General features: G+C 45.1%; 5 protein-coding genes across 18 annotated transcripts in view; all 5 read left to right on the forward strand.

The window, feature by feature from the left end:
- Nucleotides 1-2,119, forward strand: part of TEX14 (testis expressed 14, intercellular bridge forming factor) — a gene marked incomplete at its 5' end in the record, with an annotated part of 78,673 nt that extends 76,554 nt beyond the window's left edge. For 3 of the 5 annotated variants that reach the window (XM_082602853.1, XM_082602855.1, XM_082602857.1), the window contains 2 exons: nt 665-716; nt 1,729-2,119. In XM_082602853.1, the coding sequence (XP_082458979.1) occupies nt 665-716; nt 1,729-1,801 (125 nt within the window). In that variant the 3' untranslated portion in view covers nt 1,802-2,119. The remainder of the gene's footprint in view (nt 1-664; nt 717-1,728) is intronic. The other 2 variants (XM_082602854.1, XM_082602856.1) reach the window with 1 other exon arrangement.
- Nucleotides 2,120-14,622: 12,503 nt separating this feature from the next.
- LOC309793454 (uncharacterized protein) lies at nt 14,623-21,845 on the forward strand (the record flags this gene model as incomplete). Its single annotated transcript, XM_082603921.1, has 5 exons — nt 14,623-14,683; nt 16,469-17,560; nt 18,199-18,262; nt 21,401-21,521; nt 21,786-21,845. The coding sequence occupies 5 exons, from the start codon at nt 14,623-14,625 to the stop codon at nt 21,843-21,845; spliced, it is 1,398 nt and encodes a 465-aa protein (XP_082460047.1).
- Nucleotides 21,846-27,842: 5,997 nt separating this feature from the next.
- On the forward strand, nt 27,843-39,072 carry LOC309794203 (septin-4). Of its 2 annotated transcripts, XM_082605412.1 has the most exons (12): nt 30,705-30,779; nt 32,904-33,197; nt 33,522-33,615; nt 34,059-34,145; nt 34,646-34,769; nt 37,215-37,349; nt 37,463-37,580; nt 37,669-37,770; nt 37,968-38,064; nt 38,157-38,319; nt 38,479-38,578; nt 38,850-39,072. In XM_082605412.1, exons 1-12 carry the CDS (start codon nt 30,720-30,722, stop codon nt 38,907-38,909), a joined length of 1,434 nt encoding a protein of 477 aa, XP_082461538.1. In that variant the 5' UTR covers nt 30,705-30,719; the 3' UTR covers nt 38,910-39,072. The 2 variants fall into 2 exon arrangements, with proteins under 2 accessions (XP_082461537.1, XP_082461538.1); XM_082605411.1 differs by lacking the exons at nt 30,705-30,779; nt 32,904-33,197 and adding an exon at nt 27,843-27,968.
- A 721-nt stretch (nt 39,073-39,793) lies between these two features.
- MTMR4 (myotubularin related protein 4) lies at nt 39,794-65,665 on the forward strand. 9 transcript variants are annotated; one of them, XM_082604566.1, is made up of 19 exons: nt 39,794-40,863; nt 42,692-42,730; nt 46,627-46,716; nt 47,074-47,190; nt 47,715-47,797; nt 49,786-49,946; nt 50,061-50,157; nt 50,360-50,473; nt 51,918-52,114; nt 52,365-52,493; nt 53,007-53,118; nt 53,624-53,819; nt 54,045-54,230; nt 54,304-54,474; nt 54,626-54,780; nt 59,782-61,183; nt 62,734-62,844; nt 63,064-63,152; nt 63,370-65,665. In XM_082604566.1, exons 2-19 carry the CDS (start codon nt 42,728-42,730, stop codon nt 63,545-63,547), a joined length of 3,591 nt encoding a protein of 1,196 aa, XP_082460692.1. In that variant the 5' UTR covers nt 39,794-40,863; nt 42,692-42,727; the 3' UTR covers nt 63,548-65,665. The 9 variants fall into 9 exon arrangements, with proteins under 9 accessions (XP_082460692.1, XP_082460695.1, XP_082460698.1 ...); XM_082604569.1 differs by having other exon boundaries at nt 39,794-40,764; XM_082604571.1 differs by lacking the exon at nt 39,794-40,863 and adding an exon at nt 41,299-41,362.
- A 947-nt stretch (nt 65,666-66,612) lies between these two features.
- HSF5 (heat shock transcription factor 5) lies at nt 66,613-116,577 on the forward strand (the record flags this gene model as incomplete). Its single annotated transcript, XM_082604593.1, has 6 exons — nt 66,613-67,198; nt 72,224-72,598; nt 82,529-82,623; nt 85,087-85,608; nt 89,174-89,351; nt 116,507-116,577. The coding sequence occupies 6 exons, from the start codon at nt 66,613-66,615 to the stop codon at nt 116,575-116,577; spliced, it is 1,827 nt and encodes a 608-aa protein (XP_082460719.1).
- Between the last annotated feature and the right edge of the window lie 5,319 nt (nt 116,578-121,896).

Genomic DNA, 121,896 nt, shown 5'->3' on the forward strand with positions numbered 1-121,896 from the left:
TTCCTGGCCAGCCGGCTTCCTGTTGGCCAAGGGGAGACCCCAGCAGATCAGATAATTGGGATATTACTTGCCTTACTGCCTACCTCAGCACCTCATCTCTGTGTGGAAGTGATGGCCCTCAACAAGCACAGCTTCTATAGTGCAGCCCATCCTTCCCAGTTCTAGCTCTCACTGGGTTCCAGTAACTGTTCTGCTGCACCTCTCCCCCGGCATCCAGTCTCTTCAGACTTAGGGGTGATAATGGCTTCCCACTGCTGCTAGTCGCTGGATGCTTTGCCATACCTTGTTTGTTCCCTTAATTCTGACAACACCTCTGTAAGTAGTCACTTCATTAAAGGACCTGGGGGTGCATTCTGTTTCCTCTAGGACGCTGACTGGCACAAGGCTCAGAGTGTGTGAGCATTCAGCTAGTATTCAATTCACCGAGAACATAATGCAGGGACTTTGTGAAATTAGCATCATTTGTGTCCATTGCTATGACAGGGAACTGCAGGATGTTAGGAGTGGAAGCCTAGTATCTGTGTTTTTAGAAAGATTCTATCTCTGTAGAAGAAAACAATTGATGGAGAGAAAATAGTCCACCCTAAACTAGAGAGAGTACTAATGTGACTTCTGAATGCTCTTACCCAAAGTAATCAAGTTGTTTTTTCTTCCTCCTATCAAGAGGAACTAAAACCCTGTTTTTGGAAGCAACTGGGTTGGTCCGGACCATCCAGGTAATGAGATGTCAGATGTTTGTAAGTCAAAGTCCACTGTTTATAGACAACATGAATAGACTTTAAACATGTACCAGTATTGAAATAAACATTAATGACAAAGACTTGAATTCAGAGTTGCTCAGTTTTAAAAATGCTAATGTTTATAGTTAATTAAAATACAAGGGGAAATTAATGCCAACTTTGATTACATAATTGGTAGACAGCACAAGAATAGGTTGGGTTTTTTTTTTTGTTTTGTTTTTTTGGCTGCCTTGGGTCTTTGTTGCTGCACGTGGGCTTTCTCTAGTTGCAGCGAGCGGGGCCTACTCTTCATTGCGGTGAGCGGGCTTCTCATTGCGGTGGCTTCTCTTGTTGCGGAGCACGGGCTCTAGGCACGCGGGCTTCAGTAGTTGCAGCACGCGGGCTCAGTAGTTACAGCACACAGGCCCCAGAGTACGTGGGCTTCAGTAGTTGTGGCACGTGTGCTCAGTAGTTGTGGCACGCAGGCTTAGTAGTTGTGGCGCATGGACTTAATTGCTCCACGGCATGTGGGATCTTCCCAGACCAGGGATCGAACCCGTGTTCCCTGCATTGGCAGGCGGATTCTTAACAACTGCGCCACCAGGGAGGTCCCACAAGAACGGTTTTAGATGGAGGGAGTACAGAAGATGCTGCTCTTGAAATGCTTTGCATTTCCAGGATACACTAGCTTATCATAGTCTCGCTTGATTATAAAGATCAAAGTTTCTTTCCTTTGAATTCAGTTGAATAAAAAGAGGCTGTTGTTTGTGTCTTTAAGAAACATCACACCGGGGCCTCCCTGGTGGCGCAGTGGTTGAGAGTCCGCCTGCCGATGCGGGGGATACGGGTTCGTGCCCCGGTCTGGGAGGATCCCATATGCCGCGGAGCGGCTGGGCCCGTGAGCCATGGCCGCTGAGCCTGCGCATCCGGAGCCTGTGCTCCGCAACGGGAGAGGCCACAACAGTGAGAGGCCCGCGTACGGAAAAAAAAAAAAAAAAAAAAAAAAAAGAAACATCACACCAACTCGAAACTCCTTTTTGTTCAGGATAATCGTGCTGGATCAGAGTGACTTGTCAGACTGACCGGAAGTGGACCATAGAGGGACTCCTGGCCTGCGTTTGAGTGTCCTGCTCGTGAGCTCCCTTCTTCCCTCGTCTGCTTCAGTCACCATTAGGGCAGTGGTTCCATTGCTCACACTTTGTTTAGCCGCCACAATAGACAGAACGACTTGTTTGTTTGCAGCACATTTAACCATTTGTTTTCAGTCAGATTTCTGAAAAGTAAACGGTAGTTTTGATTGTAAAGCTTTCTCATTGTGCCCAGAATGGCGTTTGGTTTTTTAATATAAATTTTCAAACAAACACTTCAACTCCTGTTACATAATAAAGTGTTTCCTTTTAATACCAGTTAGGTTTCAGCTGTAAGATATATTCCTCTGTTTTAGTTGTTGGGAGAGGACCTGCCACTCAAAGAAGTTTTGACAAGTAAATAACTACTGCTACCCCCCATCGTACAAACTGGCACCAGTCATCCATGTTTTATTACAGAAATATTGCCCTCCTCTTCACCGGGATTGCCATATTCCCGTTCCAGCTACAACTGACTTACATGATAAAAGTGTAGGTAGGAATAAAAGCCCAAAATAGTCTGAACTCTGAACAACACCATCTCTGTATATTTCAGTTTGTACGTCACATCCTTAGTGTCCTAGAAGAATGAAACTATGGTGAGAAAGATCACAGTATTTTCTCTAACTTAGCCTCTTGTGCGGTGCTAGCCAGCTCACGTTTTATCTGTAAGTAGTAGGTCTTTTGTTTGTGAAAACCGGATAGTTCCTATTGTGGACGGTCATATTCATACAGTTCTTAGCTCCCCAAAATTTTACCCTGCACAAATAAAACAGGAAGGTACAAGTTTATTTGACCATTTTAAAGCAAGGAAACAGTTGCTTGCCACTGTAACCAGAGGAACCCATGACAAATTACTTTACAAATAATACGAAACTTTGAGGGATACAGAGACTTAGTAACATGCAGTACTTCCTCTCAAAAAACTTTATATGGTGAGACAAAACCAACATACATAAAAATGTAAGAACTAATAGCAGACATATCATGATAAATGGTAAGATATGAAGTTACAGTATTATCTATTAGTATTCATAAAGGCTACAAGTCCTACAAGGCTACAGACTCACACTGATGTGGTTTGTAATCCTTTGTCTACAGAGTAGACTCTTCTGTCTGGCCGGTGACTGTGTAATATTGGCCTATGTTAACAATAATAATGTTGATAGATATTGTTTATTGGTTATGGAGTACCTCTTATGTACCAGGTACTTTATATACTTGGTGCTTTTCCTGCACATGGCACTCTCACTGTATTTCTTTAGTATGCTGCTTTTCCTACTCTTCAGCAGCTGTTATTTCCAACTTTTATTCTTCACTTCCCATCAACATTTAACAGATGACTTACCTCCAACTTTACAGAGAAATTAGCCATCAGATGGGAACAAATCAGCTTCCCACCACCAAAACTACTAACAAGACCACATCTGTCTCTGTGACTAGAACAGTTGTAGGTAAATAAGTCTACCCTAAACTAGAGGTGGACCTTTTCTACATGCATTCTTTCTATTGATACTTTCCTCCACGTTACACGGAAGGAGGTGTCTCTCTCCCCATCCAAGGCCAGTCTCATCTTCTGTCTGCTCAGAGTTATCCTTCTCAGGTAATTATCTCCCTTCTTAGTATCTCCAACCCCTTCTTTATTAGCTTCTTTTCATCACTTGATGCACTTGGATTTTTCCCATTGTTAAAAAGTATTTCCTGGATTTTCCTGACAGTCGGGCAGTTAAGACTCTGTGCTTCCATTGCTGGGGGCACTGGTTCGATCCCTGGTCAGGGAACAAGGATCCCTCAGGCCGTGTGCTGTGGCCAAACAAAAAAAAGTATTCCCTGGATCCCACTTCCCTTTCCAGCCACTGCCCCATCTCTTTCCTCCCACTGCAGTTAGAGATCTTAAAAGAGTTGTCTACACCTGCTGTCTTCAGTGCCTCACCTCCGACTCACTCTGCAACCCACTATAATCTGAATTCTGCTCCTTCCATTCTCAGGCAATCCTAACGTTACCAATGACTTCCATATTCCTAAATCCCAGGGACACTCTTCTGGCCTCATTGTCCAGTTTGCTCTCTCAAACTATTCCCTTGGCTCCCTTATGTTACAATCTGGTTTTCCTTCTATTTCTCTGGTTATTCCATCTCAGCCTCCTTTGGGGTTCTGCCTTTACCTTTTCTTTTTATTTTTTAAATTTATTTTATTAAAGTATAGCTGAGTTACAATGTTGTGTTACTTTCGGCTGAACAGCAAAATGATTCAGTTATACATATACATACATCCTTTTCCTTATTCTTTTTCATTATGTTTTATCACAGGATATTGAATATAATTCCCTGTGCTATACAGTAGGACCTTATTGTTTATCTATTTTATTTTATTTTTTTTTTTTTTTTTTTTTTTTTTTGCGGTATGCGGGCCTCTCACTGTTGTGGCCTCTCCCGTTGCGGAGCACAGGCTCCGGATGCGCAGGCTCAGCGGCCATGGCTCACGGGCCCAGCCGCTCCGCGGCATATGGGATCCTCCCAGACCGGGGCACGAACCCGTATCCCCTGCATCGGCAGGCGGACTCTCAACCACTGCGCCACCAGGGAGGCCCTGTTTATCTATTTTATATATTTGTATCTGCTAATCCCAAACTCCCAATCCATCCCTTCCGCACCCCCCTCCCTCTTGGTAACCACAAGTCTGTTATCAATACCTGTGAGTCTGTTTCTGTTTTGTAGATAAGTTCATTTGTGTCATATTTTAGATTCCACATATAAGTGATATCATATGGTATTTGTCTTTGTCTGACTTACTTCACTTAGTATGATAATGTCTAGGTTCATCCATGTTGCTGCAAATGGCATTCTTTCTTTCTTTCATTTTTATGGCTGAGTAGTATTCCATTGTATATATGTACCACATCTTCTTAATCCATTCATCTGTTGAGACATTTAGGTTGTTTCCATGTTTTGGCTATTCTCAATAGTGCTGCTGTGAACATAGGGGTGCATGTATCTTTTAAATTACAGTTTTGTCTGGATATATGCCCAGGAGTGGGATTTCTGGATCATATGACAACTCTATTTTTAGTTTTTTAAGGAACTTCCATACTGTTCTCCATACTGGCTGCACCAATTTACATTCCCACCAACAGTGTACGAGGGTTCCCTTTTCTCCACACCCTCTCCAGTGTTTGCTATTTGTAGACTTTTTAATGATGGCCATTCTGACCAATGTGAGGTGGTACCTCATTGTAGTTTTGATTTGCATTTCTCTAATAATTAGCAATGTTGAGCATCTTTTCACATGCCTGTTGGCACTCTGTATGTCTTCTTTGGAGAAATGTCTGTTTAGGTCTTCTGCCCATTTTGCAATTAGGTTGTTTGTTTTTTTGTTATTGAGTTGTATGAGCTGTTTGTATATTTTGGAAATTAAGCCCTTGTTGGTCACATCATTTACAAATATTTTCTTCCAGTCTTAAGTTGGCTTTTCATTTTGTTTACGGTTTCCTTTGCTGTACAAAAGCTTGTAAGTTTGATTAGGTCCCATTTGCTTATTTTTGCTTTTATTTCTATTGCCTTGGGAGACTGACCTAAGAAAACATTGGTACGATTTTATTTTTGTCAGAGAATGTTTTGCCTATGTTCTCTTTTAGGAGTTTTATGGTGTCATGTCTTATATTTAAGTCTGTAAGCCCATTTTGAGTTTATTTTTGTGTATGGTGTGAGGGAGTGTTCTAACTTCATTGATTTACATGTGGCTGTCCAACTTCCCACCACCACTTGCTGAAGAGACTATCTTTTCTCCCATTGTATATTCTTGCCTCCTTTGTCGAAGATTAAATTGACCACAGGTGTGCGGGTTTGTTCTGGGGCTCTCTATTCTGTTCCATTGATCCATATGTCTGTTTTTGTGCCAATACCAGTCTGCTTTGATTACTGTAGCTTTGTAGTACTGTCTGATGTCTGGGAGGGTTATGCCTCCTGCTTTGTTCTTTTTCCTCAGGATTGCTTTGGCAATTATGGGTCTTTTATGGTTCCATATGAATTTTAGGATTATTTGTTCTAGTTCTGTGAAACATGTCATGGGTAATTTGATAGGGATCACATTAAAGCTATAGATTGTTTTGGGTGGTATGGCCATTTTAACAATATTAATTCTTCCAATCCAGGAGCATGGGATACCTTTCAATTTCTTTGAATCATCTTTAGTTTCCTTTATTAATGTTTTATGGTTCTCAGCATATATATGTCTTTCATCTCCTTGGTCAGGTTTATTCCTATGTTTTTTTTTCTTTTGATGTGATTTTAAAAGGGATTTTTTTTTTACATTCCTTTCACCTCTACCTTTCCTTACTTCAAGCTTTCCTCCTAAGAGACTTTGCTCACACCCGTTGCTTCACTTAGCTTCTATATGCTGACAACTTCCAGATTTGTGTTGCAAGTTTACGACCAGACCTCTTCTCTGAGCCCATATAGCTACCCATGTATTCAGTGTCTCCACTTGGGTTTCTTTCAGGTGTCTTACTGGTAATACCCAGAACTGAGCCAATGGTCTTAATCACAAACCTTCTTCATCTTCAGAATTCCCCTTCCAACTAACGGTATTACTGTTCACTCAGCCACTCAAACCAGAAACCCAGGAGTCATTCTTGACCCCTCCCATTCCTTCACTCCTTACATCAAAATATCAATCATTAACACATTTTTGACCCGAGACATATTATGACCACAAGTGTTAGTTTCTGCAAAAATCCCCTGGTCAGTAATGTGTTAAGACTTATTTGTTTCAATCCTGGAAAGGATGTGGAGAAAAGGGAACCCTCCTACACTGTTGGTGGGAATGTAAGTTGGTAAAGCCACTATGGAAAACAGTATGGACGTTCCTCAGAAAACTAAAAATAGAATTACCATATGATCCAGCAATCTCACTCCTGGAAATATACCTGGACAGAGCTCTAATTCAAAAAGATACGTGCACCCCAGTGTTCACAGCAGCACTATTCACAATAGCCAAAACATGGAAACAACCTAAATGTCTATCAACAGATGAATGGATAAAGAAGATGTGGTACATATACACAATGGAATATTACTCATCCATAAAACAGAAAAAAATGCCATTTGCCACCACATGGATACAGCTAGAGATTATACTAAGTGAAATAAGTCAGAAAGAGAAAGACAGGGACTTCCCTGGTGGTGTAGTGGTTAAGAATCCGCCTGCCAATGCCGGGGACACAGGTTCGATCCCTGGTCTGGGAAGATCCCACATACCGCAGAGCAACTAAGCCTGTGAGCCACAACTACTGAGCCCACGCACCACAACTACTGAAGACTGCGTGCTCTAGGGCCCACGTGCCACAACTACTGAGCCCACATGCTGCAACTATTGAAGCCCACGCGCCTAGAGCCCGTGCTCCACAACGAGAAGCCACCACAATGAGAAGCCCGCTCACTGCAACGAAGAGTAGCCCCCACTCGCCACAACTAGAGAAAGCCCGTGTGTAGCAATGAAGACCCAGTGCAGCCAAAAAAAAAAAGAGACAAATACCGTATGATATCACTTATATGTGGAATCTAAAATATGACACAAACGAACCTATCTACAAAACAGAAACAGACTCATAGACATAGAGAACATACTTGTGGTTGCCAAGAGAGAGGGATGGACTGGGAGTTTGGGGTTGGTAGATGTGAACTAATATATGTGTGTGTGTGTGGTGTATGTATGTGTATATATATATATATATATGCAAACTATATATATGTGTATATATATATATATATATGTCTGTGTGCGTATAACTGAGTCACTTTGCTGTACAGCAGAGATTGCCACAACATTGTAAATCAACTGTACTTAAATAAAAAAAAATTGGAAAAGAAAAAAGACTTCTTTGTTTCAACCTCCAAAACACATGTCCCTTATACCCACTTCTTTGTGTCTCTGCTGCTGCTACCCTCATCTGACCACTAGTAACTCTCACTTGGGCCACTGCAACAGCCTCCTCAAGTGGCCTACTGCATCCAGTCCCACATTCAACAAATGTTTTTTGAATGACTTCTCTGTGCCAGGCACCACTCTAGGTGCTGGAGAGACAGTAAACAAAGCAGAAATCCTCCTTTCCTTGAGTCTACAACCATTAAATGAATAAATAGATAATTTTAGTAGTAGTAAGCGCTATGAAGAAGATAAATAAGTTAAAGTGATAACGATTGCATAGGGAGACACTTAACATTAGAAAAGATATTCAAGGGAAGGCTGCTCTGAAGAAGTGACCTTTGAGCTTCTACTGGAATGAAAAGAAGTTGCCAGTTTTTGTGACTGGTGGATGAGCATTCCAGCAAGGAGAAAAGCAACTGCAAAGACCCCACAGGAAGCGCCACACTGGAGCAGCAAAAGGTCAGTGTGGTTGAGCAAAGTAAGTTGTGGGAAGGGTGATAGAAGGCTGGAGGTTGAGCAGGGGGATTATAGACCCTGCTAAAAAGTGATTTCCAGGGTTATAACATTATTAGATTCAAATGTCCAGTTCAACAAAAAAGTCACAAAGCATACAAAAAAAAAAAGACCCATTCAAAGGAAAGAAAGAACAGAAACTGTCACTGAAAAATACCTGATGGCAGATATACTAGACAAAGACTTTAAAACAACTTTTGAAGATGCTCAGAGAACTAAAGGAAGATGTAGAGAAAGTCATGAAAATCATGTGTAAACAAAAGTGAAATATCAGTAAAGAGATAGAAAACTTAAAAAGAAACCAAAAAAATTCTGGAGCTGAAAAGTACAATATCTGAAATGAAAAATTCACTAAAGGGAGTCAAAGGCAGATTTGAGCAGGCAGAAGAAAGAATCTGGAAACTTGAAGCTAGGGCAATGAAATTATTAAGTCTGAGGAACAGAAAGAAAAAAGATTCAAGGAAAGTGAACAGAGCCTAAGGGACCTATAGGACACCATCAACCAGACCAACATATGCATAGTGGGAGTCCTAGAAGGAGAAGAGAGAGAAAAAGGGGGAGAGAGAATATTTGAAGAAATAATGGCTGAAAACTCCCCAAATTTGATTAAATACATGAATGTAAACATCCAAGAATCGCAACAAACTCCAAATAAGATGAGCTCAAAGAGCCCCACACTGAGACTCATTTAATCAAACTTTAAAGAGACAAATGCAAAGAGAAAGATTTTTTAAATTTTATTTATTTTTGTATACAGCAGGTTCTTATTAGTCATCCATTTTATACACATCAGTGTATACATGTCAATCCCAATCTCCCAATTCATCACACCACTCCCACCCCACCCCCTGCTGCTTCCCCCCCCTTTGGTGTCCATACGTTTGTTCTCAGAAAATCGTGAAAGCAGCAAGAGAGAGACAAATAGTCATATAAAGGAATCCTCAATAAGATTATCAGAAGATCAATTCTCAGAAAATTTTAAGGTCAGAAGACAGTGGGTTGGTATATTCAAATTGCTAGAAGAGTAAAACTGTCAACCAGGAATTCTATATAGGCCAAACTGTCCTTCAAAAGTGAGGGAGAAATTAATATATTCCCAGATAAACAAAAGCTGAGAATTTGTAAGCACCAGACCTGCCCTGTAAGAAATGATTAAGGGAGTCCTGCAAGGTGAAATGAAAGGATACTAGACAGTAACTCAAAGACACATGGAGATATAAGACGTCAATAAAGGTAGATGCATGGGTAATTATAAAGCTAGTATTATTGTACCAATGGTTTGTAAATGCACTGTTTGTTTTCTGCATAGTTTAAGAGACTAATGAGTTTCAGGGAAAAAAGAGCAGCCATTAGTGTAAAGGCCAGTACTACTGTAACTACGGTTTGTTAACTCCACATCTTGTTTTCTACATAATGTGAGGAACTGATGCATGTAGAAGAATTATTAGTTTATTGTTTTGGTTTTTAAGCTAAACATTAGTTTAAAATTTTTTTATTTTTTTAAATTATTAGTTTATAATTTTGTGTCATCAGCAACTGAAAGGAGTGGGGATGGAGATGTAAAGAAGCAGAGTTTTAGTATGTTACTGAAGTTAAACTGGTGTAAATTCAACTTAGAGTGTTACAACTTTAGGATGCTAAATGTAATCCCACAAAAAAAATAGCTATAGTAAATACACAAAAGGAAAAGAGAAAGGAATTTAAACATTTCACTACAGAAAATCAACTAAACACAAAAGACAGTAATGCAGGAAATTTGGAACAAAAAGCTCTAAGGTGTACAGAAAACAAATAGCATAACGACAGAAATAAGACCCTCCTTATCAGGAATTATTTCAAATGTAAATGAATCAAGCTCTTCAATCAAAAGACAGAGATGGACAGAATGGATAAAAACACATGATCCTAGAGGAAAACATAGGCAGAACACTCTATGACATAAATCACAGCAAGATCCTTTTTGACCCACCTCCTAGAGAAATGGAAATAAAAACAAAAATAAACAAATGGGACCTAATGAAACTTCAAAGCTTTTGCACAGCAAAGGAAACCATAAACAAGACCAAAAGATAACCCTCAGAATGGGAGAAAATATTTGCAAATGAAGCAACTGACAAAGGATTAATCTCCAAAATTTATAAGTAGCTCATGCAGCTCAATAGCAAAAAAACAAAGAACCCAATCCAAAAATGGGCAGAAGACCTACATGGACATTTCTGCAAAGAAGATATACAGATTGCCAACAAACACATGAAAGGATGCTCAGCATCACTAATCATTAGAGAAATGCAAATCAAAACTATAATGAGGGCCTCCCTGGTGGCGCAGTGGTTGAGAGTCCGCCTGCCGATGCAGGGGATGCGGGTTCGTGCCCCGGTCTGGGAGGATCCCATATGCCGCGGAGCAGCTGGGCCCGTGAGCCATGGCCGCTGGGCCTGCGCGTCCGGAGCCTGTGCTCCGCAACGGGAGAGGCCACAGCAGTGAGAGGCCCGCATACCGCAAAAAGAAAAAAAAAAAAAAAAAAACTATAATGAGGTATCACCTTACACCGGTCAGAATGGCCATCATCAAAAAATCTACAAATAATAAATGCTGGAGAGGGTGTGGAGAAAAGGGAACCTTCCTGCATTGTTGGTGGGAATGTAAATTGATATAGCCACTATGGAGAACAGTATGGAGGGTCCTCAAAAAACTAAAAATAGAACTACCATATGACCCAGCAATCCCACTACTAGGCATATACCCTGAGAAAACCATAATTCAAAAAGAGACATGTACCACAATGTTCATTGCAGCTCTATTTACGATAGCCAGGACATGGAAGTAACCTAAGTGTCCATCGACAGATGAATAGATAAAGAAGATGTGGCACATATATACAGTGGAATATTACTCAGCCGTAAAAAGAAATGAAATTGAGTTATTTGTAGTGAGGTGTGGATGGACTTAGAGTCTGTCATACAGAGCGAAGTAAGTCAGAAAGAGAAAAACAAATACCGTATGCTAACACATATATATGGAATCTAAAAAAAATGGTCGTGAAGAACCTAGGGGCAGGACAGGAATAAAGACACAGACCTACTAGAGAATGGACTTGAGGACATGGGGAGGGGGAAAGGTAAGCTGGAACAAAGTGAGAGAGTGGCATGGACATATATACACTACCAAATGTAAAACTGATAGCTAGTCGGAAGCAGCCGTGTTTCACAGGGAGATCAGCTCGGTGCTTTGTGACCACCTAGAGGGGTGGGATAAGGGAGGGTGGGAGGGAGATGCAAGAGGGAGGAGATATGGGGATGTATGTATATGTATGGCTGATTCACTTTGTTATAAAGCAGAAACTAACACACCATTGTAAAGCAATTATACTCCAATAAAGATGTTAAAAACAAAACAAAAAAACAAAAACACAGGATCCAACTCTGTGTTGTCTACAGGAGACTCACTTGAGATCCAAAGACACAGGTTGAAAGCGAAAGGGTGGTAAACGGTATTCCATGCAAATAGTAACCAAAAGAGAGCAGGGGTGGCTATACTATCAGACAGTTGACTATATCAAAGTTTACAGGGGACAAAGAAGGACATTACATATTAATAAAAGGTTCAATGAAGAAAGAAGACATAATAATGATAAATATTTATGTGCCTAATGATAGACTGTCAAAATATATAAAGCAAAAACTGGCAGAACTGCAGGGAGAAATAGACAATTCTATAATAATAATTGGAGACTTCAAAAACCCACTCACAGTAACGGATAGAACAACCAGACGGAAGATCAGTAAGGAAACAGAGGACTTAAACGACACAACGAGCCAAGGAGATGTATAGACATATACAAAACACTCTACCCAACAACAATAACGGAATACGCACCCTTCTTAAGTACCCGTGGGACATTTTCCAGGAGAGATCGTATGTTAGGCCACAAATTAAATCTCAATAACATTTAAAAGACAGATATATGAAGTCTCTTCTTTGAGCACATCGGGATGAAGTTAGAAATCAATAACAAAAGGGAAACTGGAAAATTCAAAAAATCGTGGACATTAACACACTTTTAAACAACCAATGGATCAAAGAAGAAATCACAAGAAATTAGAAAATGCTGTGAGATGAATTAAAACAAAAACACAACATACCAACACTTACGGGGCACAGCAAAAACTGTACTAAGTGGGAAAATTATAGCTATAAATGTTTATATTAAAAAATAAAGATCTCAAGTTAACTATGTAACTTTATAACTTAAGGAACTAGGAAAAGAAAAACAAACTAAACCCAAAGCTAGCAGAAGAAAGGAAATAAAGATTAGAACAAAGATAAATGAAATAGAGAATAGAAAACAATACAGAACACCAGTGAAACCAAAAGTTGGTTCTTCAAAAAATCAACAAAATTGACAAACCTTTAGCTAGATGGACTAAGAAAAAAAAGTCTCAAATTGCTAAAATCAGAAATTAAAGTGAGAATATTACTACTGATTCTACAGAAATAAAAAGGATTATAAGAGAATACTATGAACAATTATATGCAACAAAGAAAATTTTGTACAACCTAGATGAATGGACAAATTCTTAGAAACAGAAAACCTACCAAGACTAGATCACAAAGAAATAGAGAATCTGAGTAGACCTACAGCTAGTAAGGAGATTGAATCAGTATTGAAAAATCTCTCAACAAAAGTCCTGGGGACTTCCCTGGTGGTCCAGTGGTAAAGAATTCACCTTCCAATGCAGAGGATGCCTGTTCAATCCCTGGTAGGGGAACTAAGATCCAACATGCCACGGAGCAACTAAGCCCATGCGCTACAACTACTGAGCTTGTGCACCTCAATGAGAGAAACTGCATGCCACAAACTACAGAGCCCGTGAGCCCCGGAGCCTGCGTGCAATGACTAGAGAGAGAAAACCTGCACACCACAACTAGAGAGAAGCCCATGCGTCGCAACAAAAGATCCTGCATGCCTCAACGAAGATCCCACGTGCTGCAACTAAGACCCAACACAGCCAAAAAAATTAAGAAAATAAATTTCAAAAAAAAGTAAATGTTAAAAAAAATAATAATAAGTCCTGAGCCTGATGGCTTCACTGGTGAATTCTACCAAAAAAATTTTTTTGTATTTTATTTTATTATTTTTTTTGTGACCATGTCCTGCAGCATGCGGGATCTTAGTTCCCCAACGAGGGATCGAACCCATGCCCCCTGCACTGGGAGTGTGAAATCTTAACCACTGGACTGCCTACCAAAAATTTAAAGAAGAGGGACTTCCCTGGTGGTCCAGTGGCTAAGACTTCACACTCCCATTGCAGAGGGCCTGGGTTCGGTCCCTGGTTGGGAACTAGATCCTGCATGCTGCTACTAAAGGAGCCCACATACTGCAACAAAGATCCTGCATGCTGCACCTATGACCCGGCACAGCCAAATAAATAAATATATATTAAAATTAAAGAAGAACTAATACCAAATCCTTCTCAAACTTTTCTAAAAAACTAAAGAGTAGGGAGCATTTCCTAACTCATTCTGAGGCCAGTTTTACCCTGATACCAAAGCCAGACAAAGACACTACAGGAAAAGAAAAATACAAACCAATACCCTTTATGAACATTGGTGGAAAAATCCTCAACAAAATACTAGCAGACAGGATTCAGTAGCATATTGAAAAGATTATACACCATGACCAACTGGGATTTATTCCTGGAATGCAAGGATGTTTCAATATATAAAAATCAATCAATGTAATATGCCGTATCAATATAATGAAAGAAAAAACCACATGACCATCTCAATTGATGCAGAAAAAGCATTTGACAAAATTCAACAGCCTTCATGATAAAAACATTCAACAAACTAGGAATAGAAGGAAATTACCTCAATATAATAGCTATATATGAAAGCCCATGGCAAACATCATACTCCATGGTATGGAAAGACTGAAAGCTTTTCCTCAAAGATTAGGAAGAAAAGAAGGATTCTTGCTTTCACCACTTCTATTCAACATAATGCTTGAAGTTCTAGCCAGAGCATTTGGGCAAGAAAAAGAAAAGGCGTACAAATTGGAAAGGAAGACGTAAAATTATCTCTGCAGGTGATATGAGCTTGTATGTGGAAAACCCTAAAGAGTCCACACACACACAAAAAACATTAGAACTAATCAATGAATTCAGCTAAGTACCAGGATACAAAGGCAACATACCAAGATATGTTGCATTTCCATATATGAACAATGAACCATCTGAAAGGGGAATTATAAAAACAATTCCATTTATAATAGCATGAAAGAGAATAAAATACTTAGGAATTAACCAAGAAGCTGAAACACTTGCACTGTGAAAACTATGTACTACAAAACGCTGCTGCTCTTCCCTGAGTCTGGGGTGCAGGTGGGAACCAGCAGAAGTGAGAGAAGGACCTGGGACTCGGCAGCCAGAGAAGGCTACATGGGCCCTTGGGTCCCCACCACCAGGGACCTGGCAGGCCTGAGGGCCAGTATTTTATATATTTAAGACCTGTGTCAGTAACTCATAGTTTCTCAATCTATTGAGATTCCTGATACAAAAAAAACGTGGGTTTTCTGGGAATTCCCTGGTGGTCCAGTGATTAGGACTTGGTGCGTTCACTGCCGGTGCCTGGGTTCAATCCCTGGTCGGGGAACTAAGATCCCGCAAGCCGCACAGCGCGTCCAAAAAAAAAGTGGATTTTAAAAAATTTTAACTTTATGTCTCTAATCAAGGCTGAATATAAAGATCCAGAAACAGTGATTCTGAACATCCCATAACTGCCATGACCCTTCAGAGTCAACAGTGAAATGCTGGATATGGTAGGGTCTGTGTCAGAGACTGAGAGAGAGAACCAGTGTGTGAAAGGGAAAGAAAGATGACAGTGTCTCTCTTTTATCCAAAATGGTCATCCAAGTTGGAAAATCACTCTTCAAATCAAGAAAGAACTGGAGTCCAGCTGATCATGATAGCTGAGAGGAGGGAATCAGGAGAAAGGACACTAACATTTATTGTGGGACATGCACCTACCAGGCAATGGTTTCCAGATGAAGAAACCAAGTTTCAAGCAAGTCAAGTAACCTGTCCAAGGTACACAAATAGCCATTTGTGATTGAAACCAATGACTGACTCCAAATCCCTTCTACAATCCTACACTCACTCCTGGGCCAAGAATGTGTGAGAATTTATGATTTGAGCAACCTGGATTTTCACCCCAGGACCAACCAAATCACCCATGAAACCTGTAAAAAGCTGGAGTTCTATTTTTTTGACTTATATACAGTGCAGTTCCAAACCAAATTGGGACAATTTTGTGCCTTGCACCTTATTAAAATTGGGGCTAACACAGTGTGATTGATTTGAGTAGCCTTGCCTTAGTAGCATATTCAGGCTGATTCCTTCTCTCTGGGAATTCCTAGAACCTGAGCAGAATAAGGGAGGATCTAGAGGCTTTGTTATACACACCAGGAAATCCTTGTGTTGCTGAGAACTTGGTCAAAGCTTTGGCGGTGTCAGCTCCAAAGACAAATCCACAGTTTCCTTGCAGTTACTACATAAGAGTATCTGAAGAATTGTGGCTGTATGCCAGAATATTTAATAGGAGGCTCCTTCCTTTATGACATCACCAGGCAGGTAGCTAAGGGGACTATCTGAGACACTTGGATAACAACAGCCACTTTTGTGGGGGTGCAAGAACAGCAGGTTTTAAAACTGAGGGTAAATATGCAGGCTTCATTAGGACCCTGGATACAAGCCAGTCGGTAAAATATGGGCTCTACCCACAGAGGCACAATCTATCATACGGTCAAGACAAATAAAGCTGGGTCCAAGGTAGCAGTTTCAGCACAGAAAGGGGCCGAGGTTACTAACACAACCCCTCAGTGAGGACACGAATACGATCTTGCCTCAAGCCAGCGGAGTGGCATGGCCCATCGAAGATCAGAAGCTGGGCATTCCACCATTCCCCACTTAGCATCAGAGTACCCTCAATCTATCTCCCCCAACTCAGGGCCAGGCCTCTCCGGAGCAACCAGCTGTCGAACCAAGACCCGATCAAAATCTGAAGCATACCGCCATGCCGTCCAGATGCAGCAGAATGTTAGTACATCCAGAGAGGAAGCAACTAGAAGAGGGCGTGAGAGCAAACCAGGGCATGATATCCATAATCGCTACTCATTAATTCCAGGTGCCAAATCCTCTCGCCGGTTGAGTCTTGTCAACCAGAAGGACAACTTGACAATCTTAGAAGAAGACCCACCCTCCAAGGTCCAGTACCCACAAGGGGTCAGAGTTCCCCATAGGCCTTTGGTTTATCCAAAGGATAAAGCAGTCCAAACTGAGCCCACTCGAAAGAGTTTGACTGCTGCTGCTATCAGATCTCCAAGGAGACCCTCTAGCCCAGAACGCAGAGGCAGCCGCATCTGTACAGACTCTCGACCAACCCAGAGACGGGTCCCTGGCCAAGAATCTGGAATGGGCTGTCAAAACTCAATTTACATGGAACCTAAGGCCTTGCATAGAAGTATGAACTTGGAGTCACCCCTCAGACTCTCCTCCCTTAAAGATTTGGATGGTGGACACAAAGTTTCTATGCGCCCAGAGCCTGAGTCTATCCGCAGGCATTCTGTCTACACTGAAACCAAGTCCTTCCCAAAGGTCTTAATATCATCAGAAGTGGAGCCCAACGTGAAGTCCTCAATCCGACGAGACAGTGAGGGTGGCCGCAAGGTCACCATCTCCCCCGGGGGACAGTCAGCTTCCCATGTGACATCTCGAGCCGTGTCTGAGAGCCCCTGCAAATCTTCCACGTTTGTCACTCCAGAGCCCATCTATAAGCAGCATACCACAAGACCCTCAAAAAGTACTTACGTGTCCTCAGGACCCACACTTGGGCATCCAGAGCCCTCTGGAAAGCCCTCTGTCCATGCAGAACTGGGACTGACCCCTCGGCCCTTAGCCCCTCGGTCCTTACCGAGATATGGGCCAGACTCCTCATGGTGGGCCTTACTCAACCCTGAAGTTGAAATGCCCCAAAGCCGGCCAATAACACTTGATTCCGAGCCTGAGCTCCCTTCCCCCGTAGACCCGTCAATGCCCTTTTTTGAAAAGGAATCAAGCCCTTTCTGTGAGGATCTCATGTTCCAGAGAGGGAAGGCAAGTCCATCACCATCACCATCACCAGAGGAGTCTCCAAGCCCGGAACCGCCGAGGGAAGTGCCACAGGTCCCCAAGCACACCTCCAAACAACCCATTCAAAGGTTTAGTGCTTTCTTCTTGGGTACGTGAAGAAGCAGACTATCCAGGTGCAGCCCCAATTTAGTGAGGTGGGATGCTGGGGTGGGCAAGACGTTCCCCCTCTGTATTCTGGGCCTCAGAGCTGCCCTCCTGCCGGAGCCAAAGGTAGACCCATCCTTGAGCCCATTGCTCCATTCCTTCCCCACCAGCTTCTCTGAACTCCAAGCTAATGACATCGATGATGACGCTTGGGACAGCGTCAGGCATTGACTCTTCCAGACAATGCTGCTTAGCCTTTCAATGGAAGGTAGTAAGAGAGTGGTGTGCAGGGTGGGAAGCTACTTCCCGAGAGTGGAGACAAAGAACTGAGCTGGTAAAGGGAATAGGGTCCTCAGGTAAATATTCTGGCAACAAAGTGGGCCATAAATGAGCTGGGACTTAGACTTCCAAGGAGGGAGAGGCATTAACAGTGGCACAAAGAGAGGGTGGGGAAAAAGGGAGAGGGAGAGTGGGAATGTGACATTTAGTCTCAGGCTGGAGGAGCTTCTTGGAGACATCAAGGGCTGAGGGCACCTTTGTGTGGAGAAACGTGGAGCTAGAAAGGGAGATGTTAACCCAGTGAGGGGAGGGGGCGTGTATCCCACAGGGAGAAAAAAGAGCAAAAATCTCTGTTACTTTCAGATGTCTCCGAGGAAATCTACAATTGTATCATCTGGTGGCTAAAAGGTCTGTGCTTTTCCCTCCTGTGGGTCCACTCTAGGGGGCTGGGAGGCAGGAGGACAGTTGGGAGGGTGGCCTCTGTATCCACAGAGCTAGATCTGTTAGGATGGCACGTGCTGGGATTTTGACTTGAAGGGGCAAAGGAACTTCTCATCTTGCCTAAAATTCTACCATTAGAGTCATTCCTTTGGGACTTGGAAACTTGTTTCATTTTCAAGAGTCTCCTTTTAATGGGAAGGAGTCACTTTTGGAATGGAGAACGATTTAAGCCCACGGCCTTTCAGATTAGCTGGTCTTTACCTGCCATGTGATAAAAAGCAAAACATCAAAAGCCCCGTTAACACAAGCTACCTGCTTCATGGTCTCACTCAGGGCTAACTCCAAACTTATTCAGGTTGAGGGGGTCTCCCCATGTGTCTCTCTGCTTCCTCAGAACCCTCTTCAAGCCCCCATCCCAGGATCTGGGAGGTACTTATTGGCTGCTGCCCTGGCAGGCTCTCCAGGGATGTCTAGGTGAGGACATCAGTGGGTCCTGCAGCCAGCCAACTTGAGAATCCCCAGGGTCTGACCACCTCCCCACACTCACTCTGTGCTCTTGACCTCTCTGATAGGAGGGAAGGTGGGAACCAGTCCTAATACAGAGCATCTTAGTGGCAAGGAATTCCTGCTTCAAGCATTATGGACCAAAACATGCTCCAGCCCTGTGAGCACAAGAGAGGCCAGGGCTCTAGATGAGGACGTTCCTAGAGAGGCGAGAGCCCTGGGAATGCAATCCAGTCCCCACCAGCAGTCCTGCCCCTCAGAGGGAGCAAAGATCCATAAAGGAGAGGTCTTTAGAATAAGGACTCTGGAGTTATATTATTGGGTTTGAGCCCTGTGTCCACTATTTTCTGCCTGTGACCTTGGGTAAGTTATTTTCCCTCTCCAGTCATTAGTTTCCCCACATCTGTTATTAGGAACAATGGCTTCCTCTTAAGGTTCCTGCAAGGATTTGCCAAGCTATTACACGTAAAGCACTTAGCATGGTGCCTGGCAACAGTAAATGCTAGCCGTTGTTATTTGGGCCACTTTGGACTAGGAAGGGATTTGGGCCAGGTTGTGCCCAAGTCCACTGGACATCTTTAGTAAAATTCTCTTTTTTCCCTCCTGTTGGCACTCTCTGAGTTCCATTTGCTGCCCCCCTGGGAATGCCTGGCTTCTACTCTCTGCATTAGAACAGATGAGGAGGTAAGAACGCCCCTGGGAAGTTACTTCCCGTCTTTCCGTGCTCCCCCTTATCCAAGTGCCTCTCTTACCCTTAATTTTTTATTTTTTATTTTATTATTATTATTATTATTATTATTTTGCGGTACACGGGCCTCTCACTGTTGTGGCCTCTCCCGTTGTGGAGCACAGGCTCCGGACGCGCAAGCTCAGCGGCCATGGCTCACGGGCCCAGCCGCTCCGCGGCATGTGGGATCTTCCCGGACCGGGGCATGAACCCGTGTCCCCTGCATCGGCAGGCGGACTCTCAACCACTGCGCCACCAGGGAAGCCCCCTCTCTTACCCTTTAATGGAAGCAGATGTGAACGGAGACAGACAGAGGTGCTCGCTATGGTTGGGCAGGTTGGGCAAGGGCACCTGGCAGAGAAGCAGGGGCTGAACTCTAGCCCGTGTTCCACTTGCCAAGCTGTGCACCTGTGGGGCTGCATCTCCCCAGAGGGGCATTGACATGAAGGCACCAGAGCTGGTTGCAACGCTGGAGAGGATTAGAGACCTTTTGGCCAACGATGAACCCTGCCAAGCGCTCTGTGGGAAGGCTGTCCGGGAAGCCATAGGCCGGATCCACCCCCGCTTGGCTCTCCCCTCTCCAGCCCAGGGCACTCCAGAAAGGGGACATTTTTCTGGGTTACACACTATTTGAGTCCTCAACTTGGAAAGGCACAAGGTGAGCTCTGCTCTCGGCAGCCCTGTGTCCTGAATTTGGCAAAGAGTGTCCTGATTTCGCAGTGCCTTGTTCCTGTAAGTACTTTCACTCTTCTTGGTCCGTGTTTGATAAGATAGTCCAAGCTCTTTTTTTTTTTTTTTTTGCGGTACGCGGGCCTCTCACTGTTGTGGCCTCTCCCGTTGCGGAGCACAGGCTCCGGACACGCAGGCTCAGCGGCCATGGCTCACGGGCCCAGCCGCTCCGCGGCATGTGGGATCTTCCCGGACCGGGGCACGAACCCGTGTCCCCTGCATCGGCAGGCGGACTCCCAACCACTGCGCCACCAGGAAGCCCAGTCCAAGCTCTTTTGCCTTTGCTCTTTCTCTTGCCATCTCTCTCCCTCACCCAAAGTCCAGCATGGCTTCTAATGGACGAGTCCATTCATGGACTAGCCCAGGATGGACAGTTGACTACAGGTGCAAGACAAATGAGATGTGTGTGTGGCAGGGGAGAATGGCCTGGACTCAGATAAGAGAACAGCTGCAGGGGATGTGCCAGAAATGCGGCTGCCACCCCCTCTGCCATGGCTGCTTATCTAGCCCCGTGCCCTGGGCTCAGCTGTGGATGGGAGCAGCTACTTTTAGAGATGATCTCCGTGCAAGACAGTAAATCCTTCTCTCCCTCCTGCCTTTCTCTCTTCCTTCCTTTCTCCTTTTCTCCCTTCCTTCCATAAACAGTTTCTATTCAGATGCTTAGCACTCTGCTAGGCACTATTGAGGAAACCATGGAAGCCTCACAGCACACACATTCTTTGGCCTTGAGAAACTTACCATCTGGATGGGGAGATAAGACATATGGGCAGGAAACATTTAAACAACAATATGAAATAGTCTGTGCTCAAATGTTCAAATGAATGCGACAGACTGAATAAGTGCTCTTGGAGGGTCTTAGGAGAGAGGGAGTCAGCAGGGAATTTGCGGGGAGGTGGTCAGGTTACCCACTCCTTCCCAAAGCCCGGGGGATATCTTAACAGCCAGCCTCTTGCTCACCCCTTGATGCAAACCTATACCTTTGGGAAGGGATTCGCATTTCCCCTCATTCGGGATATGATGCTTTTGACAGAGCAAGTTCCTCCCTGTTTTTCTCCAGCTTGCCCTCTTTCTTTAGGCATCTTGTTTTAGTTTAGGAAGTCAAAAGCCTTGGCAGCAGGACGGCTCCTTCTCAAAATAGCTCTTATCCTGTCTCGATAATTGCAGCTCTCCAGCCTGTTCAGCAGCAGAGCTGCTGCCCAGAAGCTGGGAAGAGAAGACTCCCAGGCAGCAGGGCCTGCTGGTCTTCTCTGGATCTCTGGAAGTGGGTGGCATGGACATGGGCCCGGTACTCTCCTCACAGGGTGTGCAAGAGCTAGGCCTTCCTCAGACTGATCCCTAGGCTGCATGGCCCACAGGCAGTCCCAGGATGAAGACTCTGTGGTGCTGGTGTCCAAGGCCTCTGGTTCCTCTCATCTAGGAATGGTTGACTGTGGAGTCTGGTCCAGATTCTATTCCCGGCAGGAATTCTCTGGGGGCCCAGCCACGGCGCCTGGCTCGTGGATGGCAGCCTGTTTGTTGCTAAGCTTCACAAGCCCTTCTGGGTCCACAGCTGGGGGCGGAGCGTGATTCAGCCTCCTCCCAGGCGGCCCCTCAAGACCTTTTTGTCTAAGGAGCAGGGTAGACAGATGCTTCTCATCCTTGGTTTGGGACATTAGGGACTGGAGTCTTCCCGGAGGAGGCTATGCTGGACTGAGGGAAACATTCCTGGTGGGTTTTGTTTTGGTATCAGAACTAGCAGAAGCTCCATAGAAAGGTCCTGAGGGCGCCCTCTGCGGTCAGCGGGGGCTGTCTTCTCACACAACCCCGGGGAATTCCCTGGAATAAAGCAGCTCTTATTGGGAGGGACTGCCCTGGTCCCAAGATCCTGTGTCCTCAAGGCACCTAACCTACTCAGCCTTAGATGTGCTGTCAGGGGACAAGGCGGTTTACTCCCTGCTCTATCAATTATGCAAGGAATCAACTCTGGAAAACAGGCCAGGAACAAGAGGAGGCTGTTTTAGTGATACCTAAGGCCGACTTCAGTATCTTAAGGGTGACATGTCGTTTGTCCCTGGGGGCTGGGACGGCCAGCCTCCTCTTGGCTCCTGAGTCGCAGGGAAGTTTTGCTCAGGTAGATTAACTTGGCGAGGAAGAACCCAGAGCCTAGGAGCAGCCCAGGGAGGCTCCGCATTCCTGGGGATGTTAAGAGAATCCTAGGATATGGGCTGTCTGGAGGGAACCCCAGAGTCATTTCCCTACCCCGTCATTTTCTCTTGCTTCGTACAGAGGCTCATAGTTGAAAGGGAAGGAGGTTGTTGAAAGGATGGAGCAGAACTGCTGAAGATGGGGCAGGGCTCCTTGGGAGGCTTTTCCTAGCAGCCTGACCCTCGCTACCCCGCTGCTTGTCCTGTCAGATGGTACCTTGTTCACTGCAGCTATCATGGGCCGTCAAGCCCAGAGCAGGATGGGAGGCTGGAGGCCTCTGGCCCAGACTTGCTATTCTGGGCACAGTCTAGGTTGACCAACTCATCAGGGTTTGCCCCGGGTGCTCCTGACTTTAACATTGAAAGTCTTGCATCCTGGGAACTCCCTGAGTCCTGAGCAAACCGGGACAGTTGGTCACCCTAGGACAGATGGTGTGGTGTGCCTCAGCAAGAGCCTCTGGAAGCACAGGGCAGGGGGGTAACGTCCCACCTCCACCGGGAGGCCTGGGCAGATTACCCCCTCTGTCTGTACAATGAGGGCAGGACAATGCTCTGCCTTCTTCCCGAGCTTGACGGCAGAAGCCCTTCATTTTTTTGGTCTGCCCAGGATGAGCACACACAGGGAAGAATCAGCCACATCCATTTTGGACTTTCTAATGTACTTCCAGAAGCTACTTGGTTCCCTGCCTGGAACCCATCTCCAACATTACACATTTCTATCAGAGTAGTTTGGTGCTGTTTAAAATGGTGGGTTTTTCAGGTAAGAAGAGAGACAGGGGGCCTGAGTAGACTCGGGAGCTTGGCTTCAGAGGGCAGGTGCATACTCAGATGAGGAAGCAAATCTGTAATGCAGAAGCCATCTGACAGCTGCTCAGCCAGAGGAAGGCTGTCCTGAGTGACAGAAATGATCATGTCCCTTCACCCCCCTCTGCTCAGCTGCCTTTGGCCCAGCTGCCATGAGGGGAGAAGCAAGAGACAGCTGCACCTTGGGGGCTGAATGCAGGCCTGGAGGAGGGAGACAGAATGCAAGGCAGCTCCTGAGGGAAGCTCAGACTCTGACACTGTAGATGGGAGGACTGGATCAACCAAAGTCATTTCCTTGGCACACCTGCCACAGGCAAAGTCATCTAGCTCCAGGGGTCTCAACAGTGGCTGTTTTGGGGAATTGGGTTCAATAAATCTGAAACCAAGACCTGTTTTCTAGACATAGAGTGGTGTCTAGCTGGAGAAGCTGATGCCACAGTTGGTGGCAGCATGGTCATTCCAATGTCACTTTAGACTAAGGCTTCTCTGCCATCCCTCTACACCCATTACACATGCACATGCTAATTCTTTGGAGGGGAGGCATTTGAAATAGTCACGGTTGACAGTTACTAGTTTGATGTTGATAATTTCGGTGTTAGCTGAGATAATGGCCGCCATTGATTTTAGTGATTATACCAGCGCTAAGTGTATTGCCTTAGTGAATCTTCACAGCAAACCTATGAGGTAGACTTTTTCTCCCTATTTCACAGATGAAGACACCGAGGCCCAGAGCTTGCTCATCAATGCCTGGAGCACTCTAGGGAGCATCTTGCCCCAGGGGTTCATATGTGGTGTATAAATCCTTTTTCTGTAGTCACGTATTCCTGGAAGATAACTTCCTGATATTTCAGTAGCACCGTTAGATATCAAGAATTGTGAGAGGAAAGGTTGTAGTGGGGGTAACATCTGGGTCTCTGCATTTGAACTGAGAGGCTGGGAGGTCAGCGTGAGCTGGTAAACAGCCAGAATGAAGGACAGGTTATGGGTCAGCGAAGCCTATAGCCTCGAGGCTTGTCTGTACTCCAAAACCAGAGTGGAAACTAAGCAATGATTCCTCCTGGTCAATCCATATTGATCAGACATCTCTTGGGGGCAGAGGCCTGATCACCCAGGCAGACATCACATGACATATTCACTGAGTTGAAGTTGAGTAGAGGTTAATATAGAAAACATACTCCCTGTCTTTGAGGGGCTTGTGGTTGATTTGGAGAGAAAAGTATACAGATGGATCACTTGAAAGGAAGTGAATATCAAAGGACAAAAAGTCCAGGGCAATGAGTCAGCAAAGCTTCCAGCATGGAGGCGCTTGGAGGGTAAACACCAGGGGGAGACAGATTTTGCCTCAGTATAATGAAGACCTTGGTAACTCACCACCCAAAGATTGCAGGGCGGCTGTTAGAGTCAGTGAGTTTTTGGCCATGGAAGCTATTCGAGCAGAGGCTGGAAGGTCAAGGGAGGGGGACTTGAAGGGAGTCAGACATGCAGGGGGCAGTGGTATTAGGAGGTGTGTAAGTCCCTTCCGTCCCTGAGCCTCCTGGGCCCTGCCCTGCCACAGAGAGGATGTTGGAAGGGCCCTCTGGCTGGCTTCTATCACCCTGCTGGCTCTGGAACTGTCCCTTGCTGCGGCCGTTCAGCAGGTGCCAGGAAACACTGTGTTCCCTGGCCTTGCCGCCCTCATCTTGTGCGTGCCCCAGGATCGTGGGTCACTGGGGAGCAATAAGGGAAGGAGTGAGGCTTAGCGTATTTTGGTTTCTTGCCTCTGCACAGACCTTGCTGGACAGACTGGCTAAGGTTTCCTTGAAAGACACAAGCCAGTGATAGGTAGACGTTTGGCTCCACCAGGGCTCTCTGAGTGTATCATCACTGACTCAACACCTCTGGGGCAGGGGTACTATTAGCTGTTGCACCACTTAAGGGAAACTGCTACCGAGAGGCAAATGTGGCCTTTGCTAGTCAGGCAGATCTGAAATCCTGATTTCCGGTGGTAATTACTCTGTATTCTTGACTTTGAACCTGGGCCCTGGCTTGGCCCAAGTGCAGCATCCTTGTTTGCCATCACTGTGCCATATACCCTTCACCCATGGGTGGGCAGGAAATGGAGGGGGGGCCAGGAGGTTTTCCGTAAAGACCATGTTAGCCTAAGCTAGGTAGAGGGGGCCCAGGACAGCAGACTGGGGCCGTGGTTGCTGATATGAGTTTCCTAGAAGAATCACCCTCTGTGCAAGGTATGTGTCGACTCTCCAGACGCTTGGCTTGAATACCCCACCCCAGCAGTTCCCCGGAAATTGTACCCCAGTCAAGGACATCAATGCCTGGTGGGATGTTGAATTTCTACCTTCCTTCCTTCCTTCCTTCCTTCCTTCCTTTCTTTTCTGCCTGCATGGCTTGCAGGATCTCAGTTCCCCAACCAGGGACTGAACCCAGGCCCCAGCAGTGAAAGCCTGGAATCCTAACCACTAGGCCACCAGGGAACTCCTGGGATGTTGAATTTCAAGAGAGAACCAGAGCTCCAAGAGCTGAGGGGCACTGAGGCAAGGTTGGCCAGACAACCTGCTGGCTGGAGGTGGCACAGAGCACACAGTGATCAGTGACTCACACAAGGGCTGCTATATCTCAGCCCTGCGTCTGACCAAGTGTCAGACTCTACCTGTCCCAATACAGGACATGAGAGCTGGAGTTGAGGGTAGAACAATCCTCTCTTTCAACAGGGGAAACAGAAGCACAGGGAGGGGAAGGGACTTTCAGGCAGTGAGATCATTGCCAGAGCTGGCATGGGGACTTACTCCCAGGCCAAATTCTCATGGAGACCCCTGAATTGCTACAGGGCTAGCATGCGGGGTTGTATAGGTAGAGTGACCCAGAGTATACATTAGGCTTTTATTTTGCCCAGCCCATGCTTCAGGTTGGGCCTGTGACCATCAAGACCACAAGATTCTTGGCTTAGAGATGAGTTCCATGGTCCCTTCCTCTTTTGGGGCCTCACTTCCTTCAAAGCAAGCTGGCACCAACATGCCTTAGGAAACACAGGGCTCTCTGGGGTCTGGGCAGCAGGTGCCAGAGCAGAGCTGGGATTCCAGCTGCAGCTGAGGATGAGCTGCTAGCTGAGATGTGTTTGTGTCTACACTTGAGCAGCAGCCAGAACTGGGGGAAGGAGGGACATTATGATTGTGGAAAATAAGGCTTTGTGATAGGGCCTGTCTTCCTTGACATAGGCTTTCTCCCTTGGGCCCAGCACTCACAGTCCAGGCCTTGCAGACTGAAGCATCCAAGAGGTATTCTTTTTTTTTTTAATTTATTTATTTGTTATTTATTTTGGCTGCTCTGGGTCTTAGTTGTGGCACACAGGATCTTTGTTGTGGCATGCGGATTTCTTAGTTGTAGCATGTGGGCTTCTTAGTTGCGGCATGCAAACTCTTAATTGCAGCATGCATGTGGGATCTAGTTCCCCAACCGGGGATCGAACCCGGGCTCCCTGCACTTCTTTAAGCAATGACACCCCTTCTATCCTCCAGCCCACCATTGCCAAATATTCAATAGCAGCCCCATGTTTTCTGAACCTGATCTCACCTGTGGTACCCAGGCCCCCTCCCTCTCTCTGCTGAGTTTTGACGGATCCCAACCAAGACCACTGGGTCACAGATCAGACTGAAACAGTGTAGGCAGGCCTCTGGCACTTCTACCAATAGAGGGAGGGGGCCATGCCTGTGGCCTCAGTTTTGTCTAAAGTGTATTAAAGCCAGTCAGTCTGCCCTGGAAGAGGACTCTTGGAAGTCATGGAGGGGCATGCTGCTGGAAACTTCCACAGAAGCCTGACCTGTATTAGCTCAGGAAATCCCCACCAACTCCCCACCCCCTAAGCATCTCTGTTCTCCTAGCTGCTGCTGACCCTTCTGAGCCTCTAATGCCTCTAAAGCTGCTGGGGATTCTGTTCCCACAGCATCTCACCTGCTTGCCCAGCATGGCCTCTCCTGAGGCCCTCACCACTTCCACAGCCACAGGCAAGGCTTCACTTCCCCGGAAAGGCCACTCAGCCTCTCCCTTCCATTCTTCCAACAGATGATCCCGGGATAACTGATGCAGCAAATCCTCTTTACTCTTTAATCTAGGGTCCTGCCCGAAGGGAACCTCCCGTCTCTTCTTCACAGCTTGGCTGGAGGTGGAGATTGTCTGACCTTCCACCTAAGGAGGTGTACAGAGGGTATGGACAATCAGTAACTTGGACATCAGCTGGGTTCAGTTCCCACAAACCTTGTGGACTCTCCGGGGTAACTGATCGTTTCTCTCCAAGCTGTGAGGCAAACTCCCCTCTCCTTCCAAAGGTTTCTTCTCCTGGGGATACCAGGTGGGCCCTTCCTTTTGCTTTGGGGACTGGCTCAAGCCCCCACGATGCTGCGCTGCTGGGCAGGCCACTCTTTAGGGGCTGAGTGAGGAAGAGCCAAGTGACCAGCGAAGCCCTGTCCCGAGCGCCTCTCCGCACCCTGTCTCCGGGGGTCGAGAGACGCAAAGCCCCACGGCGGGCCGGCCGCCCCTCGCCCAGCCTGCGCCGGTTCCCCGCGCCGCCGAGGTGCAGGCCCCGCCCCGCGGCCGTCCCGCCCCGCCCCCGCCGCCGGGCCCCGCCCCCGGCCGGTCCGGTCTCGGGGCGGCGGGCGGGGGCAGGCCGTTTGGCGAGGTCGGCACGCAGCTCCGGCCGCGGGTCGCTCGGGCGCTGTCCAGGCGGAGCCGGCCCGGCCCGGGCTGCAGCCATGGTAAGGCTGGCGGGCGCGGGGCGGGGCCGGGCGCGCAGGGCCCGCCGCTCCCGGGCTGCTTCGCCGAGACCCGCGGCGCCGCAGTCCAGGCTGTGCGGGGCGGGAGGCGCTGTCGCCTGCCGCGGGCACAGGCAGGCTGGCGGACGGCGCTGCGTCGCTGCGTCGCTGCTCCCAAGTTTCTTCTTCTGATGCGAGCAGACACGGAGTGGGCCCCGGCCACCGGGGTGCTACCCCGTTCTTGGACGGAGGGGTGGGTCCGTGCTGGGTGGGGAGGGGCGCCGGCCGAGACGCGCAGGGGGACTGGGGCGAGTGAGTCAGGCAGGGGCGGAGGTGAGGGTCCCCCCCCTTGCCTGGGTCAGCTGTCACCTGGGTGACTCTTCCTCGCCCACCTACCCTGGGCTCAGGGACCAGCATCAACTTCCTGGGAAAACACACACAGGAGGCCCGCAAACACTGCCTGCCTCGCCAAGAGGGATGGTGAGACGCTTGGGCCCTCCCTTCCCACAGCACCATCTGCCCAGGGACCTCGGAGAGAGGGAGGCCCAGCCACCATCCTGCCCCGTGGGATCAGCTATATCCCTCTGCCTCTGAGACAGGAACCATGGGGAATCTTCCTCCTGCTGCATCCTCCCCCCTCCCCCCAAACCAGGTCCCTCTGCAGTGATGGAGGGTGGAGGGGACTCATTCCTGCCCCCTGCCTGTGGTGGGAGGAGAAACAGTAACCCCAGCCAACCACCCTGAAGACCCCCCAGGTAGGAAGCGTTGATGTTCGGCTGTGAGGGTGTGAGCTCTTTTCCTGCCATCCCTGCCAGAGCCTGCCACAAACACAGTATGCTGAGTGTCAGGGCCTCCAGGCCCTATGCCAGCTTCTCCTCCCAGTCTGGAAGCCCCCTAGCCTTTGCCCTCTGCATTGGGAGGCACAGGCTGTTTACAGCAGGAGGAGATCCGTGACCAGCCTGTGGGGCAGGATGTTGGCTGTGGGCAGCCTCCAGAAAGGAACTTCCTGGGCCCTGTGAAATCAGAAGCTTCCAGGTCTAGAAAGGCCAACCTTTTGGGCTCTTCTCTCTCAAGCTGTGTCCAGGCCGAGGCCCAAGTCTTGGCCAGGAAGTCTTGGTGACACTGTGACCTTCCCCAAAGGGGGGTTTCCTGGGAGAGGCCGAGTGGTGCCTGCCTTTATCCCTGCCCCCACCCTGCGGACGGACAGACTGATTGTGCCCGGGATGGAAGCCTGGGGAGCACTGATTGTTCTCAGCGCCAAGTGTCCCTAGTGCAGGGGCCGAGAGGGGCTTTTTCTGCCACACACCAAGTTCAGTTCAGCTGAGGTCTTGGTGCTTCAACTTGGCTGAGGCCACCCTGTTCCTCTGTATTTAAAGGCACCCCGTCACCACCAGCGTCCTCAGCCTCAGGCCCCTGCCTCAAGCCAGCTCAGTCCTTAAGCTGACTGGGTTCATGTCAAGCCAGACTTCTCTGTGAGGGTCACTTTGTGAAAGGAGATCAGGCACCCAGCTGCTTCAGAGATCAGTGGGGAGAGCTCCCCAGCCCAGGAGCCCCAGGGGTTTTTAATTGGCATGCAAAAAGAAGGACTTGGCTAACATTAATAACCATCCTGGGACTTGAGGTGTACCTTCTCTCCCCAGGTTCAAAGCAGCTTGAGGTATCTGTCATCTGGGAGTGCTTTCTTTCCCCAGCCTTCCTGGGAGGCAAGGAAGGGCCATTCACGATTGGACATTAAGGCCCTGAAATTAAGACCCTATTCAAAATCACAAAGGGTATTTCTAGCCAAAGCAGAAACACTGGCCTCCTGACTCCTAGTCAAGTGCTCCCATCTGCACACTCCCAGTTAGGTCCCTCAGTTTGTCTCCCTCCTAATCGGCAACTTTGAAGCCTCTGGGATCCCAGCCTCTCCTTGATCTGAACTCATGCCCCTCAGAGACCAAGTGTGAGCAGCTCCCCTGCTGACTCTCTGAAAGTGATGGGGTGACGAAAGTGATACAGGTCCCCATGAGTCAGAGGTCACGTATCCTAGGATGGAAGGAGTCCCTGCAGCAAAGGCCTCTCTGTGGCTGGGACTCTCTGGAGGGAAATCTAGGGGCGGATTTCTGAAGGCAGTGCGGTTCTCCACTGAGAGAACACAGAGGGACACTGGGAAGAAAAGTGGGGCCATTCCTAAGAGAACATACACCCAGGGGATTATAGGACACCCCACACTGCTTCAGCACTGCTTGAAGTTAAGGTGAAAGAGATTGGAATCCTTTGGGACTGGAGTCTCCTAGGTAGCTGCCCCGTGTACTGATGGACCAGGTCACCTTGGGGACAGGTCTCAACCCTTTGACAGGCCTCAGTGTCCTTGGGGGTTACAGGAGAGGGCAAGTGGATCAAGAGCCTGTGTTGCAGACAGACTTGGGAGGCTGGTGCTGTGCCCATCAGGGTAGGCAGCGGGCAGGCATCGTGGAGCAGCCAATCAGAGGAGGAGGGGACTGCAGAAAAAACGAGTGATCCTGCTGCAGCTGAGCTGTCCTTGGAGGGTGGGAGCCAAGGGAAGGGAGGAGGAGGGGTTGGGGAAGGACATTCCACAGGCTTTTTTGGCCCCTGACAGACACAGGGGGGTCAGAGAGAAAGGGAAAGGAGCAAGTCAGGACGCTGGATTACAACAGGAGCATCAAGACCAGGCTGTTTCTGTGTGTGAGGAACTTTTCTTGGGAGATAAAATTAGACCTAGAGCTTGCTGACAGGGAGTCTGAAGCGTGGGACATGGACCGTTCACTGGGATGGCAAGGCAGTTCTGTCCCTGGGGACAGAGCTGAAGCTGGGGTAAGGTGCTGCTCTGGGAGATGGGTGGACCCGCCCTGTCTTCCCCCTGCATTGTCTGGGATTGGGGCTCAAAGTCAGAAAATGATTTGGTCGCTGGCGGAGCCGGGGGCAGGGAAGGACAGACAGGAGGTGAGGCCCCTCGTGTCCTGGCTCCTTGTCTAGAGCCCCTGTGGGCCCCTCCGTGCTGATGAGCTGCTCCCGGGCATGGAGAGTGGTGCTGGGTTCCTGGTGACTCTACTTGAAGATCGCAGGGGCTGGGGGTCTCCCATCAGTGCCTTCCTTTCTCCCTTCCTTGCTGCCCCGCTGCTCAGTGCCCTTGGGGAAACCAGGCGGAGTGCAGTCCTCTCTCTCCCACCCTCAGCCTGACCCCCAGACCGACTGCTGGGTCACTGTGGGGTTGTGCAGAGGGGCAGGATTTCCCCGAATTCCCCAGACTCTTCAGCTGCCACCCCCAGCCCCATCCCTTCTCTGTTGCCGTATAATTAATCGTCCAAGCTGGGACACTTTGCAGAGTGAAAGGGGGCAATTATGCCAGAACAACAAACATACACTGGGATGTATGGTCACCCCACCGGCCCCCACAAATACTGTGGGTAAGAAAAAGCCTGTTGGGTCAGGCTTGCCTCAGGACTGTCTCTTCTGGCCACTTGGCCCCTACCTGCTGGTTCCAGTTTCTGTCTAAAAGGCCCATTTTCCTGTCTCAGCAAGCCCTGGAGACTACGGCTATAAGCAGGTATGGGGACTTGAGAGGCGACAGCCTGGAAGTAGCTCTTAGGGCACTTTGCCCTGTAGCCTCCCCCTCTAGTCCCTTCCCTCTGCATAAACCTGGCAGCGTGACTGCATCCCTCAGTTCTTCCCTTTGTAAAACGGAGGCCTGGAGGCCTGCAGGAAGACCGCGGGCATGTTATCTCCCCTCACCCTGGCTGGGACTCCACAGTGGTCTGGGGTAGCCCCCACTGGCTTGGCTGATTCCCAGAGGGTGAGTCAGCCTGTGAAGCCGGCCCTTGTCCGTTGTCTGGGGGAGGCACGTGGGTTTTGTGAGGCCGAGCTGAGCCCAGCACCGCCAGGCACTCCACAAAGGGGGCTGGCCCCAAAGGAGAGAGAGGAAGCGTTAGGGTCTGGAGCTGAGGGTCAGAGTAGGAAGGGAGTGGCCTGCCTTCCCAACTGGAGATGGAGCAGGTCTCCACAGGGGAGCAAGCCCCCCGCTGCCTACCACCCGTGCGGGTCACAGTTGAGACCAGACCCCCTCCCGCACTGCAGGCTAAAGCCTATCTCTGGGCACAGGGGGCACTTCCCCGTATGCATCCCTCACAGTTGGGGGCTGTCAGAAGTGTCCTGCCGTCCTCCCTCACCCGGTCCCTCCCAGCTCCCTCTCACCCACACTCAGCATCCACTGCCGGGTTTCCCCTCCGCTCCTGGGGAGCTCCTCCACAGGCTCAGGCTCTGTGTGGCTCAGTGTCTGGAGTAAGGGGGGTCAGGTCAGCTGTACTGAGTCCTGGGCAGTGAGTCCTGGGGAGTGAGCACCTCCAGTAGAGTCTGCACCTCAGTCCCAGAGCTCAGCGACTGCAGTGACAGGAGGCGAAGAGACCCCTGCTGGCTCTTGATTTGCCTGGGGCTGGCGGCTCCCTTCTCCCCTCCCTCACTCCTTCCTGCCCCTACCCCATTCTGGCTGTCTGCACTCTCCCTGAGTCCTGAGCCACAGTCTCCTCTCAGCTCTAACGCCTCTGTCTGCTGCCCGTCATTCCGCCTGACTTCCTGGCCTTTGGGGCAGTCCCTGGTCCTGGCTTGGGAGGGCAGCCTCAACAAGCACCCTGTTGAGAGCGAGCATTGAGACTGGAGCTACTCAGTTCCCCAGAGCAGTTTGCAAGGGCTCTGGGGGCCGCCCAGGGCTGCTGCTGGACCCCAGGGCCTTTCCTGACATCTTGGACCCTTGGACCGGGGAGGCATGTGAGCAGTTGCGGGAGGGGTGGTGAGCTCTTCCTCTGGCTTGGCCGCCTGGGCAGGTTCTTTCCCTGGTAACCACAAGCGCTTTCCTCTCTCCCTCTCGCCTTCTCCTGTCTTCCTCCTTCATTCGTCCCCTCCTGCCACCTGCCCGCCTGCCCCACCCCCGCCCCGAACCCTCAGATCAAGCGCTTTCTGGAGGACGCGGAGGACGCAGAGCTGAGCACATTCGTGAAGGATTTCCCAGGCAGCGAGACCTACCACCACCCAGAGGCCAAGACCTGGGTGTCCAGGCCCCAAATCCTGGAGCCGAGGCCCCAGGCCTCGGACCTCTGCCAGGATGACCTGGAGTTCAGAGCCCCGTCGTGGCCCCAGCCCTCTGACAGCCAGCAGTACATGTCTGCCTCGGCCCCTCTCAGCCCCTCAGCCCGGCCCCGCAGCCCGTGGGGCAAGCTCGATCCCTATGACTCCTCCGAGGTAGGGCCTCCAGCCCTGCCTTTGCCTGTCAGTGGGCTGGTGCAGGAGGACCCAGGGAGGGAGGAGAGGGAGCCTGAGTGTGTGTACGTGCACGTGTGTGTGTGTGCGTGTGCGCGCGCATGTGCGTGCTGAGCCGGAGCCCCTCTCTGTCCTGTGTTGGCCCCAACTCTGTGGTGTCACCCCCCAGGTATGTTGGAAACGGACAATGTCAGCGGGGACAGGAGCCCAGCTGGGAGCCCCAGACGGGGCCTCGGAGGAGGCCGGCGCTGGGTCCTGGGGTTCCTCTGCCTCTACCCTGATGCGCTGTGCCTTCTCGTCCGCTAGGATGACAAGGAGTACGTGGGCTTTGCGACCCTCCCCAATCAAGTCCACCGAAAGTCCGTGAAGAAAGGCTTTGACTTTACCCTCATGGTCGCAGGTAGGGCAGGGGCGGGGCTGGGCAGGAGGCGTCTCAGGCGGGGATGGTCTGTACGTGGGGAGGGGGTGTGGGTAGGGCAGGAGAAAGCCAGGGGCTGTGCCTTTTTGCAAAATAGCTGCGAGACGCGGGTGGCCAAAAGTATGTATGTGTGGCAGGGGAGGGGGTGGTGACGAGGTACAGAGAACATATCACCCTCAGCTTTCTGGCGGTTGCCTTTCTCTGTGTGACCTCGGGCAATCTCTCATCCTCTTTGGGCCGCATCCAGATGAGAAGGCCGGGCGAGCTCTTCCCCGTGCCTCCTCCCAGCTCTGCTGTGGTCTAGTTAGTCTCTTCCCAGTTAGATGAGAGAGCGGCTGCCCCCGCAACCCCGCCACCTTGGTCCGGCGGGGTTGCCTCTTGGTTGCAGCTCTGATGTGGTGCCTCTGTCGTCTCTCCCCCGTCAGGAGAGTCTGGTCTGGGGAAATCCACTCTGGTCAACAGCCTCTTCCTCACTGACCTGTACCGGGACCGGAAGCTCCTCAGCGCTGAAGGTGAGGACGGGAGCGGGGCGTGGAGACAGGCAGGCAGAGCTGACCCGGGAAACCGGGCTGACTGCGGGCTCGGAGGGACGGGCCCTCCCCAGCGCGCGGGAAGCCGTGGCTTCCTAGAGAGACTGCCGGCGTCTCTCTAGGCCTATTTGGCCTGGAAGCCCACCAGCCAGCTCCCTAAAGATTTGGGTGCCGAAGCAGGGCACGGACCAGAATCCTGCTCTTGGAGTGAGTCTCTGCCCCCCAGAGGATTCCAGGAATCCGAGAAAAGAGCCGGGAGCAGAGAAGAGGCTGGGGCCAGAGCCAGCAGCCACCGGCATTTCCTGTGTTGGGAAATGTGCTCCTTGCTGGTTCCCAGAGCACAGGCCCCCAGGCAGCCCCCGGGGGCGGGAGGGGGGGCGGTGTGGGTGAGGCAGTCTGGGCAGCACTGGCTGGGGTGGGTGGTGCGTCCTGACTGGGCAGGTCCTTGCCCTTGCCCTGGCCTCAGTTTCCCCCTTCTCCAGAGCGGATCACGCAAACAGTGGAGATCACTAAACACGCAGTGGACATAGAAGAGAAGGGTGTGAAGCTGCGGCTCACCATTGTGGACACACCGGGTTTTGGGGATGCGGTCAACAACACAGAGTGGTATGTCTGACCAAGCACAGCCCCTGCCCCGACCCCCACCAACTCCGTACACACACACAGGGGCGCACGTAGGCTCAGACACACCCACAATTGTCAAGAAGGAGGGGTTTGTGCCCTCGAGCATGCCACTGCCCTTTACCAGCCAGCTGTCTCCTCTGTAAAGTGAGAGGGAAGGCCTTGGACCAGATGATCTCTAATGTTCCCTTGACTTGACCCACAGTTCTAGAATGGGGTTGAGGACACAGGTAGGAACGAAGAGCCTCAAGAAAGCAAACACATGTGAAAACGTGTAGCACGGGGCCTGACATACAGTAGGTGGTCCGTAGTTGTCACCCTCCCTCCTTCCATTCCTTTCACCAGCAACATTTTAGGTGCTACAAGCAAGTTATTAAAGGCGTGAGAGTGCATGGAGGGAGGGGTGAGGGGAGAAATAAGAGGCAAAGGGAGAGCATGGGTGGAGCTGTGTTTAAACTCCCGGGACCCTCTAGGCCACCTGCCAAAATAAAAGGTGGCTTGCCAGCCCCACCGCAATCATCCCTGACATTTTTTTCAGGAACTAGAAGGATGCTTAGATAATGGTCAGTCAGACAGACCTGAGTAGATGAGGAAGAGAATGGGTGATAAGGACAGGAGAAAAGGGGATGCCTTTGGTGAGGGCGTTAGGCAGGGTGGTGCTGAGACGCCTAGACCGAGAGTTCAGATCTTGATGCAGCGTTTAGGAACTGCGTGATCTTGAGCAAATGACCACATTCCCATTTCTTCAAGTGAAATATGCTGGCCTTACCACCTCACCCAGTTGATCTGAAAATCAACCCAGAAAGATGCATGTGAACATGCAGTAAAAACGTACAGGTTTTACAGGGCTGTGTACATTATCCTCATGAATATTAAGATGATAATTTCAGGATCAGTGAAACATGAAAGTGTGGGGTCCCCTGTTCAAAATGATTAAGAATTTCAGCATGGTCACAGCAGAGACTAAACCAAATGTGGGCCTGGTATGACTGACTGCACGGGTCACACGCCCAGGAAGCTGACCCTGGATAATTGCCTCACAGACCGATCAGACCCTTACGGACCTTTCTGTGCTCTGAACCACTACCCCCTCCATTTGTGCTTGATCATGACAACATGTGACTTTCGGCTCAGCACATTGGTTCATCTTCAACTTCATGATCTAAGCCTTGAGGGGAGGGCCACTTCTTATATTCCTGCCACACGCTGTGCTGGTACATGGTGCCTGGTCTCTGTAAATAGTCCTGCTGGATTGAGGGGGTCTCCAGTCATCACCACCCTTCCGGATCGGGGATTATGTCTCAGCAAACTGGGCTCGCCCTGAAACCCGAGCCCTGACCAGCACCTGCTTCCTACTTCAGCAAGTATCACTCCCTCCTTCAATCAGTCTACTTAGCTCCTCTTGCCTTCCATAGTAATAATAATTTCTCTTGCCTGGCACCTCACAGTTTACAGTGTACCACCACACGTACTCATTTAGTGAACCAGCAGGAATTTACTGAGCACAGATGAGGTGTCCAGCCTGTGCTGGACATTTTAAGGGATGCAGAACAAGTGTGAATAATCCTTGTCACTGGGAGGCTTACAGTCTAGTGACAGTGGGAGTGGGGGAGTGGGGGGGCGCAGCAGGTCTCTAACGTGTGTCAATCAGGTAAAAACTTAGGTTAGTAAATGAGTTGGGCATTGTGGTGGCAAACACACTGAACTAGGAGTCAGAAGGCCAGGGGCTTGAGTGGGTAGAGAATTTGCTAGCTAAAGTGATGTGGATTAAGTCTCTTAGCAGCTCTGCATTTAGCTTCTTCATGTATAAAATGAGAATAATGCTCCTCATAATGTCCACCCATCAGGGCACCTGGGTCAGTGAGGATGCAACTCAATAACAGAAGAGCAAGAGACTTGAAAATGGAAGTTGTTGAATCTCTCTCTCTCTATAAAACCTCTGTGTGTGGTGATGGAAGGGGAGAGCAGTGTGCATTGCTGTAGTCACAGGAGCCTTCATGGAAGAGATGGTTCTGGGCTATGGCTCTGAAGGATGGAGTGGGCTTGGAGAGGCGGAGGAGAGGATGGAACCACACGAGCAAAGGCTCTGAGGCTGAACCGTGAACCTGACTTAGGGCTGCCCAGCCCTCCAGTTGGTTTTCACCTGCCGGCACCTTGCCAGTCTTACTGCTTTGTTTGGTCACCTGGGCTCTTTTCCTTTCATCAAGCTAGTATTTATTGACCTCTGTCTGTGTGCTGAGTCTGATTTTCTATCAGGATGTTTGAGATGCAGCCCTGTCCCACCCAGGTACCTCCCTGAAGATGTAATGAAGCAAGTCGGGGAATAGCAGAGTCTTGAAAAGACTGCTCGGGGCGTGGGCTCCTCGCAGGCCCCGAGCTCACTGGGCAGCCCTCACTTCCAGTTTCTCTGCTTGTCTGTCCCTGCTCCAGCTGGAAGCCTGTGGCAGAATACATCGACCAGCAGTTTGAGCAGTATTTCCGAGATGAGAGCGGCCTGAACCGCAAGAACATCCAAGACAACAGGGTGCACTGCTGCCTGTACTTCATCTCGCCCTTTGGCCACGGGTATGGTCTGAGCCTGAGGCTCCTGACACCACCGGGTGTTGCCAAGGGGACAGGCCAAGAGCACCAGGGGCAGGGCTGCCGCTAGCAGGTGGTCACAGTTTCCTGTTCCCCAGGCTCCGGCCATTGGATGTTGAATTTATGAAGGCCCTGCATCAGCGGGTCAACATCGTGCCTATCTTGGCAAAGGCGGACACACTGACACCTCCAGAAGTGGAGCGCAAGAAACGCAAAGTGAGGGAAGCTGGTGGGGGAGGGGAGCAGGTGGGCTTCTGGAAAGGATGGGGTCCCCAGAACTATGGGCCCCTCGTGTGTTTGCCAGATCCGGGAGGAGATTGAGCACTTTGGAATCAAGATCTACCAGTTCCCAGACTGTGACTCTGACGAGGATGAGGACTTCAAATTACAGGACCAAGCCCTAAAGGTGGGGCCACCCCAGGGCATCCCTTTCCCGTCTTGTTTCTTCTGGGCAGAAAAGAGAAGTAGAATTCTATATAAGGGTTGGCTACTGGGGTGGAAGAGGACCCTGGTTTCCTAGAAGGAACCAGAGAAGATGAAGATACAGGTGGAAAGGAACAGGTGCGAATGGCGGTGTTGACAGACACCCCTAACTTCTTCCAGGAAAGCATCCCATTTGCTGTAATTGGCAGCAACACTGTGGTAGAGGCCAGAGGGCGGCGAGTTCGGGGCCGGCTGTACCCCTGGGGCATTGTGGAAGGTAAACACTGAGCTTGTGACCAGGGTGTCTCCTTGCCCTCAAGGGTTCTCCTGTACCCATGCCCCTGGCTGACCCCTAGCCTTGCTGTGCAGTGGAAAACCCAGGGCACTGCGACTTTGTGAAGCTGCGGACCATGCTGGTGCGTACTCACATGCAGGACCTGAAGGACGTGACCCGGGAGACACATTATGAGAACTACCGGGCACAGTGCATCCAGAGCATGACCCGCCTGGTGGTGAAAGAACGGAATCGCAAGTATGGCCAAAGGCCAGGAGGGAGCTGGCAGGGGTGGGGTCCGAAGCACAGCCTTGGGTGAGACAAAGCCCTTCCTTTGTTCTATAGGCCCTGGGCTCAATCCCAGCAGGTGCTGGGGTCTCCCTAGCCTTACGAACTCCCCTTTCCCCTCCCCTTCAGCAAACTGACTCGAGAGAGTGGTACCGACTTCCCCATTCCCGCTGTCCCACCAGGGACAGATCCAGAAACCGAGAGGCTCATCCGAGAGAAAGATGAGGAGGTGAGAGCTGGGTGGGGCAGTAGAGGTCGCCAGCCCGAGAGGACCCCTGCTTAATCATAACCCTCAGTATCTCTTGGTTTGGGAATAGGAATATCCCTGGCCCTGGTACGTATCTGGATCCTGCATTGGTGGCTTAGTGGTTCTACCCAGAGACTCGGTCACACCTCAGGGCTACCAAGGCGCTGGCTGAAGGGATTAGAGGTTGGGGGCACTTCTCTACATCTATAGGACTCTCTGAAAGGCCCCACTTTGATTCATGTGCCTGTTCCAGCTGCGACGGATGCAGGAGATGCTGCACAAAATCCAAAGACAGATGAAGGAGACCCATTAGCGGGCTTCCAGCCTTGAATATTTAAACACCACCTCCTCGTCCCACCTGTGCCGGCCCCTCCCAGCACCAGCTCTGCTCAGGCCCCTGCAGCTCCTGCCACCTCACCTTACATCCCTGCTGCTTCCCCAGAGACTCAGAGGAAATAAAGGTTAACAAATCTGTAGGTGGCTTCTGGTGTCACTGTCTGTATCTTTATAAATTTGTGTATTTTATTTATTTATCTTTGGCTGCGTTGGGTCTTCGTTGCTGCACGTGGGCTTTCTCTAGTTGCGGCGAGTGGGGGCTACCCTTTGTTGCGGTGCATGGGCTTCTCATTGCAGTGGCTTCTCTTGTTGCGGAGCACAGGCTCTAGGCGCACGGGCTTCAGTAGTTGTTGCTCGTGGCTCTAGAGCACAGGCTCAGTAGTTGTGGCGCACTGGCCTGGTTGCTCCACGGCATGTGGGATCTTCCCGGACCAGGGCTTGAACCCATGTCCCCTGCATCGGCAGGCGGATTCTTAACCACTGTGCCACCAGCGAAGCCCACTGTCTGTATCTTTACCATCTCGTGGAAACCAAGGAGATCCTAGGACCCAGTTTTGAAAGGTTGCTGGAGGAGGGTGCTGGCTTCTGACTTTTCGCAGGGAAGGGAGAGTGGGGAAAACTTTCCCCTCTCATGACAGGGCTCAGTCCGTGCCCAGAATCCAGCCTGGCCTGTCCATCCTCCTGACTATCTCTCTCCTGCCTCTGTTATCTGGAGCCCCTCTCATCTTTACCACATACAGTACTGACAACCCCATAGAAGTTTAGGATTTGATATCTCCCCCGAGAAAACATCGTATTAATTGCATGCAGCCTTCATATTTCCCCTGATTTGGGGAAAGGGATATGTAGTACGAATTAAGCTCTGTACTCGAGGAAGCCTGTGATAGAGCACTGAACAAATGCTGAAACCCCTGGAATCACCAAACACTAGTAATTGCTGGGAATGGATGGAGTACAGTCATCGTCCTGGAAGAGTTCAGGATTCATTTAACAAATATTTATTAAGCATCTGCTCGTTTGCAGACAGTGTTTTATTTTTTTTAATTTTTATTTATTTTTTTATTTTTTAATTTTATTTTTGGCTGCGTTGGGTCTTCGTTGCTGTGCGCGGGCTTTCTCTAGTCGAAGCGAGAGGGGGCTGCTCTTCATTGCGGTGCGTGGGCTTCTCATTGCAGTGGCTTCTCTTGTTGCGGAGCACAGGCTCTAGGCCGGCGGGCTTCAGTAGTTGTGGCACATGGGCTCAGTGGTTGTGGCTTGCAAGCTCTAGAGCGCAGGCCCAGTAGCTGTGGCGCACAGGCCCAGTAGTTGTGGCGCACAGGCTGAGTTGCTCCGTGGCATGTGGGATCTTCCCAGACCAGGGCTCGAACCGTGTCCCCTGCATTGGCAGGCGGATTCTTAACCACTGCACCACCGGGGACGTCCCAACAAACACTGTTTTAAACCTTGGAGTTAAGCACTGAACACAGGTAAGGTTCCAGTTTTCCTGGAATTTACTAAATGTAGTAAAAGTCCCAGTGTCCTATAAGAAAGAGACACGTGAGGACATAATGGCCCTGGGGCTTGCTATTAAAGCATTCAGGCCCACTCCTGAACTGAAGCTATCGGTTGAGAATCTGAATCAACTGTTCTCCATTTCTGTCGGGTTGGTGGTTATCTCCGGGCTACGGCGACCTCCAGCGGCCACCCACCGCTCTGCTGCCTGCTCTGGCTCCCCGTGGGAGAAAGGAAGGGAGGAGCGAAGAGCTAGATCCTCGGGAGAGTCCTATTCCCCACACCCTTTACAGACCAGAAGGTCGCAGCTAGCTCGTGGCAGTCTCAGTCCTATTTCTCAGGTGAGAGGTCTTCTCAAAACTGAAGGCACCGTTCATTCTGGTCACGGAGAGCAGGGTCGGTTCGCGGATGAAAAGTGAAGGTTGGAGGAACACGTCAAGGTGCGGAAGAAGGGAAACCCTCCCCCACCCCGCGCCAGTCGAAGACCCAGACGGAGCCTCAGGCCCAGCCCTCCCTCCTCTCTTAGCGTTCGGGGTCTTTCTCTCCCTTCCGGCTTTGGGACGGACAACCGCGGCGAAACCAAAACGGAAAATGGATAAACTAAGGTGCCACCGGAGATCTACTTGAGAAGTAACCCGGGGGCGGGGTGGCCACCGGAAGTGGCTGTAAGGCCTCTGTCCCTACGAGGGCCCGCCTTCAATTGCGCTACCAGTAGGCGACAGACCGCCCCCACTTCCGGCCCCTGGAGCCTTAGCCAGCGGCCCCCCTTTTACTGTTCTCCCATTGGCTACCGCAGGGACGCGCTGTGATTTCCCATTGGTCGCGTCTCCTCTCCCGCGCCGCGCCTCCTCCCTCCAGGTACAGTCTCGTCTTCCGGCACCCGATAGGCTAAAGGCTGGGAGGGCGTCTGCCCCATTTGACCAATGAGCGGCGTGAAGAGTGAGGGCGGCGGCTGCGTGGTGGGGGGCAGGGCGGGACTTGGTGTGGCTATTGGCCAGGGTGGGCACAGGCCAGAGATAGGATTGGCTGGGGAGAGGGGCACCGTGGTGGGGTCGAAGCTGCGCGGCCTCCGCAGCTGCGGGAGACGGAAGTAGTGAGAGCGCGGCCTCGGAGGGTCGGGCGGACGCCACCTGGGTGAGTCACCGTGCCCCGTGCACTGCCAGTTTGGGAGCCACAACGACCGCGTCTTGCCCGGCCCCGCCCCGGCCCCACCGGCTTTCGTGAGCCCCGCCTTCTGTCATTCGGGGCTCCGCCTCCGAGTCTTTAGGCTCCGCCCCTAAAACCTGGGTACCTGGGCTCCCCTGTCAGCCTGACCCGCCCCCGCCGTGGCCAGATCACCTAGGTCCGGGAACCCTGGGCCTCCCAGGCCTGTCCTCGTCTCTCCCTCTCTCCGCTTCCCTGAGGCTGCTTGCCAGTGGGCGGTGAGGCAGCACGTCTGGCTCCCCCGTGGGGAGGGTGGGCTGTGAGTACGGAGGCGGGCAGGGCCACAGATGGAGACTTTTATCCCCGCAGCCTTCTGCGGGGCACTGCTGGACTGCCCCTGAGCTCGGATAGCGGGCATAAAGAGACATGTCAGTGAAACCTGGGCCTGGTTCCCTAAGTGGGCCAAGGAGGCCCATCCTGACATTTCTGTTGCTTGGGCCCATTTGACAGGTACTGACTCTGAGGCCTGCACTGGCCTGATTCTGTCCCCGTTGTGTGGTCTCCTCCCACTGACCTGCACCCCACTTGGTGTCAAGTACACTCAGCAAGGCATGTCCAGCCCTGCTACCTTCTGCTCCTAGGTTGTGGTCCCCTCCCTCTTGTCCTCTGCTCTGGACTCTGCCCCCAGCAAACAGGTCAGGTGGGTGCTACTCCCGGACTCAGAGGCTGGCAGACCGCTCTTGTGGATTCACGTTCCCACCAGGGCCAGAAGTGAGCCCTGGTGGGGCAGCCTCTGTCTTTTCAGAGTTGGCAGTTCTTTTGCTCTCCCACAAAGAACAGGGTTTGGGGTGTTTTACTTCTCTTTCTGGGACTGGGAATCGGGACTCTTGAGTCCTGCTCCAGAACTTGATGGCTGCCTTCATGCCCTGCAGAGTCGCTTGTTGCCTTCTCCTCATGTAGCTCCCATTGCCTCTGTCTAGCATGGTGACTTGTGGAGAGGCTGGCTTCTCTGCGAGGAAGGCAAATAAGAGTTGTGGGGAAGTTCAGGAGTAGATGTGTGGCATTTGTTGATTCTATGGTGATGTTAATGTTGCTCTTTGTGCTTATGTTTCTTGGTCTCTGCAGTGAGAAGCAGGTAGCCAGGACCCTCACCACGGTAGAATGGTGAGTACTCTTGCCTCAGACCACTGTGTTTTCTGTAATCCTTGTGTCTTTCTCCATGAAGCTGCCCGCCCCTCCTGGACCTTGAGCTCCAGGCTACTCTGTTCAGCAACTAAACAGGTTCATCTGCCCTGGGGATAAATCAGGGCTTCTTTAGGTTGCAAAACATCAGCCGATATACAGCACTGGGACGGGAAGCCTCTAGACGTCTTTTTCTGCATGTGCTATGACATGCCTTCCCCACACTGCCACTGGCTCCCTTAGCTCTTCATAATGGCCCTTCTCGTGCTTCTCCTGGTCCCTGGGTGAAGCTCTCTGTTCTGGTCTGAAAAGCAAGGGCTCCTTTATATCAAGATCCTTGTACTTCCTACTGGGTCCCTTGAATATTGTGGGTGCTGTATCAGGAGTGACTCCACTAAAACTGTGGGGCTTCTCTAGCTCCAAGGTCCTGCTGTCTGTTAAGCTACTGTAGGCAACAGCTGACTGAATATATAGCAGGAGAGCACCCTCAAGGTGCCCAGAATATCACTGGGGGTGGTGTGTGTGTGTGTGTGTGTGTGTGTGTGTGTGTGTATTATAATGATCCCATACATTTTCCGGTAACTGTAACTGCCCTTTTTCACCCCAAGTTCAGGGAAACCCTTAACCCCTGAGAGCTGGGAGGAAGCAGTGAGATGAGAAGGGAGTGGGGAGCTACAAGCCTGGGTCCAGACCAGGTCCTTGCTCTGGCTGTATCTCTTTAGTTCTTTCACGTGTCCCCTGTGCTTAGGGACAGGTCAAGGCATTCAGTTGGTGAGAGGACTCACTCTTTTCCTCCACAGACACATGGGTGTGTGGGGTGTGCGGTATTCTTCTGGTCTCTTCTCAGAAAGCTGGTCCTAACCCCCACCAACTGATAGCCCCTTTCCTTTTTCTCTTCTGTGATACACTGAAAAGAGTCAGCCTGGTCTAATTTTGAATTCTAGCACCACCACTTAAGTACTTTAGGTGAATTGCCTACTTTCTCTGTAAGCCTGAAGTCTCATTTCTTTGGGAGTTGAATGGTTTTAGTGAGATAATGTTTGAAACGTGTCTGGCTCATAGTAGGCGCTTAATAAAATGTCAGGTTTTTCTCCTATTCCTCCCTTCCCCCAAGACCAAAACCGAAACAAAAGCCCTGGTTTCTGAAAGTTACCAGGGACAGGGAGTGTGGGGTTCCAAACAGTTCCTTCTGTGACTCTTGGTGACATTTTGCGGTACGCGGGCCTCTCACTGTTGTGGCCTCTCCCGTTGCGGAGCACAGGCTCCGGACGCGCAGGCTCAGCGGCCATGGCTCACGGGCCCAGCCGCTCCGCGGCATGTGGGATCTTCCCGGACCGGCGCGCGAACCGTGTCCCCTGCATCGGCAGGCGGACTCTCAACCACTGCGCCACCAGGGAAGCCCTCTTGGCGACATTTGGAGCCTCTTATCGCCGCCCCTTATTCTCTGGCCCTCTACCCAACTCCCCCCCTCCTCCGTGAGTTTTGTTTTTGCGTAGCTTCTGTGGTCCGTAGTTCCAGCTCTTCTCTTTCCCAGCCTAAGAAATCCTTTCTCCTCCAAGAAGGACTTTCTTACCCAGAAGACACAGGATGTGAAACAAGGGGGGAGAGGAGGAGATGAAGAAGTAAGCCTGGGCAGGGACCATGGAATAAAAAACCCAGGAAATTCCCCCCTCAGGGGTGTGTAATGACCCAACTGGCACTAGACCAGTGTCCATTCTAAGGGGCAAAGAGGGAGTGGGATTAGTGAGGTCAGGGGATTGGAGGACACTGATGGACCGGGGAATGGTGAGTGGTGGTTTTGGAGGGAAAGGAGGAAGCCTAGAAACCAGAAAGGGCCTCGCGTGGAGGGAGGTGAGCTTCATCCTGGGAATCCGAGCAGGCACTGGGGGGACTCCAAGAGGGGAGGAGGGCGTGGGGACAGACGTCTGAAACAGTGGTGCGGGGTGGCTCACGTGGGAAGATGGGAAATGAAAAGATGTAGGCGGTCCTGCCGCCCCCTCCCACGCCGTGGGGGGGGTGCGGGGCAGTCCCGCAGCCCAGACTCCTGAGAGCCCCGAGGAGCCCTCCGAGGACGCGCTCCCACGCCGCGGAGGGGTGGTGGGGAGGGAGGAGTAGGGGGCTGTGGGCGGGGCCCGGGGACCCGCCCCGCCCCCGCCTTCGCGGCGCGGCGAGGTCGGGGAGCTCCCCTCGCCTGGGCGGAGCTGGGCTCGCTCCATTGTGGAGAGGAGGGAGAGGCGCGCGCCGAGCACCGTCGCCCGCGCTCGCCTCCTGGCCGCAGCGGCTGCACCTGGCCGGCCCCGCAGCCGGGATGCGGCGGACGCCCGAGACTGGCGGGCAGCGCAGCGGCTCCGGGGACATGTGCGCTGGCCCAGACCGCCCGCGACCATGAGCCTGGCCGCCCGCGTCTCCTGCTCCATGCTCAGCTGCTTCGTAAGTGCCGGCCCCGCCTGCGGCGGGCCGGGGACCCCGACGCTGGCTGCACCCGCCGCCCTGCCCAGGGCCGGCCCTTGAGATCCCGAATTTCAGCCCATCCCCCTTACCAAGGGCCCTGGCAGGGGAAGGGACATAATGCCTTTTCTTTCTTGGACTTGCTTTAATCTTCGGGTGCCGGGGGTTGTCGAAGGCCGGGGACTGGAATGCTGCGACCCATCGTTTTAGCCCTGAAGCTGTTGCCCTTGACTGCAGATCTTCAGGCCCCGCCCTGCAGGGGTACATCCCTTTACCTCCGCCTCTCCATCTTGGGCCCACCCGCTGCATCCTTGCTTGGGGATGTGGGATGTGGCTAGTAGGCCATCTGGGATGTTAGGGGGCTGGTCGGGGAGCACAGGATGTCTGAGCTGTCTCCCCGGCTCCAGTCCCCTCCCCCTTCCACCACTGCATCCCTCACCTGACACGCCAGTCTTTTCTCCTTGACTGTCCCCCAGCCAGCCTCTCTTCTCCATCTTCCCTGCCTCTCTGCCTCTGCAGGCCTCCGTACCTCTGCATCATTCCCAGCCCCCCCCCTCCTCCCCCTCTGGTTTAATGCTCCTTCCCAGCTTCCCCCATCTGTCCTCGCAGATCTCCCTACCCATCCCCTTCCCGCCCGCCCCCCCCCCCCCCCCCCCCGCCCAGTATCTGCCAGGCCTCCTCTCTCTCCCTCCCCTGGCTGTCCTGGGTCCCCTGGTTCCTCCCAGGCACGTGGATCCCCTCTTCTCCCCTCCCTCCCTGGTGGCCGGGAAAGGAGTTACTTCCGCTTGCTGTGGGTATTCCTCAGGAGTTCCCCTCAGATCAGCAGGCAGGGCAGGTTGCTTGGCAGGTGGCAGGAGCTTGTTAGCAGTGTGGGCCTAACTGGAAGAGAAGCTCAGCTCCAAAACACATCCTCTTTTTGAAAGCATCCGTGAAGGCCCTCTAGAGGCATGGGACTGAATCCCATGACCCACTCCTCTTTGTCTCCTTCACCCACCAGATTAAAGCCTCAGTGGGGTGGCCTCAGGGGCCTGCGTCCCCTCCTGTCTCTGTGACCAACTGCACACCTGGTTCCTGTTTCTCAGGGCAGCACTTCCCATTCCCACTTCTGTCTTACCCGTACATTCGCCTTTCTTTTCCTTCATTTTCTCTCCTTCATTTGGGAAATGTGGCTCTACAGGAGGTTCCCTCTTTGAGGAGCGCAGACTCCCAGGGACTCTGTGGACCTTACTCTTCTCTTAGGCTTCAGAGGATTGAGTTCCCCCTCCACGTCACCCCTCCAACCAAGCCAGGTCTCTCTTCCGTTCTCCGGTGACCGGAACCTGTATCAGTGTGTGTGGGGTGTACGTGGGTTTACTGAGGGGAGGGGAGCAGGAGGAGGCCTGACGGGCCAGGCGGAGCCTGGTGACTTAGGGCTGAGGCCTTCCCCACAGGGTGAGGAGGGGCCCCCCAGCCTGGAGTACATCCAAGCCAAGGATCTGTTCCCCCCCAAGGAACTAGTGAAAGAGGAGGAGAATCTGCAGGTAAGGAAGAGCTGGGGGCCCAGGGTGGGTAGAGCTCCCCGCCTGGTGAAAAAACACCCTCCCTCCCCTCCCCCAACCCAAATATCTCCAAGGGGATCTAGTGTGGGAGCTCTGGCTTCCTGCTGCTTGGTCTCTGGAGGGCGGGGAGCCTGTCTGTATGTGCATTATGGAGCCTTTGACCCCAGAGAAGGAAAGGCAGCTTTCCTGGATAGCTGTTGTCTGGTGCTGTTACCACGGAGAGAACTTTTGTCCTGCCTTGGCCCAGCTTTTCCAGAGGAGATCCTACAGATCAGGGGTTGGAGAGGGGATGCAGGGGTGACTGACTCCTGGACTGAGGGTCCCTCTGCCCCTCGGCAGGTGCCCTTCCCAGTGCTGCAGGGGGAGGGAGTGGAGTTCCTGGGCCGCGCGGCCGATGCCCTCATTGCCATCTCCAACTACCGGCTGCATATCAAGTTCAAGGATTCTGTCATCAACGTGAGTTTCTGTCTTGTTCTCCCACACCCAAGCCAGCATCCCTGTGGAATTCAAGGTGGGATTGCTCCAATGCTCTACGTGATCATGTTTCCAAAGAGTTGGGGTTCCCTTCTTTTTCTTATTATCTTTCTTCTAACGGCAAGTCTGTCTTTCTGTCTCTCTCACTTAATTTTCGCTTCCCCTCTTCTGTCTTTCCCTCACTCTGTTGCTGGCCCTTCTAGGGGCACAGTGGCTTTGTTGGAAGAGTGCCACTTACCAACTGTGTGACCTTGGTCAATCACCCAGCTGAGGTGCAATTTCCTCCTTAGTAATATGGTTTGAAAACGCCCGCCTTGTGGTTTCTTGTGATTATTAATTGGGGTCACACATGTAGAGGACCCAGCACCATTACCAGGCACCTAGGAGGCCCTCAGTAAATGTTGGTTTCCTTCCTTCTATTGATACATCAGCATCTGGGCAGGGGCGGGGATGAGGAGTCATGTGGAGTGGGGGGATATGAGCGCCAGTCTGCATTTCCTCTCCAGGTCCCCCTCCGGATGATTGACAGCGTGGAGAGCCGTGATATGTTCCAGCTGCACATCGCCTGCAAGGACTCCAAAGTGGTGAGGTGAGAACGACGGAGCCTTGCTCAGGTCCTCCGGCCCTAGTCTTGTCCAGACCTCTCTGCTGCAGGGTTTCTCTGGAGCAAGAAAGGAAAAATACTGCCTCCCTTTCCCCATTTGGAAGAAACAGTGAAAACCGTGTCTGGGTTGGGGGGTCAATTTTCTGATCCACAGTGTCTTGACCTAAAGAAATGGCGATACTGCTCATGGAGTTTTTATAAGGATCAAATGAGAAGATGCCTCTGAGAGCACATAGGGCGATGTCTGGTGCAGAACAGTCACGTTGTTGGTTCATTCACTTCTTCATTTATCATGTATTTATCGAGACTCTCCTCTATGCCAGACTTTTCTAAGCACTGGGGATACAGCAGGGAACAAACAGACAAAACTTTCTGCCCTCGTGGAGCTTATATTCCAGTGGGGAGATAAGAGTGGTAAATAGTAAGTAAAATACGTTAAATCACGGTAATGTAAAGTTAAAAAATAAAGCAGGGAAAGGGGATACGGAGTGCTATGGGGGTGAAGGTTGTAGGCTTAAAAAAAGTGATCAGAGAAGCCTGCACTGAAAAGGTGACATTTGAGTCAAGACTTGAAGAAAGTGACCAGTGGGTATTTGGGGGAAGAGTGTGGCAGACAGGGAACAGTGCATGCAAAGGCCCTGCGGTGGGTATGAGCCTGGCACAATGGAAGAATGACAAGGAGGCTAGTGTGGCCGGAGTGGAGGGCAAGTGGGTCAGGATAATGGGATACAAGATCTGAGAGGTAAGGGGGGTGTCAGGCTGTCATAATGACTGGCTTTTACTTTGAGGGAAGTGAGAAAACCGCTGGAGGGTTTTGAGCAAAGGAGTGACGTGTTCTGTTATAGAATCACTCTGACTGCTGTATTGAGAAAAGATGGAAGAAGGATGGGGGCAAAAGCTAGGGCAGAAACTGGGAGACTAATTAAGAAGCTATTGCAGTTACCCAGGTGAGAAATCATGGTGGCTGGTCTAGGTTGGTAGCCATCAAAATGGTGAGAAGTGGTCAGATTTTTGAAGGTAGAGGTGATAGGATTTGCTGACAGACTGGATATGAGAGAAAGACGAATCACTCCAAGGATTATTAAAAGGGTGCCCAGACTAACTAGAACCTACTGTATAGCACAGGGAACTCTACTCAATACTCTCTAATGACCTATATGGGAATAGAATCTAAAAAAGAAGTGGATATATGTATATGTATAACTGATTCACTTTTCTGTACACCTGAAACTAACACAACGTTGTAAATCAACTATACGCCAATAAAAATTAATTAAAAAAAAAAAAGATGCCCAGTTTAGAGCCTGCCATGTACTCGGGTCTATAGGCATTAAGAACAGGAATCCGCATTGCCCTTCCCTTCAAGGAGATTAAAGTCTAGTTGCTAAAGGAAGACTTAACCTGTGGCAATATGCTCTGGGAAAACTTACCGTGTAACACTCCCAGCGTACTAAGAATAACAGAGGAAGGGGTCTGTGGAGTGGGTTAGGCTCGGAAGGCCTCAAGGAAGAGGTGGGACTGCAACTTTCTTCAGAGTATCAGTAGGACGTGGCTAGGCTGAGAGGAGACATTATTAAGCAGAAGTGAAAAAACAAGGAGACAGGAATGACATGGGTAGGACTTCCTCCCTGAAACAGAAGGTTTGTGCTGGAGAGTCACGGGAGAAGACACAAGGGGTAGCAGACATTCAGGGCCAGATTTGATAGCATTCAGATTTGATATGAGAAATGGTCGGGCCCCATTAGAGGGGATCCTTACGTCTCAAGGACAAGAGTTCTTGGGAAGAGAATTGTCACAAAGACAATGTCCCTTGGGTGTTGCCCAGTCTCCCTGGTCCTCCCCAGGGTCCCCATGCCTTACCTCCTGCTTTGCAGTCTCCCCTCCCCACAGCCTTTTTGTGGCTGGGTCTTTGACCCTTATGGCCCCAGAGCTCACTCACCTCTTGCCTCACTTCGTGGCTTCTTGCCTGGCAGGTGCCACTTCTCCACTTTCAAGCAGTGCCAAGAGTGGCTCTCGCGGCTAAGTCGGGCCACAGCGAGACCTGCGAAGCCCGAGGACCTGTTTGCCTTTGCCTACCATGCCTGGTGCCTGGGGCTGACTGAGGAGGACCAGCACACCCACCTGTGTCAGCCAGGTGAGGCCAGGCTGCTCTCTTTAGGAGACTTCCTTTTGTCTCTTGCTTCTCACCCCTCCTCCGCCCTGGACCTCGTGCTCTTGGATGCTGACAGGCGCGGGGGCTGTGTTGCAGGAGAGCACATACGATGTCGGCAGGAGGCTGAGCTTGCGAGGATGGGCTTTGACCTGCAGAACGTCTGGAGAGTCTCTCATATCAACAGCAACTACAAGTGAGAGGGTCTTGGGTGGGGAACCAAAACACCTGTCCAGACCCAGACTTCCTCCCTGTGTGGATAAAGCACGGGGGGCACAGCTCCTGGCTCTATGAGGGGAGGAGGGCTCCTGGTCCCTCTGCCCACAGGGCCATCCCTGGGGACCTTGTGATCACAGGTCTTTAATCAAGCTCCATGACCCCATTTGGTCTCTTCTCAGATTGTGCCCCAGTTACCCCCAGAAGCTGCTGGTTCCCGTGTGGATCACAGATAAAGAGCTGCAGAATGTGGCTTCCTTCCGCTCCTGGAAGCGGGTCCCTGTGGTTGTGTATAGGTGAGGCGGTGGGGGCCGGGGAAGTCGGGGGATGCTTTTCGTGCAGTGAGGAGAGTCAGAAGTGGAGGTCTGCGGCAGTGTGGTTGACTGGGAATTGACACTCTTCAGGGAAGTGGCTATGAAATAATTAAAAAAAAAAAAACTGCTTCAGTTTTCTTTCTCCTGAGGACGAGGCTTTTGGGGAGTTTACATACTTTTCTTTCTTCCTCCCTTCCTTCCTTCCTTCCTCCCTCTCTCTCTTTCTCTCTCTCTCTCTCTCTCTGTCTTTCTCTTTTCTTTCTTTCTTTTTAGGACCTGCGTGTGTGTGTGTGTGTGTGTGTGTGTGTGTGTGTGAGAAACATTGCTTTAGAACAGGGGTTGGCAAACCATGGCCTGTGAACCAAATCCGGCCTGTATCCTGTTCTATGTATAGCCTGTGAGCTGTGAATGGTTTTTACATTTTTAAAAAAAATTATTTATTTTTGGCTGCATTGGGTCTTCGTTGCTGCGCGCGGGCTTTCTCTAGTTGCGGCGAGCGGGGGCTACCCTTCGTTGCGGTGCACGGGTCTTCTCATTGTCGTGGCTTCTCTTGTTGTAGAGCACGGGCTCTAGGTGCGCAGGCTTCAGTAGTTGTGGCTCATGGGCTCTAGAGCGCAGGCTCAGTAGTTGTGGCGCATGGGCTTAGTTGCTCTGTGGCATGTGGGATCTTCCCGGACCAGGGCTCAAACCTGTGTCCCCTGCATTGACAGGCAGATTCTTAATCACTGCGCCACCAGGGAAGTCCCCGTTTTTACATTCTTAAAAGGTTATTTAAAAAAAGAAAACACAGGGGCTTCCCTGGTGGCGCAGTGGTTGAGAGTCCGCCTGCCGATGCAGGGGACACGGGTTCGTGCCCCGGTCTGGGAAGATCCCACATGCCGCGGAGCGGCTGGGCCCGTGAGCCATGGCCGTTGAGCCTGTGCGTCCGGAGCCTGTGCTCCGCAACGGGAGAGGCCACAACAGTGAGAGGCCCACATACCGCAAAAAAAAAAAAAAAAACCACAGAGAGAAGAATATGCGACAGAGACTGGCTGTGACTCCCAAAGCCGAGAATTTATTGCCTGGTTCTTTACAAAAAAAGTTTGTGAGGCAGGTAGTAGCCATGAGGTTTGGAGTTATTCATGCTCTGGGCCCAGGCTTGTTCTCCTGCTGGGTGTCTGTACCTGGAGCAGGTGCTGTGCAGATTTGATGAGTCAAGGTCACCTTGGGAATACACAGCCCATTTGAGAAATATGTGTGACAGTGCTTTGTAAACTGTAAAGCCGTCTCGAGATGTTAAGGGCTTTTGGTTGCTATTATCATAGCCTGGATGATCTGGTGGCCCCTGTTGGCTCTGGAGATCTTGGTCTGGCCCCCTGGGGTCTCAGCAGTAGGCCTCTGGGGGCTGTGAATGCCAAGGGCCTGATGGTTTCTTCTGTTTTGTCAGACACCTACGCAATGGGGCCGCCATCGCCCGCTGCAGCCAGCCCGAGATCAGCTGGTGGGGCTGGCGCAATGCCGATGATGAGTACTTAGTCACGTCCATTGCTAAAGCCTGTGCCCTGGACCCAGGGACAAGGACCACTGGGGGCTCTGTCAGCACCGGGAATAGTGATGCCGGCGAGGCATGTGACGCTGACTTCGGTAAGGTGTGGGTGGTGTCGGCCCCCTGGGGACTAGGCTCCCACCTTGGCCTCCTGGGCTCCAAGGGAGTCCCCAGTGAGAGGGTGGGAAGAAAACGACAACACACAAGGTGTCTGGGCCCCTGTCTTTTTTGGTGGGGACGAAAAGGTGATGGGGTGTGAGGGGTCTCATCAAAGGGAGTGCCCCAGGGTGGGGTTCTCCTGGGCAGATGGCCGACCCAGGGTCTTCTCCCTGCTGTGTGTGTGTTTAGATTCCTCCCTGACTGCATGCTCTGGAGTGGAGAGCACAGCTGCCCCCCAGAAGCTGCTGATCCTGGATGCCCGATCCTACACGGCGGCGGTGGCCAACCGGGCCAAGGGCGGAGGTTGTGAATGTGAAGGTATGGCTGTTACCTCAGTGTCTGCGGCCAGCCTGTGCTCTGGTGGCTTTGGGGACAGCTCGTTTAGTGGAAAGAGCCAAACAAACCTGGCCTGGGATCAGGACTCTGCCACTCAATGGCTGTGGCTATGCTTAAATTGCTTAATCTGTCTGAGTTTTACTTTCTCGTCTGTAACATGGGGGTGAAACATGCCTTGCAAAGTTATTGGACGATAGAGGTTACATGTATAAAGTTACTGGCACAGAGCAGCTACTGTTTGTTGAGGATTTACTATGTATCGTCAGTACTAGTCGTACTCGAGCATCATTGTCATTGATGTTATTTTTATCAATATTAGTATAGGGCGCTTGAGCATCCAGAGGTAAAAGGGCATTTAGATGTCCAGAGTATATTGAGTGCCCGTCCTGGAGTGTTCTGACCTGCCAGGGAAGCTTTGCCCACTGGACTGCTCTTGTCCTGGATGCCTGTTTCCGGGACATGCTCTTATGCTCCACTCTCCTCTTATGTGTGCAGAGTATTACCCCAACTGTGAGGTCGTATTCATGGGGATGGCCAACATCCATGCCATCCGGAACAGCTTCCAGTACCTCCGCGCTGTGTGTAGCCAGATGCCCGATCCCAGCAAGTAGGTGTTCCCTGTTCTGATTCCATCCACCCTCCAGTTTCATCCCTTACCCAGTACTTCTCGTGCTTGGAAGGTCTGGTGGGGCGGGGGGAGATGGGGAGTGTGAGACACAGGAAACCCGAGGACCTAGGTGCAGTGGGCTAGTTCCAAGGATACTTCTTCCACTTCTCAGCCAACGCTTTGGAACGGCCACAGGACACTGGGTTCCTTTTGTTTGGATGAGTTGTCCTCAAGGGCACAGAGAACTGGGGAGAGAAAGTGGCTACTAGATGAGCGTGTGATGCTTCCAAGTTCCTCTGTGGATCCGAAGAGTGTCTTGTCCACCACAGGTCCCATTTTCCCTACCTTCTTGCTAGATACCTCTTGGCAGAAAGGCCACGGGCTGGGCCTCTTAGCTTCAGCTCTCACTGGGGACTTTGTTAAGGTGTGGCCGGCCGTGGGTGGCGGAGAGACTGTTGTAGCCTCGGCGCCCTTAGTGACAGATGTGACCTCTGCTCTCTTGTAGCTGGTTGTCGGCTCTGGAGAGCACCAAATGGCTGCAGCACCTGTCGGTGATGCTGAAGGCAGCTGTGCTCGTGGCTAATACAGTAGACCGGGAGGGCCGGCCTGTGCTGGTGCACTGCTCAGATGGCTGGGACCGGACGCCGCAGATCGTAGCCCTGGCTAAAATACTACTGGACCCGTATTACAGGACGTTGGAGGTATTCGGAGGGGTTGGGTGGGAAAGGGGCGTTTGGGGAAGGTACTGGGCCCTCTGGATCCGTTTGGGGGATCTTTCCGTGGAGGACACTGGTGGCTTTAAGTCCTCTTCTAGGTTTGGGCGTGTTCTTCTCTGAAGCTGCCAGCCCCCTGCTTCGGGCATCCCTGGAAGGAGCACAGTAGCCTTCCCAGAGAGGCCCTACACTTGAGCCTCCTCTTTGTTGCAGGGTTTCCAAGTGTTAGTAGAATCTGACTGGCTGGATTTTGGGCACAAGTTTGGAGACCGCTGCGGCCACCAGGAGAACGCAGAGGACCAGAACGAGCAGTGCCCTGTGTTCCTCCAGTGGCTCGATTCTGTTCACCAGTTGCTCAAGCAGTTTCCCTGCCTGTTTGAGTTTAATGAAGCGTTCCTGGTAAGTCCGTGAGCCTGAGGCCAGGGTGGGGGCCGGCGGCCCAGGCCCGGTGCAAGCTGTCTTGGCCGTCTAGGTAAAGCTGGTGCAGCACACGTACTCCTGTCTCTACGGCACGTTCCTGGCCAACAACCCCTGTGAGCGAGAGAAGCGCAACATCTACAAGCGGACCTGCTCCGTGTGGGCCCTTCTGCGAGCCGGCAACAAGAACTTCCACAACTTCCTCTACACGTCAGGCTCAGAAATGGTAAGTCCGCACCCTTATCCCGTAGGTGCGTCTTGGGGACCTACAGGGAGAAAAGGCCGAGTCCGCGGGAAGGACGCGGGCCCAGAGGCTTAGGAAGGAAAGGGGGGCCCGAAACATCTCACAGAACCCACGCACGGGGCTGCTTCCCTAGGTCCTGCACCCCGTGTGTCATGTCCGGGCGCTGCACCTCTGGACAGCTGTCTACTTGCCAGCGTCATCTCCATGCACGCTCGGGGAGGAGAGCGTGGACCTCTACCTTTCCCCGGTGGCTCAGAGCCAGGAGTTCTCCGGCCGCTCTCTGGACAGGTAAGAAGAGCTCTTTTGCTCTCTCCTCTCTGCCCTAGGGAGGCGGCAGCTGCTTTGGGTCTTGCCTAAATGCTGTTCTTTTCCTTTTATGAGATATTTTAAAGCAACCTCTTGAGCCAGTTCAAGGCCAGACTTGGCCCAAGACTCGTAGTTAGCTTGGAGGGCACTCTGTATGTTCCCAAGGTCCTTGCTTTTTGTGTGTGTGTGTGTGGTACGCGGGCCTCTCACTGTTGTGGCCTCTCCCGTTGCGGAGCACAGGCTCCGGACACGGAGGCTCAACGGCCATGGCCCACGGGCCCAGCCGCTCCGCGGCATGTGGGATCCTCCTGGACCGGGCCACGAACCCGCGTCCCCTGCATCGGCAGGCGGACTCTCAACCACTGCGCCACCAGGGAGGCCCCCGAGGTCCTTTCGTAAGAGAAGAGTTGCCTGTTTTCCAAGCTGCTCTCACCCTTTGTGACAGACCCCGGGGAGAGGAGAGCAGAACAGAAAGGACTATTTCAGGAAGACGCGTGGGAATGGTCTCGACTGGTGTTCATTGGTGGAAGGCATGGGGAGCTTGCTGTCTTAGTAATAACCTTGGCTGTGTCCAGCATTAGCTTCCAGAGAAATGGGTTCCCAGAAGGGGAACGGCCTTCCCATTACTCCCTCAGAATTTAAAGGGAGACATAAAAATTAAAGTGATATTCTGGCTGAATATTTGGGGGGAAGTAGAATGGAGATTGGTTAAGTTATAAGAGTAATATCTGTTCTTTGTTTTTAAAAAAAGCCAAGCAATGTAACAGTAGAAAATGGCAGTCCTGCCTCCCCGATCCCTGTCCCCACAGGTGTCTACAGCTGGTACTTTGGTGCGTGCACTTCCAGATGTTTATCTCTACCTTGATACAGCCACACTCTCCCAGTCTCACGTAGAAACATTTTTTAAATACAAAAACAATCATATTTTGCGTACCGTTCTGCAAATTGTTTTCCCCACTGTGTGTCAGGATGTCACCCACGACGGCACACATAAAGCTGCTTTATTGTTTTTACCGGCTGCATAATAGTCCAAACTTAGAGTGCATCACAATTTATATAACCAGTTTTCAACTGGTCATTTAGGTTTATCCCATTTTTTAGTCATTATAGGGGGTGTTTTAGGTAACATTCTTATATGTATATATTAAAAAATTTTTTGGTAAAATACATACAATATTTACCATCAAAACTATTTTTTTAAAAAAATTTTCTTTATCTTTGGCTGTGTTGGGTCTTCGTTGCTGCGCGCGGGCTTTCTCTAGTTGTGGCGAGCGGGGGCTACTCTTCATTGTGGTGCGCGGGCTTCTCACTGCGGTGGCTTCTCTTGTTGCGGAGCACGGGCTCTAGGCACGCAGGCTTCAGTAGTTGTGGCTCACGGGCTCAGTCGTTGTGGCGCACGGGCTTAGTTGCTCTGCAGCATGGGGGATCTTCCTGGACCGGGGATCGAACCCGTGTCCCCTGCACTGGCAGGCGGGTTCCTAACCACTGCGCCACCAGGGAGGCCCCTGAACCATTTTTAAGTACACAGTTCAGTAGTGTTACCGTATGTGTATACCTTTGCTTTTTTGCTAGTGTTTCTGCCAGATAAATTCTTAGAAATGAAAATGCTGGGTTCAAAGCATATGTGCATTTCTAATTTTGATCTTTGTTTACTGGTGGAAGGTTTTTAAAATTAAAATATAACTTACATAATTGGTTGAATATTATAAAGGAAAACAAAACCCCCCAACCCCCAAGTTATTGATTTTAGGGTCTTTGGAGCTGCGTCCATTGTCAGGGGCCTATGGATAGGCTTCAGGAATTCTGTGATTTTTCTCTTTCCACAAACTATGCAGAATTTGGGTATAGGTTCATAAGTTTGCTTTTCTATGGAGAGGGGCCATAACTTTTTATCAGATTCTCAATAAGTTCTGTGGCCCATTTAACAACCATTGCCTTAAATCAATATCTAACTTTTCAAACCAATAAATGTTTCTTATATACCTACAAGTTGCCTAGTACTGTACTAGGTTTTATGGGCTGTACCAAAGACATAGAAGATATTGATCCTATAAGATACCTTTAAAAAGCTGTAAGATCAGGCATAGGACAATTAGAGAACAATTCTAAGTTAGCATCTAAGCGAATAAGAATGTGTCTTGTTCAAAGCTACTAGAGAAATGAGAAGTAAGAAAGGGGTCATAGGGTGACTGTTTACTCAGAGACATTTTCGTGGAAGACCAGGCAGGAACCATGGCTTTTTAGTGTCCCTAGTGCCTGGCTCAGGGCCTGGCACATAATAGGCGATTTAGTAAATGCTTAAATGAACAAACGAATGAATGGAATAATGGGAGCTATGAGCTTGGTAACAGGGTTAGTGGAGAGGGGTCCAAAAGAGTTAGAAGCACGAGAGAGTTTCTAATTGTTTTAAAATGAAGAAGAACCACCTCTCTGGAGCTGGCAGGGTTTGGGAAGAGGTATTTTGAGGAATAGAAAGAAATAAACAGGATAGTTCATTGAGGGCTTTTATACTGAGGAGTTTATTTTGTTTTTTTGTTTTTTATAAATTTTATTTATTTATTTATTTTGGCTTCATTGGGTCTTCGTTGCTGCGTGTGGGCTTTCTCTAGTTGTGGTGAGCGGGGGCCTCTCACTGTGGTGGTTTCTCTTGTTGAGGAGCACGGGCTCTAGGCGCGCGGGCTTCAGTAGTTGTGGCGCACGGGCTCAGTAGTTGTGGCTCGTGGGCTCTAGAGCGCAGGCTCAGTAGCTGTGGCACACAGGCTTGGTTGCTCCGCGGCACGTGGGATCTTCCCGGCCCAGGGCTCGAAGCTGTGTCCCCTGCGTTGGCAGGCGGATTCTTAACCACTGCGCCACCAGAGAAGCCCCTGAGGAGTTTATTTTGATTCAGTTGTCAATAGTAAGTCACCATGGCCTGGAAACAATGGAGTTTTTCAAGAATTAGTCAGTGAGCAGTGTAGGTGGAGGCACAGAGACCAGGCAGTACTGCTGTAGTTCAGATATGAAAGGAAGAGCCCTTGGAAAAGAGGGAGGGTGAAAGTCAGACGTTGTTGAGAAGTCATTAGCGGTCTGTGGCGCTGCCTGAACATTGAAGGGCGGAAGTGAAGAGTAAAGAGGCCGAAGACAGGTCCCAAGTCTGTGAGCTTAGAAACCAGGAGGATATTAGTACCACCTATAGACACTGAAAAGTTGAGAAGATGCGTCAGTTCGGGGAGAAGGAGGAGATGCCGGCAGGTTGGGACTGAAATATTTTGACAGCACACAGGAGGTGTGCTGCAGGCAGTTCGAGATGGAGTTGTATTTAGAGGTGTAGTTGTATAAGGGTTTTAAAGGAAATGGTTTCTCTAACAGCTGACCTGACTCCCCTTCGGTTCTGCCTTTCCCTAGATCAGAAACGTCCTGCTCTCTTTCCTCTTCTTCCGTTAAAGTGCAACAACCCATTCTTCTCTCCCCAGCTCAGATCCTACCCTGTCTGTGTAGCCTTCCCTGACCACGTTAGCTGGATGAGCTCTCTCAGACTCCTCAGGCATTGTTGTCTCCGCCAGCATTATTAATTAGACCTTCGGTGTACATAGGAGTCAGCTGTGGGGGACTGCAGGCTGTTGCTATTGGTGAATCTGGATAAAGAGTACATTGGATTTCTTCACACTCTTCTCTCTACTTCTTTTGTATGTTTGAAAGTTTCCATAATAAAAAGTAAAACAAAAAAAAAAGAAAAAAATCAACAAGTTGCCAAGCTGTGAGATTCAAGCTCTGGCTGTGGGACTCCAGAGACTGTAATTGTGACTGTTGTCATTGCCTTCCTGGAATCTGTCACCACACAGACACACATTGATCACGAAAGTAAAATCAAACACAAGAATACTTTTAAAGAAGTATTAATAAGTTTCAAAAACCAAACACTTAAAAAAAAATCAGCTAGCTCTATTGTAACTCCACCTTTGAGGGATTTTTCAGTGTGGGCTGGGCTGACTGAAGCATCTGAAAATAGGAGTCCAGCGAAGTCTCTGCTGTTTCCTGGCAGATTTCCCTCAAGTTTTGCTGCTCCAAGGACTTTAGAACTTTAAAAATTAGGGCGGTCATTCTTGAAAATGTCTGTTACCCCCTGGTGTGCCAGAATGCCTCTAGAACTTCGTGTCCTGTACACTAGGGGAAGTTTCCGTGCCGACTTGGGACTCATAGGAGCACGCTGCCACTAAGTGGTTGTAAAAAGCTGTGCTGCTTACTCCTGTGATGGAGGGATAATTTATAATAAGGAAAAAAGCTGTAAAAACGAGGAGTCGTGAATGTAACCTTTGTGTATTTATTTACTTATTTTGGCCGCGCCCTGCGGCATGTGGGTGGGATCTTAGTGCCCCAACCAGAGATCGGACTTGGGCCCCTGCAATGGAAGCGCGGAGTCTTAACCACTGGGCCACTGGGGAAGTCCTGTGAGTGTAGTCTTAATTAGTTTGCGGTTGGTTGTCTATATTTTGAATCCTCGTAGCATCTCTGCAAGGTAATTTATTGTCATTTTATGGAGGAGAGAAACCAAGTGTCTGAGAGGTTAAATAGCTTACTTGTAGTCACAGAGCTAATCAGTGCCAGAGCCAGCATCGTCAAGCTCCAGAACCCACCTTCTTTCTGTCTTGCCATGTGTGATAGAGGCGGTTGGGCATTAGGTGGGAGGCCAAGGTGTAGTCCTGGCCTGAAGGGTAGATTTGGAAGGCATCAGCTTAGGAGGCAGTTGAAGCCACGGGAGTGGTTGAGATTGCCAGGGAGACTGTGTGGGGTGAGACTGATGAAAGGTGAGGACAGAGCCTGGGTTCTGGAGTTCACGTCCTCCACTTTTTGCAGAGCAGACTTTTTGCAGTGAACATTGGTCATCTGTAATCTTAAATGTTGTTATTTCTTGTGAACTCTGGCTTTGATTGCTTTGATGGCCCAATTCCTGTACATGGGAGGTAGCTCAGTTCCTGACCTGGAGGTGGTGTGTTGTCATTCCAGATTACCTAAAACGAGATCTATGGATGATCTTCTTTCTGCCTGTGACACAAGCAGCCCCCTGACGCGCACATCCAGTGACCCCAACCTGAATAACCACTGTCAGGAGGCCAGAGTAGGCCTGGAGCCCTGGCATGGCAATCCTGAGGGATCAGAGACAACCTTCGTGGAATCTGGGGTAGGAGGTCTTCAGCAGACTGTAGGAGACATGGCTCTTCCTCCGTCTCTGCCCAGCAGCCAGAAAGACTACTTGAGCAATAAACCTTTCAAGAGTCACAGAAGCTCTTCTCCAAGTTACAGACTGCTTAATGCTGCAGCGCCCCAGGAAACGAAGAGCAGCACCTCTGATCCTGAGTTCAAAGTCCTAGAAGAGACTAAGGCACCAGCTCCAGACCCTCCTGCCCAGGATGAGCTGGGTAGGACTTTAGATGGCCCAGAGGAGCCACCTGAACATTGTCCTGAAAGAGCAGCTGTCCGAGCACTCTCTAAAGTTGTTTCCAACAAGCGTGATGGCATGTGTGATTCTCCTGAGTCTCCCCAGGACTCCCTCACAGGTGCCCCCGAGCAGGCCCAGCTAGACTCTGTGCTAGGTGTACCCTCCAGAGGTGCTCCAGCTCACGGTCTGGGCACCCTTTGCAACCCACTGAGTGCTACCTGCCAAATTCCTCCAGACCCGAGCACTGACTTTCTCAACCAAGACCCCCCAGGGTCTGTGGCAAGTGTCTCCCACCAGGAACAGCCTGGTTCTGTGCCAGATCTGATTCAGGGGGAAGAAGACATGGGCAAAAGAGGGAATCATAGGAATGGGCAGTTATTGGAAAACCCTCGCTTTGGAAAGGTGCCATTGGAATTGGCCCGAAAGCCAATTTCTCAGAGCCAGATCAGTGAGTTCTCTTTCTTAGGGTCCAACTGGGACAGCTTCCAAGGGATGGTGACTTCATTCCCGAGTGGGGAGACCACCCCTCGGCGGCTGCTTTCCTATGGCTGTTGTAGCAAGAGGTCGAGCAGTAAGCAGATGCGGGCAACAGGGCCCTGCTTTGGGGGACAGTGGGCTCAGAGAGAAGGGGTGAGGTCACCGGTCTGTTCTACTCATTCCAATGGACACTGTACTGGTCCAGGAGGAAAAAACCACCAGATGTGGCTGTCTGGTCACCCGAAGCAGGTCTCCAGCACGAAGCCCGTTCCCCTGAGCTGCCCCTCTCCAGCGCCTCCTCTCTACCTGGATGACGATGGACTCCCCTTTCCCACGGATGTGATCCAGCACAGGTTACGGCAGATTGAAGCAGGGTACAAGCAAGAGGTGGAACAGCTACGTCGACAGGTGCGTGAGCTTCAGATGAGGCTGGATATCCGCCACTGCTGCGCCCCTCCAGCAGAGCCCCCCATGGACTACGAGGATGATTTTGTAAGTACTCACCTCCTGCCACCCAGCCACTCATTCTGTCGGTCCGTCCAGCCTTTCACCCGTTCCGTATCCATTCCTTGGGTACTTGCTGTGTGCCAGAGTTAGGGGGTTGGGCTGTAGGATGAAAGCCATAGTCCCCGCTCGCAAGGAGCTCACAGTCTATTGGGAGAGACAAGTAGACAGTTAGAATGCTGTTCTTCAGTGTTGAGGGAAGCATCAGGTGTTGGGGGCCTGGGTGGAGTCAAAGGTCGGGGAAGGCTCTCCTGAGAAGCTAATGCTTGAGCCGAGTGCTGAAGAATGTGTCGCTTTTAGCCATGTAGAGAGTGAAAAAGAAATACCATTTGCAGAAGCATGGAGGCAATAGGTACTCCAGCGGTATGGCTCGAATAAAGGGGTGTGTGTGTGTTCGCACACGTGTGTGTGCATGCGTGCACACTTGTGCTGGGACAGTGAGGGAGGGAGTCGGTAGTGTGGCGGGAGGTGACCTTGGGAAGTGGAAAGGGATTAGGAAGTTCAGCTTGAGTGCCTGTGTTGTGTGGATTCTACCCTCAAGGCAATAAAAGTTGTGGCTAGTGAGTCACATGGTCAGATTTGCATTTAAGAGTACTACCCTAGGGGGACTTCCCTGGTGGTCCAGTGGTTTAGACTCCATGCGCTGCCAACGCAGGGGACATGGGTTCGATCCCTCCTTTGGGAACCAAGATCCTGAATGCCGAATGGCGTGGCCAAAAAAAAAAATTGAGTACTAAAAAGAGTGCTACTACCCTAGCGACAGTGTGTCAAGAGGATGAAACCCAGGTGGGGAGGCTGGTTAGGATGTTTTGGAATAAGCCAGGTGAGAGATGATGAGGACCATCTAGGCTTCCCTGGGTCGGGAGGCCTTGGGTTCTGGCACAGCAGTCCTCGGGGAGCTTCTAGAAGCCAGCTCTAGGACATTCCCCCTTGCTTGCTGCCCACTCCTCTGCTGGTGGGATGGTCAGGGCTAACAACTTCTTACTATTCAGGGTGATGGTTTAGAACAGGAGTCAGCAAATTTGTTTGGTAAAGAGCCAGACAGTAAATACTTCAGGCTTTGTGAGACATAGAGTCCCTTTTGCAGCTACTAGGCTCTTCTGTCGTAGCACAGAAGCAGCCGTAATGACCATGTGTAAATGAATTGAGTGTGGCTGTCTTCCAACTTGACTTACAAAAACAGGCAGTGGGCCAAATTGGCCTGTGGGCCATAGTTTGCGAACTCCTGATTTAGAATGTAACAGGAGAAATATTCTTTCCATACTGTAATGGAGCATATTGGTTAAGAGCATGGGTCTGAAGCCAGAACGCTAGGTCCAAATCCCACGTTTACTACCTATCAGCTCTTAACACTCTCTATGGCTTCGTTTCCTTATTTGTAAAATGAGGATAATAATAGCATACATCATAAGATTGTTGTGATGAATTAAATAAGTTCACGCATGTGATGCACTTAGAAACAGTGCCTGATGCATAGTAAACAATAAATGTTAGCGATGATGAAGATGATGGTGGTGATGCCTTTGCTTTTCCTTTAGACATGTTTGAAGGAGTCAGATGGCAGTGATACAGAAGATTTTGGTTCTGATCACAGTGAAGACTGCCTTTCAGAAGCAAGCTGGGAACCTGTTGATAAGAAAGAGACTGAGGTATGTCCAGGCAAACATGCGGCAGGTACTTTTGCAAGCCAGTGAGTTCTCATACTTCTCAGAGATGAGTGACATGTTCTTCCCCAGATGAGTCTCTCTGTAGGGAAGTCGTCGCTGCCTCGGCCTTGTCATTTTCTTCTGGGATGCTTTCCTTGTCGCAGTGTTGCTTTTCCACTCTGTTGACAAGGACCTGGGATTTTTCCTTTTGCCTTCTGTTAGGTGACTCGCTGGGTTCCAGACCATATGGCATCACATTGCTATAATTGTGACTGTGAATTCTGGTTGGCTAAACGCAGACACCATTGCAGGTAAGATGTTGCCTATGATTCAGTATGGCTCGTAAAGGCTACTGAGGGACATAGTTATGAACTAAACTGAATTAACCTGAAAATGGAGATATCTTAATAGGAACTATTTTTGTTTTCTCCCAACTTTTTCTTTACTCACGTAAGGCCTTTTAGAGTATCATTCGTTCCCAGCATATCGGCATTTCTGATGAACTCTCCCCTCTCTGTCCTTTGGCAGAAATTGTGGGAATGTATTTTGTGCTGGTTGCTGCCACCTGAAGTTGCCCATTCCTGATCAACAACTCTATGATCCAGTTCTCGTCTGTAACTCATGTTACGAACATATCCAAGTATCTCGGGCCAGGGAACTCATGAGCCAACATCTGAAGAAACCCATTGCTACAGCTTCCAGTTGAATGCCAGAGGAGAAGACCTGTCCAGTTTTCGCAGGTTTGAAGGGAGGATCTGCTTCAGGTGTAGTTTTGAAGGTTCCTTGGTGTGGCTCATGAAATCACAGAGCTCAAAGATACAGTCTTGAGAAGTCCTCCTGGGTACCATGAGACTGGGGCAGAGGGATTCCAGTTTGGCAGGAGGTCCTCTACCGGTGAGACCCTCACCTTGGGGTGATGGTCCTGATCCAGACCCAGAGTCTGGAAGCTTAACGTTGAGTTGGTGGCTCCAGTTTCTTTCTCCTGGGGTCACAAGATGACGATTTCCTAGATACTGCCTGGTGATGTGTGCCCCAAACAGCAATAGAAAGGCATATGTATAACCAAACTCCAAATGATAACCAGATCCATCTCTCCTCCACCTTGAAAAAGGCAGATTATAGTATATAAGATAGGAATTCCTATCCTATTTGAAATGAACTATACCCTGTACCTCTGTGCTCTGTGTCTGTGCATGAAGGCTCAGTCTTTAGAGGCACTCCCTCTAGTTGCATTAGCTCTGTCTTTCTGTGGAGTTTGGTTTAAAGACTGGTTCAGCAAGTGGAGGTTTTGCTGTATTTTTCACTTGGCTCGTCAGCCAGCATCAGTGAACATTCAGTTTAGGGGGACGGTGTTAGGGAGTGAGACCTTTTTGGGAGCAGAGGAAAACCCTGCTGATGTTCAGTCCTGGCAGAAATCAGTTATTTTGAGCTGTGAAGGCAGGAGTCTTTGTTACTCAGTGGCAGCTCTCGAGGTATGCACTGTGAAGAATGAGAAGGGAAAAGCAGAAATTATCCTTGTGAAATATTTGCTGATTGTGCCCTACCCTTTGCGCCTGACTTTTCCTAGTTGTCCTGGTGCTAACACAGGAGCTACACCTTGATCCTCTCCTGGCATGAAAATAAAAGGCTGTTTTTTTTTGGTTGTTGTTCCATCGCCCGCTTCCCACATGTCCTCTTTCCCTTGGCCGCTGCCTCCTCTGGGTCACACTGCTTCTTATCCTGAACACTTGACACCTTGAGGGTAGAATCTAGTGTTTGGTTTTTACCTCCTAGAATACGCTGTTTGGTATGTGAGGGTTTCAGTACAAATGCTGCTGTCTTATTTCTGTGCACTTAACAATGGAACCCAAACAGAAGAGAATAAAGCCTCGATACCAAAACTGGGAGAGAAAATGTGTCCATTTGGACCAAAGGGTTTTTATTTTGTTTTTGTTTTTGTTTTTTCATCTTAATATGTACCAGTGGCACTTAACCAAAAGATACAGTGATATAGCCATGTACTGTGGTTGGGACAGATACAGTCTCCTTGACCTATAATGAAACCACTAGGATTTCCTTATATATTTTCCTTAATTCGTTGGTGTATAAAAGGTAAATTACCCTTAGGCTTAGCCTGTTTTAAAATTATGGTAGCCGTCTAACTGCTACTTGTTCATGCTTCTTCCTAGAAAAAAAATTTTCATTCGAAAATAACTAGGATCTGCATTTAGAACAAGAACTGTTACTTGTCCTGACCTTTTCTTCAGCCCTACTGAGAAGCATCTGTGCTTTTATTACTTGCCATGGATGTGACCTAAAAAGTTTTGGCGTATCTAGGTCAGTCTAGCGGAACTTTTTTTTCGTTTAAATGGAGTTGTATAATGGAGATTTTGTGTCCAGGAAATTCCTGAGATCTTTGAAAAAATAACAAACTATTCCTTGTCTTGATACATAAAATTCTTCTAAGCATTTTCTCAGTCATTAAAATTTACTGCCAGTTGTGAGTGGCTTTTTAATTGACTTGACTTTCACTGCACTTCGATTGGCAACGTTTGAGGAGACTGTATCTGTCTACTTTGTGTGGCTGTTTCGAGGGGCTGTCCCATCAGAGAACATACTGCATGGCCTTGGAGAGAGACTCTGGGCTCTCAGCTCAGATGTATTCATCAAATACTCCTTTCAGAGCTCTTGTGGGTGTAAGTGACATGATGTGGCCAAAAATCCAAACTGTGCAGTTGCGTTGTGACAAACATGCAATGTGCTGTAAAAACTCGATACGATTTAAATAAAATCTCTATATTAGTGCTGCTTTGTTGGGTCTTTTTCTTCATTTTCAGTTTCTAAGAAAACTAATACTCATTTTTTCTTTGACCATGAGAAAGGACTGAAACATTACACTGCTTCCTCCCAACCATTTCCATTTTTAAAATGGCCCTCTCTTTATCAGCACAAGCTTAGCTGTTGATCAGATAGGGGAGTTATGCTTATGGATCCTCCAGGGTTCTATCCCATCTCATGTGAGGTTTATTTTTCTTTAATATCTAAAATTTCACCAGCTGGTTGATCAGGCACACGGGATTGTACCTGTTTCCCTGCTTCCTGCTTCCCTCCTCACAGGCTCCCTCCGTTTCCTTTCCACTTTGGGTAAACGGTCTTGGGAAAAATATTGGCTGAAAAGAGTATATTTCAAAACATGTAAAATGCTACTCTCTAAAAGGTGAATGTGTGTACTCAGGATACTATACCACCATCACCATTTTTATTTGGAGAGACAAGCAATTCAACCGTTAGGACTAAGGTTATAGAGCTGTGCCCTTTGCTGTCGAGAAACGTCCGATTTTGTACGGCCCCACTGCTCACTTGCTAAATTCTAAAGTCCCACAGCTCCGCCGGCCGCAGGGAAATATGGGGATATTTCCGGGCCGATCGGGGGATAACCGGGCCGATCTCTGCAGGACGTAACACTACCTGGCGGGCGGCGGTTCCCAGCCCGTCCGGCGGGTTTAGGACGCCGAGAGAGCGCGACTTCGCCGCCGCTGCACGTGGCCAGGCCGCTGGGGCTCAGGGGGCGGATCGCTCGCGGCGCATCCGGCCGCGCAGCCGGAACTCGAGGTCCCATTGGCCGCGCCGGCGGGCGCCGCGGCGACTCCTGCGCCAACGGTCCCCGGGTTGGCGTTGGCCTGGCGCTGGCGGGAGGGGGCAGGGCGAAGTGAAGGCCGGGGTTGGGGGGGATCGAGAACGGGGTGTGAGAGCCCGGCTCGGCGGGGCGCGGCCCAGGGCCTGGGCGGGGCGATGGAGGATGCGCTGCTCTCCACCTTCATCAACCCCAACAACTTCCCCGCCAAACTGTGGCGGCTGGTGAACAGCCCCCGGTACCGCTCCATCCGCTGGGACGGCCGCGGCGAGGGGCTGCTCATCGACCAGCCGCTCTTCGAGGCCGAGCTGTTCGGCCCGCCCGTGGCCGGCGGCTGCTTCGGCGTTGTCAGGGGCGCCGGGGCCGAGCCCGAGCTCTTCAAAACCACCAACTTCACCAGCTTCATCCGCCAGCTCAACCTCTACGGCTTCCGCAAGGTGGTACTGGGCGGGCCGGGCGCGGCGGGGCCTCGGGGCGGCGGGCCGGCGGGCGACGGGCCCCTCCACCACTTCCACAGCCCACACTTCCGCCGCGACCAGCCGCAGCTGCTCGTGCACCTCAAGAGGCTCACCAGCGCCAACAAGGCCAAACTGGCGGCCGGCCTGGAGGTGCCCTGCCGGCCGCCCAACCGCTTCCAGAGGTTCCTCATCACGTCGGCCTCGGCCTCGGCCTCAACCGCCTCCTCCCCCCTGCAGCACCAGGAGCTGCCGTCGCCACCCGCGGGGGCCCGGCCCGAGCCGCACGGTGAGTCTCGCCCCGCGCCGGGCGCACTGCTGTCGGGGGTGGGGGGGGCAACCGCCACTTCCGAGGGCAGTTCGGCGTCCCCTCCTCTGCTGTGCTGGGAACGCGCCCGGGAGCCGCTTCCCGCGGTGCCTGCCCGGAACCGGCCGCGCCACCGCCCTCACCCGGGCCGGCGCCCCTCCCCGCCGGCTCCGCCTCTGCCCTGAGCCGTCCGCGAACACTGAGGCCCTTCTGTGTCCACTAGCGACCGCAGGGGCCTCTGCGTCAGGCGTGCTTTCTAGCCCCCCCGGACCCCTTTGGGCTCCAAACCTGGATAGCCACTTGCCTTCTCGAGACGCCGTCCCTCCAAGGCGAACACCTCCAATAAGCAGGCCTTTGTTGGAGCCCTGGTTCTGGAAGAAACACAGAAGGGGCTCCTCGGTTCTGATGGGAAGCAGAACAGAGTTCCTATACCGGGTGAGGATATGGCAAAGGTCAAGGTAGGAGGGAACAGTCACAGCCAAGAGAACTTAGAACATTTATGCCAACCAAGGGAACGTGAACGAGGTGCCTCGAGTGGAAGTTTGTCCTTGAAGATACATGCCACCTTCCACCCAGTGACACATCTAAGAAATCATGGAAGACGTGTTCTGACAATAATCATATTGTAGGTTCTGGAGTAAGGTGTAGAACGATAGGCGTTGTTTATATATCTTAAAAGCAAAAATATAATAGTATATTTTGTTGTTGACCAGATACTGTTCCTGTGTAGAATGAATTGGCTAAACGGTTCTTTCACTGTAGCTGATGAGGCCTGATGCTTATTTAGGTGTTGTGCTTAGACAGATGTAAGGCAAAAATGGTTTTCTTTACAGCTGTCAAGTTCTAGTTAAAGAGGATTTTAGAAAGCTCACATTTGCAGCCTTTGAATTTTTCACTGTTGCCTTCAGTCTTTCAGTTTTGACGAAATTTTCTGTGTATAAGTTTGTATTTACTCAAAGTTCAAAAACTCTCTGTGATAGAGATTTATTTTATAAAGGAAGGCGAGGGTGGCAGTATTCCCTTTCGTTGTCTAAAGAGCCCGTGATACGAAGCAGCATAGCAAGAAAGCAACAGGATATGATAACGAGAATTCAGTCTTCACCTTCAACTAAAGAGTAGCAGAGACATTTGCATCATGGTAACACGGATTTAACGTAGAAGTTGTTGTGGTCCGAGCGCGGGTTGGAAAAGAATTTGCCAGACACAAGGCGGAATGTTAAGGAAGGTAGAGTTTATTAAAGAGGAGGGTCGCTGCAAGAACAGCTGGCTGACTCCGTGGTAGCCAGGGAAAGTCGACGGTGAGCATGGGTTGCTTGTCTGTTTCTATAGCCAGGGGACCTGCAAGTCATCTGCTGACTGGGCAGAGTACGTATGCTTTCAGTGTGCTGAGCGGGAGAACAATGGGGCTCATGTCCTTCCTTAAAGGGGATGGGAAAGGGACAGGGCATGCTGCTTGGGAGGGCTCTGGGACATTGCAGTGGTCACATTGTGACAGAGTGATAGGAGTCCTGTAACTCTTTGTTGTGGCGGTATTGGCCCTTTGAGTTTATCTTGTTCTTTGTCCTTGGGGCACACCACAGAAGTGTCTGGGTTACTTCTCAGTTATGGAAAAACTTTAGATATACGAATAAAAGTAACACTATGTTCAGTTTAACCTAGGCCCAGGGTTATGAATGAAGCAATGTTCGTTTGGAATTTAGAAGATAAGGGATTAGGTTGTGTATCTGTGGAGTTTAGAGGATAAGAGATTAGGTTAGAGTTCTACTAACCAGTTGGAAAAATAGCAGTGGCGTAGGAATGTTCTAAAGGAATTCTAAAGGAATATTAAGCCGCTTACTTCCATATAACGGTCATTGAGTTTGGTGGGGAATCGAATGGGGAAAGGCAGTGGAGACAATACCTTGGCATTCATTTGGTAGAATCTCTGACATAGATATTTGTTTTTCAGATTGCGTGTCTGGTGGCATAAGGAGAAAAGACTGCAAATGTGTCCGTGGGAAAAATAGGATAACCACTTCAAAGAAAGAAAGAAAGAAACATACATACATACAAGCCAACTCTTGCTCACTTTTTTCTCTTCTCCGATTTTCTTTTTCTCTCCCCTATCTTAAACCCAGTTGTATTCTAAGGATAGAGTTCATTTTAGTTGAAGAAATACAGGGACTACATAGGATCTGATTTTCTTCACTTACAGTTCAGTTGGTCAGCATTTTAAAGATTATTTGTTGACAAACATAAATTTAATTCATACTTTTTCAGTATAGATAATACATCAATCCATATATACCTAAATTATTGTAGTTTTCATGCATTTCCTGTTTTTTACCATTCTACCTGTTAGTGTGTGCAGAAGCTGTGTCAAGTGTGATTGTCTACACCACAGGCTTGGTTCACTAGGGAACTGTGTTACTGGTTTGGGTGGAATGTAATTCTAAGTTCAAGAATACCGGCCCAACTTTATTTTGCTTTAATACCATGTTCTAAGTCCTTGGCTCTTCTATTTTTCCTCACCTAATTTTTATTCTGCTTGATTTTTGCCTTGGTTATATGCCTGACTACACTGCTCCTTCCCAGGTTCCTTTCTGTTTTCTGTGTTCTACTGCAGCTTCTGGTTTAAATACTTCTCTTTTACAGTAGAATCCTCTGTTTTGGGACCTAGTTGTCTTACCTAGATCCACTGAGCCAGCTGTCCTGTTCACCTTTTGAGAACGTACTTGATAAGAAATGTGAGGATCACATGTTTTTCCCTTTTTTGTTCGCCCACTATTGTTATTTTGTTTTTAGTGGCAGTTTATTTTACACTTGTTAAAGTTTTCTAAACTAAGTAGCAAGTCTGAGCACTAGATAATCTGTTTTTGCCTGGGGATAACAGGCTCTCAAGAGGCAAGTTTTGGGAAGGAGGCAGATTCTTTCCTGGGGATTGATTAGCTCAGATTCACTTTTATATTTGGAACAGAAAATTTAAGAACAGAAATTCAGCCTGCCTTACAGTTCCAGGAGTCTGGATTTAATCTTTACCAAATATATCTTAGATGTTCTGAAGACATGTAGGTGATGTTCTATAAAGTTGGTCAGAGTAGAACCCTATGAAGTAACCCTTAACAGAAGAATAAATAAGAGCTGAGCATGTTTTAGTTCTTTATTTAAAAAAAACAAACAAATTGAAAGGACTGTCCTTCTAATCCTAACTGTGTCCTTATGTTAGCAGCATCTAAAGAATATAAATATTCGGCCATCACTCAGAATTTATCGTAGTAGAAGTAGAATTATATTTTAATTCAGATCTAAACCAGAATTATATTTTAATTCAGATCTAAACCAGAATTTGAGAAATCAGGGTAGAACATTCTTTAATTATCTGCTTAAGTTATTGACAGTCTGAAAATTCATCAACAACTTAACCCTAAAGAGAGTGAAGAATGGCACACTAGCAACATGAAGGTTTAGCATCCAAGAAAAAATCAGGTGGTGGTTAGTTTGGGACCTCAGAAACACCTGTTTGTGAAGAGCGAAAGAATGTTTCTTTAGGTCTTAAAACAAAGAATTCTCAGTGGTAGTTCAAAGTGTGTATACAAGTGGAATTGCTAGTCAAGTAGCATAAAAACTATTTTTGTATTTTAAAGGAAAAAAGGAAAAGTATTTTTTAAGAGGTGTATCATTTAAATACGTTTAATCTTCTGAGCTAAGGTTTTTTTTTTTTTCCCATTAGATTTAGAGCTCCTGATTTCCATGTTCCAGAATTGTTTACATATATGTATGCGTATATTTGTTTATTTTTGGCATTAATGCTTTATTCTTTTAAAATTTTATTTTAAGAGTTTATTTGAGCCAAAATCAATTTGCATCAGGCAGCGGCAAACCAGAAGTGGTTAAGAGTGCTCCCTAATGCTTTATTCTTTAGAGGAAATTAAACACTATAGAAATACTAGAACAAAGGAAGTGTAACATGTAGAATGGTTTTACAGTTTAAATATTTGGAAAAGTAGGTACCTGAGTGCCATCTTTAGCAGATGAGTAGCACATAAATTAGATTTCCCTCTGTTTTATGGATTAGTTTAATAAAACAACTTGAAAAAACTTTGTGAACTACATAATTTAGTGCGTAAAGCCCTTCCTAAGAATAAATTAGGCTAGCTATATGTTCAAGAACCACAGTCTTTACAATAAGTTCAGCTTGCAACATTTATATTTTCCTTTTCCTCATCACATAGTATTGGCCTTTTTCTCTCTTCCTCATCTCCACTTTTTAATTCCTTTCTACTTTGCTAGATAAGAAAAAGCAAATATTGGAATCTCTTGGCCTGATGTTTAACAAACTCTCCAGGTGATTCAAATGTAAATCAGTGTTTGAGAGCCATTCATATCTAGGAAGTGACGCGACTAGAGATACTGTGAAGAGAAAAAGACCATGGAAAATTGTTGATTGAGTTAAGGAATGAACAAGTCAGAGTTTTCAAGCTTGACTTTTCTGCAAAGATTGTTATTAAAATTTGAGAAAATTGAAAGGGAGCAAAGAACATTAAATTACTTTTTGGTTTGTGTTATAATTTTTATTTCTTCCATACTTCCATCTTTTATGTATATGGTTGAGGGCTTATTTTTGTGCCTGTTATTAACGTTCCTAAATGATTTGAAAGACTGGAATTTCTAAAGCTTCTAGGAAGTAGTTTACAGATTGGAAAAATCTGGGTCAGTCTGCTGAGGTGAAAGGTAAGATGACATTTTACATTTGATTTAATGTCAGAGTTTGGCTACTTTGTCTCTTATGACAGTCATATTGAGAACCAGACAAAAGTTATTTGATTATATTTTCAGCATTATATGTGTAATCTCATATTCTGGATTCTGAACAACTTGTTTTTACCAGTAAATTTCTGTTGTGTTAAAAATGGCTGAGAACTCAACATACCTACAAGTGAAGAGTAGCTCATATTTTGTGACTTTTGGTTTACTACATCTGGTGATGTAATGTAAGATTAGTAAATGTGCTCTTCCTCTTTTATGCAGGACCAGTGGCTGTAGGACAATTCCACCGGTCGTTCCGGCGAGATAGTTTGTCTCCTTACTCCTACGTATCAGCTTCATCTCACAACCACAGTACCTTCCCTCTGAAAGGTTTAGATCGGACCCCGATTCCTCCTAGAACATGGCAGAACTCTCTTGGAATGCAAGCAGGAGAAGTGGAAACGTCTCCCACTTTTTCAGATAAAGGGGTTCCATTTCCTGTACTACAGAGGTTTCCATCTGAGGTTACATATACCCTGCAGCCCAGTGCCACATCCGTACATGTTCAACAAGGTCCTCAAACAATGGTCAGCTCCTCCCCAAAATACAGTAACTACACACCCTCAGCGCAGTACTCCCAAGCCTACTATCCAACAGGTATGAGAAATTCAAGTTCAGTGGCTTCTCTTAAGGTACTTTTAATGAGAATTTATATTTTTTTAATGTGTTTCTGTATGCTTAAACAAAAATAGGAATATGCACTTAAGAAATGTCAAAGATTTCTCATGAGTACACATTATTTAGCAATATGTAAAATTTCATTGATTCTTAAAGGTTGTGAAAATTCTGTTCGTGCGTAAAGGTGTATGTTTTTAGTGAAACTGCTGTATCCTCAAAATATGTCCTAGTAATAAGATTAAGACTTAGTACATCAGACCTTGGTATAACTCCTGCTCTTGGTGTAGTAGTGTTTTGTTTTTTGTGGGTTTCTTTTTTTTTTTTTAGAAAACCTGCTTATATACATATTACATTGTTTATTTTTTAGTTATGTAGATGAGACTACCTCATAACGAAATCATGTTAGTATCTCAGTAACGACGTTCAAGAAAAGAGCGACTCACCATCTCTTAAGACTAAATTATATTCTTGTAGTAAAAATGTGATGGTGTGGTTTGGCAGTGCAGTCCCTGCAGTGTTAATGCCAGCCAGTGAAGACCTGGGAGTAGCAGAGAGAAGAGCCTGACAATGACAACTGACCCAGAGCCCAGCCAAGGGCATGGAAGTCCCGCTAGTCGATGTCAAGCCACTCACTGGGAATCCTTAAGATAGTGACCCTCTAGTTAGCTTCTTGGGGCTCGGGAGTGTCTTTTCTTTGGGGCGGGTACATTTTTGCAAAATGATAGCATTACCATTTAATTCAGAACAATTTCATTGTTTTGCAGAAACACCATAGAGGCGATGTGTGTTTTCATGTAGTGTTTACCCGGAGTGATGAAATGGGGCAATAGAAACAAGTCAAGGGTCAAGGCTTTCAGAAAAGACGGGGAAGAGAAGAAAGGGGGGCAATCCTTTGCCCTATGAATTAAGGCTCTAGGCATATTAATTAAGTACATCTGGAGGCAATTTCTAGAGTTATTTTGTTAGACCATTTTTCCCAGGCAGGACGAAATCAAAAGCTAAAATAAGTGGAAGGCATGTGAATTAGATAAGGGGGTAAATAATTTGTTGCCTTTTAAAAGTTGTAAATTTGGGAACTGTTCCATTTGTAATAGTACTCACTATTTTCTAGCTGGTAGCATCCAACATATTGTTTTATTATTGGCTCATTGCGTTCTACCTAAATATGGCCAGTAAAAGGGATTGCTTTATTTTCTCAAAGCACTTAAGTTTAATAATATTAAAATAATAAAACCAGAGTTTAAATTAGATTGGGTTGTATAGATTTTTGGAGCTGCTACTGTTTTGGAGGATGGAGTTGAGAAGGAAAAGGGGAAGGAATTATATGGAATAAGATGATCCAGCACTTCTAATCATTTACCTATTAGAGATTAAAAAAAATTTTTTTACCTTATTATATAAAAAAAAGTTGAGGCCTAGTTCTTTTTTCCAGATTTTCAGCTACTTCTTTGAAGAACAAAAATATCTGGGTGATCTTTAAAAACAGAAGATGACTAATTTCATGTTATAAGTTGTATATCTTATGTATAGCAACGAATAGTATCAGATTTTTATTGAGGAGTTTAATCCAATATTTTAATAAACAAATTAGGCATTTCTATCTAAATTATAATTTTGGCTGCCTTCCATATATGCACAGAATATATATATATATATATATATAGATATAGATATAGATATAGATATAGATATATATAGATATATATATATACACACACACACACACACACACACAGAGCCAGTCTGGGCCTTTCTTACACTTGCTTTATGTTCTGTAGCCCGGCAACTGGACAATACCCCTACTTCCCCTCCTTTTACCAATAAATGTTTCTCTTTCTTTTCCGAACCTCCCTCCAAACCCCCCTCCTCACACTACTAAAGACTCAAAAAGCTTCTGGGGAGTTGAAATTTAGAAGGACTGCAACAGAGAGATGTAGAAATGTTCTTGGCCTTCTAATTTGGAATTTTGGAGAAATTTTTCTATGGACATTATTAGACATAGAGGTTAGGTTTTCTATTACTGTTGGTCCTTCTGTTAAGGTATAGATGGTTATAGTCTGGCTTAGGAGCCAGACTAGCCTATGTTTCTACGGGAAAATGTATTCCAAGTTCCAAACAATCCTCTTGGAAACTCCTAGTTCTAAGTTTTATGAGAACTAGTTATATAGTGTTTACTAGAAAACACTACAGATAGTTAATATTATTCCTCATTATGGAAATACTCTTTGTTAAATTATTGTGATTTAAGGATATATGTTATTTTAAAGTATTTTATGTTAGCTTGGATTTAAATTTATAAATAAATTTATTAATTTGATAATTACACTGAAAATCATCTCCAAGAGTCCAAGGTAAGGACTAGGGAAGAGACACATTAAAAGAACAAGTAAGTGCTGCTGATGTTTTGATAATGTAGAGTGCATATGAAATAGAATCTGAGGTTATCTGAATTTTTTGTCTTCTTTGAAATGGATAATTGAAATGACTATGAAGGTTCTGAGGTTACGAGAAAAAGAAATCTCATGATTTCATGATGACTTCAAATATACAGAGTAGTTCCATGATACAATGCAGGCAAAATTGCTTTGAACGTTCTGAAGTACTATATAAATAAAAAAAATAAAAAGTTGTATTGTTAAATACAAAAGACCTGCTATGGAAAAGAAAGTGCTAAAGAAATACTGTACAAGTACTTAATTCCTCCAAATTTTAGGTGAAGGAAGCAAAAAGTAGTGAGCAATTTAACCAATATTTAGTGAGTACCTGTTTATGAAGGGTTTTACAAATGACTTTCCCAGAGTTAAGTAAAATACTATTTTCAGAGGCAGGATGATAATCACTCCCAAATCCAGCTCTCCAAATCCTAATAAAGTAACTAATTTTGGAATAATGGTCATACTTGTATCCTTTCAAAGTGAACTATATGACTTGAGGTTTGGATCAAATTTTAGTAAAAAACAATACTCAACTTTATTTAAAACTTAGTTATATTGAAAATAAACTTGGATCTGGTCTTCAAATGCTATAACCAGTAAATTTTGAATTTTGTAATATTTCATAAATTATTAATTTCTCTAGTAAAGCAAAACATTGAGACTAAAAAACTGCTATCAGACTGACTCGTAAATTGACTCACCTGAATTATTTCTTACATTTGTCATTCCTCGCTTGAAGCATCTGTTTTCTTTTCTAATGAATTATTTATTTAATTTTTTGGGCTGCGTAGGGTCTTAGTTGTGGCATGCGAGGTCTTTGTTGTGGCACGCGGGGTCTTCATTGTGGCGCGCGGGCTTCTCTCTAGTTGTGGCATACAGGTTTTCTCTCTCTAGTTGTGGCATGCAGGCTTAATTGCCCCGCAGTATGGAAGGTGGATTCTTTACCACTGGACCACCAAGGAAGTCCCGAAGCATCTGTTTTCTTTGCCTAGATCATTTATATTTTTTCCAGTCTTATCACTTCTTCAAAGACAAAATGTTGTAGATCCAGTGCTATTTGACTCTTTTTAGTCTTACCCTATCTTGAATTCAGTTTTTTTCCTCTAATGCTATTTTCACAGTGTGCTGCTATAATTTAATGTCCCTTTTTTATAAAAAACTTCATTTTAGACCTTTATATATATTTTGAACATATATTTGAACATACATAAGAATATTATATATTTGAACATACATAAGAATATTAATATATTCATATTTATATATAGAGCCCTGTATTGAGGAATTGTTTTCCTTTGATTCATGTTGTAATGCTGAATTGACTCAAAATCAACTGATTTTTTTTCCGCGTTAAGTTTTAAGCTCACAGCAGTGATTAGCAATTTGTAGCTGCCTTTTATCTCATATTTTAATTAACAAATACTTGTATAACAATAACTGTGACCAGGTACTATTCTGAGCACTTTCCAAATATTAATTAATTTAATTCTCACAACAACCTTATAAGATAGGGAATGTAGTTATCCTCATTTTATAGATTAGAAACTGAAGCACAGCCAGGCACAGGCAGGGCTGGGGAACAAATCCGGGCAAACTGACTCAGGGGTTCATTATCTTGGCCACTGTGCTCTGCTGCCTACCTGCCTGTCATACAAAGAGGGACTTTTGTTTTTCTTTTGCGAGAGACTCTTCCCTGATATATCTCTTCCCCAGAATTAGTTACTTGCAGATAGGGTAGATGACAGAGTTTGGTGGGGGGACCTCTCCTTCTGTGCTGCCGGTGGCAGTGGGACTGGCCCTGGGCTATTGACTCACCCTGCTCAAGCAGAGAGAACATACTCCAGCTGCTGGAGTCGGGGGTCCAGTTTGGGGCCTCTGAGGAGTGGGGCTGTGTCTAATTCCTTTCTGTATCCCCCTGCACCTAGCATAGTGCTTGGCCATAGTGGGCCCTTAGCAAATAATTTATTGAATAAATGAAATAATTCTAGTCTCAGCTTTGCAGTTAATCATCTGATGGACATTGTGACATTCTGTGGATTATTTCATGTCACTCAGCCTCAATTTCCCTTTCTGTAAAGTGGCAATAATATTTTGGGTCGGGGATTAAATGAATAATGCATGTGAATAGACTATAAAACTTAAAACACTATTTACATATAAAGGATAATATTTTAAAAACTGTATTTCAAATGAGCCTAGATATTAATACTTTAAAGGCTAACTAAAGTGATTTGTAAGAACATAACCTTCCCCTGAAGGTACATACGTTTATTGAAAAACATAGTTTGTATCATTATTTAAAAGTTTTTCTGAATTGACTCTTGGGCAAAGAAGGCTGCTTATTACTGTTTTAAAGTACATTAAATTTTAAAGATTTGGTCTTTAGGCTTCTAATCCTACATAATGTACATAAACAAGTATGGAATCTCAAGTTATAGGAGCTTTCTGATGCTCCGGTAGCCTGTATTGTCAATTTCTCTGAAAAGGGCTGATTTTGTTCCTACGGAAAGAGGGACTTGGCATAGATGCACCAGGAGGTTTTCTTCCGCTGCCAGAAGAAACTAAGCAAAAGCGCAATTATATTTTCCTTTCTCTTTATTGAGGTAACATGTATGTAACATAGAATTTACCAATTTCTCCATTTTTAAGTGTGCAGCTCTGTGGCATGAAATACGTGCCCATTATTGTACTAGCATGACCACCATCCGTTTCCAGAACTTTTTCATCTTCCCCAGCTGAAATCTGTACCCATTAAACACTAACTTCACATTCCCCTCTCACCGTCTTTTGGCAGCCACCATTCTACTTTCTGTCTTGAAGAATCTGATAACTCTAGGGACTTGGTATAAGAGCAAACATATATTTGTCCTTTTGTGATTGGCTTATTTCACTTATTTCAAGAGTCATTGATACTGTGGCATGAGTCAACGTTTCCTTCCTTTTTATTTTTTATAAATTTATTTATTTTTGGCTACATTGGTTCTTCTTTTTTTTTACATCTTTATTGGAGTATAATTGCTTTACGATGGTGTGTTAGTTTCTGCTGAATAACAAAGTGAATCAGCTATACATATACATATGTCCCCATATCTCTTCCCTCTTGCATCTCCCTCCCTGCTGCATTGGTTCTTCGTTGCTGTGTGTGGGCTTTCTCTGGTTGCGGTGAGCAGGGGCTACTCTTTGTTGCGGAGCACAGGCTCCAGGCACGTGGACTTCAGTAGTTGTGGCATGCGGGCTTGGTAGTTGTGGCTTGCGGGCTCTAGAGCGCAGGCTCAGTAGTTATGGCTCACGGGCTTAGTTGCTGTGTGGTATGTGGGATCTTCCTGGACCAGGGCACAAACCCCTGTCCCCTGCATTGGCAGGTGGATTCTTAACCACTGTGACAGCAGGGAAGTCCCTCCTTCCTTTTTTTTTTTTTTTTTTTTTTTTTTTGCTGTACGCGGGCCTCTCACTGCTGTGGCCTCTCCCGTTGCGGAGCACAGGCTCCGGACACACAGGCTCCGCGGCCATGGCTCGCAGGCCCAGCCGCTGCGCGGCATGTGGGATCTTCCGGGATAGGGGCACGAACCCGTGTCCCCTGCATCGGCAGGCGGACTCTCAACCACTGCGCCACCAGGGAAGCCCCCTCCTTCCTTTTTAATGCTGAATAATTTTCTATAAATTTCCATATGTATGGACCACATTTTGTTTATCCGTTCACCTGTTGATAGACACTGGGTTGCTTCCACCTTTGGCTACTGTGAATAATGCTCTGTGAACTTGGTTGTACAATAATCTGTTCTGCTTTCACTTCTTTTGGGTATAGGCTGGAACAACATTTCTTTTAAAATTAAATTAAATTAAATTAATAAATTAATTTGGCTGTGTTGGGTCGTGGTTGTGGTACGCGGACGTTCTCTAGTGGTGAGTGGGGGCTACTCTTTGTTGCAGTGCGCGGGCTTCTCTTGTTGTGGAGCACGGGGCTCTAGGCGTGTGGGCTTCAGTAGCTTTGTCACACGGGCTGAGCAGTTGTGGCTCGCGGGCTCTAGAGCGCAGGCTCAGTAGTTGTGGCGCACAGGCTCAGTCGCTCTGCGGTATGTGGGATCTCCCTGGACCAGGGCTCGAACCCGTGTCCCCTGCATTGGCAGGCAGATTCTTAACCACTGCACCACCAGGGAAGTCCCTAGAAAACCATATCTTTACCTCACTGTAGATGAGGAGATGTTGGGGTTCTAGTTGCTGTAGTAACTTATCTTGAAATTAAATTTACTATTTATTAGGATGTTTTTCCTTTTGAGTATTTATATTGGGTATCTCCTTACTGTTGACACTGTACTATTCGAGAATAGATTCACGTCCAAAACATTTTAATTATAGATTTGAATTACCTCCATAGGATAAAGTATATGAACCTCTTTTCCTAACCTATAGTGGACATGAAAATTTTTACCCTTAGATAAATTTTTAGTAATCCTGGCTTTATTTTATTACTAGAATTGTTTTTTTTTTTTGCGGTACGCGGGCCTCTCACTGTTGTGGCCTCTCCCGTTGTGGAGCACAGGCTCCGGACGCACAGGCTCAGCGGCCATGGCTCACGGGGCCCAGCCGCTCCGCGGCATGTGGGATCTTCCCGGACCGGGGCACGAACCCGTGTCCCCTGCATCGACAGGCAGACTCTCAACCACTGCGCCACCAGGGAAGCCCTAGAATTGTTTTTTAAATGTCATCAACTCTGATATTTATATATGGAATAAAATTGTTCATTATTTCCAGTTTTTTATTCTATATGCAATTTAATGCCTTAAGTGAACACTGCCTTCAGGAAAATACTGGAAGATCTTTATGCAGATGAACGTGTCTTAGGACATAAACTCAGTTTTATAAATGTTAGTGCTTTCACAGTGCTTTCATAATACACGCTAAATGAATTTGTCATGTATTAAGCACACAGTTGCAGTTTTGTAGCTAGGTTTTCATATTCAGTAAACTTATTAATACTTTGTTTTGTTCTGTTTTGTTGATTATACGAAGTAGCAGTGCACTGGTAAGGAAATAGCCATTGAGGAATCTTGTTGGATTATCTGTTCAAGTCCTCCCTTTTTTCATGCAGGTACCTTTCTACTTTCCATTTGTAACTGGGCACTTTAAAGGATATTCACTATTTTGCTGTTTCCTTAGATACCAAATCAGCTATCAACTATCTATTAATATATTCTCTGTTATATATTCTATTTCTCCAAGAAATTTATTTTAAAGTACACTTTAACAACTATTCAAAATGTGTAAACCATGGAGTCAGATCATAGCAATATCAGAAAAATAAAGCTAATACCTTTCACTGATTTATTTGTAACAAAACACTTTTATGGTGCCCTGATGGGTGAAAACCTGCAGCCCCTGACTGAGTCCTTTACTGCCACTAGGGGGCTAAGTTTTCCTTAGCTGTTAAAACTAAAGATCCCAGTTTTTTTCAGTTTTGGCGAACCCTGCAGACCCCTCCTTGCTGTTTTGCTTTTTGGATTTAACTTATGTCCCAGGATATTTGTGCCTTTAAATATTCTGGGAAACCAAATTCAAATCCAAAATATTTTAATTGTGTATTTGAATAATCTCCAGGGATATTGGAAATGACAGCTTGAATTTTATGTGACCATTCTAGTAATATCTGGCTTTTTTAACCACTGGACTTGTTAAACTTATGTAATTCAGAAAACATCAACCCTTATGTTTGTACTTGAACTAGAATTCTATCCATTATTTTAATTTTGTACTTCTGTGTGCAAAATGTAATGCCTTAAAATGCACGTGATAAAATAAAATAATTAGGGCTTCCCTGGTGGCGCAGTGGTTGAGAGTCCGCCTGCCGATGCAGGGGACACGGGTTCATGCCCCGGTCCGGGCAGATCCCACATGCCGCAGAGCGGCTGGGCCTGTGAGCCATGGCCGCCGAGCCTGCGCGTCCGGAGCCTGTGCTCCACAACGGGAGAGGCCACAGCAGTGAGAGGCCTGCGTACCGCAAAAAAAAATAATAATAATAAAAAAAAATATTTATTTCTTGTATACCTTTATGAACTTCTGACAATTAAAACTTCAGCAGTCAGTAATGACGAAATAGGGAAGCATTTTAATGAATTTTTAAAGTCTTTGGCTACTTTACTTCAAAGGTTACTGAATAAGATTATTTAGTAACTTTATTAGCACAGTCAAAATATGAAAAACATGGACCAAAGAAGAGAAAGTTGCCACCTTATAAAAAAGATACCTTGAAAATATTCAGCAAGTGGAGTTCTAGTAAAATTAAAAGACGACATTTAGGAAGAGGAACAGATCAGGGAAGTAGTGTGATGTATTAAGGAGCATGTGCTTCGGAGTGCGCCTCTGTCACTCTCGGCGTTGTGACCTTCGGCACGTTTTTAAACATCCCTGAGCTTTAGTTTCCTTATGTTTGTAAAGTAACGTTAATGCCTCATTCAGTTGTTGTTGGGATTAAATGAGACCATATATGTGAAGGGCCTAGGACTGTGCCTGGAATAGGGTAGGTGGTCAACCAACGTCAGCCTCTGTTCAATCCAAAGACGTGATGTTATAACTGATTCTCAGTCATTCTGGAGGGTCTCCCTCTGGAAAAGAGGAGACTCAACCTATTGTTAAGGCTACATTCGTAAGTATGACTCTACCAGTAGAAAGAGTTCAGTCTTTTCGTGGTATCCTAACTATAAAGAGAAAGTTTGGAAAATGTATTTCCTTAGCTAACATAATAGCATTGTTAGCTATTTGTTGATTGATGGCCTGCTGTATGCCAATACTGTCCTCAGTGCTTTGTGCCTATTAACTCATTCACTCCTCACAACAAACATGTTAGGTAGGTACTACTATTATCCCTATTCTAACAGAATGCAGAAACTAAGGCCCAAAGGGATTAATGTTGCTCAAGTTTATACAGTTATTAAAATTTTGGAGCTGGGCTACAAAGCCAGGCAGTCTGGCTCTAGAATCTGAATTCCTAACCACTTGTCTAAATTGTTAAAACATTTTTTTTTTCATAGATTCCACTGGATGCATTGTATAACAGTAGGAGTGTTTGGAGAGTACTTATACTTATTTTATCCTGAAAAACCTTGCTCCAAATGTTTGTTACTATTAAAATGATTGAAATAATTATTTTAGAATTCTGAATATGTTCTGATATTTTCAATAAAAGGAAATTACTACTTTCAGTAAGCATAAATGTTTGGTTAGAAGGGCAACAAAATGTTTAGGTGCTAAAGAAATCATTTATAAAAGTAGACATGACCCTTTTAAATGACTTTTAAAATTGCCTTATTACCATTTGTTTTCAACAAATAAGGGCACCTAGTCGGCCTAACTATACTTTAGTGCACCCACAAAGGAAAACTTCTGGAGTTTTTTGTTGCAAGTTGAAAGAGAGGAGTGCCTTGAATGCTGTAGAGGTTTATCTGGGTTGACGGCTCTTCTGTGCTTGGATCTGTTCCAGCTGTGCTGCAGTGCTGCTCTCCTACCCACCTGGATGCGCTCAGTAGCTGTGTGTCTCCCACTGCCCCTTCCTATGCACACTGCAACTACTTCCAGGTAAGATGCTGGCAACAGTGGACATACCCTGCGTCAGGTACAGTACGATTGGCCTTGCAGAGTTCCAAAGTGTAATTTTATCTTAATGAGTAGCCACAGGTAAGCTGTGGATTGTGGCCTTAGTTTTTCTCAATTCTTAAAAAAAAAAAAGAGTGTATGTAAATGATGTCTGAGGATTCTTCTAGGCCTACACTATCTTCTTGGCCTACTCTTAGGCACTAGCCACATGTAGCTATTTAAATGTAAATGAATTAAAGTTAAATAAAATTTAAAAATCATTCCTCAGTAGGGAGGGTGGGAGGGAGGGAGACGCAAGAGGGAAGAGATATGGGGATATATGTATATGTATAGCTGATTCACTTTGTTATGAAGCAGGAACTAACACACCACTGTAACCAATTATACTCCAATAAAGATGTTAAAAAAAAATCATTCCTCAGTCACACTAGCCACACTTCAGGTGCTTAATAGTTTCATCTGGCTAGTGGTTACCAGATTTTATAGTACAGATAGAGAACGTTTTCATCATTGCTGACAGTTAGTTGGAACAATGTTGTTCAGCTGTCAGCAATGGTAAAATTGAATACCATGGTAAAATGAATACCAGATAAACTCTAAAAGTATATACATCACCAAATGACAGATCCTTCCAAGATGGTACAATTACTTTTTTCTTAAAGGAGAAAGGAAAATGATGTCAAAAATGAGAAAGCCCCTATGTTGTAAACACTGCACTTCAATTTTTTCTCGTATTTGTTAGGAAGCAATTGCTTTGATTTAAATGTTGTAGACTACTACTTCGAGGATGAGATTAAATCCCATGTTTGTATTTTTATGCTATAGTTGCTTAAAGATTGGACTTGTTTTCCTTTGATGTCATGTAGTCATGATAGCTTCTGTTCTTTAGAGGATATCTTACTATTGACATTCCAGTACTCAAAAGAACATTCCTTTTTTTCTTTTTTGTCTTTTCTTTCTTTCTTTCTTTTCTTTTTTTGAGGAGTATAGAATCAGATCAAGGGGACCTAGCTGGACATTTTTAATGGCAGTTGTCATCAAGCATGTTAGTCTAGCTGATTCATCTTCACTGGAAGGACATATCTGTCTCACAAATTAGATGCTCTTGTCTGTAGATCCAGGCATTCTCTCCCCTGGATCATACTGGAGATACTCTGTTGGTGTTATATCTTGATTATATTTATGTTTTAAATAAATCATTTAAAACATCTTTGAAGACCTTTGCTTACTACAAAGACAATACATGTTCACTGTAGGAAAATAGAGATAAGTAGACGTAAAATTTTTAAATTGAAAAAAGTGAAGTATTTCAGATAACATTCTGGAAATAAATGCAGTTAGTTTTGTTGGCCTGCAGATATGAGTGTGCATGAATGGTCAGTATATTGCAGTGGTTAAGAGCAAGAACTCTGGAGTCAGGCACACCTAGGTTTGAAGCCTGACTCTGTCAGTTACTTCTTTGTGACTTTGTATAAATTATGAAGTTTCTCTGAACTTCAGTTCCATCTTTTGGAAATAGAGATGATCACATTTCATAGACCTCTTGTGAGGATTAAATGAAATAATGTATGTAAAGCACTTTGTATGTGCTTGGCACATAGTAAGAACTCAGTAAGTGGGGCTATCAGCTATAGTAAAGTAGCTTGACGCTTAAACCATTTAGATTTACATTATTTGGCATTAGTGGCCTTCAAATCATTGACGCAATCATTGTCAATGTGTTTGGCAATATTGACTCACTACATGTTTTATTTAATAGTAACTCTTCCATATCTTATGTTTATAACCTGAGATATTCAGCAAACATTTATTGAATGCCTGCTCTGTGCAAAGTACTATGTATAAGAGAATACATCTTGAAGATATCAGTCTAAAAGTGACAACTATTTTAATCTATTGTTTTATTATTAAAATAAATAATCTCAGGACCAAAGGACATTTGATATTCCATACATTTTTTCCCAGATCATTTGGAACAGAATATCAGTACCTCCCCCGCTGAATCTATAGAAGCATTGGTGGACTTGTGAGCATCCTGTGTTTGACATTTCCTTACTACATTTCTAAAACAGTATATTGCAGATACAAGTGATGTTTTTGTCTGTCAACCTTTATGGAAGAATTTGGTTTATAGACATTTTATCAACAAATAGGTTTTTGGGTACTATGGCTTTTTTGATTTTGTGTACTTTAACCCTGAGAATTATTGGTCCATTCCAGTATTAAACTTGATACAGTGGTTGACATATAATAGTTCCTGTGTAAGTGTTAACAATAGAGTGGAGGCTACCACTGCTGAAAAGTTGATTGGCATTCAAGTTTTCTGAGTGAGCTTTAAGTTTAATTTGTTTATATGTAGCGTTCATCAGCCTACATGTTGTTGCTTTCCTCCTTAATCTCATATTTGGTTTTCTACCCAAACAGTCCTATTTTCTCTTTTCCCAGAATCCTCCAGTGCAGCCTTCCTATCCAGTTGAATTTCTGCCTTCTAATTGGCCTTTCAGTGCTACTGACGAAAATAAAAAGACAGAAGTAAACCTAGAGGCTGTGTTTCAGATAGTAGATGAGTCGCATTCCTCCCCTAAATTGGAGACGGTAAAGGTGGAGCCTGTTGAGAATCAGTGCTCAACATCTCCGTGTAACAGAGGCCAACATATCCTAGCTAATTCACACAACAGCCATCCATCTCCCACAAGTCAAGCCAGCCAGCTGGAGCCACTTACTGCTGTAGGCTCAGATATTACGTCTTTTGTGGTTGGAACAGAACAAGCAATTACCGGCTCTCTACCACAGTCACCTGAGTACATCTATACCATCCACACAGCTCAGCCTGTTGAAGATACTACAATGCAGGAGTCTGCAGCCAACCAGCAAGCTCATGTCAAACTGAAGGAGCAGCTAAGTCATAATCCGTCTCCGTCTTCAGTAGCATTTGTGCAGGAAGGGCTACCGTTCAGCACACACCAGGTAAGAGGCAAAGAAAAAATCCTAATAGAGCGCAAAGGTACCTAGGAGTGGTACTTCCACTCCTTGCTGAAGGAGTTCTTCTTGCTGAAGACTTCTTGCTGAAGACTGTTCTAGTGGAGACTTTGTCCAGGTTTTATTTGGGTTTAATACCAGTTCATTATGCTCTCCAGAAGGATCGTGTCCCAGTGGTTATGCACAAAAGATTCAGAAAGAAGTAACCTTAACCCTCAGGCATCCTCTCACTACGTTGTGGTCTGAAGTCAGCCTCTAGAGAGGCAGTCTAAATGAGCATTGTGGTATGACTTATTTTCATGTTAAAAGCATCCCTTGGGCTTCCCTGGTGGTGCAGTGGTTGAGAGTCCGCCTGCCGATGCAGGGGACACGGGTTCGTGCCCCGGTCCAGGAAGATCCCACATGCCGCGGAGCGGCTAGGCCCGTAAGCCATGGCCGCTGAGCCTGTGCGTCCGGAGCCTGTGCTCCGCAACGGGAGAGGCCACAACAGTGAGAGGCCCGCGTACCGCAAAAAAAAAAAAAAAAAAAAGCATCCCTTGAGTTTTGCTTCCTCACTTAGTTTGGATGGACTAGGTGTGCCTGGCTGATTAAATTCCACTCCTCAGAAGGGACGGTTTATCTCATAGATAATATCAGGACTTTCCTGGCCATTTGTAGCATGGAGGTAAGGAGATGATTGGAGGTGTGTTTTCATTCTTTCTTACAGCATCATTGAATTCTAAATTTTTAAAAAAGATTTATTTATTTACTTAATTTATTTTTGGCTGTGTCGGCTCTTAGTTGCAGCAGGCGGGATCTTTGTTGAGGCATGTGGGATCTTTCGTTGAGGCATGGGGGATCTTCCGTTGTGGCGTGCAGGTTTTCTCTCTCTAGTTGTGGTGTGCAGGCTCCAAGGCGTGTGGGCTTTGTAGTTTGTGGCACGCCGGCTCTCTCGTTGAGGCGCGTGGGCTCAGTAGTTGTGGCGTGAGGGTTTAGTTGCCCCATGGCATGTGGGATCTTAGTTCCCTGACCGGGGATTGAACTCGCATTCCCTGCATTGTAAGGTGGATTCTTTACCACTGGACCACTAGGGAAGTCCCTATAGAATTCTACTTTGACTTGACAGCATACTGTGTTTGAATTTCCCTGCTAATATTCTCATTCCTAAAGCAGAATTCTGACTCTAGTTTGAGAGGTATATTCTGAAGGTAGAGACTAATTCCTTTATTTCTGCTAGCTTATGACGGGGAAAGGGATAAACTTTGATTCTAAAAAATAAAAGTACATCCAAATTAAAATCATTTTCGTGATTAAGTATTTTTTTCCTACTTAATTTTTTCTTGATCTTAGCCTGATACGTATTTATTTCATTTTGGATTTTTTTTCTTTAATGGAACTGAAAATGTCTTCATTGGTAGAGATTCCCAAGATAACTTTTTGGCAGTTTGCGTGTATGTGTGTGTTGTGGGGGGCGGGTTTTGGCCGCACCGCACGTTTTGTGGGATTTCAGTTTCCCGACCAGGGATTCAACCCAGGCCCTCGGCAGTGAGAGAGCAGAGTCCTAACCAATGGACCACCAGGGAATTTATGGCAGTTTTTAAATTGCATTCTTTTCTAGCTCTAACTTTATTTTATTTTATTTTTGCGGTACGCGGGCCTCTCACCGCCGTGGCCTCTCCCGTTGCGGAGCACAGGCTCCGGACGCGCAGGCTCAGCGGCCATGGCTCACGGGCCCAGCCGCTCCACGGCATGTGGGATCCTCCCGGACCAGGGCACGAACCCATGTCCCCTGCATCGGCAGGCGGACTCTCAACCACTGCGCCACCAGGAAAGCCCCTATCTCTAACTTTAGATCCAAATATCTTATGGGTTTTGGGGGTTTATTTATTTATTTAATTTATTTTTGGCTGTGTTGGGTCTTCGTTGCTGCGCGCGGGCTTTCTCTAGTTGTGGCGAGCAGGGGCTACTCTTTCTTGCGGTGCGCGGGCTTCTCACTGCGGTGGCTTCTCTTGTTGTGGAGCACGGGCTCTAGGTGTGCGGGCTTCAGTAGTTGTGGTGCACGGGCTTCGTTGCTCCGCGGCCTGTGGAATCTTCCTGGACCAGGGCTCGTACCCGGTCCCCTGCATTGGCAGGCGGATTCTTAACCAGTGCACCATCAGGGAAGCCCTATCTTATGGTTTTTATCAACTCATTGTCCTTCTTGAGCCCAACTGTTGAGACCCAGTATACTATGTATTAATATTATAAATTCAGTAGACCAAAGATAGTCCCATTATGTTTCAAATATGCCTGTGAAAAGAACATGAAATTTGCCTTTATTCCTTCATAGTCACATCCAAAAGATTAGATTTCGTACCTTAAAATTGCATTCACACAGTTATTTTTTTTTTAAAAAATGGATATCACAGCTTTTGAAAGCTATATATATATATATATATATATATATATATATATTTTTTTTTTTTTTTTCTGTACGCGGGCCTCTCACAGTTGTGGCCTCTCCCGTTGCAGAGCACAGGCTCCGGATGCGCAGGCTCAGCACCCATGGCTCACGGGCCTAGCCGCTCCGCGGCATGTGGGACCTTCCCGGACCGGGGCACGAACCCGTGTCCCCTGCATCGGCAGGCGGACTCTCAACCACTGCACCACCAGGGAAGCCCTGAAAGCTATATTTTGAACTCCTAGCTCTACTTCATTATATTGTTTTATTTTAAAATAAGTTCATAAACAAATAGAGTATTTGAGAAGTTGGTCAGCTGGACAAAGGGATTTGATATTCCAAAGAAAACATAGGAACTCCAAGAGAGAAATTCATATGTCATAAGCAGAGCAGATCTAGATTTTATAGGGAGTGAAGCTTATACAAATTTGAGGTCCTCATTAAGCCAAAGAATACAAAATTAATAGAATAAAGTGTTTACAACCCCTCTGACATCATCCAGCAGGATCATGCCTATGGCCATTCCAGTATCACCAAGAGGGGCAGGCAATCTGATGGAAGGGATGTTAGAGTGGGAAAAGATAGTGGTATTAACCAATTGTGAATTTGTGTGATGTGAATTTTACCAAAAAATATGAAACTTCACGGTGAATCTTCCCCTGATCATAAGTAAATATTTTAGCTCCATAGACATTTCAGTAGTTTGCATATGGGGAAATATACATCTTACTACCGAATATTCAGATTAGCTTAACAAAATCTGGTCTTTTTTTTTTTTTTTTTTTTTTTTTTTTTTGCAGTATGCGGCCCTCTCACTGCTGTGGCCTCTCCCGTTGCGGAGCACAGGCTCCGGACGCGCAGGCTCAGCAGCCATGGCTCACGGGCCCAGCCGCTCCGCAGCATGTGGGGTCCTCCTGGACCAGGGCACGAACCCATGTCCCCTGCATTGGCAGGCGGACTCTCAACCACTGCACCACCAGGGAAGCCCGGGTGGTATCATTCTTAAGGATGAAAAGCCTTACAGTCTTATTTGTTGGATCATGTTTCTATAGTAGAACTCCTCTGATAAAATATCTTAACTTTTAGTAGATATTTGGGGAAAATTTGGAATAATGAGTGGGTTTAATATTTTAGGTGGATGCCAGTATAAAATGCCAGATCAAAACACCTGAGAATATCGTGCCTTCAGAACAGATGGAATTCCTTATTTCAGAAATGGGGCCTGCTAGCAAGCCTAGTAAAGACACAGGTTTATCCACTCCAGCCGGATACAGAGAGCAAAGAAGCAACTCACAGCAAGGAGAGTCCCCTGGTAAGGATTATTGTGCTCTAGAATGCTAGCAGTAGAATCATAGTGTAGAATTAATATATGAGTGATAATTTTTCTGGTCTTCATTTATTATTCAAAATTGTAATATACTAATCACATTGCTGTTTCATACAACTGCAATTTTAACTCTTTATTTTTTCTTAATCATCCTTTTAAAGTATGTAAAAGTTATATTCCAGTATTGCATGTAAGAATATGAGCTTTTGAAAAGAGAACATGGTAAGTAAAAGCAAAGGAATTTGGATTATTTAACTTGGAGAATGCAAGGATGAAGGGTGATTCAATAACTGCTTCAGATGCCAAAGACTTTGTAATTACGGAAGTACAAGTACTTGTTCTCTTATTAGCAGAGTGTAGTACAAGAGGGAATGTGCTTAAATTGTGGCAGGAAAAAATTAGATGGACATTAAAGACATTATCCTGAGTATATTATAAAGATACTCTAAAGTATGACTCTGTATCCGTGGGATTTTTCTTGTGGTATGTAGGAACCCGAGTGATTGTAGTACAGTTGCTGCTACCCTTTCTAGGGAAATTGGAAAGAATCATTTTTTTACGAAAATGGTGACATCCAAGAAAACATGTTTCTTGTATGATCGAAAACCAAGTCATCAGAGTCTTCAGTGGACAACTTGAATATTCTCAAATTATATGCATGTCAGAGGCATGCAATTCAGTGAATTAATAAATCAGATTAAGCAATCATTTTAACCTATAAAAATGGGAAAAATCTTGGGAACTTCTGTGAGAATTTCTCCAAAAAGTAAACTAATAGTAATGTGATCGAGATGTTGTTTAGACTCATTGGGTTCTTTCTGCAAAATGCCTTTTAGACTAAAAGCTATCTTGATCACTCATCTTATTTGTTAAACTTAGCTTGCACAGTTGCTTTTAGTTGAGTATATGATCCAATATACGGTCAAAGATAAAGATTTCTTACCACTGAAGATGTTCAAAGCAATGGCATAGACTTTGAAGGCAATTTAGAAAAGGACAGTGATGAATATTTACTACACACTCACTTTTATGACATACAGTAAACTTGATGAAACTGGTATTATCGTCTTAAAGATCGGGAAACTTAATCTTGGAGAGGATAAGTAACTTGTTCAAGATCACATTAATTTAGCTAATATTCTACTCACAGTCCTTCTGTTGACTGTGTCCTTTGATGCACAGAAGTTTTAAGTTTTATGTAGTCCCATTTGTCTACCTTTCCTTTTGTTGCCTGGGCTTTTGGTGTTGTATCCAAGAAAGCATTGCCAAGTCCAGTGTCATGAAGTTTTTCCACTATGTTTTCTTCCAGGAGTTTTATAGTTTTAGGTCTTATATTTAGGTCTTTAGTCCATTTTGAGTTAATATTTATAGACAGTGTAAGATAAGGGTCCAACTTTATTCTTTTGCATGTGGACATCCAGTTTTCCTAGCACCATTTGTTGAAGAGACCTTTCCCCATTGAGCGGCCTTGGCATCCTTGTTGAAAGTCATCTGACCATATATGTGAGGGTTTATTTCTGGTTTCTTTATTCCAGTCCACTGGTCTATTTTTCTGTCATTATGCCAGTACCATATGATCTCTGTTTAACCAATCAATTCTGCCATTGTAGCACAAAAGCAGTCATAGATAATACATAAATGAATGGTTGTGGCTGTGCTTCAGTAAAACTATTTACAAAAACAGTTGCTGGGCCCAATTTGACCCAAAGGTCATAATTTACCAACCTCTGAGTTAAACTAACAGTTTATTTCTGAAAAGCAACAGTGGAAGCCAGAAAGGAGTAGAATCATATTTTTAATATATTAAAAGAAATCTGCAGTCCTGGAAATCTCTACCCAGCCAAAAGATCCCTCAATAATGATGGCAAAAATGAAGACATTTTCAGATAAACACAAAATAGAGAGCATGTGCCACAGCAGATAAACAGTAAAGGAAATTGTACAGGGTGGTCTTCAGGCAGCAGGAAACAAGGAGACATACTGTAGCTTCTAAGGTAATCACCAAAATTGGTATAGAAATAATCCAAAAAAAGGCAGGAAAGGAGGAAGCAAGGAATTAAAAATAAGGAAGACAGAGAAAACAAATAATAAAATGGTTGACCCAAATTTAGCCAATACAACTATTATATGTAAATGGTCTTAAAATCTCAAAGACAGAGATTGCTAGAGTAGATAAAAGGGCAAACTCCTACTATAGGCTGGCTACAGGACACATGTAGGTTGAAAGTAAGTGGATAGAAAAAGATACAACATGCAAACAGGAAGAATGAGAAGGCTGGTATGGTTATTTTTAATATCAGAAAAAATAGACTTTAAGACAAAGAGTGTTATAAAGAGGGCCACTTCATAATGATGAACAGTTCATCAGGGAGGTGTATCAACTGTAAATGTGTTTTTTTGTAGTAATGGAGCTTCAAAATACATGAAGCAAAAATTGACAGAAATTAAAGGGGGAAACACAATTCCTCAATGTACTAGGATATTTTAACACTTCTGTCTAAGCAATTGATAGAATAACTAGATAAAATATCAGTAAAGACATAGAAGATCTGAACAACATAAACACCTTGATCTAATTGGCATTTACAGTACACTGAGCATCCAACAACTTCAGAATATGCATTGTTCTCAAGTGCATATGGTACATTTACCAGGATAGGTCATTCATTGGGCCATAATACAAGTCTCAATACATTTAAAAGAACTGAAGTCATACAAAGTGTACTCTCTGAATATAACAGGATTAAATTAGAAATCAGTAACAGAGTAATTAGGAGAACCTCAAATATCTGGAAATAAAGTGACATACTTCTAAATAATTTGTGAATCGAAGACAAAATCACAAAGAAAATTAGAAAATACTTTGACAATGAAAATACAACATCACAGTTTGTGGGATGCAGCTAAAGCAGTGTTAGAATGAAATGTGTAGCTTTAAATGCTAATATTAGAAAAGAAGTAAGATCTAAAATCAATGACCTGAGGTTTTACCATACGAAACTAGAAAAAGAAGAGGAAAGTAAACCCAAAGTAAATATTAAAAATAAAAATAGAAATCAATGATATAGAAAACAGACAATTGAGAAGACTAACAAATATAAAACTGGCTTTTTGAAAAGATCAACAAAATTGACAAACTCCTAGCTACACTGATCAGGAAAAAGAGAACACAAATCATAACTACCAAGAATGAAAAGAGATTAACACCTCAGAATCTATGAATAGTAAAAGGATAGTAAGAGAATACTGTGAACAGTCTTATGTTAATGAACACAACCACATAAATGGAATAGCCACAGTTCTTAAAAAATACACCTTGTCAAAATTCACACAAGAAGAACCAATGAATAGCCCTATATAGATTAAAGAAGTTGGTTATCAAACATTTTCCTCAAAAGAAGAAAGAAAACTACAGACTAATAATCCTCATGAATATAGATGCAAAAATAATTAACAAAATATAAGTAAATTGAATGCAACAATATGTAAAAAGGCTGATCGACAAAGTAGAGTTTGTCTCAAGAATGCAAGGCTTGATTGAATTTCAAATGCTAATATTATTCACCATATTAACAGAGTAAAGGAGAAAAAACTCTATGATGATTTCAATAGATTCAAGGAGGGCACTTGACAGACTTTAGCGCTCATTCGTAATAAAAACTCTCAGCAAAGTAGGAATAGTAGAACATTTCTCAAACTGATAAAGAGTATCTATAAAATATGTATAGTGAGGATCATGATTAATAGTGAAAGACTAAACTGTTTACTCCAGAGATTGGGAACAAGGCAAGGATGCCCACTTTACCACCTGTATTCAGTATTGTACTGGTGGACCTATAGCCATTGCAATAGGCAAGAAAAAGAAGTAAAAGGCGTAAAGATTGGAAAGCACACAACTGGAAAATGAAATTTAAAATTTAAAACAAATCAAACATTTATGGTAGGCCCCAAATCATAAGATACCTAGGAATAAGTTGAACAAAAGACGTCTAAGGCCTCTACGCTGAAAACTACAAATTTTGCTGAAAGAAATTAAAGAAGACAAATAAAGATGTGCCGTGTTCATGGATAAGAATACCCAATGTTGTTAAAATGACAGTTCTCCCCAAGTTGATCTATAAATTCAATGCAATCCTAATCAAAATTCTAGTAGACTTTTTTTTCTTTAATGACAAGCTGATTCTAAAATTTAAAAGAAAATGCAAAGGACAGAGATGAACCAAAGCAATTTTTAAAAATAAAAAATTGGAGGAGACTTCACCAGATTTCAAGACTTACCATAAAGCTAAAATAGTCAAAATCGTTTGGTATTGGTGAGAGTCCAGAAATAGATCCACACATATGTGGTCTATTGATTTTCAACAAAGGTGCTAAGGCAGTGCAATGGAGAAAGGAAAGTGTTTTCAACAAAAATTAACGTTGACCCATACCTCGCCTCGGCTCAAAGGAGCAGGATGGCGGAGTAGAAGGATGTGCGCTCACTCCCTCTTGCAAGAGCAGCGGAATCACAACTAACTGCTGAACAGTCATCGACAGGAAGACGCTGGATCTCACCAAAAAAGATACCCCACATCCAGAGACAAAGGAGAAGCCACAGTGAGACGGTAGGAGGGGCACAATCACAATAAAATCAAATCCCATAACTGCTGGGTGGGTGACTCACAGACTGGAGAACACTTATACTACAGAAGTCCACCCACTGGAGTGAAGGTTCTGAGCCCCACGTCAGGCTTCCCAACCTGGGGGTCTGGCAACAGGAGGAGGAATTCCTAGAGAATCAGACTTTGAAGGCTAGCGGGATTTGATTGCAGGACTTCGACAGGACTGGGGGAAACAGAGACTCCATTCTTGGAGGGCACACACAAAGTAGTATGTGCATCAGGACCCAGGGGAGGGAGCAGTGACCGCCATAGGAGACTGAACCAGACCTACCCACTAGCGTTGGAGGGTCTCCTGCAGAGGCGGGGGTGGCTGTGGCTCAACGTGAGGACAAGGGCACTGGCAGCAGAAGTTCTGGGAAGTACTCCTTGGCATGAGCCCTACCAGAGTCCGCCATTAGCCCCACCAAAGAGCCAGGTAGCCTCCAGTGTTGGGTCGCCTCAGGCCAAACAACCAACAGGGAGGGAACCCAGCCCCACCCATCAGCAGACAAGTGGATTCAAGTTTTACTGAGCTCTGCCCACCACCAGTCCCTCCCATCAGGAAAATTGCACAAGCCTCTTAGATAGCCTCATCCACCAGAGGGCAGACAGCAGAAGCAAGAAGAACTACAATCCTGCAGCCTGTGGAACAAAAACCACATTCACAGAAAGATAGACAAGATGAAAAGACAGAGGGCTATATGCCAGATGAAGGAAAAGATAAAACCCCAGAAAAACAACTAAATGAAGTAGAGATAGGCAACCTTCCAGAAAAAGAATTCAGAATAATGATAGTGAAGATGATCCAGGACCTCAGAAGAAGAATGGAGGCAAAGATTGAGAAGATGCAAGAAATGCTTAACAAAGACCTAGAAGAATTAAAGAACAAACAAACGGAGATGAACAATACAATAACTGAAATGAAAAATACAATAGAAGGAATCAATAGCAGAATAACTGAGGCAGAAGAACAGATAAGTGACCTGGGAGACAGAATGGTGGAATTCACTGCTGCGGAACAGAATAAAGAAAAAAGAATGAAAAGAAATGATGATCTTTTGACAAAATTCAACACCCATTTATGATAACAACTCTATAGAAAGTGGGCACAGAGGGAACCTACCGCAACATAAAAAAGGCCATATATGACAAACCCACAGCAAACATCATTCTCAATGGTGAAAATCTGAAAGCAGTTCCTCAAAGATCAGGAAGAAGATGAGGATGTCCACTCTTGCCCCTATGATTCAACATAGTTTTGGAAATCCTAGCCATGGCAATCAGAGAAGAAAAAAATAAAAGGAATACAAATTGGAAAAGAAGAGTAAAACTGTCACTGTTTGCAGATGACATGATACTATACATAGAGAACCCTAACGATGCCACCAGAAAACTACTAGAGCTAATCAATGAATTTGGTAAAGTTTGCAGGATACAAAATTAATGCACAGAAATCTCTTGCATTCCTATACACTAATGATGAAAAATCTGAAAGAGAAATTAAGGAAACACTCCCATTTACCATTGCAACAAAATGAATAAAGTACCTAGGAGTAAACCTACCTAGGGAGATAAAAGACCTGTATGCAGAAAACTATAAGACACTGATGAAAGCAATTAAAGATGATACAAACAGATGGAGAGATATACCATGTTCTTGGATTGGAAGAATCAATGTTATGAAAATGACTATATTACCCAAAGCAATCTACAGATTCAGTGCAATCCCTATCAAACTACCAACGACATTTTTCACAGAACTAGAACAAAAAATTTCACAATTTGTATGGAGACACAAAAGACCCCAAATAACCAAAGCAACCTTGAGGGAAAAACACGGAGCTGGAGGAATCAGACTCCCTGACTTCAGACTATACTACAAAGCTACAGTAATCAAGACAGTATGGTACTGGCACAAAAACAGAAATATAGATCAATGGAACAGGATAGAAAGCCCAAAGATAAACCCACGCACCTATGGTCAACTAATCTATGACAAAGGAGTCAAGGATATACAATGGAGAAAAGACAGTCTCTTCAATAACTGGTGCTGGGAAAACTGGATGGCTACATGTAAAAGAATGAAATTAGAACATTCCCTAACACCATACACAAAAATAAACTCAAAATGGATTAGAGACCTAAAGGTAAGACCGGACACTATAAAACTCTTAGAGGAAAACATAGGAAGAACACTCTCTGACATAAATCACAGCAAGATCTTTTTTTGATCCCCCTCCTAGAGTAATGGAAATAAAAACAAAAATAAACAAATGGGGCCTAATGAAACTTAAAAACTTTTGCAAAACAAAGGAAACTACAAACAAGATGAAAAGACAGCCCTCAGAATGGGAGAAAATATTTGCAAATGAAGCAACGGACAAAGGATTAATCTCCAGAATATATAAACAGCTCATGCAGCTCGATATTAAAAAAACAAACAACCCGATCAGAAAATGGGCAGAAGACCTAAATAGACATTTCTCCTAAGAAGACATACAGATGGCCAAGAAGCACATGAAAAGCTGCTCAACATCACTAATTATTAGAGAAATGCAAATCAAAACTACAGTGAGGTATCACCTCACAGCAGTTAGAATGGGCATCATCAGAAAATCTACAAACAAATGCTGGCAAGGGTGTGAAGAAAAGGGAACCCTCTTGCACTGTTGGTGGGAATGTAAATTGATACAGCCACTATGGAGAACAGTATGGAGTTTCCTTAAAAAACTAAAAATAGAATTACCACATGACCCAGCAATCCCACTACTGGGCACATACCCAGAGAAAACCATAATTCAAAAAGACACATGCACCCCAATGTTCATTGCAGCACTATTTACAATAGCCAGGTCATGGAAGCAACCTAAATGCCCATCGACAGACGAATGGATAAAGAAGATGTGGTAAATATATACAGTGGAATATTACTCAACCATAAAAAGGAACGAAATTGGGTCATTTGCAGAGATGTGGATGGATCTAGAGACTGTCATACAGAGTGAAGTAAGTCCGAAAGAGAAAAACAAATATCGTATATTAACGCATATATGTGGAACCTAGAAAAATGGTACATATGAACCGGTTTGCAGGGCAGAAATAAGAGACACAGATGTAGAGAACAAACGTATGGACATCAAGGGGGGGTGGGGGGGTGGGGGATGAACTGGGCGATTGGGATTGACATGTATACACTGATATGTATAAAATGGATAACTAGGGCTTCCCTGGTGGCGCAGTGGTTGAGAGTCCGCCTGCCGATGCAGGGGACACGGGTTCGTGCCCCGGTCCGGGAAGATCCCACGTGCCACGGAGCGGCTGGGCCCGTGAGCCATGGCCACTGAGCCTGCGCCGTCTGGAGCCTGTGCTCCGCAACGGGAGAGGCCACAACAGTGAGAGGCCCGCGTACCGCCAAAAAAAAAAAAAAAAAAAAAAAAAAAAAAGGATAACTAATAAGAACCTGCTGTATAAAAAAATAAATGAAATTCTAAAATTAAAAAATAATTGACCCATACCTCGCACCATACATAAAAATTAATTTAAAAAGAGATAAAAAAAGAAAAAAAATTAACTGAAAATGAATCACAGACCTAAATATAAAACCTAAAACTATAAAAGTTTTTGAAAAAAAATGAGACAAGCTTTGTTACTTCGGGCAAAGATTTCTTAGAACACAAAAAGTATGATCAATAAAGAAAAAAGTGATAAATTGGATTTCATCAAAATTTAAAACTTCTGCTCTTTGATAGATACCATTCAGAAAATGAAAAGGCAAGCCAAAGCCTAGGAGAAAATATTGACAGCACATATATCAAAACAAAGACATATCTAGAATATAAAGACTCTTACAGTGCAGTTCAAAAATGGGGTACAATATGAACAGACATTTCACAAAAGATACACAGATGGCCAGTTAGCACATGAATAGATGTTTAATCATCAGAGAAGTCAGGTTAAAACTGCAGTGAGATATCACTACACACCAATTAGAATGGCTAAAATTTTTAAAAAAGGAAAAAAACCATGACCATACCAGGTGTTGATAGGGCACTGGCACTCTCATACACTGCTAGTGGGAATTTAAAATAGTATAACCACTTTTGGAAACAGTTTGGCATTTTCTTAAAAATTAAGTTAAATATATAAAATCAAGTTAAACTTTGTCCATCCTCTTCTCTCAACCTAATGGCACCTATATTGAGATCATCTGAAAAAGAGGGTTTGATTGGGAAGATAGCACCCTTAATCTCACCTTTGCCATAGTCTATCAGAGATACTTGAGAAAAGCTTGAGGCCCTCTTTAGAGGTACCTCTTACTACTGTTTCAAGTTGGGATAGTAAAGTACTTCGATGCACACCCCAAATTACTGAACGCTAGTCAGTTGGTTTACAACCACACAGGAATATTCCCTTCCGTCTCTGCTTGAACACTGGCTACCTCTAGCCTGAGTTTATCTCTTATTTTAGGGCTTTGCTGAATGTGTCAAGAAAACAGCCAACACATTGTGAATTTTATCAGCCTTTCCCCGTATGGTTACATGCTCGCTTGGCATGTGGTCTGCTTTCCAGGGTATCACAGGCAATGATTTTACCAAATGTTTTGACATAGATTTCAAAGATCGCCAACATTCTAGCCTGATGTGTCTTAACCACCTGCTGTCTGACTGCTAAGCCAGTACCACATATTTTAATTTGAATTACAGAAGCACCTCACTTATAGATTCCAAATTCCATATTAGTCCACATATAAGTTAGGCTACTGTAAAAAACAAAACAAAAAAAAACAGTGTCTTAAACAATTTAGAAGTTTATTTTTTCCTCATGATAACAGTCCAGAGCTGATGTGGCAGCTTCGCTTTTCTCTGCTAGCCCTTCAGGTGTTACATGGTGAAAGATGGCCCACCACTCTATCCTCATGTCAGCCAGCAGGGTGCTATAAATATCCCTTCCTTTTATGAGCATAATCACTGCTTATGCTCACATCAGTTTGACTAGAACTTAGTCACACGAACAGGCTGCAGGGGAGCTTGGAAATGTGGTCTGTAGCTGTGTCCATTTGCCTGTGTAAACAATACCATGATTTAAAAGAAGAATAAATATTAGGAGACAACTAGCAGTCTCTGTTACATGGACTAAGAGAAAATATTTACAACACAAAATATAAAGCATTGTATTCATAATACATAAAAGCTTCTACAAATCATTAAGAAATAAAGCAATCCAATAAAAAGAAATAAAATAATATTAATGTGTAGTTCAATTGAAGAAATACACATGACCAATAAGTGTATAGAAAGATGTTGAACCACTCAGATAAATCAGTAATCAGAGAAATGCAAGTTATAAATCAACCAAAAAGGGCCTCCCTGGTGGCGCAGTGGTTGGGAGTCCGCCTGCCGATGCAGGGGATACGGGTTCGTGCCCCGGTCTGGGGGGATCCCATGTGCCGCGGAGCGGCTGGGCCCGTGAGCCGTGGCCGCTGGGCCTGCACGTCCGGAGCCTGTGCTCCGCAACGGGAGAGGCCACAACAGTGAGAGGCCCGCATACCGCAAAAAAAAAAAAAAAAGAGAAAAAATAAATCAACCAAAAAAAATTTTTTTTGCCAATCTGACAAAACTTAAATTATTGATAATATCCAGGTTGATAAAGGCGTAGGGAAAAAGGAACCTCCTATACGCTGTAATTGGAATGTAAATTTGTAGAGCCATTTGGAGGGCAATTTGGCATGATCTGTAAATAACTAAAATGCTTATATGCTTTGACTCAGGAATCCCATTCCCAGGAATCTCTCCTACAGAGTTCAGTGTAGTGTGTTATTTATAATAGCAAACATTTGGAAAAGAGCATAAATGCCTGACAGTGGAGTATTAGACAAACTATGATAAATTCATGTAATGAAACACTGTGCAACCATTTAACAAAATAAAGTAGCTTGATATGTTGTTACTTGGAAAGATAGAAAGTGTTCATAATATGTTAAGTGAATGAAGCAAGTTGCAGCATACTGTGTCTAGTACGACCCCTTTTCTAGAACAAAAAATATATATATACTGTAAAATTATAGAAAAAAGTCTGGAAGTAAATAAAACTGATACATATAACAGTGGTCACCTCTGGGAAAGTAGAATTGGAGGTGTAGAGAGGTATTTTTTTTACTTCTTAATTTGTGTATGAGTGTACACAATGGTGGGATTATGGGGAAATCTCCCTTTTTGTATTTGTCTAGATTTTTTAAATTGAAAAAATTTTTTAAATAGTTTAAATACTGTAAAGAGTTTCTATAATATGAATATAAAAGCCTCAAAATAATAGGAATGAGCAATTTAATGTTTTGAAAAAAATTTTATATCCCAGGTATTAACCTGACTTTTGAGATTTAGATATGATTGACTCAAGCTAACCTTATCCCACCCCAAAAATGCTTTTCTAAGATTTCTGAGAGTTTCTAGGGCTTACAGTGGCTTTTGTTTTTGAGTTTCTGCCTTTGCTTTATTCTAGATTCATCCATTTCTCACCTCCTGTAGGTGTTCTGTCTGCTCCTTGCCAGACCAGATGCAGAGCTCAGCCCCCTTACTTTGATTTCTCCCCTCCCCTGAGCATTTACATTAGGTAGTTGTATGTGTAGCACACTTTTCTGAAGATTTGGTGAGGTAGAAAGTGTTTGCATTTAAAATATTGCAAAGAATTAAAAATGGAATGGTAGCCATTGTTCTTTTTAAAGGGCCTTCAGTCAGTTTACCACTTTCTCACCTTTCCTTGTCGGTAGTCAATGTGGCCTCCTGTCATGTTGTCCTCTTTCCTTGTACTAGCACCATACCTTCTCTTCTCTGATATCTGGTTTTTTTTTTTTTCATGTTCTTTAATCAGGCCCTGAATTTTGTGTCTTAGGCAGGGAAGGTTAGGAATCTCTTCTGTTTCCTAATGAGGCCTTGAGACCTTATCTTGCCCAACCGAAACAACCTGTCAAGATATATTCCTCAACAGACAGTTACCTCCCCAAGAGGAACTGTGGTGCCTGCTGTTAAAATAATTTCCTCTCTTATGGTTTTAAGTGTAACTGATAAAGTAGTTAACACATTAATTATCTTTTTAAACTTTCCCTTTTTTTTTTTTTTTCTAATTAAGCCTTATCCTTTGGTCAGTGGTGTTGGCAGGTGAGTCTTAATTGACCTTGGCTTCCTGCTGTGAAAGAGAGGAGTTGTGAAATGTTGGCATTATTATGACATCGAATCACATTTTCATTTTATTAGGGGCAGGGAGCAAATAACTTATGCTTAAACTAGAACCTGTTTGCTAAAAAGTTAGCTTTTTAAATGAAAGTGTAAGGAGAAATACAATTTATGAAGTTGCAAATTATTCTTCCTTGATAGAACTTAGCCTAACAAACAGTTGATCTATGAAAACATGGCTACGTATAAGGTCCTGTGGCATTAAAAGATTTTAACCAGGGACTTCCCTGGTGGCGCAGTGGTTGAGAATCTGTCTGCTAATGCAGGGGACACGGGTTCGAGCCCTGGTCTGGGAGGATCCCACATGCCGCGGAGCAACTAGGCCCGTGAGCCACAACTACTGAGCCTGCGCGTCTGGAGCCTGTGCTCCGCAACAAGAGAGGCCGCGATAGTGAGAGGCGCGCGCACCGCGATGAAGAGTGGCCCCCGCTTGCCACAACTAGAGAAAGCCCTCGCACAGAAACGAAGACCCAACGCAGCAAAAATAAATTAATTAATTAATAAAAAACTCCTACCCCCAACATCTTCTTTAAAAAAAAAAAGATTTTAACCAAAGTCAGTATAAAATTTATATACTATCTATTAGAGGCTGTACAGCACAGTCAATAGGAAGAAAGCTTCTGGTATTAGAAAAAACTAACTTAAAATCTGGATTCTGCTATTTACTTAACTTCACTGAGCCTCAGTTTCTTCATCTGTAAAATGAAGATAATAATAAAACATGTTTATATAAAACATGTAACTGGCTTAGTATGGTGCCTGGCACATAGTAAGTACACGGTAGCAACAGAATTTTAGCAAAATTATTATTTTCATAATACTTACAATTTTATGTTTATTACTGTCAAATGCTTTTCAAATGACTGGTCTCACTTTAAATTCATGTGGGCTCTTAGTGTTGCCAGCAGTTCTGTAATATTTCCCTAGTCAGTACACTCCCCATTTTCCAAAGCCACTTTATCATATCTTCTCTCTGCTCCAACTTCCAACACAACTCCTCTCTTTTCATTCTCAGCTATGACCTTGTTTCTTACTGAGAAAATAGAAGCAGCTAGAAGAGAACTTTCATATCTTTCCACCAACAAATTTATCAGTCTACTGCTTGTGTAACTCTACACTCTGCCTTTCTTCCTATTATAATGGAAGAAAGCCAGTCCTCCCATATGTGTACACAGTCCCCTTTTGTGTACTCACAGACTTAGCCCTGAACATTATCCCCCCTTACTCTTCAATAATTACATCTTACCTTTTATGTTAGATAATTCCCACCAGCATACAAACATGCCATCATAGGTTCTATGTTAAAAGAAATTCCTCTCACCTTCCCTTCATTCATATTTTCATCCAGCTACGTCTCCTTTTTTCTCTTCCCCTTAGAGAAAAGCTCTTTGAAAGCCTATCCTTATCTCAACCAGGTTTTCCAATCAGGTTTTCATTCCGGCTACTCAGCTGAAACTGTTCATGTCAAGGTTTCCAATTACTGCTCTTGTCAGGGTTTCCAATTACTGCCATGTTGCCAAATCCTGTGGTCCATTCTCAGTCCCACTTGACTGTACCTCAGCAGCATTTGAACAGACTACCTCAACCTTCCTGAAATACTTTCTTCACTTGGCTTCTGAAACATCACCCTTTCCTGGTTTTCCTTCAACCTCACTGGCCACTCCGTAGTTTCTTTTACTGAATCTTCTTTATCTTCCCTGACTTCTAAATATTGATGAGTCCCAGAGGGCAATTCTTGGACCCCTTTCCTTCTCTATTCATTTCCTAGGTTATATCAACAAGTCGCATTGCTTTTATTGTCTAAATGGTGATGACTCCTAAATTTATATCTAAGCCTCTCTCTTCTCTGAACTCCAGATGTGCATACCTTTTTCCCCTTGCCACTTCTTTGCTTGGATGTCCAGTAGTGTCCCAAATGTATTATAATGCCACCCTTTCCCCAGTTTTACTTATTTCAGGAAATAATACTTCTAGTAACCTCTAGTCAACCAAAAGTCTTGTGATCTTCCTTGACTCTCTTCTCTCACATCCCACATCCAACCCGTCAGCAAATTCTGTCAGCTCTATCTCAGTGTAGATCCAGAATCTGACTATTTCTCATCACCTTTACATGCTATCACCATGGTCCAAGCCACTACATCTCTTGCCTAGACCTTTCTGCTTCCACTGTGTGCCCCTACAGTTTTTTCTCCACACAGCAATCAGAGTGATGCTTGAAATTTATTTCCCTGTTTAAATTTTTCCAGTGGTTTTCCATCACATTTAGAATAAAATCTAAAAATCCTTACTATGATTTTGCTCCTGGTAACTGCTCTGACTTTACCTCCTACCACCTTCTATCTCTCTCATCTATTCCAGCCATAGCAGCCCCTTCACTATTGTCTGAATGCACCAAGCATGGTCCTGCCCTCACACTTGCTGTTCCCTCTGCCTGAAATGTTCTTCACCCAGGTATTCACATGGCTTGCTCCTTCATTTCATTCAGTTCTCTACTCAAATGCCAGCTCATTATAGGAACCTTCCTGATCCTGCTGTCTGTAATAACACCCTATTCTCCATGTCCTGCCCTCCTTCAGTCCCTATTCTTTTTCCTTGGTTTTCTTCTATAATGTTCATCACTACTTGACGTTTTATATTTATTATTTTTCTCCCCCTCTAGAAGGTTAGTTCCATGAGGGCAAGGATTTTGTTTTGTCCATTGCTGTATCTCCAGCACCTGGAGTATTACCTGTGGCACTCAACGTTTATACACTGTTATCTTACTAATATACTTTTAAAAAAAGATCCTTGGAAAAAAGCAACCTTAAAAAAAATTGTGGTAAAATACACATAACATCAAGTTTACCATCTTAACCATTTTAAGTGTATAGTTCAGTGGCATTAAGTACATTCACATTGTCCGGCTACCATCACCACCATCCATCTCCAGAACTCTTTTCATCTTGCAAAACTGAAACTCTATACCCACTAAACAATTCCTATTCGTCTCCTCCCCCCAGACCCTGGAAAACCTATTTTACTTTCTGTCTCAATGAACAATCTTTAATTAGCCAACAAAAGATAAGTTTTGAACATCTGGGGAGTCAAATTCAACCCATAGGTTGCTTTCAATGAGTGCTTATTAACAACTACTCTGGGGTTGGTACAGTGCTAGGTACACTAGGGATACAAAAGTAGTGTCCTGTGCAGTTCTATTCTGCTGGAACTAAGAATTTGCATATGTCTTACTAAAGATAACCATCCTATGTCTCATTACTATGCTCTGACATTGAAAACTGAGATATATTTGGTTATGAGTTTTATTTTTATGGCCATTTTCTGCTTTCCCCTTCTTTTTGTCCCATTGTTTCAAACTGATAGGAAAGTATACATTTTTAGGGGAAATTCACATCACAGAAAATTAACCACTTTAAAGTGAAAAGTTCCACGGGACTTAGGACAGTCACAGTGTTCATGCAGACCCTGTCTAGTTCCAGAATATTTGCATCACTCCCAAAGAAAACCCCATATTCATTAAGCAGTTGCTCTTCGTTCGTCCTCCCCCAAGCCCTTGGCCACCACCAGTCGGTGCTCCGTCTCTATGGATTTACCTATGCTGGATATTTTGTATAAATGAAGTCATACAATGTGTGACCTTTTTGTGTCTAGTTTATTTCACTTGGCATGATGTTTTCAAAGTTCATCCACAAGATAACAAGTATATCAGAACTTCATTCCTTCTTATGGCTACATAGTATTATGTTGTATGTCTATATGACAATTTTTGATCCACTCATCTGCTGATGGGCATGTGGGCTGTTTCTGCATTTTGGCTATTGTGAATAGTGCTGCTGTAAACATTGTACATGTATTTGAGTATCTGATATCAGTTCTTTCGGGGATATACCTAGAAGTGGAATTGCTGGATCATTTGGTAATCCTATGTTTAACTATTGAGGAACTGCCAAGCTATCTTCCATAATGGCTGAACCGTTCTACATTCCCGCCAGCAATGTACAAGAGTCCCCATTGCTCCACATCCTCCCCAGCACTGGTTATTTTCCTCTTTTTATTATCACTATAGTCATATGCTAAGTAGGTGTGAAGTGGTATCTATCTTCTGGTGGGTTTAATTGCGTTTCCCTCATGACTAATGATGTTAAGCATCTTTTCATGTGCTTGTTGGACATCTGTAGATCTTCTTTGGAGAAAGGATAATTTTTTGGACAACTGTATAATAATATCCGATTTGATGAAATATTCTCCTATTTTGGTTGAATTTCTCTTGGTTAAAGCCGTGGTGTGTGCTCTTAGAGCAGGAGTTGGTAAACTGTGGACTGTGGGCCAAATCTAACCCACTGGTTGTTTTTATATGGCCTGCAAGCTAAGCACGGAGCTAAGCTAAGTAAATTTTTTTACATTTTCAATGGTTGAAGGGGGGGATCAAAAGAAGAATATTTCATGACACATGAAAATGATGCACGTTTCAGTGTCCATAAATAAAGTTGAATTGGGACACACAACCGTACCACACATTTACATATTATCTGTGGTTTCATACTGCATCAGCAGAGTTGAGTGGTTGCAATAGAGGCCACGTGGCCCATAAAGCCTAAAGTATTTGCCATCTGGCTCCTTACAGAAAAAGTTCGCCTACTTTGTGTCTTACTTCATTCTGCTGCTATGACAAAAATACCATAGACTAGGTGGCTTATAAATAACAGAATTTTTTCTCACAGTTCTGGAGGCTGGGAAATACAGGATCAAGGTGCCAACAGATTCAACGTCTGGTGAGAGCCAGTTTCCTGGCTCACAGACGGCCGTCTTCTTGCTGTGTCCTCACATGGCAGGAGGGAGAGAGGAGCTCTCTGGGGTCTCTATTATGAGGACACTGATTTCATCCTCAAGAGCTCCACCCTCAGGACCTAATCACCTCCCCAGAGTCCCACTGTCTAACACCACCACATTGGGGGTTAGGTTTTAATACATGAATTTTGAGGAGATATAAATATGCAGTCTGTTACACCCTGTATTAGAAAGTCCTCATTCTTAGCTTCTAAGTTTTCACAGTCCTGATCATTGATGGCCAGAGAAGCCATTAAGAGTCAGGAGGGGTCCCTGGTTTGTTCCCGGGTTTCAGCACAAAAGAAAAAAAAAAAAGAGTCAGTAGATACTTGCGGGAGGACTCAAAATGAACTAGTATTCAGTTTAGTCCTTGTAGATGACTAAATATTTTTTATTTTGATGTATACTAAATCCAAGTTTAAAGTATTAAAGGTAGGAACTAAATGTAAAATTTCTAAAGTATCCCTTAAATTTCAACTGTCGCTATCATTAGGAGTACCTCCCCTCAGTAAAGTTCCAACTCTCACATTATTTATGGTAAAAATAAGAGAATTTCTTGAAATCACCTCTAAAGACTCCTTTGGCCCCAAATTCTGAAGTACTATGATTCCACCATTAACTGTTGGAATGTCATTATGTTGCTCAGTATCCCATTGAACAGGGATTTCCTGTATCCCAGAACTTATCAGTGCCCTTCTGTAACTGAATTATTTTGAAAATTTGTCTTCCCTAGGGCATCTTCTTACACTTTAAGCTTTCTCTGAATTTTTTTCAAGTAGGAGACTTCAAGTTGGTTAGGTATCCAGATTGTACTGATTTCAATAGATGTGCGTTTTGTTAGAAGGAGGTTGTTAATCACAGTCATTGCCATGCTGTGTGTAGGCCTTTTGAACACGTGTTGACTTAAGAAAATACCTTTTGGATAAAAAAACATCAAGAGGTGCAGAAAATTAGACTCAATAATGCTCCTCCAATTTCTACAATGATATTACCCTAAACCAAGATAGGGTAATATCAGCCAGATATTAATCACCCTAATAACACCCGGATATCAGTCTTATTGTGCAAGCTACACTCTCTTATGTTCTAATGGGTTACTTTATAGTTAAGGGAAACTGAATGTTTAAGAGCAAAGTTCAGTCCATTCCTGAAGAAAGGACTTCTCATTTTGTAGCTATTGGATTATGGATGAGATTTCATTAAGGTAATAGCCTCCAAATCCTAGAGAGTGCTCGTAGTAGGAGTTAACATTCCCAGGGAATTTCCTGGCCATCCAGTGCTTAGGTCTCCGTGCTCTCATTGCCAAGGGCCTGGGTTCGATCCCTGGACAGGGAACTAAAATCTCACAAGCTGCGTGGTGCGGCCAAAAAAAAAAAAAAAAAAAATCCCAAATGAGTAGATGCAATGCTCCTGTCCCTGGAGGCTTTTCAGCTCTCAAATCAACTCAGCCACTGTGATTCTCAAACACTTATCTTCTCTGAGGAATATACAAGTTTCTCTTCTTTTTTTTTTTCTCTCTCTCTATGTATTTTATTTTATTTTTTTATTGGGGTGTAGTTGTTTTACAATGTTGTGTTAGTTTCTACTGTACAGCAAAGTGGAGTTCCCTGTGCTATACAGCAGGTTCTTATTAGCTATCTATTTTATACATATTAGTGTATATATGTCAATCCCAATCTCCCAATTCTTCCCCACCCCCCGACTTTCCCCCCTTGGTGTCCATACGTTTGTTATCTACATCTGTGTCTCTGTTTCTGACTAGCAAACCGGTTCATCTGTACCATTTTTCTAGACTCCACATATATGCGTTAATATACAATATTTGTTTTTCTCTTTCTGACTTACTTCACTCTGTATGACATCTCTAGATCCATCCACGTCTCTACAAATGACCCAGTTTCGTTCCTTTTTATGGCTGAGTAATATTCCATTGTGTATATGTACCACCTCTGCTTTATCCATTCATCTGTCATTGGACATTTAGGTTGCTTCCATGACCTGGCTATTGTAAATAGTGCTGCAGTGAACATTGGGGTGCATGTGTCTTTTTGAATTATGGTTTTCTCTGGGTATATGCCCAGTAGTGGGATTGCTGGGTCATGTGGTAGTTCTATTTTTAGTTTTTTAAGGAACCACCACACTGTTCTCCACAGTGGCTGTATCAGTTTACATTGCCACCAACCGTGCAAGAGGGTTCCCTTTTCTCCACACCCTCTCCAGCATTTGTTGTTTGTGGATTTTCTGATGATGCCCATTCTAACTGCTGTGAGGTGATACCTCACTGTAGTTTTGATTTGCATTTCTCTAATAATTAGTGATGTTGAGCAGCTTTTCATGTGCTTCTTGGCCATCTGTATGTCTTCTTTGGAGAAATGTCTATTTAGGTCTTCTGCCCATTTTCTGATCAGGTTGTTTGTTTTTTTGATATTGAGCTGCATGAGCTGTTTATATATTCTGGCGATTAATCCTTTGTCCGTTGCTTCATTTGCAAATATTTTCTCCCATTCTGAGACTTGTCTTTCTGTTTTGTTTATAGTTTCCTTTGCTGTGCAAAAGTTTTTAAGTTTCATTAGGTCCCATTTGTTTACTTTTTTTATTTCCATTACTCTAGGAGGTGGATCAAAAAAAGATCTTGCTGTGATTTATGTCAGAGAGTGTTCTTCCTATGTTTTTCTCTAAGAGTTTTATAGTGTCCGGTCTTACCTCTAGGTCTTTAATCCATTTTGAGTCTGTTTTTGTGTATGGTGTTAGGGAATGTTCTAATTTCATTCTTTTTTTTTTTTTTTTGCAGTACGCGGGCCTCTCACTGTTGTGGCCTCTGCTGTTGCGGAGCACAGGCTCCGGACGCGCAGGCTCCGCGGCCATGGCTCACGGGCCCAGCCGCTCCACGGCATGTGGGATCTTCCCAGACCGGGGCACGAACCCGTGTCCCCTGCATCGGCAGGCGGACTCTCAACCACTGCGCCACCAGGGAAGCCCTAATTTCATTCTTTTACATGTAGCCATCCAGTTTTCCCAGCACCAGTTATTGAAGAGACTGTCCTTTCTCCATTTTTTATCCTTGACTCCTTTGTCATAGATTAGTTGACGATAGGTGTGTGGGTTTATCTCTGGGCTTTCCATCCTGTTCCATTGATCTATATTTTTGTTTTAGTGCCAGTACCATATTGTCTTGATTACTGTAGCTTTGTAGTGTAGTCTGAAGTCAGGGAGTCTGATTGCTTCAGCTCCGTGTTTTTCCCTCAAGGTTGCTTTGGTTATTTGGGGTCTTTTGTGTCTCCATACAAATTGTGAAATTTTTTGTTCTAGTTCTGTGAAAAATGCCAGTGGTAGTTTGATAGGGATTGCATTGAATCTGTAGATTGCTTTGGGTAGTATAGTCATTTTCACAATATTGATTCTTCCAATCCAAGAACATGGTATATCTCTCCATCCGTTTGTGTCATCTTTGATTTCTTTTATCAGTGTCTTACTGTTTTCTGAGTACAGGTCTTTTGTCTCCTTAGGTAGGTTTATTCCTAGGTATTTTATTCTTTGTGTTGCAATGGTGAATGGTATTGTTTCCTTAGTTTCTTTTCCTGATCTTTCATTGTTAGTGTATAGGAATGCAAGAGATTTCTGTGCATTAATTTTGTATCTTGCAACTTTACCAAATTCATTGATAAGCTCTAGTAGTTTTCTGGTAGCATCTTTAGGATTTTCTATGTATAGTGTCATGTCATCTGCAAACAGTGACAGTTTTACTTCTTCTTTTCCAATTTGTATTCCTTTTATTTCTTTTTCTTCTCTGATTGCCGTGACTAAACTTCCAAAACTATGTTGAATAATAGTGGCAAGAGTGGACATCCTTGTCTTGTTCCTGATCTTAGAGGAAATGCTTTCAGTTTTTCATCATTGAGAATGATGTTTGCTGTGGGTTTCTCGTTTATGGCCTCTATTATGTTGAGGGAGGTTCCCTCTATGCCTACTTTCTGGAGAGTTGTTATCATAAATGGGTGTTGAATTTTGTCAAAAGCTCTTTCTGCATCTATTGAGATGATCATATGGTTTTTATCCTTCAATTTGCTAATACGGTGTATCACATTGATTGATTTGCATATATTGTAGAATCCTTACATCCCATTTGATCATGGTGTATGATCTTATTAATGTGTTGTTGGATTCTGTTTGCTAGTATTTTGTGGAGGATTTTGCATCTATATTCATCAGTGATATTGGTCTGTAATTTTCTTTTTTCGTAGTATCTTTGCCTGGTTTTGGTATCAGCGTGATGGTGGCCTCATAGAATGAGTTTGGGAGTGTTCTTTCCTCTGCAATGTTTTGGAAGAGTTTGAGGAGGATGGTTGTTAGCTCTTCTCTAAATGTTTGGAAGAATTCACCTGTGAAGCCGTCTGGTCCTGGACTATTGTTTGTTGGAAGATTTTTAATCAGAGTCTCAATTTCGGTGCTTGCAATTGGTCTGTTAACATTTTCTATTTCTTCCTGGGTCAGTCTTGGAAGGTTTACCTTTCTAAGAATTTGTCCATTTCTTCTTTATTGGCATAGAGTTGCTTGTCTCTTAGGATACTTTGTATTTCTGTGGTGTCTGTTGTAACTTCTCCTTTTTCATTTCTAATTTTATTGATTTGAGTCCTCTCCCTCTTTTTCTTGATGCGTCTGGCTAATGGTTTATCAATTTTGTTTATCTTCTCAAAGAACTAGCTTTTAGTTTTATGGATCTTTGCTATTGTTTTCTTTGTTTCTATTTCATTTATTTCTGCTCTGATCTTTATGATTTCTTTCCTTCTACTAACTTCGGGTTTTATTTGTTCTTTCTGTAGTTCCTTTAGGTGTAAGGTTAGATTGTTTGAGATTTTTCTTGTTTCTTGAGGTAGGATTGTATTGCTATAAACTTCCCTCTTAGAACTGCTTTTGCTGCATCCCATAGGTTTTGGATCATCGTGTTTTCATTGTCATTTGTCTCTAGGTATTTTTTGATTTCCTCTTTGATTTCTTCAGTGATCTCTTGGTTATTTAGTAGTGTATTGTTTAGCCTCCATGTGTTTGTGTTTTTTACGTTTTTTTCCTGTAATTTATTTCTAATCTCATAGCATTGTGGTCAGAAAAGATGCTTGATACAATTTCAGTTTTCTTAAATTTGCTGAGGCTTGATTTGTGACCCAAGATGTGATCTCTCCTGGAGAATGTTCCATGTGCACTTGAGAAGAAAGTGTACTCTGCTGTTTTTGGATGGAATGTCCTATAAATAGCAATTAAATCTATCTGGTCTATTGTGTCATTTAAAGCTAGTGTTTCCTTATTAATTTTCTGTCTGGATAATCTGTCCATTGTTGTAAGTGAGGTGTTAAAGTCCCTCGCTATTATTGTGTTACTGTCGATTTCCTCTTTTATAGCTGTTAGCATTTGCCTTATGTATTGAGGTGCTCCTATGTTGGGTGCATATATATTTATAATTGTTATATCTTCTTCTTGGATTGATCCCTTGATCACTATGTAGTGTCCTTCCTTGTCTCTTAAAACATTATTTATTTTAAAGTCTGTTTTATCTGATATGAGTATTGCTACTCCAGCTTTCTTTTGATTTCCATTTGCATGGAATATCTTTTTCCATCCCCTCACTTTCAGTCTGTATGCATCCCTAGGTCTGAAGTGGGTCTCTTGTAGACAGCATATATCTGGGTCTTGTTTTTGTATCCATTCAGCAAACCTGTGTCTTTTGGTTGGAGCATTTAATCCATTCACGTTTAAGGTAATTCTTGATGTGTATGTTCCCATTACCATTTTCTTAATTGTTATGGGTTTGTTTTTGTAGGTTCTTTTCTTCTCTTGTGTTTCTCACTTAGAGAATTTCCTTTAGCATTTGTTGTAGAGCTGGTTTGGTGGTGCTGAATTCTCTTAGCTTTTGCTTGTTTGTAAAGCTTTTGATTTCTCCGTTGAATCTGAATGACATCCTTGCTGGGTAGAGTATTCTTGGTTGTAGGTTCTTCCCTTTCATCACTTTAAATGTATCATGCCACTCCCTTCTGGCTTGCAGAGTTTCTGCTGAGAAATCAACTGTTAACCTTGTGGAGATTCCTTTGTATGTTATTTGTCATTTTCCCCTTGTTGCTTTTAATAATTTTTCTTTGTCTTTAATTTTTGTCTGTTTGATTACTGTGTGTCTCGGTGTGTTTCTCCTTGGGTTTATCCTGCCTGGGACTGTCTGCACTTCCTGGACTTGGGAGGCTATTTCCTTTCCCATGTTAGGGAAGTTTTCAACTATAATCTCTTCAAATACTTTCTCTCTCTCTTCTCCTTCTGGGACCCCTATAATGTGAATGTTGGTGCGTTTAATGTTGTCCCTGAGGCCTCTTAGGCTGTCTTCATTTCTTTTCATTCCTTTTTCTTTATTCTGTTCTGCAGCAGTGATTTCCACCATTCTGTCTTCCAGGTCACTTATCCATTCTTCTGCATCAGTTATTCTGCTATTGATTCCTTCTAGTGTATTTTTCATTTCAATTATTGTATAGTTCATCTCTGTTTGTTTGTTATTTAATTCTTCTAGGTCTTTGTTAAACATTTCTTGCATCTTCTCGATCTTTGCTTCCATTCTTTTTCCGAGGTCCTGGATCATCGTCACTATCGTTATTCTGAATTCTTTTTCTGGAAGGTTGCCTATCTCCACTTCATTTAGGTGTTTTTCTGGGGTTTTCTCTTGTTCCTTCATCTGGTACATAGCCCTCTGCTTTTTCATTTTGTCTGTCTTTCTGTGGTTGTGGCTTTCATTCCGCAGGCCGCAGGATTGTAGTTCTTCTTGCTTCTGCTGTCTGCCCTCTGGTGGATCATGGTTCTCTTCTGAATGAAGTCCTATAAACCTCTAGTAACATCAGGCTAGTCTCTGTCTTTTTGCATTTTTATTGGTTTCTATACTTTAATTCCTTGATTGGCAGCTTTGTTAATGAAGGAAGCTCACTTTAATAAAATTATCGTGTTTAGATGCTTGTTATTAGAAGCTGTGTGCCAAATGCTTTTTTAAAAAACATTTATTTATTTGGCTGCACTGGTTCTTAGTTGTGGCACACAGGATCTTTGTTGCAGCCTGTGGGATCCAGCTCCCTGACCAGGGATTGAACCCGGGCCCCCTGCATTGGGAGCGCAGAGTCTTAACCACTGGACCACCAGGAAAGTACCAACAAATGCTGTTTTAAAGCCCAATCATTAAGTCTAAGAGGGTTTGTTGCTCATACATAACTCACTACGTAACTCATTCTGAGACTATTACAGAGCCATACAGACTATTGTTTCTTTAAACATGCCTATTTGTGATGTGCTGTTGTCCATTATTTGAACCTATCAGTACAATAAAGTCTCAGTTAAATAAATGACATTTGTTCACTGAGAAAAAGAGGATTTGTTGTTGTTGTTCTTCAGTCTGCCTCCCCATAAGAGATCTGTAGTTGCTTTATAGTCTTTACCTTTGTCATTATCAAGAATTCCTACTCTGCTTTCAAAGTAGGGTTGCAGTTGGGTCTATTCATATTCCAAATTCTTATTTTAGTATTTTCTATCACCATACGGCCTCTCCTTCTTATTCTGATATGGAGTTGAAGTGTTGAGAGAAGGATCATAATTAGGTATTACTCATTCTGTATCCTTTGGTCAGCTTTTAAAAATCCTGATGCCTAGGTTGTACTCTATACCAATTAAATCAGACTGTATGGGGGTAGACGCCCGTGATCTCAGTGTTTTTTTAAAGCTCCCCAGGTGATTCCAATGTGCAGCAAGATGTAGAAACCATTGGCTTTGCTTACTAGTCATATAGTGTAGAGGTTCTTTCAGTCACCTCTTCACTCCTCAGGATTCGTTAGATGACCTTCTAATAAGGCATTTTAGTTACTTGAAAAAAGGATGTTATATAAATTAAGATATGACTGTAATCATTGTCACTGTTCGTTAGACTGTAAAGAAGCCATTTTTGTGGTACAATGTACATAACATAAAATTTACCTTTTTTACCGTTTTTAAGTATTCAATTCGGTGGCATTAAGCACATTCACATTATGGACTGCCACCACCACCTTCCATCTCCAGAACGTTTCTCATCTTCCCAAACTGAAACTCCACATCCATTCCGTCCTTCCCTGCAGCCCCTGGCAACCATCATTCTACTTTCTGTCTCTATGCATTTGACAACCCTAGCTACCTCATATGAGTAGAATCATACAGTATTTATCCTTTTGTGACTAACTTATTTCAATTAGCGTGATACCTTCAAGGCGCACTCATGTTGTAGCATTTGTCAGAATTTCCTTCCTTTTTAACGCTAAATAATATTCCCTTGTATGTAGCTACCACATTTTGTTTTTCCATTCATCCATCGATGGACACTTGGATTGCTTTCACTTTTTGGCTATTGTAAATAATGCTGCCATGATCGTGGATGTACAAGAAGCCAGTTTTAAGTGATAAACTGATGTCTGTTCTCCCTCTACAAGATGCTTATCTGGATAGATGGCTTGTTCTTTTTTTTTTTTTAATTTTTTGGCCTCACAGCATGGCATGCAGGATCTTAGTTCCCCAACCAGGGACTGACCCCTTTCCCCTACATTGGAAGCTTGGAGCCCTAACCACTGGACTGCCAGGGAATTCTGAAATTGCTTGTTCTTTATGGATAGGTTGTAGTGTTGTTCACCAGATGAGCTAGTACCTTCTCCTAGTGATGGGTCTTCCTTTCACAGAATATGGAAAAAAATTAGATACTGTTCCAAATGCCCTCTAGATTTACTCATAGATGGTGGTAGAATTATTCTATTGTATCAGCTGTCTTGCCCAGGCTGTTGATCAATCCTACAGAGGTTGTGTTCTACAAATATAGTAACAAAAGTCTCTATGTCTAGTAGGAAATAAAGGACTCATTCTGTATAATTTAGTTTAACTCCAAAATGCTACTAGGACAAAATTGTAAGCCTAAAAATCAACCTGAAAAAGGCTCCCTGGTCATGTTGCTCTAGAAATTGTAAACTAATTAGACTGAATCTGGAAGCCACATTAGGATTCCTTCATTTCTGACTATGTTATTCAGATAGGCCATTTAACTCTATTTCTTTTTTTTTTAACATCTTTATTGGAGTATAATTGCTTTACAATGGTGTGTTAGTTTCTGCTTTATAACAAAGTGAATCAGGTATACATATACCTATATCCCCATGTCTCCTCCCCTCCCACCCTCCCTATCCCACCCCTCTAGGTGGTCACAAAGCACCGAGCTGATCTCCTTGTGCTATGCGGCTGCTTCCCACTAGCTATCTATTTTACATTCGGTAGTGTATATATGTCAGTGCCACTCTCTCACTTTGTCCCAGCTTACCCTTCCCCATCCCCGTGTCCTCATGTCCATTCTCTACATCTGGGTCTTTATTCCTGTCCTGCCCCTAGGTTCTTCAGAACCATTTTTTTGTTTGTTTTGTTTTTAGATTCCATATATATGTGTTAGCATACGGTATTTGTTTTTCTCTTTCTGACTTACTTCACTCTGTATGACAGACTCTAGGTCCATCCACCTCATTACAAATAACTCAGTTTCGTTTCTTTTTATGGCTGAGTAATATTCCATTGTATATATGTGCCACATCTTCTTTATCCATTCATCTGTCGATGGACACTTAGGTTGCTAAAAACAGTGGTTAGATGCCATGAAGTAGGTGGCAGTGCCTTAACCGTATGTGTGTTGTCAGGCCTGAAGGCCTTCTCCATCCTTGTCAAGGGGAGTGCTAACCTTCTCTCTCCTTTCATACAACACTTAACTCTATTTCTGTACATGGTCTTAGCTTTTTATGTTAAAGAACCTAGTGCCTGAACTGAGAGCTCACTTTTTTACTTCTTTCCAGTCTTAATGACCACTCTTTGTTTCTTGACCTCCTTGAAGGGTATACTTTATTTTTAACAGACAATTCAGGTAGACATTTTTATAAGAGAATCAGCTGTGTTAGTCAATAAGTGGAAATTTTTTGGAGGCAATCAACTTTGGAAAGGTAGTGATTACTTATTTTAACATTGTATTTCTGAAGGCATTACTTTTTCATATTCCCAAAACCCACCCATCTATTTTTATAGCATCGAAGAAATGAACTTTCACTTGTGTGTGTTTATTTCACTTTGATCTTTTTGACACTTTTCCTTAATTTTTCACTTATAATAAAAGTCAGTTGAAAAGAGGCTTATCCACATTACTAAAAGGAGAGAAACTTTAAACTTTGTTAGTCTCCTTGGGTTAACAACTGGGCTGCATCTGTGTGCTTTAGAGGTACGGGAATGCCCCCCAAATTAAGAATCTGATGAGGTAATGTGATTTTAGAGCCCATTCTACAGGTGAAACATAGCAACTTGTTCTTCTTGTCTAAAGACTTGTCTATCGAACTCTCCAGTTCGAGAAGCTAAGAGTGAGTAAACAAATCTTTTTTCTTTCTAGATCTTCATCTGCTGGTGGATGTGGCCTGCAAGCAGGAGCACTGTCCACAGGAGGAAGAATTAAAAGAGTGAGAATGGATGACGAATGTGACATTGTGCACTGGCTGTAGCTGGAGGCAGACTAGCCTTGCACATGACACACTGTTGGTTGGGGCTCTTTCAATTCTTTAAGGAAAAAAAGTATTTTTGTTTTGTTAATTGAGAATTTTGTTAATTGAGAATTGGGAATTTGGTATTTACTACAGCTGTTCAGTTCAGGTTGTTTACCTTGACAAACTACCAAACATCTAGCAGCCTTTTTTTTTTTTTTTTTTTTTTTGCTGCCCAGATCCCTTTCAAATGAAAGTTCCTGTTCTTCTGTTACAGTCAGAAAGCATCTAAAAACAGCTGCATCTATGGTACTGGAGAATAATCTGTGTGGATGTGCTGATTTGTCATCTTGCCACACTCAAAAGTAGTCAGCACAACTCCAGTGGGGAGTTCAGTCTATCTGTTTCAAGTCGCAGTGTGATCCTTTTAGAGAAAATTGTGTGAGAAACAAAGGCATGTGAGGTAACCAAGATCACAGGTCTAAATGGGTCAGGAATTCCAGGGAGAAACTCTGGGAAAGAGTTAATTTTCTAAGTGATTAATCAGGAAATGCTCTTACTTCCTAACCCAGCATTCTGTTTCAAAAGCAAGGCGTCCGGACTTGGACCATCCATCACACTTAACAGCCCCTGATTCTTTTATATTTACGGAAGCGTTCTTCTCTTTTCATATCTTTCTTTAATTTTCATGATACATTATCATAAATGGTAAGGAGGTTTTGTTAATATATCACTTATTTAATATATCTTCTAAAGAAGAGTGTTTAGCTTGTTGAATATAATTGCATTTATAGACTGGTAGATTTTAAAGTTTTAAAGCTTTATATTTTTATTAATATTGAGGGTTAGAAGGATAAAGAATGCGTATATAATACTTTTATTTTGAGACGGGAATGTACAATGTGTGAACAAAACCATTAAGAGATTTAACACAGTGTTTTCTTATTTTAGATTTTTACATTCAGTAAGTATAAATTCTCATCTATAAAAGATACTGTGTGCAAATTTTGGGAGAAGCTGATTAGTAGTCACCTAACAGAAGCTATACCTCTGATAGTTTTAATAGTTTACGCATGGTTTAAGCTTCTGAGAGAAGTTTGGATAGTGGGATAGGCTATAACATTTTTATCTTATCTCCTCTTTAGGATCCTAAATTCAAATAGTAGGATTATGGGACATGTTTTTAGAAGAGGTATCTTGGATGTCCACTTTCTGTGGTTGATTCCTCACTTGATAATCCAATGACATCAGAAAATTTCTGATTTAGTCTTTTAAATCGACTAGAACTTTCTTATTGGATTCTGCCTCAGTTTTCCTAATAAGCACTGCAGAAACAAAAGGAATATGAAACTAGTGAAACAGGAAAGGCCCTTAGTGATATGACATAAGTACTATTCAAGCCATGGTGGATGTAGCAATTCATTTCTTAAATTGCATTGTGCCTTCCCAGTGATGTACTTCCCCAGAAGTATTACAGAGAGAGTAGTTTTTTGGAAAAGGATGAACTCTATGTTGGTCTGCAGTGACTCAGTTTAGATATGAAAATAGGTTCTGAAAAGTGACCTGTTTGGTCCATCTGATTAGACTAGACGATGTCCATGTGATGAACATTTATTCATCTTTATTAGCAAGGTTTAAAAGAGGAACAGATTATCAAGACTCCTACATCTTTTGGTCAGACTGTGTATTTTGGCAGAGTATGTGAAGAGGAGACCCAGTTTCTATATGAAGGAACTTTGTCTTTTTTCTGTCAGGTTGAAAAGCTGATATACTATGTAGGTGATATTCATTCCTTCCCTTAAATATGCCTTTCTTGGCTTTGTATATATTGAAAGAGATAATATCTTTTGAGGAACATGTGTCAAGCAGGAATTGGATTCGGTTTCAATTGTTTTAAGGCATAATTAATGAAGTACCTTTATCAGCTTTCCAAACTTTTTTTAATATATGAATACAACAGACCAAGGAGCTGGATCTACTGCTATACTCACATGCCTGCTACCTATCAGCTAAAGCTATCATTACTGTCTTGGACAAAGTGGCAAAAGATAAAATAAAATCTGTGTGTGAATTAGTCAGTAGGGTCTGACACATGCTAACAAGGTTCCTGATTAGTGCCTCAGTATTTCAGCACCTTAAGCATGATAAATTTCAGTCAGTCACAACAATAAAGTGTTTCAACTAGACTTGTTCTCTTGCTTGTTTTTACTGTTTGGTGATCAATAGAAACCTCAGTCATTATAACTATTAATCATAATAGTAAAGTTCAGAAGGAAATGTGCTCTGTTTTACAAAGAATCTGACTTTAAAAAAATTCCTGAGTTTTTTTCATTTACACTTGAATAGAGATTGAATCCTTAAAATGCCATTAGGATAAGGACAATTCTTGGACATGTTTATAGAAACCTAGTTTTTTGGAAAAGGATCAAGGTCTTCAGTAACTTTAGTCAATGCAGATGTGAAAGTAGATCCTGAAGTGTGATCTGTCTCATGTAAAGTTAGGTAGTAGGTGTCAGTGAGATGGGCGATTCATTACCATAGTGATGGCGTCTTTATGACATCTCTATGGTAGTTGTGGTCTGTCAGTCCCTGAGGGATAACGCCAAAACTTTGAAGCCAGAGAATAATTTCTCTTGCTTACTAATTCTGGTGACTTTGCTTGTCAATACTGTTTAAATAAACACAATATATCAGTGAACTAAGCTATTTAGAGCTGTTTGGTTTGATCCTGAGTAGCTCAGGGTACCCAGACTGATGATACCTATTATCGTCATGCTCGGATCTCAGAGTTTCCTCAAGAGAGGGCAACCACATCTATATTCTTTTCCTTTCAACTAAGTATCTGTATTAAGTCTCAGGTTTGTGTGTCTTAATTCCTTTGCAAGTTTCAAGCAGTAATAGGTGAGGCAAAGTCAATTAGTAGGTTACTTTTTGTTTAACATTAAAGACTTTTTATATATATCAGATATAAAATAATGTATATTTTACACATTTTATGCTATACTTTTACATGGCATACATAAAATAAAAATGTAAAACCAGGGACTTCCCTGGTGGTCCAGTGGTTAAGAATCCGTCTTGCTGGGACTTCCCTGGTGGTCCAGTGGTAAAGAATCCGCCTTGTAATGCAGGGGACATGGGTTCGATCCCTGGTCAGGGAACTAAGATCTCACATGCCGCGGGGCAACTAAGCCCGTGTGCCACACTACTGAGCTCATGCACCTCAACTAGAGCCTGCCTGTCGCAAACTACAGAGCCCACACACTCTGGAACCTGAGCGCCACAACTACAGAGCCCATGTACCCTGGAGCCTGTGTACCACAACTAGAGAGAAGCCTGTGTGCCACAACTAGAGAGAAGCCTGTGCACCACAATGAAGATCCCACATGCCTCAACAAAGATCCCGCATGCCGCAACTAAGACCTGATGCAGCCAAAAATAAATAAAATAAATAAATTAATTAAAAACAAATCTTTAATTAAAAAGAAAAAAAAAAGAATCCGTCTTGCAATGCAGGGGACGCCAGTTCAATCCCTGGTCGGGGAACTAAGATCCCACGTGCCACCGGGAAACTAAGCCTGCGTGTGGCAACTACTGAGCGCTCACACCACAACTAGAGAGCCCACGCGCTCTGGAGCCCAGGCGCCACAACTAGAGAGAAGCCTGTGCACTGCAACGAAGAGCCTGCACGCTGCAACGAAAGATCCCACATGCCACAACTAAGACCCGATGGCAGCCAATAAATAAGTAAGTAAGTAAGTAAATATTTTTAAATAAATGTAAAACCAGAGCAGACTTTAAAAATATTCTCTCCAGAAGAATTAGAGCTACTCCTATTCTTTAGGAAAGGAGCTATGAAAGGTCTATACTTACATTATGTTCTTAAGGTTCAACCACTAAAGAAAAAGTGCTAAATTAAGAATTTACTTTAGAATTTCTCTCTCTGCTCTAGGTGTTATTAGGCCTAAAATGCCAAAACTATCCCCATAAACCCTCTTTAAATTTTTTTTAATTAATTTTTTTAAACTGAAGTATAGCTGAATTACAATGTTGTATTAGTTTTAGTGTACAACAAAGTGATTCAGATATACATATACATATATATTTTTTTCAGATTCTTTTCCATTATAGTTCATTACAAGATACTGAATATAGTTCCCTGTGCTATGCAGTAGGTCCTTGTTGTTTATCTATTTTACATATAGTAATATGTCTCTGTTAATCCCATACTCCTAATTTATTCCTCCACCACCCACTTTCCCCTTTGGTAACCATAAGTTTGTTTTCGATGTCTGTGAGTCTTTCTGTTTCATGAATAAGTTCATTTGGGTCATATTTTAGATTCCACATATAAGTGATATCATATGATATTTTTCTATCTCTGTCTGACTTAGTATGATAATCTCTAGGTCTATCCATGTTGCTGCAAATGGCATTATTTCATTTTTTAAAAATATTTATTTATTTGGCTGTGCCAGGTCTTAGTTGCAACATGCGGGATCTAGATCCCTGACCAGTGTGATTGAACCTGGGTCCCCTGCATTGGGAGCGTGGAGTCTTAACCACTAGACCACCAGGGAAGTCCCTCGTTCCTTTTTATGGCTGAGTGATATTCAATTGTATATATGTACCACATGTTCTTTATCCATTCATCTGTTGATGGATGTTTAGGTTGCTTTCATGTCTTGGCTATTGTAAATAGTGCTGCTGTGAACAGTGGGGTACATGTATGTTTTCGAATTGGACTGTAGACCCTCTTTAGGGATGAAATTCTCAAGGTGGCTGGGTCACTCCTACTTTTTGCCTTCAGAGGCATGTCCTTTAATCTTTACAACAAAGCTACAATGCAATTATTATTCTCCACGTTTTACAAGTGATCAGTTTGTACAGTTCTTTTGTACAAACTAAAAATTGTTTTAAATTTTGTTATGTGTTTTTTAACCACAATTTAAAATGTGCTTTTTACCACAATAAGCATGTAACATAAATCTTAACCATTTTCAAGTGCAGTGTTAACCATATTCACATCATTGTTCATTTGTACAATTTGGGAAGACTGTTGGCAGCAGGTCAAAATGAAATGTCTGGGCACAGTCAAATATAACCTGGTCGACTAGAAAATTCAAATTTTAGAAACATATATTAGAAACTTCTGCATTATTTCTAAAGACAGGGTTACTAGAAGGGTTATTGTTCATGAGTGTGGTAATTAACCAAAAATTAGTTTTCTTTTTGCCTATATTCTTCTCATTAAGCATATATATTTTACCCCTTCGTTTGTATTTATGATATAGACTTCCTT

The sequence above is a fragment of the Mesoplodon mirus genome, assembly GCF_964341445.2.
Source record: "Mesoplodon mirus genome assembly, chromosome: 18".
NCBI classification, from domain to species: domain Eukaryota; kingdom Metazoa; phylum Chordata; class Mammalia; order Artiodactyla; family Ziphiidae; genus Mesoplodon; species Mesoplodon mirus.

Bases quoted from the DNA above. Each gene is read 5' to 3' on its own strand.
- MTMR4 (XM_082604566.1), top strand. The intron at 47,798-49,785 runs GTGAGAACGACG...CTTGCCTGGCAG, and splicing joins AAGGACTCCAAAGTGGTGAG to GTGCCACTTCTCCACTTTCA. The intron at 53,119-53,623 runs GTAGGTGTTCCC...GCTCTCTTGTAG, and splicing joins CAGATGCCCGATCCCAGCAA to CTGGTTGTCGGCTCTGGAGA.
- LOC309794203 (XM_082605412.1), top strand. From the start codon at position 30,720: ATGGACCGTTCACTGGGATGGCAAGGCAGTTCTGTCCCTGGGGACAGA. The intron at 37,350-37,462 runs GTATGGTCTGAG...CCTGTTCCCCAG, and splicing joins ATCTCGCCCTTTGGCCACGG to GCTCCGGCCATTGGATGTTG. The intron at 38,065-38,156 runs GTAAACACTGAG...CTTGCTGTGCAG, and splicing joins CCCCTGGGGCATTGTGGAAG to TGGAAAACCCAGGGCACTGC.